Source organism: Oncorhynchus clarkii, chromosome 5 (genome assembly GCF_045791955.1).
Source record: "Oncorhynchus clarkii lewisi isolate Uvic-CL-2024 chromosome 5, UVic_Ocla_1.0, whole genome shotgun sequence".
Classification (NCBI taxonomy): domain Eukaryota; kingdom Metazoa; phylum Chordata; class Actinopteri; order Salmoniformes; family Salmonidae; genus Oncorhynchus; species Oncorhynchus clarkii.
The window spans coordinates 93202790-93346968 of record NC_092151.1 but is presented as its reverse complement, the minus strand read 5'-3'; the positions used below and the strand labels follow the sequence as shown (position 1 = coordinate 93346968).

General features: G+C 44.5%; 2 protein-coding genes across 2 annotated transcripts; both read right to left on the bottom strand.

Annotated features, from left to right (window-relative positions):
- Window positions 1-64962: 64962 nt before the first annotated feature.
- On the bottom strand, window positions 64963-109885 carry LOC139409804 (espin like a). The gene is made up of 13 exons (XM_071155179.1): window positions 109035-109885; window positions 105182-105372; window positions 99197-99383; window positions 98060-98242; window positions 97699-97830; window positions 74267-74437; window positions 71108-71234; window positions 70298-70446; window positions 68855-69025; window positions 67237-67401; window positions 66708-66974; window positions 65817-66548; window positions 64963-65723 (listed from the first exon to the last, which is right to left on the bottom strand). The coding sequence occupies exons 1-13, from the start codon at window positions 109335-109337 to the stop codon at window positions 65235-65237; spliced, it is 3267 nt and encodes a 1088-aa protein (XP_071011280.1). The 5' UTR covers window positions 109338-109885; the 3' UTR covers window positions 64963-65234.
- An 11975-nt stretch (window positions 109886-121860) lies between these two features.
- LOC139409575 (selenocysteine lyase) lies at window positions 121861-140670 on the bottom strand. Its single transcript, XM_071154936.1, has 13 exons — window positions 140561-140670; window positions 139700-139947; window positions 139366-139475; window positions 138508-138608; window positions 138139-138334; window positions 137749-137876; window positions 132076-132228; window positions 131709-131815; window positions 130372-130408; window positions 127846-127929; window positions 127437-127539; window positions 124062-124137; window positions 121861-122726 (listed from the first exon to the last, which is right to left on the bottom strand). Exons 2-13 carry the CDS (start codon window positions 139942-139944, stop codon window positions 122573-122575), a joined length of 1494 nt encoding a protein of 497 aa, XP_071011037.1. The 5' UTR covers window positions 139945-139947; window positions 140561-140670; the 3' UTR covers window positions 121861-122572.
- Between the last annotated feature and the right edge of the window lie 3509 nt (window positions 140671-144179).

Below are 144179 nucleotides of genomic sequence, written 5' to 3'. Positions count from 1 at the left end.
CGGAGGGAATAGCTGCACTGTTTGTATTCGGTCATGTTACCAGACACCTTGCCCTGATTAAAAGCAGTGGTTCGCGCTTTCAGTTTCACGCGAATGCTGCCATCAATCCATGGTTTCTGGTTAGGGAATGTTTTAATCGTTGCTATGGGAACGACATCTTCAACGCACGTTCTAATGAACTCGCACACCGAATCAGCGTATTCGTCAATGTTGTTGTCTGACGCAATACGAAACATGTCCCAGTCCACGTGATGGAAGCAGTCTTGGAGTGTGGAGTCAGCTTGGTCGGACCAGCGTTGGACAGACCTCAGCGTGGGAGCCTCTTGTTTTAGTTTCTGTCTGTAGGCAGGGATCAACAAAATGGAGTCGTGGTCAGCTTTTCCGAAAGGGGGGCGGGGCAGGGCCTTATATGCGTCGCGGAAGTTAGAGTAACAATGATCCAAGGTCTTTCCACCCCTGGTTGCGCAATCGATATGCTGATAAAATTTAGGGAGTCTTGTTTTCAGATTAGCCTTGTTAAAATCCCCAGCTACAATGAATGCAGCCTCCGGATAAATGGTTTCCAGTTTGCAAAGAGTCAAATAAAGTTCATTCATAGCCATCAATGTGTCTGCTTGGGGGGGGATATATACGGCTGTGATTATAATCTAAGAGAATTCTCTTGGTAGATAATGCGGTCTACATTTGATTGTGAGGAATTCTAAATCAGGTGAACAGAAGGATTTGAGTTCCTGTATGTTTATTTCATCACACCATGTCACGTTAGTCATAAGGCATACGCCCCCGCCCCTCTTCTTACCAGAAAGATGTTTGTTTCTGTCTGCGCGATGCGTGGAGAAACCCGTTGGCTGCACCGCCTCGGATAGCGTCTCTCCAGTGAGCCACGTTTCCGTGAAGCAAAGAACGTTACAGTCTCTGATGTCCCTCTGGAATGCTACCCTTGCTCGGATTTCATCAACCTTGTTGTCAAGAGACTGGACATTGGCAAGAAGAATGCTAGGGAGTGGTGCACGGTGTGCCCGTCTCCGGAGTCTGACCAGAAGACCGCTTCGTTTCCCTCTTTTACGAAGTCTTTGTTTTGAGTCGCAGGCTGGGATCCATTACATTGTCCTGGGTGAAAGGCAGAACACAGGATCCGCTTCGGGAAAGTCATATTCCTGGTCGTACTGATGGTGAGTTGACGCTGATCTTATATTCAGTAGTTCTTCTCGACTGTATGTAATGAAACCTAAGATGACCTGGGGTACTAATGTAAGAAATAACACGTAAAAAAACAAAAAACTGCATAGTTTCCTAGGAACGCGAAGCGAGGCGGCCATCTCTGTCGGCGACGGAAGTAACATTTCGCCTCCAAGCTCATTACCAAGCTCAGGACCCTGGGAGTGAACACCTTCTTCTGCAACTGTATATAGCCACGTTATTACCTGGTATTACCTGTATATAGCCAAGTTATTTCCTGGTACTTCTTGCATATAGCACAGTTATTTCCTGGTACTTCCTCTAAATAGTCAAGATATTTCCTGGTACTTCCTGTATATAGCACAGTTATTTCCTGGTACTTCCTGTATATAGACAAGTTTTTTCCTGGTACTCCCTGTATATAGCCATGTTATTACATGGTACTTCCTGTATATAGCCAAGTTATTACCAGGTACTTCCAGTATATAGCCAAGTTATTTCCTGGTACTTCCTGTATATAGCCAAGTTATTTCCTGGTACTTCCTGTATATAGCCAAGTTATTACCTGGTACTTCCTGTATATAGCCATGTTATTACCTGGTACTTCCTGTATATGGCCAAGTTATTACCAGGTACTTCCTGTATATAGCCAAGATATTACCAGGTACTTCCTGTATATAGCCATGTTATTACCAGGTAATTCCTGTATATAGCCAAGTTATTTCCTGGTACTTCCTGTATATGGCCAAGTTATTACCAGGTACTTCCTGTATATAGCCAAGTTATTACCAGGTACTTCCTGTATATAGCCAAGTTATTACCAGGTACTTCCTGTATATAGCCAAGTTATTACCAGGTACTTCCTGTATATAGCCATGTTATTACATGGTACTTCCTGTATATGGCCAAGTTATTACCAGGTACTTCCTGTATATAGCCAAGTTATTACCAGGTACTTCCTGTATATAGCCATGTTATTACATGGTACTTCCTGTATATGGCCAAGTTATTACCAGGTACTTCCTGTATATGGCCAAGTTATTACCAGGTAATTCCTGTATATAGCCATGTTATTACATGGTACTTCCTGTATATGGCCAAGTTATTACCAGGTACTTCCTGTATATAGCCAAGTTATTACCAGGTACTTCCTGTATATAGCCAAGTTATTACCAGGTACTTCCTGTATATAGCCATGTTATTACATGGTACTTCCTGTATATGGCCAAGTTATTACCAGGTACTTCCTGTATATGGCCAAGTTATTACCAGGTAATTCCTGTATATAGCCAAGTTATTACCAGGTACTTCCTGTATATAGCCAAGTTATTACCAGGTACTTCCTGTATATAGCCATGTTATTACCAGGTACTTCCTGTATAAAGCCAAGTTATTACCAGGTACTTCCTGTATATAGCCAAGTTATTACCAGGTACTTCCTGTATATAGCCAAGTTATTACCAGGTACTTCCTGTATATAGCCATGTTATTACCAGGTACTTCCTGTATATGGCCAAGTTATTTCCTGGTACTTCCTGTATATAGCCAAGTTATTACCAGGTACTTCCTGTATATAGCCAAGTTATTACCAGGTACTTCCTGTATATAGCCAAGTTATTACCAGGTACTTCCTGTATATAGCCAAGTTATTACCAGGTACTTCCTGTATATAGCCAAGTTATTACCAGGTACTTCCTGTATATAGCCAAGTTATTACCAGGTACTTCCTGTATATAGCCAAGTTATTACCAGGTACTTCCTGTATATAGCCAAGTTATTACCAGGTACTTCCTGTATATAGCCATGTTATTACATGGTACTTCCTGTATATGGCCAAGTTATTACCAGGTACTTCCTGTATGTGGCCAAGTTATTACCAGGTAATTCCTGTATATGGCCAAGTTATTACCAGGTACTTCCTGTATATAGCCAAGTTATTACCAGGTACTTCCTGTATATAGCCAAGTTATTACCAGGTACTTCCTGTATATAGCCAAGTTATTACCAGGTACTTCCTGTATATAGCCATGTTATTACCAGGTACTTCCTGTATGTGGCCAAGTTATTACCAGGTACTTCCTGTATATGGCCAAGTTATTACCAGGTAATTCCTGTATATAGCCAAGTTATTACCAGGTACTTCCTGTATATAGCCAAGTTATTACCAGGTACTTCCTGTATATAGCCATGTTATTACCAGGTACTTCCTGTATATAGCCAAGTTATTACCAGGTACTTCCTGTATATAGCCAAGTTATTACCAGGTACTTCCTGTATATAGCCAAGTTATTACCAGGTACTTCCTGTATATAGCCATGTTATTACCAGGTACTTCCTGTATATGGCCAAGTTATTTCCTGGTACTTCCTGTATATAGCCAAGTTATTACCAGGTACTTCCTGTATATAGCCAAGTTATTACCAGGTACTTCCTGTATATAGCCAAGTTATTACCAGGTACTTCCTGTATATAGCCAAGTTATTACCAGGTACTTCCTGTATATAGCCAAGTTATTACCAGGTACTTCCTGTATATAGCCAAGTTATTACCAGGTACTTCCTGTATATAGCCAAGTTATTACCAGGTACTTCCTGTATATAGCCAAGTTATTACCAGGTACTTCCTGTATATAGCCATGTTATTACATGGTACTTCCTGTATATGGCCAAGTTATTACCAGGTACTTCCTGTATGTGGCCAAGTTATTACCAGGTAATTCCTGTATATGGCCAAGTTATTACCAGGTACTTCCTGTATATAGCCAAGTTATTACCAGGTACTTCCTGTATATAGCCAAGTTATTACCAGGTACTTCCTGTATATAGCCAAGTTATTACCAGGTACTTCCTGTATATAGCCATGTTATTACCAGGTACTTCCTGTATGTGGCCAAGTTATTACCAGGTACTTCCTGTATATGGCCAAGTTATTACCAGGTAATTCCTGTATATAGCCAAGTTATTACCAGGTACTTCCTGTATATAGCCAAGTTATTACCAGGTACTTCCTGTATATAGCCATGTTATTACCAGGTACTTCCTGTATATAGCCAAGTTATTACCAGGTACTTCCTGTATATAGCCAAGTTATTACCAGGTACTTCCTGTATATAGCCAAGTTATTACCAGGTACTTCCTGTATATAGCCATGTTATTACCAGGTACTTCCTGTATATGGCCAAGTTATTTCCTGGTACTTCCTGTATATAGCCAAGTTATTACCAGGTACTTCCTGTATATAGCCAAGTTATTACCAGGTACTTCCTGTATATAGCCAAGTTATTACCAGGTACTTCCTGTATATAGCCAAGTTATTACCAGGTACTTCCTGTATATAGCCAAGTTATTACCAGGTACTTCCTGTATATAGCCAAGTTATTACCAGGTACTTCCTGTATATAGCCATGTTATTACCAGGTACTTCCTGTATATGGCCAAGTTATTTCCTGGTACTTCCTGTATATAGCCAAGTTATTACCAGGTACTTCCTGTATATAGCCAAGTTATTACCAGGTACTTCCTGTATATAGCCAAGTTATTACCAGGTACTTCCTGTATATAGCCAAGTTATTACCAGGTACTTCCTGTATATAGCCAAGTTATTACCAGGTACTTCCTGTATATAGCCAAGTTATTACCAGGTACTTCCTGTATATAGCCAAGTTATTTTTACACCTCAATGTTATTTGTTATTTTGTATATTTATTCTTTGTGTCACATTTCTACATATTTGTTTTTATCTTTCTCTCTGAATGGTTGGAAAAGGACCCGTAAGTACGTATTTCAGTGCTAGTCTACACCTGTTGTTTACGAAGCGTGTGACAAATAAAATGTGATTTGATTTTGATTTAGTGCCCTACTTTTGACTACAGTCCATCCCTATGTACAGAGCCCCTCTGGTCTAAAGTAGTGCACTATATAGGGAATAGGGTGCCATAGGGTCCTGATATAAAGTAGTGCACTATATAGGGAATAGGGTGCCATAGGGTCCTGGTCTAAAGTAGTGCACTATATAGGGGATAGGGTGCCATTTGGGATGCATTTTATCACACATCCTACTAAAAGTACGCTCTGACTCAGTATTTAACTAAACCACACAAGCATCTAATATTTCAGTACAAGAGCACTGTTGGAAAAGTAAGAATGGTTGTTTTTTAGATTTTGGAAATGAACAAACTAAATATTTTCAGAGTCTGTCCTTAGATGAATATGAAGAGGAAGCATCAGACCAGTATTGGGAGTGACAGGCTCCCAATAAGAGTATGAAACTTGAGCAGAGTGAGACGGAGGGTTGTAGCTCAGCCAGGTCACACCTGACAGAAGTCAGTATTTAACGTCTGTCCTTGTCTGAGGACGTTGTGGAAACTGGTCACTAGAGGCAACACTGAGCGCTGTCACCGTCAAATAGGTTTCGGTTCACGCCTAATCTCAACCTAATCTCAACCCTAACCTTAAAAATGAATGCCTAAACTGCCGGGGCGGCAGTGTAGCCTAGTGGTAACCGGAAGGTTGCAAGTTCAAACCCCCGAGCTGACAAGGTGTAAATCTGTCGTTCTGACCCTGAACAGGCAGTTAACCCACTGTTCCTAGGCCGTCATTGAAAATAAGAATTTGTTCTTAACTGACTTGCCTAGTTAATTCAAATTTAAAAATTAAAACCTGAACACTTTGAATATTGACGTTTGACACAAACGTCTAATTCTGACTTGAGACTATGAGAGCTAGTTGTGTAGCTAAGCTTGTTTCATACAGAGCCAATTTATTTTTTCGCAGATAAGTTATGTGAAAATGTTTAGCAAGAGATTTATCAAGATAGAATTTTCCCCAATTTTAAAGATTCTATCGTGAGAACCTTACAAAGTTCCATGGTTCCACAGATCAGGTAATTAAACAGAAATGGAATACTTTCCATTGTTATTGAGAGGAAACGGAACAAGAGAGATCTGGGATGGGGTTTAGGAGGGTACAGCCACCCAGGCTGTTCATTTATTGGTTCTTTCACTCATCCTCTTCTGCTTCCACATTATATGTCTGCAATATCTATTTCTCCTGTCCACCTCATATGTGTACACGAGGATCCTCTTGTTCCTCACAAACCACAGACAAACCATAGAGGTGTTGAGTACCAAGGCAGATGGAGCCTATATCTCCCACTGCGGTTTTAATGTGACAACGAGACCCATAAGGCCACTCAGGGCTGGGAATCACTAGTGGTATGAAGCAGGGAGGGAAAAAGGGAAGAGGAGGTGGAGGGAGAAGGGTGGGAGGAGGATGGATTGAGGAGGGATGACGAGGGGGAAGAGGAGGTGGAGGGAGAAGGGTGGGAGGAGGATGGATTGAGGAGGGATGACGAGGGGGAAGAGGGAGGGATGTGTGGTGTGGGTTTTGGAGGGAGGGACGGGAGGAAGGAGGAAGAGGAAGAGAAGAGAAGAAGAAAATCAAGTTGTATTCGTCACATCCGCGCCAAATACAACAGAGCACCTTACAGTGAAATTCTTCTTTACAAGCTCTGAACATAAAATCCTGGAATTCTACACATTTTGCAGTAGTGCACTAAAAGAGAAGTTTAGCAAGTTTATAACAATTTACACACAATTCTACTCCTTTTACCATGAGGCAGTTGGTATGTTATGAATTTCAGCCCCCTGAAAGGTCTGTGCACAGCCCTGAGTACTTGTAGCACCTTCACCTTAGCCTGGTTCCAGAACTGCTTGTGCTGTTTTGCCAACTCCTATAGTTATTGTCATGGCCAATTTGTCAAAACAGCACAGAGAGATCTGCGCCCAGGCTACCTTCCCATTGCCCATGATTCAGATGCACCTGTAGCAGGATGCGATTGGGCTTCACCTTGTCATTGGCCAGGCCTTCACTCAGCGCTGCTGATTTGGCCAGAGAGTCTCTTAGTCCCGCCTCCTGACTCTGCTGCTTAGTGACAGACAGATCCTGTTCTGCACTCTGGGACTACATCTGTAGTTACAAAGGAGGATAAGCGGTTAAGGTCAGCACATCAGGGTTAGGGTCAGGACATCAGGGTCAGGGTCAGGACATCAGGGTTAGGGTCATTATATCATGGTTAGGGTCTTGATATCAGGGTTAGGGTCAGGACATTAGGGTTAGGGTCAGAACATCAGGGTTAGGGTCAGGACATCAGGGTCAGGGTCAGGACATCAGGGTTAGGGTCAGGACATCAGGTTAGGGTCAGGACATTAGGGTTAGGGTCATTATATCATCGTTAGGGTCTTGATATCAGGGTTAGAGCTAGGACATTAGGGTTAGGGTCAGAACATCAGGGTTGGTGTCATTTTAGCTGGGTTAGGGTCAGGATATTAGGGTTAGAGTCAGGACATTATGGTTAGAGTCAGGACATTAGGGTTAGGGTCATTACATTAGGGTTAGGGTCAGGACATCAGGGTTAGGGTCAGGATACCAGGGTTAGTGTCAGGACATCGGGGTTAGTGTCATTTTAGCTGGGTTAGGGTCAGGATATTAGGGTTAGAGTCAGGACATCAGGTTTAGGGTCATTACATCAGGCTTAGAGTCAGGACATTAAGGTTAGGGTCAGGACTTTAGGGTTAGGGTCAGGATATCAGGGTTAGGGTCAGAACATAAGGGTTAGGGTCTTGACATCAGGGTTAGGGTCAGGACATCACGGTTAGGGTAATTACATCAGGGGTTAGGGTCAGGACATCAGGTTAGGGTCTTGACATCAGGGTTGGTGTCATTTTAGCTATGTTAGGGTCAGGATATTATGGTTAGAGTCAGGACGTCAGGGTTAGGGTCAGGACATCAAGTTTAGGGTCATTACATCAAGGTTATGGTCATTACATCAGGTTTAGGGTCATTACATCAAGGTTATGGTCATTACATCAGGTTTAGGGTCATTACATCAAGGTTAGGGTCAGGACATCAGGGTTGGTGTCATTTTAGCTATGTTAGGGTCAGGACATCAGGGTTAGGGTCAGGATATTAGGGTTAGGGTCAGGATATTAGGGTTAGGGTCAGGACATCAGGGTTAGGGTCAGGACATCAGGGTCAGGGTCAGGATATTAGGGTTAGGGTCAGGACATCAGGGTCAGGGTCAGGACATCAGGGTTAGGGTCTTGACATCAGGGTTAGGGTCAGGACTGCCCCTCTTCTGCACTCTGGGACTCCATCTGTAGTGGGTAGCCATGGATACTAAGAGAGATACTTCTCAGTAACTGACACATTCCACAGGTTTAATGTATGGTGACTGTCAGACCCCGGGGCTTCCATGTTTTATATAATTGTACCTTGACCTCTGGCAAAAGATCATAGCTGTAGGGGTTTTCCTGTGGTGAAGGAGAAGCGGACCAAAATGCGGCGTGGTGGTTATTCATGTTTTTAATAAAGAACAGACCAAACAAAACAAGAAAAGTGAAAACCTAAACAGTCCTATCTGGTGCAAACACAGAGACAGGAACAATCACCCACAAACACACAGTGATACCCAGGCTACCTACGTATGATTCTCAATCAGAGACAACTAATGACACCTGCCTCTGATTGAGAACCATACTAGGCCGAAACATAGAAATACCCAAAACATAGAAAAACAAACATAGACTGCCCACCCAACTCACGCCCTGACCATACTAAATAAATACACAACAAAGGAAATAAAGGTCAGAACGTGACAAATAGCGACCTCACCAGATAGTCCTTTGAGACAGATATCATCCCAGAATGCTCCACATCTACGTCCCTAGTGGGCAAAGCCGTGAGCAAAGCCACAAGTTGTTGTTTTTTGGGTGATGGTTCAGCAGGGGTGACAGGGTGATGGTTCAGCAGGGGTGACAGGGTGATGTGTAATGGGCCATCAGGGGTGACAGGGTGATGGTTCAGCAGGGGTGACAGGGTGATGGTTCATGGTTCATCAGGGGTGACAGGGTGATGGTTCAGCAGGGGTGACAGGGTGATGGTTCAGCAGGGATGACAGGATGATGGCCCATCAGGGATGACAGGGTGATGTGTAATGGCCCATCAGGGATGACAGGGTGATGTGTCATGGTTCAGCAGGGATGACAGGGTGATGTGTAATGGGCCATCAGGGATGACAGGGTGATGGTTCAGCAGGGATGACAGGGTTAGCCCTGAAGTACAGAACACTGACATCCCTGACATACCCAAGACTGCCACCCCCAGACAGTCAGAAAGGAAGTGGTGGAGTTCATCAAGAGGTAGGAGGTAGACCCACAGACCACAGACCACAGGTTTAACCCTGAAGCACCCCATAGTGCCTGTGGTTTCACCATCATGTCCAGACTGGTGAAGCTTGCATCTTTCTCACTGTTCTGGGCTCTGAGGTTCTTTGCCTAGTTAAATAAAGGTAAAATAATTTTTAAAAACATCACTGCCAAGTGTAAGAGGAGATATTCAACATTCTAGCCCTTTGGCTGCTGCCATAGAAGTGCCCATCCAAGAAGGCTCAAGGTCATAGGCCACAGATTAAATTTCCTCAAATCATGTGATACGAACAGTAGCTTTGATTGGACTGATCACGTCAACATCATACTTTTCAAAATCTTAGCTAGCAGTCATCATGAATCAAGTCGACAATCTACTGACAAATCCTTTCTTTCTTCTGAAGAGAAATATTGAAGAGAAATTATAGATAAAACATATCGGTGCTCATCGGCCGTTGGACATTTAACATTACACAACGAGGGAATCAGTAACAATGGCTGTGTGGTCCCAAATCTGGGATTATGGGTCTCTTTTCCAAGTTTTAAATGACAAACATTCAACATTGGCCACGCTGTCAATGAAGCATGATTTGTGCCACGATCAAAACAACCGACGCGCCACCATGCTGTTCAAGTGAGCCGAGCACAACAAGATGAGTCCAAATGTATTCTATGCTGCTGCATAAATGATGTAATAGGGAGATCTGTATACTGTAGCTAAGAAAGAAATACTGAGTGTATGTTAGTAAGCTAGTTAGTAGCCCATGTGCCTCACCCTAATAATTTGCTCCTTTTTCACCTCGTAATTTAGCCTACTGTTCTTTCATTTATTTTTATTATATTACATTTTTATTTAACCTTTATTTAACCAGGAAGGGCTCATTGAGATTTGAAATCTTTTTTTCGAGAGGGTCCTGGCCAAGATAGGCAGCACCAAGACATTACAAAAATTACAGACAGACAACATGAAAAACTACAAGTAATCTAGTAAAAAAAACATTGAATTCACAAGAGTATAAAACAGTAAATTAAAAACATTGACAGGTCAGGGAATCAGCCTGAAAAATCATTCATCAGTGATTTAAATACAACCAATCGGGACAAGTTCTTCCAGTTTAAAAGTATTTTGTAAGGCGTTCCAAGACGATGGCGCAGAGGACATAAAAGCCCTTTTACCAAATTCAGTTCGGACATTTGGAACAGTTAACAGGATGAAGTCCATGAAGAGAGTACCCACCACATTTCTGAACAATAAAAATGCCCAAATAAAATGGTAGTAAACCCAAAATGGCTTTGTAAATATAATTATACCAGCAACTGAGCCTACAAGTGACTAGAGAAGGCCATCCAACCCTGGTATACAAAGTGCAGTGGTCCGCATGGGTTTTGCAGTTTAAAATACATCTCAAAGTGCCATGGTAAAGGATGTCAATTGATCTCAAACACTGAGCGGAAACATTCATATATAAAATATCACTGGGTATCACTGATGACACTGAGTCAAACAGCCTACCAGAGGACACTGAGTCAAACAGCCTACCAGATGACACTGAGTCAAAACAGCCTACCAGATGACACTGAGTCAAAACAGCCTACCAGAGGACACTGAGTCAAACAGCCTACCAGATGACACTGAGTCAAACAGCCTACCAGAGGACACTGAGTCAAACAGCCTACCAGAGGACACTGAGTCAAACAGCCTACCAGATGACACTGAGTCAAACAGCCTACCAGAGGACACTGAGTCAAAACGCCTACCAGATGACACTGAGTCAAACAGCCTACCAGAGGACACTGAGTCAAACAGTCTACCAGATGACACTGAGTCAAAACAGCCTACCAGAGGACACTGAGTCAAACAGCCTACCAGAGGACACTGAGTCAAACAGCCTAACAGATGACACTGAGTCAAAACAGCCTACCAGATGACACTGAGTCAAACAGCCTACCAGATGACACTGAGTCAAACAGCCTACCAGATGACACTGAGTCAAAACAGCCTACCAGATGACACTGAGTCAAAACAGCCTACCAGATGACACTGAGTCAAACAGCCTACCAGATGACACAAAGTGCTCATTTGAAACAATTCAGCATTGTCAGTTTTGTCACATACGGCAACAAAGTCCTTCAGTGACAGTCATTCCTTAACATTACTGTTTCTAGACATAGACATAATAACCTTCCAGAACGTTCTAGGGTCATTCTGGTTATCAGTGGTAACAGACATCAAATATTCAGACTTGGTCTTCCTGAGAATAAAGGAACACTTGTAAATAACTGCCTAAAAACAAGCCAATCAGCATCAGAACATGATTTCCTTGCTTTAGCCCAGGCTAGATTACATTCGTGAATAAAACAAGACGGCATAGAAGAAAAGCATGGGTTATCCTGCCCTTTCTTTAACATGGAAAATGCCCGGAAGCTTCAATTAACAAGGAAGTTATGCATACTAGCTGACGTAAGGAGTTTTTGTTTGACTAAGCTAGGATAGCTAGCCTCTTTGATCACAACACAGTCCGCTTAGAATAACCAAGTTAATTTAGTCACTCAGTTTTATTTTATTTATTTATTTCACCATTATTTAACCAGATAGGGTAGTTGAGAACAAGTTCTCATTTACAAATGCGACCTGGCCCAGATAAAGTAGATAAAGTAGAGCAGTTTGACACATACAACAACACAGAAGTGTGTGCAAATTTACTCCATGAAATGATGACCTCTTCCTAAATATTTGGCCACATGATTCATTTTTTTGTATGGTTTCCAAGAAACAAGGGGTGGATCGACTAACTAAGAAAACGGAAAACAGACCCAGTGTTTGTAGTTTTGTAAGTCGTGACCCATTGGTTTTTAATTAGGAAAAAGGCTCTGTTCTGTGGTTTCTATTGAGGACAAGATGGATTCTGCCTGTCACGATTAAGCTCCAAACACGGTCCTCACTTTCCACAAGCAGATCAGAGTAATCCTTACTACAGCACTACTCAACGATGTTCCCAGGCGTTTATACATGACATAAGCCAGGTGTTCAGCCTCATGATGGATGGCTCAGATGCAGACCAGGGGCACCTCAGACCAGCCGTCCCCAGTGAGGAAGCCCCGAGCTGGGCGAGCAGAGTGACCCCCCCCCCTCTGCCCAGGACCCTTTGATCTTGGGCATGGATGGATGGATGGATGGAGGGGGTTCAGGGGGTGGAAGGGTAGAGAAGGTGAGGAGAGGTGTTTGCAGTGGTATAAAGTACTTAAGTAAAGAATACTTTAAATTATTAGTAGTTTATTGGGGGGTACCTTACTTTACTTCACAATTTATATTTTTTTACTTTACTTCATTACTAAAGAAAATGTACATTTTACTCCATTCATGTTAACTGACATCCAAAAGTACTTGTTACATTTTGAATGGCTAGCAGGACAGGAAAAGTGTCTAATGCACGCACTTATCAAGAGAACATCCCTGGTCATCCCTACTGCCTCTGATCTGGACTAAACAGAGAACATCCCTGGTCATCTCTACTGCCTCTGATCTGGAGGACTCACTAAAGAGAGAATATCCCTGGTCATCTCTACTGCCTCTGATCTGGAGGACTCACTAAACAGAGAACATCCCTACTGCCTCTGATCTGGAGGACTCACTAAAGAGAGAACATCCCTGGTCATCCCTACTGCCTCTGATCTGGAGGACTCACTAAACAGAGAACATCCCTGGTCATCTCTACTGCCTCTGATCTGGAGGAATCATTAAACAGAGAACATCCCTGGTCATCTCTACTGCCTCTGATCTGGAGGAATCATTAAACAGAGAACATCCCTGGTCATCTCTACTGCCTCTGATCTGGAGGAATCATTAAACAGAGAACATCCCTGGTCATCTCTACTGCCTCTGATCTGGACTAAACAGAGAACATCCCTGGTCATCTCTACTGCCTCTGATCTGGAGGACTCACTAAACAGAGAATATCCCTGGTCATCTCTACTGCCTCTGATCTGGAGGACTCACTAAACAGAGAATATCCCTGGTCATCTCTACTGCCTCTGATCTGGAGGAATCATTAAATAGAGAACATCCCTGGTCATCCCTACTGCCTCTGATCTGGAGGACTCACTAAACAGAGAACATCTCTACTGCCTCTGATCTGGAGGAATCATTAAATAGAGAACATCCCTGGTCATCTCTACTGCCTCTGATCTGGACTAAACAGAGAACATCCCTGGTCATCTCTACTGCCTCTGATCTGGACTAAACAGAGAACATCCCTGGTCATCTCTACTGCCTCTGATCTGGAGGACTCACTAAACGGAGAACATCCCTGGTCATCCCTACTGCCTCTGATCTGGCGGAATCATTAAACAGAGAACATCCCTGGTCATCTCTACTGCCTCTGATCTGGAGGAATCATTAAACAGAGAACATCCCTGGTCATCTCTACTGCCTCTGATCTGGACTAAACAGAGAACATCCCTGGTCATCTCTACTGCCTCTGATCTGGACTAAACAGAGAACATCCCTGGTTATCTCTACTGCCTCTGATCTGGACTAAACAGAGAACATCCCTGGTCATCTCTACTGCCTCTGATCTGGACTAAACAGAGAACATCCCTGGTCATCTCTACTGCCTCTGATCTGGACTAAACAGAGAACATCCCTGGTCATCTCTACTGCCTCTGATCTGGACTAAACAGAGAACATCCCTGGTCATCTCTACTGCCTCTGATCTGGAGGACTCACTAAACAGAGAACATCCCTGGTCATCTCTACTGCCTCTGATCTGGCGGAATCATTAAACACAAGTGCTTTGTTTGCAAATGGCTGTTGGAGGGCTATCCCTGGCTATCTGTAAATGTAAAAATAAGAAAATGGTGCCGTCTGGTTTTCTTAATTACAGCTGCAAGTCTATTTGTATTATATGTATTTGAAATGATTTACACTTTTACTTTTAATACTTAAATATATTTTAGTAATTACATTTACTTTTGATACTTATATTTAAAACCAAATACTTTTACTCAACTAGTATTTTACTGGGTGACTTTCACTTTTTGTAAGGACCAACGCCGGAGATGAGAACCAGGTACGGGGAGTCAAAATGTAATCAAGAACAGACAGGTAACAGAACAGGAATAGCGTCAGCACACGGGTAAACAAAGATAAACGACAATTAATGCTGAAGCAGGGAACAGAGTGAGACAGACATACAGTGGCTTGCGAAAGTATTCACCCCCATGGCATTTTTCTTATTTTGTTGGAAATAAAATAGATTTTTTGGGGTGGTTTGTATCATGTGATTTACACAACATTCCTCCCACTTTGAAGATGCAAAATATTTTTTATTGTGAAACAAACAAGAAATATAAGACAAAAAAATGAAAACTTGAGCGTGCATAACTATTCACCCTCCCCCAAAGTCAATACTTTGTAGAGCCACCTTTTGCAGCAATTATTGTCTCATCTGACCAGAGTACCTTCTTTCATATTTTTAGGGAGTCTCCCACGTGCCTTTTGGCAAACACCAAAGTGTTTGCTTATTTTTTTCATACCTTAAGGGAACATTTCGGCATTTCGTGTATGATCAGTGAGAAAGTCCATATTGCAAATGTACGGTCCCTTACTAGACGTCCGAAAACATTTGTAAAATTCGCGGTCGGCGTCGGGCCGTGCGGTAGGGCCAGACCTACCGGGAAGTCATCAAATGAACTTTGTCGGACATTCGGTTTCCGTTTTATAAAATAAACAAGTTTTTGACCGTTTTTCCGCTATCCCGGAATTTCCCACAAGAGGGCATACGGAATCATATGGCAATTTGGCAAAACATCACGAATCACGACGGGGCCTTATCTCGAAAACGGAAAATATTTCGAAGCCGAAACTTGGTGAGCGTAGGTTTGGCATAATGGGCAGTTGGCCCCGAACAAGATGGCGTCTAGGCCTCGACGGTTTTTGAGTTATGGCCGTTTTTCTGGGATTAAAGGTCCTAAATGGAAATAGAGAAATTATTTTTCCACTTCAGGTCAAAGTCAAGGAGCCTCCGGTGTCAATAAAAAAAGAACCAGCCATTTATCTATCGTCATTTAAGAGGAACGGAACAATGACAACTTGGTGATGGTCACAAATAGGCGTTTTTTTTTTCAACGGTTACAGATCCAGTTGCAGGGTGTTCATACGAATCTTTTTAAAGTGTGCTGCGGAGCTCTGCGAGATTTCTGTGATTTTCTATGATTTTCTGAAATAACACACACATACTAAACCCTCCATAAATAACTCAGTTCTTAACGTAAAGACTTAAAACTCAGGATTCTGTAAAAGCATACCCCAATGAGGATATGTGGTGAATTATAGCTTCCTGTGCCAACCGGAAGTGCCTTAAATGGTGTCTCAGGGGCTGTTTCGAAGGGTTAAAAAAGTCAGATCTGTCCAAAACTTCATATATGTGATTAGGCAACCCCCATGAACTGTAAATCAGTCATTTTTCCCCAGAAAAATCAAAGGAAAAAAAAATCACACTAAAACACAAATTGGATGGAGGGACGTATTGGGGTGCGTAGAGACAGACAGTGGCTGCAATAGTTAGCTTTGTTGGAGCTAAAAAAGAACCGTCAGACCTAGAGTTCCGAAACTTTAGAAACCTGTTCTAGACCTCCGGTCGATGGTGCGTGGTGAGTTACGTGGCTCTAGACGGTTCTCGGACCGAGAAACAGCCTCGTACATTTGCAATACCTTCAATTCATTTTGACCATCACAAAAATGACGACGTTTAGAAAAGTCTCAGAGACGCAAGGCTAGGTGCATTGAAACCGGCTCGGCCCATAGAGACGGACCCCAACGTTTCTGTCCGATAGCTCGTTCAAGGACCCCGTAGCAAGGCATGGAAAAAAGTGGATTTTCAGAACCAATTAGGGTTTTTCTCGGACACCAAATGACCTATCGAGCCGAAACTCGGGATTCGGGGTCGCCTCACATAGGACTTCACATAATGTCCGAACTGGACCCGCAGCTAGAACGTAACTATGTGTTTTACCTTTTTATTATGTTTTAAACTAAAGGCGCTGTGAATTATGGGACTGCTCTGACATATGTGATAGTTGGCTTCTAAATGAGTAGTAAAAAGTGGGTTTGGTGTCATAATGACATCTAATTGACTGATGGACACTGACTTGCTAGTTGACTTTTGTGCATTTGCAATATGTTTAAACGGAGAGGGACCATCACCAAAATGGCATTCTGAAATCAACACAAAAAATGGCATCACCATAGTCTCCAGACTGTGCTGAGTTCAACGAGCTATCCCGCTTGACCGTAGCTCGCTCGGTCTAAGCGCAACGACCATTAGAAAAGTAGGCCCAAAATGAAGCCTGCCCCACAATGTCATTTGCTTTTGAGTGACAGTGAGAGAACCGTTTAGGTGAGAAGAAAAATTCCACCACATGAATGTTCCTAAGGTCCTCCCGATCCGTGCAAGCCTAACCTTGACCGTGTGGCATTAACCCTTAACAGTAAAACAGTGTTTTTTGATCTCACAGATTACAGTGTCATCTCTCCCCATAGGAATACATTGCCTGCACCCCTAATTTCAACCTGAAGTCTATATGGGTTATGAATGCCGTATGAACCTGTCTTCGGTACCAGTCCATCAGGCCACTATGAGGTCTACCTGTGTTGATTCTGAGCTTCCTGGACCAACCGGAAGTGGTTAAAACGCCCCTAAAAGTGTTTACCCATACCCTGCCTGCAGTTTGACAGACATAGTGCATTCAACCCTGTGTAAATCAGTCAGTTCTTAACATAAGGACTTAAAACTCAGGATTCTGTAACAGCATACCCCAATGAGGATATGTGGTGATTTATAGCTTCCTGTGCCAACCGGAAGTGCCATAACTGGTGTCTCAGGGGCTGTTTCGAGGGGTTAAAAAAGTCTGATCTTTCCAAAACTTCATATGTGTGATTAGGCAACCCCCATGAACTGTAAATCAGTCATTTTTCCCCAAAAAAATCAAAGGAAAAAAAAATCACACTAAAACACACCTTGGATGGAGGGACGTATTGGGGTGCGTAGAGACAGACAGTGGCTGCAATAGTTAGCTTTGTTGGAGCTAAAAAAGAACCGTCAGACCTAGAGTTCCGAAACTTTAGAAACCTGTTCTAGACCTCCGGTCGATGGTGCGTGGTGAGTTACGTAGCTCTAGACGGTTCTCGGACCGAGAAACAGCCTCGTACATTTGCAATACCTTCAATTCATTTTGACCATCACAAAAATGACGACGTTTAGAAAAGTCTCAGAGACGCAAGGCTAGGTGCATTGAAACCGGCTCGGCCCATAGAGACGGACCCCAACGTTTCTGTCCGATAGCTCGTTCAAGGACCCCGTAGCAAGGCATGGAAAAAAGTGGATTTTCAGCACCAATTAGGGTTTTTCTCGGACACCAAATGACCTATCGAGCCGAAACTCGGGATTCGGGGTCGCCTCACATAGGACTTCACATAATGTCCGAACTGGACCCGCAGCTATAACGTAACTATGTGTTTTACCTTTTTATTATGTTTTAAACCGAAGGCGCTGTGAATTATGGGCCTGCTCTGACATATGTGATAGTTGGCTTCTAAATGAGTAGGAAAAAGTGGGTTTGGTGTCAATTGATATCCGTTTGGTGTCATAATGACATCTAAATGACTGGTGGACACTGACTTGCTAGTTGACTTTTGTGCATTTGCAATATGATTAAACGGAGAGGGACCATCACCAAAATGTCATTCTGAAATCAACACAAAAAATGGCATCACCATAGTCTCCAGACTGTGACGAGTTCAACGAGACGCCCCGCTTGACCGTAGCTCGTTCTGAGTGCAGCAAACTTGAAAAAAAGAAGGCCCAAAATGAAGCCTGCCCCACAATGTCATTTGATTTTGGGTGGCAGTGAGAGAACCGTTAGGGTGAGAAGCACAATTCGACCTCAGGTACGTTCCTGAGGTCCTCCCGATCCGTGCAAGCCCAACCTTGACCGTGTGGCATTAACCCTTCACAGTAAAAAGAAGGTGTTTACTTGAAACAGCTTGCTTTGACTTCTCTCCCCATAGGAATACATTGCCTGCACCTCTAAATTCAACCTGAAGCCTATGTGGGTTATGAATGCCTTATGAACCTGTCTTCTATGACAGTCCATCAGACCACTATGAGGTCTACCTGTGTCGAATCTAAGCTTCCTGAAGCAACCGGAAGTGGTTAAAATGCCCCTAAAAGTGTTTACCCATACCCTGCCTGCAGTTTGATAGACATAGTGCATTCAACCCTGTGTAGATCAGTCAATTCTTAACGTAAAGACCTAAAACTCAGGATTCTGTAAGTGGCTATGTCAATCAAGATATGTGTTGACTTATAGCTTCCTGTGCCAACCGGAAGTGCCATAATTGGTGTCTCAGGAGCTGTTTCGAGGGGTTAAAAAAGTCTGATCTCTCCAAAATTTCATATGTGTGACTAGGTAACCCTTCTGAACTGTAAATCAGTAATTTCTCCCAACAGATGTCAAAGAAAAGCTCCCTCACACACACACAGGAAGGATGGAGTGATAAAGTGCGGTGCTTAAAGACACAGAGAGCAGGAAATGGCATCACCATAGTCTCCAGACTGTGCTGAGTTCAACGAGCTATCCCGCTTGACCGTAGCTCGCTCGGTCTAGGCGCAGCGACCATTAGAATAGTAGGCCCAAAATGAAGCCTGCCCCACAACGTCATTTGATTTTGGGTGAGAGTGAGAGAACCGTTAGGGTGAGAAGAAAAATTCCACCACAGGAATGTTCCTAAGGTCCTCCCGATCCGTGCAAGCCTAACCTTGACCGTGTGGCATTAACCCTTAACAGTAAAACAGTGTTTTTTGATCTCACAGAATGCAGTGTCATCTCTCCCCATAGGAATACATTGCCTGCACCCCTAATTTCAACCTGAAGTCTATATGGGTTATGAATGCCGTATGAACCTGTCTTCGGTACCAGTCCATCAGGCCACTATGAGGTCTACCTGTGTTGATTCTGAGCTTCCTGGACCAACCGGAAGTGGTTAAAATGCCCCTAAAAGTGTTTACCCATACCCTGCCTGCAGTTTGATAGACATAGTGCATTCAACCCTGTGTAAATCAGTCAATTCTTAACGTAAGGACTTAAAACTCAGGATTCTGTAACAGCATACCCCAATGAGGATATGTGTTGATTTGTAGCTTCCTGTGCCAACCGGAAGTGCCATAATTGGTGTCTCAGGGGCTGTTTCGAAGGGTTAAAAAAGTCAGATCTGTCCAAAACTTCATATGTGTGATTAGGCAACCCCCATGAACTGTAAATCAGTCATTTTTCCCCAAAAAATTCAAAGGAAAAAAAAATTACACTAAAACACAACTTGGAAGGAGGGACGTATTGGGGTGCGTAGAGACAGACAGTGGCTGCAATAGTTAGCTTTGTTGGAGCTAAAAAAGAACCGTCAGACCTAGAGTTCCGAAACTTTAGAAACCTGTTCTAGACCTCCGGTCGATGGTGCGTGGTGAGTTACGTGGCTCTAGACGGTTCTCGGACCGAGAAACAGCCTCGTACATTTGCAATACCTTCAATTCATTTTGACCATCACGAAAATGACGACGTTTAGAAAAGTCTCAGAGACGCAAGGCTAGGTGCATTGAAACCGGCTCGGCCCATAGAGACGGACCCCGACGTTTCTGTCCGATAGCTCGTTCAAGGACCCCGTAGCAAGTCATGGAAAATAGTGGATTTTCAGCACCAATTAGGGTTTTTCTCGGACACCAAATGACCTATCGAGCCGAAACTTGGGATTCGGGGTCGCCTCAGCTAGGCCAACACATAACTTAAGAAATGGACCCGCAGCTAGAACGTAACTACGTGTTTTATGTTTTTTTTATGGTTTGAACCCAAGGCGTTGTGAATTTTGGGCCAGCTCTGAAGTATGTAATAGTTGGCTACTAAACGAGTTGGAAAAAGTGGGTTTGGTGTCAGTTTGTATCAGTTTGGTGTCAGAATGATATCTAATTGACTGATGGACTCTTGTCCACTTGACTCTTGTACATTTGCAATATGTTTAAACAGTGAGGTACCATCACCAAAAGCGACATTCTGAAATCAACCCTAACGAGCGATTGAGATGAACCAGAATCACTGCAAAGCCATCCCGAGTTCATCGGGCCAGTCAATTTCACATTCCTGCAGGACTTTTATAGCATGACCAATTCGTGATGGTACCTGCCCATTGAAACATATTGCAAATGCACAGTGACTTTGAAAAAGTAAGGAAACATAAACAAAAAAAATCCAATTTTTTTATTTTTGGGTGACCAGTTGCACGTGCATTTGCAATATGATTCTATAGTGAAAGAACATATTGCAAATGCACAGTGACTTTGAAAAAGTAAGGAAACATAAACAAAAAAAATCCAAAATGTTTATTTTTGGGTGACCAGTTGCACGTGCATTTGCAATATGATTCAATAGTGAAAAAACATATTGCAAATGCACAGTGACTTTGAAAAAGTAAGGAAACATAAACAAAAAAAATCCAAAATTTTTATTTTTGGGTGACCAGTTGCACGTGCATTTGCAATATGATTCTATAGTGAAAAAACATATTGCAAATGCACAGTGACTTTGAAAAAGTAAGGAAACATAAACAAAAAAAATCTAAAATTTTTTTGGGGGGGGTGTGACCAGTTGCACGTGCATTTGCAATATGATTCTATAGTGAAAAAACATCACCAAAAGCGACATTCTGAAATCAACCCAAACGAGCCATTGAGATGACCCAGAATCACTGCAAAGCCATCCCGAGTTCATCGGGGTAGTCAATTTCACATTCCTGCAGGATTTTTATAGCATGACCAATTCGTGATGGTACCTGCCCATTGAAACATATTGCAAATGCACAGTGACTTTGAAAAAGTAAGGAAACATAAACAAAAAAAATCCAAAATTTTTATTTTTGGGTGACCAGTTGCACGTGCATTTGCAATATGATTCTATAGTGAAAAAACATATTGCAAATGCACAGTGACTTTGAAAAAGTAAGGAAACATAAACAAAAAAAATCAAAACATTTTTTTTTTGGGTGACCAGTTGCACGTGCATTTGCAATATGATTCTATAGTGAAAAAACATCACCAAAAGCGACATTCTGAAATCAACCCAAACGAGCCATTGAGATGACCCAGAATCACTGCAAAGCCATCCCGAGTTCATCGGGGTAGTCAATTTCACATTCCTGCAGGATTTTTATAGCATGACCAATTCGTGATGGTACCTGCCCATTGAAACATATTGCAAATGCACAGTGACTTTGAAAAAGTAAGGAAACATAGAATCAAATTATTTTTTTTTGGGTTACCAGTTGCACATTTCAGATCACCAGTTGCACATTTCAGATCACCAGTTGCACGGAGGAAAATCGTTACTTTTGACTTTGACTTTTGACTTCCTATGACATCATATTGCAAATGGACAAAACATATGCCTTATGCACAAGTAAAACAAAAAAAAATTATGATAATACAAGTTGACAAAGGTATAGTTTGAGCAAAGTATAGTTTGAATTTTGAGCATGACAAATTCGTGATGGTAAAACATATTGCAAATGCACAGTGACTTTGAAAAAGTAAGGAAACATAAACAAATGGACATAATGAAATCATCATTTTTTTTTTCCCGGTTACCAGTTGCACGCGCATTTGCAATATGATTCTATAGTGAAAAAACATCACCAAATGGACATGATGAAATCAACACAACGAGTGATGGCAATGAACAACTATCACTGCCCGGCCGTCCCGAGTTCATCAGTTCAGTCAATTTTGGCCCCCAAAAAAATTGACTTTTGACTTTGACTTTTGACTTCCTATGAAATCATATTGCAAATGGACAAATCATATTCCTCATGCACAAGTAAAAAAAATAAAATTATGATAATAACATTTTACAAAAGTATATTCATACACTTCTTACACATGATTAATTGTCTTAAAATCGAAACAATTTCGAAAAACGGTCCAGAAAGCACTTTTTTTTAGTTTTTAAAGTTTAAAAAAAAAATCAAATTTTCGACTTTTGACTTCCTATGAAATCATATTCCAAATGGAGAAAACATATGCCTTATGCACAAGTAAAAAATAAAAAAAAAATGATAATAAAGTATGACTAAAGTATGTTGATAAAGTTCTTATACATGTGTAATTGACACAAAAATTGAAAGAATTTTGAAAAACGGTCCAGAAAGCACTTTTTTAAGGATGTGTGAAGTTTTTTAACAAATTTTGACATTTTTGACTTTTGACTTTTGACTTCCTATGAAATCATATTGCAAATGGACAAAACATATGCCTTATGCGCATGTAATAAAAAAAAAAAAAATTTGATATCAAAATTGGACAAAAGTATATTCATACAGTTCTTACACATGTGTAATTGACAAAAAAAGCGAAATAATTTCGAAAAAAGGCCCAGAAAGCACTTTTTTAAGGGGTGAAAAGTTTTTGAAAAAAATATCCTATTTTCAAAATTTTTCTTTTGGATGTTGACTTGGGTTGCATTTCCAATATGAAAAACCCCGGTGGAGCGCACTCGCCCCCTGTTGGATTTTTGAGGTGTTACAATTGGCAATTGCCATATGGCATTTGCCATATACTTTGCACGAATCAACGCCGCTTTGGGTGGTATTGGACATCGTGTACATGGTTTGTCCAATGCCAATATCTTGCCATTCATTTTTGTACAATTCAGGGGGGTATTCCCTTACATTAAGCAATGGCTTTCTTCTGGCCACTCTTCCGTAAAGCCCAGCTATGTGGAGAGTATGACTTTGAGTGGTCCTATGGACAGATACTCCAATCTCCGCTGTGGAGCTTTGTAGCTCCATCAGGGTTATCTTTGGTGTCTTTGTTGCCTCTCTGATTAATGCCCTCCTTGCCTGGTCTATGAGTTTTGGTGGCTGGCCCTCTCTTGGCAGGTTTGTTGTGGTGCCATATTCTTTCAATTTTTTAATAATGGATTTAATGGTGCTCCGTGGGATGTTCAAAGTTTCAGATGTTTTTTAATAACCCAACTCTGATCTGTACTTCTCTACAACTTTGTATGGTGGGGAGCCTGGATCTGTTGATCTGTTGAACACATAAACTACTGCAGAATAAATACTGGAGGCTGAAACATGAGGGGTCAGGAGACACTGTGGCCCCATCTGATGATACCCACGGACAGGGCCAAACAGGCAGGATATAACCCCACCCACTTTGCCAAAGCACAGCCCCCACACCACTAGAGGTATTTCTTCAACCACCAATTTGCCATCCTGAGACAAGGCAGAGAATAGCCCACAAAGTTCTCCGCCATGACACAACCCAAGGGGGGGCGCCAACCTGTAGTAAAAAATCAAATCAAAGTTTACTTGTCACGTGCGCCGAATACAACAGGTGTAGTAGACCTTACAGTGAAATGCTGAATACAACAGGTGTAGTAGACCTTACAATTAAATTGTAAGGCTATATACAGTAGCGAGGCTATATACAATAGCTAGGCTATATACAGTAGCTAGGCAATATACAGTAGCTAGGCTATATACAGTAGCTAGGCTAATTACAGTAGCTAGACTATATACAGTAGCTAGGCTATATACAATAGCTAGGCTATATACAGTAGCTAGGCTATATACAGTAGCTAGGCTATATACAGTAGCTAGGCTATGTACAGTAGCTAGGCTATGTACCATGACTTACCTGACTGTTATGGAAAAGCACTGGTAGATAAAGAAGAATCATAATGCACACGTTATGGCCCTCAAGCCTTTCTCAGCCTCATCAGTGCTTTGTGATTGCTGGCCATCTTTTTCGTGCCATGTAGTAACAAGGGCTTGCATCCCAAATTGGCACCCTATTCCCTACATAGTGCACTACTTTTGACCAAGGCCCATTACACCAGTGGAGGTTGGTGGGAGGAGCTTTTGGAGACCGGGTGTATTGTAATGGCTCGAATGGAATCAATGGAATGGAATCAATGGAATGGAATCAATGGAATGGAATCAATGGAATGGTATCAATGGAATGGAATCAATGGAATGGAATCAATGGAATGGTATCAATGGAATGGAATCAATGGAATGGTATCATTGGAATGGTATCATTGGAATGGAATCAATGGAATGGAATCAATGGAATGGTATCAATGGAATGGAATCAATGGAATGGAATCAATGGAATGGTATCAATGGAATGGTATCAATGGAATGGAATCAATGGAATGGAATCAATGGAATGGTATCAATGGAATGGAATCAATGGAATGGTATCAATGGAATGGTATCATTGGAATGGTATCAATGGAATGGAATCAATGGAATGGTATCAATGGAATGGAATCAATGGAATGGAATCAATGGAATGGTATCATTGGAATGGAATCAATGGAATGGAATCAATGGAATGGTATCAATGGAATGGTATCAATGGAATGGTATCAATGGAATGGTATCAATGAAATGGTATCAATGGAATGGTATCAATGAAATGGTATCAATGGAATGGAATCAATGGAATGGAATCAATGGAATGGTATCAATGGAACTCTCTAGAGACAGCAGGAGAGGTAGAGATACTCTGAATGATCGGCTATGAAAAGCCAACTGACATTTACTCCTGATGTGCTGACTTGCTGCACCCTCGACAACTACTGTGATTATTATTATTTGACCATGCTGGTCATTTATGAACATTTGAACATCTTGGCCATGTTCTGTTATAATCTCCACCCGGCACAGCCAGAAGAGGACTGACCACCCCACATAGCCAGGTTCCTCTACCACCTCTCCTCTGTCACCCTCTCCCCCCTCTCTTACCCTCTCTCCCCCCTCTACCACCTCTCCTCTGTCACCCTCTCACCCCTCTCTCCCCCCTCTACCCCCTCACCTCTGTCACCCTCTCCCCCCTCTCTCCCACTCTCTCCCCCCTCTCCTCTGATATGCCCTTAAGTCTGCTGTCATACTGTCAAATGAGCAAGAGCTGGTCTGCCTCCCATTGGCCCTGATAAAAGCAATACACTTACATAGGGACTTGGGTGCCATTTGGGAGGCAGCTTTGGTTTGGCTCCCTGCACAGTGCTAACCGCTCCCCTCAGATAGCTTTAGGACAGGGAGAGAAACACAGTGATTTGGCCCACTTCGCTATGACACACAGGGCGTAGAGCGTGAGAATGATGTAAACATTTCTGTAAATGACTCTAGGAGCTAACTCAATCTGGTAGGAATTAGGACGGAGTCGACATAACAGTGTCACGCGTGTTCTGATGTGTACGCGTTTGCTGGGTGGATCACAGGCAGGGATGGAATAGCTGGGAAATGTAGGAGTGATATAGCGAGTTTGGGTGCGTAAACAGCAGGGGTTGAGGGAGGGAGGAGGAGGGGGGAGGAGGAGGATGGGTTTGAGGGATTGAGGAGGAGGTTGGAGGAGGAGGAGGAGGGGAGAGTCAGGGTTGCGTTTGTTAGTGTTTGGTTGACAGGTGATGCTGCCAACTTGGCCATTGATGGAGTTTGGGTGGGGGACAGCAGGGTATTAGGAGGGAGGGAGGGAGGGGGGAGTGAGGGAGGGAGGGAGGTGTTAGTGGTTGGTTGACAGGTGACTGTGCCAACTTGGTTCTCGCAACCATGAAATAACAAAGACAAGCTCAACTTTGACTAAATTCTGTCGATAAGTCTTTGGATGCTGTAGCCCATATAAACAGTAGCGAGGCTATATACAGTAGCTAGGCTATATACAGTAGCGAGGCTATATACAGTAGCTAGGCTATATACAGTAGCGAGGCTATATACAGTAGCGAGGCTATATACAGTAGAGAGGCTATATACAATAGAGAGGCTATATACAGTAGCTAGGCTATATACAGTAGAGAGGCTATATACAGTAGAGAGGCTATATACAGTAGAGAGGCTATATACAGTAGAGAGGCTATATACAGTAGCTGGGCTATATACAGTAGAGAGGCTATATACAGTAGAGAGGCTATATACAGTAGCTAGGTTATATACAGTAGCGAGGCTATATACAGTAGCTAGACTATATACAGTAGCTAGGCTATAAACAGTAGCTAGGCTAAATACAGTAGCGATGCTATAAACAGTAGCTAGGCTATAAACAGTAGCGAGGCTATATACAGTAGCGAGGCTATATACAGTAGCTAGGCTATAAACAGTAGCTAGGCTAAATACAGTAGCGAGGCTATATACAGTAGCGAGGCTATATACAGGTTAGTCAGGCTGATTGAGGTAGTACATACATGTAGATATGGTTAAAGTAGCAGGTGATTAGTCTCAGACAGTTGTGGAGTGAGCCTTTTTCTAATTGAAAGTGGGAAGAGACAGTACTGCAGCAGCCAGGGTTTGGTAACTAACCGTACAGTAGGCCTCACGGAAGAGCTAAGTGCAGATGCTGTGCCGAGAATTGATAGATGTACAGGAAGCCTCAATGACTTGGTCCATGCCGAGTCTGTACAGGGCTTTCCACCTACAGTAGGCCTCACGGACGAGCTCTGTGCATAGGCTTGGTAACTAACTACACAGTAGACCTCACGACAAAGCTCCACGCAGAGCCTTCATAACTAACTAACATAGGCCTCACGGACGAGCTTCGTGCAGAGGCTTGGTAACTAACTACACATTAGACCTCACGACAAAGCTCCACGCAGAGCCTTCATAACTAACTAACATAGGCCTCACGGTGGAGCTCCATGCACAGGTTGCTATACAAGTGATGGGGCCTTGGCAAGCGAAGCGTCTGTCTTAACCAATTCAATTAGAGCTGCTTGGCTCTAAACGTTTCGGTTGTTTAAAGGCTGGCGTCAGGTGTAGGGGTCAGTGGGCCCAGGGCCCCCGCTCAATGTGAGGCACCGTTAAAGAGCTCTTACCCAACAGGGCAGAGATAATTAACTTGGATTGCGAAAGGATCTGCCGTACCGAGGCTATCCTCCCTCCACCACTCCTCTCCTTCTCCTTGCCTCCTCTCCTCCTCTCCTTCTCCTTGCCTCCTCTCCTCCTCTCCTCCTTGCCTCCTCTCCTCTCATCCTCCTCTCAGCTTGGGCATGGGAAAAAAAGTCGGAAAGCTGAGAGATCCACCGGGATATTATCTCTCTCTCTCTTTCTCTCTCCATCGCTCTCTCTCACTTTCTACTCGGCACAGTTTCTCAGAAACACTTATCAGCTGCTTTGGTGTTTTTTGTTTCTCTCAATGATGAGAAACAAAAAAGAAAGAAAGAAAGAAAGAAAGAGAGAGAGAAAGAAAGAAAGAAAGAAAGAGAGAAAGAAAGAAAGAGAGAAAGAAAGAAAGAAAGAGAGAAAGAAAGAGAGAATGAGAGAAAGAAAGAGAGAAAGAGAGAGAAAGAAAGAGAGAAAGAAAGAGAAAGAGAGAATGAGAGAAAGAAAGAGAGAAACAGGAGCAGAGTTTCAAGGGGCTTATCGTTCTCATTTCAATGAATGTTTTTGCTCTGCGTTTCATATCCAAGTCAGAGACTGCCTGCTGGTTGAGGCTGTTCTGGCGCATTATTTCACATGACTTTCCCTGAGGCCCCTGTGTTTCTGGCCTTTCACAGTCACTGTAAAACCTCCTCCAGCAGATCCTGGGATCGTGGTAACAGGCAACTCTGTAGTAGCCTGGTCACACATCTGTTCGTGCTGTCTTGCCAACTTGTCTTACCAAAACAGATCTGAAAACAGGGGGCTTGTTTCAAGAAAATTGTTACCTGTGAGAAGCGATTTGTGTTGAGCAATAGTTTTTTTTTGAGTGCCCCGAGCTAGCTCGGCTGAACCTTCCTCTACTGCTCTGCTGAACCTTCCTCTACTGCTCTGCTGAACCTTCCTCTACTGCTCTGCTGAACCTTCCTCTACTGCTCTGCTGAACCTACCTCTACTGCTCTGCTGAACCTACCTCTACTGCTCTGCTGAACCTTCCTCTACTGCTCAGCTGAACCTTCCTCTACTGCTCTGTAGAACCTCCCTCTACTGCTCTGCTGAACCTTCCTCTACTGCTCTGCTGAACCTACCTCTACTGCTCTGCTGAACCTTCCTCTACTGCTCAGCTGAACCTTCCTCTACTGCTCTGTAGAACCTCCCTCTACTGCTCTGCAGAACCTCCCTATGCTGCTCTGTAGAACCTCCCTCTACTGCTCTGTAGAACCTCCCTCTACTGCTCTGTAGAACCTCCCTATGCTGCTCTGTAGAACCTCCCTCTACTGCTCTGTAGAACCTCCCTATGCTGCTCTGTAGAACCTCCCTATGCTGCTCTTCCTCCAGTGAGGCCAGTTTCCTCTGTATAGTCATGCTGTTCTGCTGACGAGTCCAGACGGGCCTTCGGCTGAACACAACCAGTACAGAGCACTGACTCACCCTGACACTGTAGGTGTAACCTCAGAAAAAGGGGTTCTCAACTGGTGGGGTTCTCAAAGGGTGCTTCCAATATAGACTAGTCAAAATACCCTTTATGGATCAAGGTGTCAGCTATTGTCTTCCGTCAGCTGGCGTCATTCGAACTCGACACCCAGTTGCCAGGAGCCATATGTCTTACAAACTGTGGAAATTGTCGGTTAAAATTGAGAATTTGCTCATCCGCATAACACTAGTTCCTAAGTTCTGAAAATCCCTCCACTCTCCCATGACTACCGTTGCTTCGGAACACCAGCAGACTGACCCAGTGGCTAGTGGCTACTACTGTAAACCATACTCCATCAGACTGACCCAGTGGCTACTACTGTAAACCATGCTCCATCAGACTGACCCAGTGGCTACTACTGTAAACCATGCTCCATCAGACTGACCCAGTGGCTAGTGGCTACTACTGTAAACCATACTCCATCAGACTGACCCAGTGGCTACTACTGTAAACCACACTCCATCAGACTGACCCAGTGGCTACTACTGTAAACCATGCTCCATCAGAATGACCCAGTGGCTAGTGGCTACTACTGTAAACCATACTCCATCAGACTGACCCAGTGGCTACTACTGTAAACCACACTCCATCAGACTGACCCAGTGGCTAGTGGCTACTACTGTAAACCATACTCCATCAGACTGACCCAGTGGCTACTACTGTAAACCATACTCCATCAGACTGACCCAGTGGCTAGTGGCTACTACTGTAAACCATACTCCATCAGACTGACCCAGTGGCTACTACTGTAAACCATGCTCCATCAGACTGACCCAGTGGCTAGTGGCTACTACTGTAAACCATACTCCATCAGACTGACCCAGTGGCTACTACTGTAAACCACACTCCATCAGACTGACCCAGTGGCTACTACTGTAAACAGTTGAGCTAACGTAGGCTTATGTGATTATCATGAGGTTGTAAGTAACAAGATATTTTCATAGAATATTTAGACAAGTCTGATACTGGCAGAACGCTTAAATTCTTGTTAATCTAACCGCACTGTCCAATTTACAGTAGTGATTACAGTGAAATAACACCATGCTATTGTTTGAGGAGAGTGCACAGTTATATGAACTTGAAAATGTATCAATAAACCAAGACATTTGGGCAGTCTTGATACAATATTTTGAACATATATAGTGGCCAAAATCAAAATAATTGCGTCTAACCTGGAACAGTACATTATGGCCTTTCTCTTGCAATTCCAAAAAGATGAAGAAATAAATCAAATAAACGCAATGTTTTTTCTTTGTATTACCTTTAAACAAATCTAATGTGTTATATTCTCCTACATTCATTTAACATTTCCACAAACTTCAAAGTGTTTCCTTTCAAATGGTATCAAGAATATGCATATCCTTACTTCAGGTCCTGAGCTACAGGCAGTTAGATTTGGGTCCTGAGCTACAGGAAGTTAGATTTAGGTTTGTTATTTTAGGTCCTGAGCTACAGGAAGTTAGATTTGGGTATGTTATTTTAGGTCCTGAGCTACAGGAAGTTAGATTTGGGTATGTTATTTTAGGTCCTGAGCTACAGGCAGTTAGATTTGGGTCCTGAGCTACAGGAAGTTAGATTTAGGTTTGTTATTTTAGGTCCTGAGCAACAGGCAGTTCGATTTGGGTCCTGAGCTACAGGAAGTTAAATTTGGGTTCGTTATTTTAGGTCCTGAGCTACAGGAAGTTAGATTTGAGTTTGTTATTTTAGATCCTGAGCTACAGGAAGTTAGATTTGCGTATGTTATTTTAGGTCCTGAGCTACAGGAAGTTAGATTTGAGTTTGTTATTTTAGGTCCGGAGCTACAGGAAGTTAGATTTGAGTTTGCTATTTTAGATCCTGAGCTACAGGCAGTTAGATTTGGGTCCTGAGCTACAGGAAGTTAGATTTAGGTTTGTTATTTTAGGTCCTGAGCAACAGGCAGTTCGATTTGGGTCCTGAGCTACAGGAAGTTAAATTTGGGTTCGTTATTTTAGGTCCTGAGCTACAGGAAGTTAGATTTGAGTTTGTTATTTTAGATCCTGAGCTACAGGAAGTTAGATTTGCGTATGTTATTTTAGGTCCTGAGCTACAGGAAGTTAGATTTGAGTTTGTTATTTTAGGTCCGGAGCTACAGGAAGTTAGATTTGAGTTTGCTATTTTAGATCCTGAGCTACAGGAAGTTAGATTTGGGTATGTTATTCTAGGAGGAAATGGAAAAAAAGGGTCCGATCCTGAAGAATCATCACTAAGGACCAATAACGGATCATCATGAATGTTGGATAGTTACATTGAGTTTGCATGTGTGTGTGTGTGTGTGTGTGTGTGTGTGTGTGTGTGTGTGTGTGTGTGTGTGTGTGTGTGTGTGTGTGTGTGTGTGTGTGTATTGATCAGCCCATTCTCTGTGGTGTTAGATTCCCATTTCCATTCCAAAAATATCTGAAATCCCCCCTACTACCCTACACTACTCCTCTACTCCTTTACTCCTCTACTCCCTGTACTCCTCTACTCCCCCTGTACTCCCTCTACTCCTCTACTCCTTTACTCCTCTACTCCCCTGTACTCCTCTACTCCCCCTGTACTCCCTCTACTCCTCTACTCCCCCTCTACTCCTCTACTCCCCCTCTACTCCCCCTACTCCTCTACTCCCCCTCTATTCCTCTACTCCCCCCTACTCCTCTACTCTCCATCTACTCCTCTACTCTCCCTCTACTCCTCTAGTCCCTCTACTCCTCTACTCCCCCTGTATTCCCTCTACTCCTCTACTCCCCTACTCCCCCTACTCCTCTCCTCCTCTACTCCCCCTACTCCCCCTCTACTCCTCTACTCCCCCTCTACTTGTTGGTATAACTCACCTTGTTGGTACAACTGACCTTGACGGTATGACTGACCTTGACCTTGTTGGTATAACTGACCTTGACCTTGTTGGTATAACTGACCTTGTTGGTATAATTGACCTTGTTTGTATATCTGACCTAGTTGGTATAACTCACCTTGACCTTGTTGGTATAACTGACCTTGTTGGTATAACTCACCTTGACCTTGTTGGTATAACTGACCTTGTTGGTATATCTGACCTAGTTGGTATAACTCACCTTGACCTTGTTGGTATAACTCACCTTGTTGGTATAACTGACCTTGTTGTTATAGCTGACCTTGACCTTGTTGGTATAACTGACCTTGTTGGTATAACTGACCTTGTTGGTATAACTCACCTTGACCTTGTTGGTATAACTGACCGTGTTGGTATAACTGACCATGACTGTCCACCTGTCTGCCATGACTGTCCTCCTGTCTGCCATGACTGTCCTCCTGTCTGCCACGACTGTCCACCTGTCTGCCACGACTGTCCCCCTGTCTGCCATGACTGTCCCCCTGTCTGCCATGACTGTCCTCCTGTCTGCCACGACTGTCATCCTGCCTGCCATGACTGTCATTCTGTCTGCCATGACTGTCATTCTGTCTGCCATGACTGTCCCCCTGTCTGCCATGACTGTCATCCTGTCTGCCATGACTGTCACCTGTCTTCCATGACTGTCCTCCTGTCTGCCATGACTGTCACCTGTCTGCCATGACTATCCTTCTGTTTGCCATGACTGTAACCTGTCTGCCATGACTGTCCACCTGTCTGCCATGACTGTCACCTATCTGCCATGACTGTCCCCCTGTCTGCCATGACTGTCACCTTTCTGCCATGACTGTCTCCTGTCTGTCATGACTGTCCTCCTGTCTGCCATGACTATCACCTGTCTGCCACGACTGTCCCCCTGTCTGCCACGACTATCCCCCTGTCTGCCATAACCGTCATCCTGTCTGCCATGACTGTCATCCTGTCTGCCATGACTGTCCCCCTGTCTGCCGTGACTGTCATCCTGTCTGCCATGACTGTCTCCTGTCTGTCATGACTGTCCTCCTGTCTGCCATGACTGTAACCTGTCTGCCATGACTGTCATTCTGTCTGCCATGACTGTCACCTGTCTGCCATGACTATCCTTCTGTTTGCCATGACTGTCACCTGTCTGCCATGACTGTTACCTGTCTGCCATGACTGTCCCCCTGTCTGCCATGACTGTCATCCTGTCTGCCATGACTGTCTCCTGTCTGTCATGACTGTCCTCCTGTCTGCCATGACTGTAACCTGTCTGCCATGACTGTCATTCTGTCTGCCATGACTGTCCGCCTGTCTGCCACGACTGTCCCCCTTTCTGCCATGACTGTCCTCCTGTCTGCCACGACAGTCCTCCTGTCTGCCACGACTGTCCTCCTGTCTGCCATGACTGTCCTCCTGTCTGCCATGACTGTCCTTCTGTCTGCCATGACTGTCCCCCTGTCTGCCATGACTGTAACCTGTCTGCCATGACTGTCCACCTGTCTGCCATGACTGTCACCTATCTGCCATGACTGTCCCCCTGTCTGCCATGACTGTCACCTTTCTGCCATGACTGTCTCCTGTCTGTCATGACTGTCCTCCTGTCTGCCATGACTATCACCTGTCTGCCACGACTGTCCCCCTGTCTGCCACGACTATCCCCCTGTCTGCCATAACCGTCATCCTGTCTGCCATGACTGTCATCCTGTCTGCCATGACTGTCCCCCTGTCTGCCGTGACTGTCATCCTGTCTGCCATGACTGTCTCCTGTCTGTCATGACTGTCCTCCTGTCTGCCATGACTGTAACCTGTCTGCCATGACTGTCATTCTGTCTGCCATGACTGTCACCTGTCTGCCATGACTATCCTTCTGTTTGCCATGACTGTCACCTGTCTGCCATGACTGTTACCTGTCTGCCATGACTGTCCCCCTGTCTGCCATGACTGTCATCCTGTCTGCCATGACTGTCTCCTGTCTGTCATGACTGTAACCTGTCTGCCATGACTGTCATTCTGTCTGCCATGACTGTCCGCCTGTCTGCCACGACTGTCCCCCTGTCTGCCATGACTGTCCTCCTGTCTGCCACGACAGTCCTCCTGTCTGCCACGACTGTCCTCCTGTCTGCCATGACTGTCCTCCTGTCTGCCATGACTGTCCTTCTGTCTGCCATGACTGTCCCCCTGTCTGCCATGACTGTAACCTGTCTGCCATGACTGTAACCTGTCTGCCATGACTGTCCTCCTGTCTGCCATGACTGTCCCCCTGTCTGCCATGACTGTAACCTGTCTGCCATGACTGTCCTCCTGTCTGCCACGACTGTCCTCCTGTCTGCCATGACTGTAACCTGTCTGCCATGACTGTCCTCCTGTCTGCCACGACTGTCCCCCTGTCTGCCATGACTGTCCTCCTGTCTGCCACGACTGTCCTCCTGTCTGCCACGACTGTCCTTTTGTCTGCCACGACTGTCCTCCTGTCTGCCACGACTGTCCCCCTGTCTGCCATGACTGTAACCTGTCTGCCATGACTGTCATCCTGTCTGCCATGACTGTCCACCTGTCTGCCATGACTGTCCCCCTGTCTGCCATGACTGTCACCTGTCTGCCATGACTGTCCTCCTGTCTGCCATGACTGTCACCTGTCTGCCACGACTGTCCCCCTGTCTGCCATGACTGTCCTCCTGTCTGCCATGACTGTCATCCTGTCTGCCATGACTGTCACCTGTCTGCCACGACTGTCCCCCTGTCTGCCATGACTGTCCCCCTGTCTGCCCTGTCTGTCTGCCATGACTGTGACTGTCCTCCTGTCTGCCATGACTGACCTGTCTGCCCTCCTGTCTGCCATGACTGTCCTCCTGTCTGCCATGACTGTCTCCTGTCTGTCATGACTGTCCTCCTGTCTGCCATGACTGTAACCTGTCTGCCATGACTGTCATTCTGTCTGCCATGACTGTCCGCCTGTCTGCCACGACTGTCCCCCTGTCTGCCATGACTGTCCTCCTGTCTGCCACGACTGTCCTCCTGTCTGCCACGACTGTCCTCCTGTCTGCCATGACTGTCCTCCTGTCTGCCATGACTGTCCTTCTGTCTGCCATGACTGTCCCCCTGTCTGCCATGACTGTAACCTGTCTGCCATGACTGTAACCTGTCTGCCATGACTGTCCTCCTGTCTGCCATGACTGTCCCCCTGTCTGCCATGACTGTAACCTGTCTGCCATGACTGTCCTCCTGTCTGCCACGACTGTCCTCCTGTCTGCCATGACTGTAACCTGTCTGCCATGACTGTCCTCCTGTCTGCCACGACTGTCCCCCTGTCTGCCACGACTGTCCTCCTGTCTGCCACGACTGTCCTCCTGTCTGCCACGACTGTCCTCCTGTCTGCCATGACTGTCCTTCTGTCTGCCACGACTGTCCCCCTGTCTGCCATGACTGTAACCTGTCTGCCATGACTGTCATCCTGTCTGCCATGACTGTCCACCTGTCTGCCATGACTGTCCCCCTGTCTGCCATGACTGTCACCTGTCTGCCATGACTGTCCTCCTGTCTGCCATGACTGTCACCTGTCTGCCACGACTGTCCCCCTGTCTGCCATGACTGTCCTCCTGTCTGCCATGACTGTCATCCTGTCTGCCATGACTGTCCTCCTGTCTGCACATCTTTTAAACTATTTAGTTTTGTTTTTCTAAATTCGTTTTTTTCCGCTTTAAAGCGCTGTGCGATTATTTTTTAAATGAAAAGCACTATAAAAGTTGAATAAAATAAGTACTATAATTATTATCATTATTATTATTATTATTGTTATTATTATTATTATTATTATTATTATTGTTATCAGTATTGTTATTATTATTATTATTGTTATTATTATTACATAATTGCAGTTACAATACATGAGATCATCCTTCTCATCAGCCAGGCATGTATTTGATAGCTTGAATAATCTCTTCATATTTGACAGTAATGATAGAATTCCCCCCAGGGTAACCAGCCCTGCCCTGCACGCCTCCGTGCATTATCAGGGAAACATCACATCATTAAATAAGCACATACCTTCTGTCTTTATAGCCAAACAAATTACTGCTACACAAATCATGGGTTATATAAATGCGTTGTGACAGTACATTATCTCTAGCTAGTCTTTTACTGCAGAAGCATGTGTGTGTATGTATGTGTATGTCTGTGTGCGTATGTACGCGCTCGCTTATGTGTGTTTTTATGTGTATGTGTATGTCTGTGTGTGTGGCACCCCTCCACAGCCCCTCTACACCCTTCCACAGCCCCTCTACACCCCTCCACAGCCCCTCAACACCCCTCCACTGCCCCTCTACACCCCTCCACAGCCCCTCTACACCCCTCCACAGCCCCTCTACACCCCTCCACTGCCCCTCTACACCCCTCCACAGCCCCTCTACACACCTCCACAGCCCCTCAACACCCCTCCACAGCCCCTCTACACCCCTCCACAGCCCCTCTACACCCCTCCACAGCCCCTCTACACCCCTCCACAGCCCCTCTACACCCCTCCACTGCCCTTCTACACCCCACCACAGCCCCTCTACACCCCACCACAGACCCTCTACACCCCTCCACAGCCCCTCTGCACCCCTCCACAGCCCCTCTACGCCCCTCTACACCTCTCCACTGCCCCTCTACACCCCTCCACAGCCCCTCTACACCCCTCCACAGCCCCTCAACACCCCTCCACTGCCCCTCTACACCCCTCCACAGCCCCTCTACACCCCTCCACTGCCCCTCCACTGCCCCTCTACACCCCTCCACTGCCCCTCTACACACCTCCACAGCCCGTCCACAGCCCCTCTACACCCCTCCACAGCCCCTCTACACCCCTCTACAGCCCCTATACACCCCTCCACTGCCCCTCTACACCCCTCCACAGCCCCTCTACAGACCCTCTACACCCCTCTACACCCCTCTACAGCCCCTCTACACCCCTCCATAGCCCCTCTACACCCCTCCACTGCCCCTCTGCACCCCTCCACTGCCCTTCTACACCCCTCCACTGCCCCTCTACACCCCTCCACAGCCCCTCTACACCCCTCTACACCCCTCCACAGCCCCTCTACACCCCTCCACAGCCCCTCTACACCCCTCCACTGCCCCTCTACACCCCTCCACTTCCCCTCTACACCCCTCCACTGCCCCTCTACACCCCTCTACAGCCCCTCTACACCCCTCCACAGCCCCTCTACACCCCTCCACAGCCCCTCTACACCCCTCCACAGCCCCTCTGCACCCCTCTACAGCCCCTCTACACCCCTTCACAGCCCCTCTACACCCCTCCACTCCCCCTCTACACCCCTCCACAGCCCCTCAACACCCCTCCACAGCCCGGTTACATCCCTCACTCTGTACCGGTACCCCTGTATATAGCCTCCACATTGACTCTGTACCGGTACCCCCTGTATATAGCCTCCACATTGACTCTGTACCGTTAGCCCCTGTATATAGCCTCCACGTTGACTCTGTACCGGTACACCCTGTATATAGCCTCCACATTGACTCTGTACCGGTACCCCCTGTATATAGCCTCCACATTGACTCTGTACCGGTACCCCCTGTATATAGTCTCCACATTGACTCTGTACCGTAACACCCTGTATATAGCCTCCACATTGACTCTGTACCGTAACACCCTGTATATGGCCTCCACATTGACTCTGTACCGTAACACCCTGTATATAGCCTCCACATTGACTCTGTACCGTAACACCCTGTATATAGCCTACACATTGACTCTGTACCGTAACACCCTGTATAGAGCCTCCACATTGACTCTGTACTGTAACACCCTGAATATAGTCTCCACACTGACTCTGTACCGTAACACTCTGTATAGAGCCTCCACATTGACTCTGTACCGTAACACCCTGTATATAGCCCTGCTATTGTTATTTACAGCTGCTCTTTAATTATGAATTATTCGTTTTTTCTTATCTCTTACTTTTTTTAAAGCTATTTTCTTAAAACTGCATTGTTGGATAAGGGGCTTGTAAGTAAGCATTTCACTGTAAGGTCTACCTACACCTGCTGTATTCGGCGCATGAGACAAATAACATTTTAAATAATTTCAAATCAAATGTATTTACATAGCCCTTCGTACATCAGCTGATATCTCAAAGTGCTGTACAGAAACCCAGCCTAAAACCCCAAACAGCAAGCAATGCAGGTGTAGAAGCACGGTGGCTAGGAAAAACTTCCTAGAAAGGCCAAAACCTAGGAAGAAACCTAGAGAGGAACCAGGCTATGAGGGGTGGCCAGTCCTCTTCTGGCTGTGTTGGGTGGAGATTATAACAGAACAGGGCCAAGATGTTCAAATGTTCATAACGGACCAGCATGGTCAAATAATAGGTCTGGGACAGGTAGCACGTCCGGTGAACAGGTCAGGATTCCATAGCCGCAGGCAGAACAGTTGAAACTGGAACAGCAGCAGGGCCAGGTGGACTGGGGACAGCAAGGAGTCATCATGCCAGGTAGTCCTGAGGCAAGGTTCTAGGGCTCAGGTCCCCCGAGAGAGAGAAAGAAATAGAGAAAGAGAAAATTAGAGAGAGCATACTTAAATTCACACAGGACACCGGATAAGACAGGATAAGTACTTCAGATATAACAAACTGACCCTAGTCCCCCGGCACATAAACTACTGCAGCATAAATACTGGAGGCTGAGACAGGAGGGGTCAGGAGACACTGTGGCACCATCCGATGATACCCCCAGACAGGGCCAAACAGGAAGGATATAACCCCACTCACTTTGCCAAAGCACAGCCCCACACCACTAGAGGGATATCTTCAACCACCAACTTAGCATCCTGAGACAAGACCCAGTATAGCCCACAAAGATCTCCGCCACGGCACAAGCCAGGGGGGGGCGCCAACCCAGACAGGAAGATCATGTCAGTGACTCAACCCACTCAAGTGACGCACCCCTCCTAGGGACGGCATGAAAAAGCACCAGTAAGCCATTGACTCAGCCCCTGTAATAGGGTTAGACGCAGAGAATCCCGGTGGAAAGAGGGAACCGGCCAGGCAGAGACAGCAAGGGCAGTTCGTTGTTCCAGAGACTTTCCATTCACCTTCACACTCCTGGGCCAGACTACACACAATCATATGACCCACTGAAGAGATGAGTCTTCAGTAAAGACTTAAAGGTTGAGACCGAGTTTGCGTCTCTTACATGAGTAGGCAGACCATTCCATAAAAATGGGACTCCGTAGGAGAAAGCCCTGCCTCCAGCTGTTTGCTTAGATACAGTATTCCAGGGACAATTAGGAGGCCTGCGTCTTGTGACCATTGCGTAGGTGTAGGTATGTACGGCAGGACCAAATCAGAGAGATAGGTAGGAGCAAGCCCATGCAATGCTTTGTAGGTTAGCTGTAAAACCTTGAAATCAGCCCTTGCCTTGACAGGAATCCAGTGTAGGGAGGCTATCACTGTAATAATATGATCAAATTGTTTGGTTCTAGTCAGGATTCAGCAGCCGTATTTAGCACTAACTGAAGTTTATTTAGTGCTTTATCCAGGTAGCCGGAAAGTAAGAGCATTGCAGTAGTCTAACCTAGAAGTTACAAAAGCATGGATTAATTTTTCTGCATCATTTTTGGACAGAAGGTTTCTGATTTTTGCAATGTTACGTAGATGGAAAAAAGCTGTCCTTGAAACAGTCTTGATATGTTTGTCAAAAGAGAGATCAGGGTCCAGAGTAACGGCGAGGTCCTTCATCAGTTTTATTTGAGAGGACTGTACAACCATCAAGATTAATGGTCAGATTCAACAGAAGATCTCTTTGTTTCTTGGGACCTAGAACAAGCATCTCTGTTTTGTCCGAGTTTAAAAGTAGAAAGTTTGCAGCCATCCACTTCCTTATGTCTGACACCCTTCTAGCGAGGGCAATTTTGGGGCTTCACCATGTTTCATTGAAATGTACAGCTGTGTGTCATCCGCATAGCAGTGAAAGTTAACATTATGTTTTCGAATGACATCCCCAAGAGTTAAAATATATAGTGAAAACAATAGTGGTCCTAAAACGGAACCTTGAGGAACACCGAAATGTACAGTTGATTTGTCAGAGGACAAGCCATTTACAGAGACAAACTGATATCTTTCCGACAGAAAATATCTAAACCAGGCCAGAACTTGTCTGTGTAGACCAATTTGGGTTTCCAATCTCTCCAAAAGAATGTGGTGATCGATGGTATCAAAAGCAGCACTAAGGTCTAGGAGCACGAGGACAGATGCAGAGCTTCGGTCTGATGCCATTAAAAGGTAATTTACCACCTTCACAAGTGCAGTCTCAGTGCTATGATGGGGCTAAAACCAGACTGAAGCATTTCGTATACATTGTTTGTCTTCAGGAAGGCAGTGAGTTGCTGCGCAACAGCCTTTTCAAAAAAAAAATTTGAGAGGAATTGAAGATTCGATATAGGCCAATAGTTTTTTATATTTTCTGGGTCAAGGTTTGGCTTTTTCAAGAGAGGCTTTATTACTGCCACTTTTAGTGAGTTTGGTACACATCCGGTGGATAGAGAGACGTTTATTATGTTCAACATAGGAGGGCCAAGCACAGGAAGCAGCTCTTTCAGTAGTTTAGTTGGAATAGGGTCCAGTATGCAGTTTGAAGCTTTAGAGGCCATGATTATTTTCATCATTGTGTCAAGAGATATAGTACTAAAACACTTGAGCGTCTCTCTTGATCCTAGGTCCTGGCAGAGTTGTGCAGACTCAGGACAACTGAGCTTTGAAGGAATATGCAGATTTAAAGAGGAGTCCATGATTTGCTTTCTAAAAATCATGAACTTTTCCTCAAAGAAGTTCATGAATTTATTACTGCTGAAGTGAAAGCCATCCTCTCTCGGGGAATGCTGCTTTTTAGTTCGCTTTGCGACAGTATCAAAAATAAATTTCGGATTGTTCTTATTTTCCTCAGTTAAGTTATAAATATAGGATGATCGAGCAGCAGTAAGGGCTCTTCGATACTGCACGGTACTGTCTTGAAGAATGCAAATCACATTCCATATTTCATGCATGGGGTCAAAGGTACCGCTGAATAAATCCCAAATCCCCTGAAACAATCCCCCAAAACAATCCCTCATTTGACCCGTCAGACTAAACAAGTTTGGAAAGGTCTTCTCCTACGGTTTGCCCTGGGCTAAAGCAGCACGCCGACTAGAGCTCAGAGGGGACATCTGACCATGTACTGGACTGTTGAGGTCACTAAAGCGGGCCTGCCTCCCTGGGTTGGGGTGGCCTGCACCCATACGGATGATACATGGCATTCATCTGTCAGATTCCTAAGCACAACTGGAGTGGGTGTCCATCTCTTCTATTTATGAAAAATATATATATTATTATTTTTATTTTTATTTTTTTTAAACTTTATTTAACTAGGCAAGACAGTTAAGAACAAATTCTTATTTTACAGTGACGGCCTACCCCGGGAAACCCGGACAACCCGGAAGACACTGGGACAATTCCACGCCGCTCGATGGGACTCCCGATCACGGCCGGTTGTGATACAGCCCGGGATCGAACCAGCATCTGTAGTGACGCCTCTAGCACTAAGTGCCTTAGACCACCGGGTACAGGGTTGTGTGTGTGTGCTGTGTGTGTGTTGTGTGTGTGTTTGTGTTGTGTGTGTGTGTGTGTTGTGTCTGTGTGTTGTGTGTGTCGTGTGTGTGTGTGGTGTGTGGATGTGTGTGTGTTTGTGCTGTGTGTGTGTGTGTGGTGTGTGGTGTGTGGATGTGTGTGTGTTTGTGTTGTGTGTGGATGTGTGTGGTGTGTGGATGTGTGTGGTGTGTGTGTGTGTGTGTGGTGTGTGGTGTGTGTGTGTGTGTGGTGTGTGTGTGTGTGTGGTGTGTGGATGTGTGTGGTGTGTGGATGTGTGTGGTGTGTGGATGTGTGTGGTGTGTGGTGTGTGGTGTGTGGATGTGTGTGTGTTTGTGTTGTGTGTGTGTGTGGTGTGTGGTGTGTGGATGTGTGTGTTGTGTGTGCGTGTGTGGTGTGTGTGTTGTGTGTGTTGTGTGTGTGTTTGTGTTGTGTGTGTGTGTGGTGTGTGGATGTGTGTGGTGTGTGGATGTGTGTGGATGTGTGTGGTGTGTGGGTGTGTGGATGTGTGTGGTGTGTGTTGTGTGTGTGTTTGTGTTGTGTGTGTGTGGTGTGTGGATGTGTGTGGTGTGTGGATGTGTGTGGTGTGTGGATGTGTGTGGTGTGTGGATGTGTGTGTGTGTGTGGTGTGTGGTGTGTGGATGTGTGTGGTGTGTGGATGTGTGTGGTGTGTGTGTTTGTGTTGTGTGTGTGTGGTGTGTGGATGTGTGTGGTGTGTATAGGGACCCCCAGCGTGGAGATGTGTACATATCTCACATGGTTGCCATGGTGCACGTTTAGTTTTGTCCCTAGGGGCAGATGATGGTAGCATGGGTAATGACATGGTAACAAGGCTAATGAGATGGAGTTGACAGTTACATGGTAACGTAGGTCATGAGATGGGGTTGACAGCTGCATGGTAACATGGGTAATGAGATGGGGTTAACAGCTGCATGGTAACATGGGTAATGACATGGTAACATGGGTAATGAGATGGGGTTGACAGTAACATGGTAACATGGGTAATGACATGGTAACATGGGTAATAAGATGGGGTTGACAGTAACATGGTAACATGGGTAATGACATGGTAACATGGGTAATGACATGGTAACAAGGATCATGAGATGGGGTTGACCGTTACATGGTAACATGGGTAATGACATGGTAACATAAGTAATGAGATGGGGTTGACAGTTACATGGTAACATGGGTAATGACATGGTAACATGGGTAATGACATGGTAACATGGGTAATGAGAGGGGGTTGACAGTTACATGGTAACAAGGGTAATGAGATGGGGTTGACAGTTACATGGTAACATGGGTAATACAATGGTAACATGGGTAATGACATGGTAACATGGGTAATGAGATGGGGTTGACAGTTACATGGTAACAAGGGTAATGAGATGGGGTTGACAGTTACATGGTAAAATGGGTAATGACATGGTAACAAGGGTAATGAGATGGGGTTGACAGTTACATGGTAACATGGGTAATGAGATGGTAACACGGGTAATGAGATGGGGTTGACAGTTACATGATAACATGGGTAATGACATGGTAACATAAGTAATGAGATGGGGTTGACAGTTACATGGTAACATGGGTAATGACATGGTAACAAGGGTAATGAGATGGGGTTGACAGTTACATGGTAAAATGGGTAATGACATGGTAACAAGGGTAATGAGATGGGGTTGACAGTTACATGGTAACATGGGTAATGACATGGTAACACAGGTAATGAGATGGGGTTGACAGTTACATGATAACATGGGTAATGACATGGTAACACAGGTAATGAGATGGGTTGACAGTTACATGGTAGCATGGGTAATGACATGGTAACAAAGGTAATGACATGGTAACATGGGCAATGACGTGGTAACATGGGTAATGAGATAGTAACATGGGTAATGACATGGTAACATGGGTAATGAGATGGTAACATGGGTAATGAGATGGTAACATGGGTAATGACATGGTAACATGGGTAATGGCATGGTAACATGGGTAATGACATGGTAACAAGGGTAATGACATGGTAACAAGGGTAATGACATGGTAACACGGTAATGACATGGTAACATGGGTAATGACATGGTAACATGGGTAATGAGATGGTAACATGTGTATTGAGATGGTAACATGGGTAATAAGATGGTAACAAGGGTAATGAGACTGTAACATGGGTAATGGCATGGTAACAAGGGTAATGAGATGGTAACATGGGTAATGACATGGTAACATGGGTAATGACATGGTAACAAGGGTAATGACATGGTAACATGGGTAATGACATGGTAACATGGGTAATGAGATGGTAACATGGGTAATAAGATGGTAACAAGGGTAATGAGACTGTAACATGGGTAATGGCATGGTAACAAGAGTAATGAGATGGGGTTGACAGTTACATGGTAACATGGGTAATGACATGGTAACACAGGTAATGAGATGGGGTTGACAGTTACATGATAACATGGGTAATGACATGGTAACAAAGGTAATGACATGGTAACGTGGGTAATGACATGGTAACAAGGGTAATGAGATGTTTACATGGGTAATGACATGGTAACATGGGTAATGAGATGGTAACATGGGTAATGAGATGGTAACATGGGTGATGAGATGGTAACATGGGTAATAAGATGGTAACATGGGTAATGAGATGGTAACATGGGTAATGAGATGGTAACACGGGTAATGAGATGGTAACATGGGTAACGAGATGGTTACGTGGGTAATGACATGGTAACATGGGTAATGAGATGGCAACGTGGGTAATGACATGGTAACATGGGTAATGACATGGTAACATGGGTAATGAGATGGTAACATGGGTAATGAGATGGTAACACGGGTAATGAGATGGGGTTGACAGTTACATGGTAACATGGGTAATGAGATGGTAACATGGGTAATGAGATGGTAAAATGGGTCATGAGATGGGGTTGACAGTTACATGGTAACGTGGGTAATGAGATGGGGTTGACAGTTACATGGTAACGTGGGTAATGAGATGGGGTTGACAGTTACATGGTAACATGGGTAATGAGATGTTACAGTGCCATTAGAAAGTATTCTCATCCCTTGACTTTTTCCACATTTTGATTTGTTACAGCCTGAATATTAAATTACTTTGAGATCTTGTGCACTGGCCTACTCACAATACCATTTAATGCCAGAGTGGAATTATGTTTTTAGAAATGTTTACAAATTAATACAAAATCAAAAGCTGAAATGTCTTGAGTCAATAAGTATTCAGTTCCTTTGTTATGGCAATCCTAAATAAGTTCAGGAGTAAAAATGTGCTTAACAAATCACATAATAAGTTGCAGGGACTTACTCTGTGTGCAATAGTTGTGTTAAACATGACTGTTGAATGACTACCTAATCTCTGTAAGGTACATCAGTTGAGCAGTGAATTTCAAATACAGATTCAACCACAAAGACCAAGGAGGTTTTCCAATGCCTTGCAAAGGGCACCTGTTAGTAGATGTGTATAAAAAAAATAAAAATTTAAAATTTTTAAAAAAAGCAGACATTGAATGTCCCTTTGAACATGGTGAAGTTATTAATTACACTTTGGATGGTGTATGAATACACCCAGTCACTACAAAGATGCAGGCGTCCTTCCTAACTCAGTTGCCGGAGAGGAAAGAAACCGCTCAGGGATTTCACCATGGAGGTCAATGGTGACTTTAAAACACGTAAAGAGTTTAATGGCTGTGATAGGAAAAATCTGAGGATGGATCAACAACATTGTAGTTACTCCACACTACTGTACTAACCTAAATGGCAGTGTGAAAAGAAGGAAGCCTGTACCGAATACAAATATGCCAAAATATGTATCCTGTTTGCAATAAGGCAATAAAGTAAAACTGCAAAAAATGTGGCAAAGAAATTAACTTTATGTCCTGAATACAAAGCATTATGTTTGGGGAAAATCCACCACAACACATCTCCGAGTACCACTCTTTATATTTTCAAGCATGGTGGGGGCTGCATCATGTTATGGGTATGCTTGTCATCGGCAACGACTAGTGAGTTTTTTAGGATACAAATAAACGGACAGGCAAAATCCTGGAGGAAAACCTGGTTCAGTCTGCTTTCCAACTTAAACTGCGAGACAAATTCACCGTTCAGCAGGACAATAACCTAAAATACAAGGCCAAATGTATACTGGTGTTGCTTACCAAGAAGACACTGAATGTTCCGGAGTGGCCTAGATACAGTTTTGACTTTTAAATCAGCTTGAAAATATATGGCAAGACTTGAAAATGTCTATCTAGCAATGATCAACAACCAATTTGACAGAGCTTGAAGAATTAAAAAAAATAATGATGTGTAAATATTGTACAATCCAGGTGTGCAAAGTTCTTAGACTCACAGCTGTAATCACTGCCAAATAACTTAAAAATCTATAAATTCTGTACAGCCTTTTTGTGAGGGACATGGAGTGGGAAACCTTATGTCAATTAGATATTTCGCAAAAAAATTCTAAAAACCCTTTGTTATTACGGGGTAGGTAATTGTGTTTAAATGGGTGAGAGAAAATCTATTTATTTCATTTTTTAATTCAGGCTGTAACTCAACTAAAAGTGTGGAATAAGTCAAAGGGTATGAAGATTTTCTGAAGGTGCTGTGCATCATGGGTAACATGAGTAAAGTCACATTTTGAAATGACTAAATGGAATACTTTCATCAAACATATTAGGCCTGGACGAACGAGAGGTTTTAGAGCACGGTGTTTCCTCTGAGAGGCCCAGTACTGTGTCCAGAGGGAGAAGAGGAGAGAAGAGGAGGTGGGTGGAAGGGAGTGGGGGCAGGGGGGAGAGGAGAGGAGGTGGTGGACAGCTGACAGATTCAGAATCTGTCTGGATTCTACCAGAACTGCAGTATGGCTGAATGGTTTTACACAGGGCCGAGAAAATATACTGTGTCCAGAGGGAGAAGAGGAGAGAAGACGGGAGGAGGAGGATGAGGAGAGGAGGTGGGTGGAAGGGAGTGGGGGCAGGGGGGAGAGGAGAGGAGAGGAGGTGGTGGACAGCTGACAGATTCAGAATCGGTCTGGATTCTACCAGAACTGCAGTATGGCTGAATGGTTTTACAAAAGTCTAAAAAAATATATTGTATCTGGAGGGAGGAGAGAATAGGAGTGGAAGGGAAGAGAGTGGGGGGGGGGCAGAGGAGAGGAGGGGGGGAGGAGAGGAGAGGAGGGGGAGGAGAGGAGAGGAGAGGAAAGTGGAGGAGAGGAGAGGAGATTCGATCCAGCAACCTTTAGTTTTTGTTTTGTTTAATTAATTCCCATGTAACACATAAAGTACAGTGGAATGGAAGTGTGTATTTATGCTAGATTTTGGCACTTGCCACTCTTGCAAACGAAACGTGGAGAAAAGATTTCTCCCTGTAGCTTGTTCTAGAGCTGTTGGTGATGTACAATACACACATTCTACACACACACACACACACACACACACACACACACACACACACACACACACACACACACACACACACACGTATCACTAGCACACCCACACACTCGCATAAACCCACACACACACATCTCTCCCCACCCCCCTCCCTCCCCACACACACACACACACAAACACACACACGAACCACCCCCTACACACATGCACTCCGTCCCCCAAAACACACACAGCCTCTTCTCTACGCCTGAGAAACAGAGACGACGTGTTGGCAGTGCTCCAACATAAACACAGAGGGGTCAGAGTTCAAATAGACTCGTTCTCTGGCCTCCTGAGACACTTCAGCCCCTAACTGTGTGTGTGTGTGTGGGGGGGGGGGTCTGAGACAGCCTGGTAGAGGGAAGAAGGTACAGGGGGAGGGGTTTGGGTCTGAGACAGCCTGAGAAGAAGGAAGAAGGCCCAGGGGGGAGGCTTTTGGTTCTGAGACAGCCTGGGTAGAAGGAAAAATGAGGGAGGGTTGGAGGGAGGGAGGATTTGAGGCAGGGAGGAATGGAGGGAGGAGAAGAGGCAGGGAGGGTTGGAGGGACGAGAGGAGGCAGGGCGGTTTGGAGGGAGGAGAGGGTGCAGGTAGGGTTGGAGGGAGGAGAGGAGGCAGGGAGGGATGGAGGAAGTGATCAAAGCCTATCTATCTGCTGACTGCTGCTGGAGCCAGACCAGCTCAGAAATCTTCTACACAATGTGAGAGGAGGACAGGTTCTACACTCTGAGAAAACATCAGAGGAGGACAGGTTCTACACACTGAGAAAACATCAGAGGAGGACAGGTTCTACACACTGAGAAAACATCAGAGGAGGACAGGTTCTACATTCTGAGAAAACAGAGGAGGAGGAGGACAGGTTCTACACTCTGAGAAAACAGAGGAGGAGGAGGACAGGTTCTACACTCTTAGAAAACAGAGGAGGAGGACAGGTTCTACACTCAGAGAAAACAGAGGAGGAGCACAGGTTCTACACTGAGAAAACATCAGAAGAGGACAGGTTCTACACTCTGAGAAACAAAAGGTGTTATCTTGAACTTAAAAGGGTTCTTCGGATGTTCCCTCAGGAGAACCCTTTGAAAAACTCTTTCTGGTTCCAGGTACATTTTTGGGTCCTCCTTTCCAGAGGGTTCAACATGGAATCCCAAAGGGTTCTACTTAGAACCAAAATCAATCAATCAAATGTATTTATAAAGGCCTTTTTACATCAGCCGATGTCACAAAGTGCTATTCAGAAACCCAGCCCACAACCCCTAAACAATGCAGATGTAGAAGCACATTGGCTAGGAAAAACTGCCTAGAAAGGCAGGAACCTAGGAAGAAACCTAGAGAGGAACCAGTCTCTGAGGGGTGGCCAGTCCTCTTCTGGCTATGCTGGTGGAGATTATAACAGTACATGGCCAAGATGGTTTCAGAAAGGGTTCTCCTATGTGGACAGCCGAAGAACCCTTTTGGCATAAAGACTCCCTCTAACAGAGGAGGAGGTCAAAGGGGAACGAACCCATGTTACCTCAAACTACAAAGACTGCTTCACTTAACCTCAAAATGCTACTATTTCCCAAAATCTCAGGTTTCCCAGAAACCCAGGTTGGAGGAGTTTGGGAATCAGGTGGGAATAAGCAGGAAATACGGAATCCTCCAACAAGGATTTATGGGAAACCTAGGGAATTTGGCAAAGTTTAGCTGGATTTTGCAACCCTAGAACTACAAAGACTGCTTCATGTTACCTCAAACCACAAGACTGCTTCTAAAGCCTACCTTATCCTCAGCCAGAGACAGTCATCCTAGATGATAAAGCAGGGTCCTTGAGAAAAGCAACAAATCAAATCAAATCAAATGTTATTTGTCACATACACATGGTTAGCAGATGTTAATGCGAGTGTAGCGAAATGCTTGTGCTTCTAGTTCCGACAATGCAGTAATAACCAACAAGTAATCTAACTAACAATTCCAACACTACTGTCTTGTACACAGTGTAAGGGGATAAAGAATATGTACATAAGGATATATGAATGAGTGATGGTACAGAGCAGCATAGGCAAGATACAGTAGATGGTATCGAGTACAGTATATACATATGAGATGAGTATGTAAACAAAGTGGCATAGTTAAAGTGGCTAGTGATACATGTATTACATAAGGATACAGTCGATGATATAGAGTACAGTATGCATATGAGATGAATAATGTAGGGTAAGTAACATTGCATAAGGTAGCATTGTTTAAAGTGGCTAGTGATATATTTACATAATTTCCCATCAATTCCCATTATTAAAGTGGCTGGAGTTGAGTCAGTGTCAGTGTGTTGGCAGCAGCCACTCAATGTTAGTGGTGGCTGTTTAACAGTCTGATGGCCTTGAGATAGAAGCTGTTTTTCAGTCTCTCGGTCCCAGCTTTGATGCACCTGTACTGACCTCGCCTTCTGGATGATAGCGGGGTGAACAGGCAGTAGCTCGGGTGGTAGATGTCCTTGATGATCTTTATGGCCTTCCTCTGACATCGGGTGGTGTAGGTGTCCTGGAGGGCAGGTAGTTTGCCCCCGGTGATGCGTTGTGCAGACCTCACTACCCTCTGGAGAGCCTTACGGTTGAGGGCGGAGCAGTTGCCGTACCAGGCGGTGATACAGCCCGCCAGGATGCTCTCGATTGTGCATCTGTAGAAGTTTGTGAGTGCTTTTGGTGACAAGCCGAATTTCTTCAGCCTCCTGAGGTTGAAGAGTTGCTGCTGCGCCTTCTTCACAATGCTGTCTGTGTGAGTGGACCAATTCAGTTTGTCTGTGATGTGTATGCCGAGGAACTTAAAACTTGCTACCCTCTCCACTACTGTTCCATCGATGTGGATAGGGGGGTGTTCCCTCTGCTGTTTCCTGAAGTCCACAATCATCTCCTTAGTTTTGTTGACGTTGAGTGTGAGGTTATTGACTTCAGCACAGTCCAAAAGTAATTTGACATTGTCTTTAGCTCTGGTTAATGTAGCAGAGCTATGGGCCATTGGAGGTTGAGAGCTGTGTGAAGCGTTAGCTAGCTATTGGCTAGTCCATATTTTGAGAAACACACCCAGTATGATTATTGTGAGGAAGAAATGCTTTCTCTCTACTATATACTCAATAAGCTGATCAAACAGCATGATCATTACACAGGTGCACCTTGTGCTGGGGACAAGAAAAGGACATTCTAAAATGTACAGTTTTGTCACACAACACAGTGCCAAATATGTCTCTTTTGAGGAAGCGTGTAATTGGCATGCTGACTGAGTGCAGGAATATCCACCAGAGCTGTTAACCTCCAACGTCATTTTTGAGAATTTGGCAGACCGTTCAACCAGCCTCACAACCGCAGACCATGTGTAGCCATGCCAGCCCAGGGAGACAGTGTGTTCCAGTTCACACCAAAATCTAGCAACTTCGCACAGCCATTGAAGAGGAGTGGGGACAACATTCCACATGCCACAATCAACAGCCTGATCAACTCTATGTGAAGGAGATGTGTCACGCTGCATGTGGCAAATGGTGGTCACACCAGATAATGACTGGTTTTCATGATCCACGCCCCTACCTTTTTTTTTAAAGGTATCTGTGACCAACAGAAGCATATCTGTATTCCCAGTCATGTGTTATCCATAGATCAACTCTATGTGAAGGAGATGTGTCACGCTGCATGAGGTAAATGTTGGTCACACCAGATACTGACTGGTTCTGATCCAAGGTTTAAGGTATCTGTGACCAACAGATGCATATCTGTATTCCCAGTCATGTGAAATCCATAGATCAACTCTATGTGAAGGAGATGTGTCACGCTGCATGAGGTAAATGTTGGTCACACCAGATACTGACTGGTTCTGATCCAAGGTTTAAGGTCTCTGTGACCAACAGATGCATATCTGTATTCCCAGTCATGTGAAATCCATAGATTAGAGCCTCATAGAATGAATTGATTTCAATTGACTTTTTGAATTTTCTTATATGAACTGTAACTCAGTAAAATATTTGAAAATGTTGTACGTTGCGTATATATTTTCATTCAGTATACTTTCATGTCATTTCCTGTAATGTCAATAAGGTTTTCCTGTAATACAATGAAGGCACATTGTAGTTAAGATAGAGCCTGGACAGTCAGGATGGCATTAGCATACACAACAGTATCATTGGCATATAAGTGCAGGTAAAAAAAAATTTTTTACAGACATTGTTACTGATATTGTTAATGTAAACAGTAAAAAGTACAGGAACCAGAACTGACCCTTGCGGGACACCTTTCTTGATTTCCAGGAAACCTGATTTAACACCCATCAGTAGATACACATTGAGTTCTATCTGTCAAGTACTTTTTAAACCAGCTACTTGCAGGCTGGTCTAGGCTAATTGAGGGAAGCCTCTGAATTAGCAATGAGTTATCAACAGTATCTGACCTTAATGTCTTAAAGTGATGATGGACTGTCGTTTCTCTTTGCTTATTTGAGCTGTTCTTGCCATAATATAGACTTGGTATGTTACCAATTTAGGCTATCTTCTGTATACCACCCCTACCTTGTCACAACACAACTGACTGGCTCAAACGCATTAAGAAGGAAAGAAATTCCACAAATTAACTTTTAACAAGGCACACCTGTTAATTGAAATGCATTCCAGGTGACTACCTGGTTGAGAAAATGCCAAGAGTGTGCAAAGCTGTCATCAAGGCAAAGGGTGGGTTTTCAAGAATCTCAAACGTAAAATATATTTAGATTTGTTTAACACTTTTTTTTTGTTTCTGTTTCTATATGATTCCATGTGTGTTATTTCATAGTTTTGATGTCTTCACTATTATTCTACAATGTAGAAAATAGTACAAATAAAGAAAATCCCTTGAATGAGTAGGTGTTCTAAAACTTTGGACCGGTAGTGTATATTGTAATACTTTTTTTGCCTGTTTTGCATGATATTTATTATTATGTATTTATAATATTTTAGCACGAGCCACATATCAAATCGTATCAAATTTTAGTTCTCACAGGCCCGAGAAATGCTTACTTACAAAGCCCTTAACCAACAATGCATTTTAAGAAAAATTCCATAAAAGACAAGGGGGAGGGCAATATAAGTAGTCTGGTTAGCCATTTGATTAGATGTTCAGGAGTCTTATGGGATGTTTAGAATCCTCTTGGACCTAGACTTGGTGCTCCGGTACCGCTTGCCGTGCGGTAGCAGAGAGAACAGTCTATAACTACGGTGGCTGAAGTCTTTGACAATTTATAGGGCCTTTCTCTGACACCGCCTGGTATAGAGGTCCAGGATGGCAGGAGGCTTGTCCCCAGTAAAGTACTGGGCAGTTCGCACTACCCTCTGTACTGCCTTTGTGGTAAGAGGCCGAGCATTTACCATACCAGGCAGAGATGCAACCATTCAGGATGCTCTCGATGGTGCAGCTGTCAAACATTTTGAGGAGCTGAGGACCCATGCCAAATCTGTTCAGTCTCCTGAGGGGGAATTGGTTTTGCCGTGCCCTCTTCACGACTTTCTTGGTGTGCTTGGAACATGTTAGTTTGTTGGTGATGTAGACACCAAGGAACTTGAAGCTCTCAACCTGCTCCACTACAGCCCCATCAATGAGAATGAGGGTGTGCTCGGTCCTCCTTTTCCTTTAGTCCACAATCATCTGCTTTGTCTTGATCACATTGAGGTAGACGTTGTTGTCCTGGCACCACACGGCCAGGTATCTGATTTCCTCTTCTCTATAGGCTGTCTCATCGTTGTCTGTGATCAGGCACTGTTGTGTCATTGGCAAACTTAGTGTTGGAGTTGTGCCTGGCCATGCAGTCATGAGTGAACAAGGAGTACAGGAGGGGACTGAGCACGCACCCGTGAGGAGCCCCCCTGTTGAGGATTAGTGTGGCGGATGTGTTGCAACCTACCCTCACCACCTGGGGGCGGCCCGTCAGGAAGTCCAAGATCCAGTTGCAGAGGGAGGTGTTTAGTCCCAGGGTCCTTAGCTTAGTGATGAGCTTTGAGGGTACTATGGTGTTGAACTGTAGTCAGTGAATAGCATTCTGACATAGGTGTTCCTTTTGTCCAGGTGTGAAAGGGCAGTGTGGAGTGCAATATAGTTTGCATCATCTGTGGATCTGTCGGGGCGGTATGCAAATTGGAGTGGGTCTAGGGTTTCTGGGATTATGGTGTTGATGTGAGCCATGACCAGTCTTTCAAAGAATTTCTTGGCTACAGATTTATATCCGTTATTTTACCAGGTAAATTGACTGAGAACACATTGCAATTTACCTGGGAAATAGTCACAGGGGAGAGGAGGGGGATGAAAGAGTCAATTGTAAACTGGGGATTATTAGGTGACCGTGATGGTTTGAGGGCAAGATTGGGATTTTAGCCAGGACACCGGGGTTAACACCCCTACTCTTATGATAAGTTCCATGGGATCTTTAATGACCTCAGAGAGTCAGGACACCCGTTTAACGTCCCATCCGAAAGACGGCACCCTATACAGGGCAGGTATCCCTGGTCTGGGGCATTGGAATACTTTTTAGACCAGAGGAAAGAGTGCCTCCTACTGGCCCTCCAACAGCACTTCCAGCAGCATCTGGTCTCCCATCCAGGGACTGACCAGGACCAACCCTGCTTAGCTTCAGAAGCAAGCCAGCAGTGGTGAGTGCTAAGTGTCAGTAGTCATTTAGGAAGGTTTGTCAAGCGCTGATCTGTTTCACCTGTCTATGTCCTCGTCTCCACCCGCCTCCAGGTGTCGCCCATCATCCCCTGTGTATTTACACCTGTGTTCTCTGTTTGTCTGTTGCCAGTTTGTCCTGTTTGTCAAGTCAACCAGCGTTTGTCCTGTCAGCTCCTGCTTTTCCCAGCCTCTCTTTTTCTCGCCCTCCTGGTCTTGACCCTCGCCTGTTTCGTCTCTGTACCCGCCTGCCTGACAACTCTGCCTGCCGACCTTTGCCCCATCTCTGGATTATTGACCCCTGACCTCTAGCCTGCCCCTTGGACTGTAAAACCGTTGTTTATTCAACATGTCTGCATGCAAGTCTTACCTTGTTTGTAGATAGATGAGGGGGGGGGGGGACCATTTTAATCTATTTCAGAATAAGGCTGTAATGTAACAGCATTTTGGAAAAAGTCAAGGGGTCTGAATACTTTCTAAATTACCTCGTACACTTGCACATCAACTCGATACTGGTACCCCGTGTACTGTATATAGCCAAGTTATCGTTACTCATTGTGTATTTATTGTATATAGCCAAGTTATCGTTACTCATTGTGTGTTTATTGTATATAGCCAAGTTAAATCCCAGAAACTAATACACTGGTTTATGGTCACAACCAGGAACTCAATATAAAAATAAAATAAACATGTTCTCTTGAAAATATTTTTCCAATGGTTGAGATTCAGTCTAATGGTCTGTGTAAGACAGATTTCTTCATCCCAGTTTTTTCATACCACACCCAGAGTCCCACCCGCTACCCACAAGAACTGGTCCCGAATCCAACCGCATTCCTGCAATGTTCTTTCAGGCATACAGTATGTAAATGAGATATTTTTAAAAACCTGTTTTGGTTATTCGTTATGGGGTTTGTTTGTAGATAGATGAGGGGGGGGGGCATTTAATCTATTTCAGAATAAGGCTGTAATATAACAGCATTTTGGAAAAAGTCAAGGGGTCTGAATACTTTCTAAATTACCTCGTACACTTGCACATCAACTCGGTACCCCGTGTACTGTATATAGCCAAGTTATCGTTACTCATTGTGTATTTATTGTATATAGCCAAGTTATCGTTACTCATTGTGTATTTATTGTATATAGCCAAGTTATCGTTACTCATTGTGTATTTATTGTATATAGCCAAGTTATTACTCATTGTGTATTTATTGTATATAGCCAAGTTATCGTTACTCATTGTGTATTTATTGTATATAGCCAAGTTATCATTACTCATTGTGTATTTATTGTATATAGCCAAGTTATTACTCATTGTGTATTTATTGTATATAGTCAAGTTATCGTTACTCATTGTGTATTTATTGTATATAGCCAAGTTATCGTTACTCATTGTGTATTTATTGTATATAGCCAAGTTATCGTTACTCATTGTGTATTTATTGTATATAGCCAAGTTATCGTTACTCATTGTGTATTTATTGTATATAGCCAAGTTATCGTTACTCATTGTGTGTTTATTGTATATAGCCAAATTATCGTTACTCATTGTGTATTTATTCCTTTTGTAATTGTTCTATTATTAAAACAAATAAAATGTCTCTCTGCATTTTTGGGAAGGGCCAGTGAGGAAGCATTTCACTGTTAGTCTACACCTGTTGTTTACAAAGCATTTCACTGTTAGTCCACACCTGTTGTTTACAAAGCATTTCACTGTTAGTCCACACCTGTTGTTACCAAGCATTTCACTGTTAGTCTACACCTGTTGTTACCAAGCATTTCACTGTTAGTCTACACCTGTTGTTTACAAAGCATTTCACTGTTAGTCTACACCTGTTGTTTACAAAGCATTTCACTGTTAGTCTACACCTGTTGTTTACAAAGCATGGGACAAATAGAGTTTGATTTGATTTCATGCAAACCTATCATGTTTAAGATCATGTTCAAGATGAGACTACTGTTGCACAAACCTCAATCACAGCACCCAGTCCAGGCGATGTTGGTTCACGTTGATCTCCATGAGATTCAATATGAGAAAATGTACAAGAACTAAACACTCTTACTTTACTGACAAGAGATGAAAGTTTGTCAAAGGAGAAAATGAAAAAACACTTTGTGAAAGCATTGCAATGCATAAACTATTTGTTTATTTGAATCCCCAGTATGTTTTGCAGAGGAAGTGTCACGGCTTTCTTCTGTTGAAGGAGAGGCGGACCAAAACGCAGCGTGGCTATTTTGATACATCTTTAATAAAGATGAAAATAGAACAATATACAAGAAACCGTGAGAAACCGAAACCAGCCCTATCTGGTGTGACAAAGACAGGAACAATCACCCACAAACCCCAACACCAAACAGGCTACCTAAATATGGTTCCCAATCAGAGACAATGACTAACACCTGCCTCTGATTGAGAACCATATCAGGCCAAACACAGAAACAGACAAACTAGACACACAACATAGAATGCCCACTCAGATCACACCCTGAGCAAACAAAACATAGAAACATACAAAGCAAACTATGATCAGGGTGTGACAGGAAGCAGCTATTCTTCCTGGGGTTAACAAAAAATAAACCCACAAAACATGACAAGTAACAAAACACTAACAAGGACAGTCAAACACATTTAAAATACAACAATATACAAACAATAGAACAAAATAAATAATATAGGTAAATAAAAAATGAGAGTTTGGACAGGAACAAATGAGAGTTCGGACAGGAACAAATGAGAGTTCGGACAGGAACAAATGAGAGTTCGGACAGGAACAAATGAGAGTTTGGACAGGAACAAATGAGAGTCTGGACAGGAACAAATGAGAGTTTGGACAGGAACAAATGAGAGTTCGGACAGGAACAAATGAGAGTTCGGACAGGAACAAATGAGAGTTCGGACAGAAACAAATGAGAGTCCTGACAGGAACAAATGACAGTCTGGACAGGAACAAATGACAGTCTGGACAGGAACAAATGAGAGTCTGGACAGGAACAAATGAGAGTCCTGACAGGAACAAATGAGAGTCCTGACAGGAACAAATGACAGTTCGGACAGGAACAAATGAGAGTTCGGACAGGAACAAATGAGAGTTCGGACAGGAACAAATGAGAGTTTGGACAGGAACAAATGAGAGTCTGGACAGGAACAAATGAGAGTTTGGACAGGAACAAATGAGAGTTCGGACAGGAACAAATGAGAGTTCGGACAGGAACAAATGAGAGTTCGGACAGAAACAAATGAGAGTTCGGACAGGAACAAATGAGAGTTCGGACAGGAACAAATGACAGTCTGGACAGGAACAAATGACAGTCTGGACAGGAACAAATGAGAGTCTGGACAGGAACAAATGAGAGTTTGGACAGGAACAAATGACAGTCTGGACAGGAACAAATGACAGTCTGGACAGGAACAAATGAGAGTCTGGACAGGAACAAATGAGAGTTTGGACAGGAACAAATGAGAGTTCGGACAGGAACAAATGAGAGTTCGGACAGGAACAAATGAGATTTCGTACAGAAACAAATGAGAGTCCTGACAGGAACAAATGAGAGTTCGGACAGGAACAAATGAGAGTTTGGACAGGAACAAATGAGAGTCTGGACAGGAACAAATGAGAGTTTGGACAGGAACAAATGAGAGTTCGGACAGGAACAAATGAGAGTTCGGACAGGAACAAATGAGAGTTCGGACAGAAACAAATGAGAGTTCGGACAGGAACAAATGAGAGTTCGGACAGGAACAAATGACAGTCTGGACAGGAACAAATGACAGTCTGGACAGGAACAAATGAGAGTCTGGACAGGAACAAATGAGAGTTTGGACAGGAACAAATGAGAGTTCGGACAGGAACAAATGAGAGTTCGGACAGGAACAAATGAGATTTCGGACAGAAACAAATGAGAGTCCTGACAGGAACAAATGAGAGTTCGGACAGGAACAAATGAGAGTTTGGACAGGAACAAATGAGAGTCTGGACAGGAACAAATGAGAGTTTGGACAGGAACAAATGAGAGTTCGGACAGGAACAAATGAGAGTTCGGACAGGAACAAATGAGAGTTCGGACAGAAACAAATGAGAGTCCTGACAGGAACAAATGAGAGTTCGGACAGGAACAAATGAGAGTTTGGACAGGAACAAATGAGAGTCTGGACAGGAACAAATGAGAGTTTGGACAGGAACAAATGAGAGTTCGGACAGGAACAAATGAGAGTTCGGACAGGAACAAATGAGAGTTCGGACAGGAACAAATGAGAGTTCGGACAGGAACAAATGAGAGTTCGGACAGGAACAAATGAGAGTTCGGACAGGAACAAATGAGAGTTCGGACAGGAACAAATGAGAGTTCGGACAGGAACAAATGAGAGTTCGGACAGGAACAAATGAGAGTTCGGACAGGAACAAATGAGAGTTCGGACAGGAACAAATGAGAGTTCGGACAGGAACAAATGAGAGTCCTGACAGGAACAAATGACAGTCTGGACAGGAACAAATGACAGTCTGGACAGGAACAAATGAGAGTTCGGACAGGAACAAATGAGAGTTCGGACAGAAACAAATGAGAGTCCTGACAGGAACAAATGACAGTCTGGACAGGAACAAATGACAGTCTGGACAGGAACAAATGAGAGTCTGGACAGGAACAAATGAGAGTCCTGACAGGAACAAATGAGAGTCCTGACAGGAACAAATGACAGTCTGGACAGGAACAAATGAGAGTTCGGACAGGAACAAATGAGAGTTTGGACAGGAACAAATGAGAGTCTGGACAGGAACAAATGAGAGTTTGGACAGGAACAAATGAGAGTTCGGACAGGAACAAATGAGAGTTCGGACAGGAACAAATGAGAGTTCGGACAGAAACAAATGAGAGTTCGGACAGGAACAAATGAGAGTTCGGACAGGAACAAATGACAGTCTGGACAGGAACAAATGACAGTCTGGACAGGAACAAATGAGAGTCTGGACAGGAACAAATGAGAGTTTGGACAGGAACAAATGAACAAATGAGAGTTTGGACAGGAACAAATGAGAGTTCGGACAGGAACAAATGAGAGTTCGGACAGGAACAAATGAGATTTCGGACAGAAACAAATGAGAGTCCTGACAGGAACAAATGAGAGTTCGGACAGGAACAAATGAGAGTTTGGACAGGAACAAATGAGAGTCTGGACAGGAACAAATGAGAGTTTGGACAGGAACAAATGAGAGTTCGGACAGGAACAAATGAGAGTTCGGACAGGAACAAATGAGAGTTCGGACAGAAACAAATGAGAGTCCTGACAGGAACAAATGAGAGTTCGGACAGGAACAAATGAGAGTTTGGACAGGAACAAATGAGAGTCAGGACAGGAACAAATGAGAGTTTGGACAGGAACAAATGAGAGTTCGGACAGGAACAAATGAGAGTTCGGACAGGAACAAATGAGAGTTCGGACAGGAACAAATGAGAGTTCGGACAGGAACAAATGAGAGTTCGGACAGGAACAAATGAGAGTTCGGACAGGAACAAATGAGAGTTCGGACAGGAACAAATGAGAGTTCGGACAGAAACAAATGAGAGTCCTGACAGGAACAAATGACAGTCTGGACAGGAACAAATGACAGTCTGGACAGGAACAAATGAGAGTCTGGACAGGAACAAATGAGAGTCCTGACAGGAACAAATGACAGTCTGGACAGGAACAAATGAGAGTTCGGACAGGAACAAATGAGAGTTCGGACAGGAACAAATGAGAGTTCGGACAGGAACAAATGAGAGTTCGGACAGGAACAAATGAGAGTTCGGACAGGAACAAATGAGAGTTCGGACAGGAACAAATGAGAGTTCGGACAGGAACAAATGAGAGTTCGGACAGGAACAAATGAGAGTCCTGACAGGAACAAATGACAGTCTGGACAGGAACAAATGACAGTCTGGACAGGAACAAATGAGAGTTCGGACAGGAACAAATGAGAGTTCGGACAGAAACAAATGAGAGTCCTGACAGGAACAAATGACAGTCTGGACAGGAACAAATGACAGTCTGGACAGGAACAAATGAGAGTCTGGACAGGAACAAATGAGAGTCCTGACAGGAACAAATGAGAGTCCTGACAGGAACAAATGACAGTCTGGACAGGAACAAATGAGAGTTCGGACAGGAACAAATGAGAGTCTGGACAGGAACAAATGAGAGTCTGGACAGGAACAAATGAGAGTTCGGACAGGAACAAATGACAGTTCGGACAGGAACAAATGAGAGTCTGGACAGGACAGGACATAGAAATATTCACTGTGACCCCGAGATAAGTATCTGTGACCCCGAGATAAGTATCTGTGACCACGAGATAAGTATCTGTGACCCCGAGATAAGTATCTGTGACCCCGAGATAAGTATCTGTGACCCCGAGATAAGTATCTGTGACCCCGAGATAAGTATCTGTGACCCCGAGATAAGTATCTGTGACCCCGAGATAAGTATCTGTGACCCCGAGATAAGTATCTGTGACCCCGAGATAAGTATCTGTGACCCTGAGATAAGTATCTGTGACCCCAAGATAAGTATCTGTGACCCTGAGATAAGTATCTGTGACCCCGAGATAAGTATCTGTGACCCCGAGATAAGTATCTGTGACCCTGAGATAAGTATCTGTGACCCCGAGATAAGTATCTGTGACCCCGAGATAAGTATCTGTGACCCCGAGATAAGTATCTGTGACCCTGAGATACAGTGCCTTGCGAAAGTATTCGGCCCCCTTGAACTTTAATTTTGCACGCCCAATTTTTCAGTTTTTGATTTGTTAAAAAAGTTTGAAATATCCAATAAATGTCGTTCCACTTCATGATTGTGTCCCACTTGTTGTTGATTCTTCACAAAAAAATACAGTTTTATATCTTTATGTTTGAAGCCTGAAATGTGGCAAAAGGTCGCAAAGTTCAAGGGGGCCAAATACTTTCGCAAGGCACTGTATATATAGAATAATAATAGTAGAATTATAATAGAATTATAATAAAAAGTTGTTACTTAGAAAATGATTTTCTAATAATAAATGAAAGGAATTTATTTCCGACCCCTAGAGTGTTGTAGAGATGTTTTTACAGCGTTTCCGACCCCTAGAGTGTTGTAGAGATGTTTTTACAGCGTTTCCGACCCCTAGAGTGTTGTAGAGATGTTTTTACAGCGTTTCCGACCCCTAGAGTGTTGTAGAGATGTTTTTACAGCGTTTCCGACCCCTAGAGTGTTGTAGAGATGTTTTTACAGCGTTTCCGACCCCTAGAGTGTTGTAGAGATGTTTTTACAGCGTTTAAATCTGACTACCAGAGAAAATAATGGGGAAACCAGGGAAAAACACCAAGTAATCACAAGTTATTTGGAAATAATGAACCGTTTATGAAACAAAATAGTTGGTAAGCTTTAACATCTAGGCCTCGTGCACAATTTAAATGTAGAGTGACGCAGTGAAAGATTTGTGAAAACTTGATATTGTGTCAAGTGTTATTTCACAAAGTCATTTTTTTTTATCCTAGGAGAGCTGACAATAAAAGGTTTCATCAAACTCAAACATTGTTGTTTGACCAAGACACATTTGTAACCTCTTGAATTGTAATGCAGACCACAATGATCTGTTAACGTGGGAACAGTAGTCGGAGCTAGCAGCTGTAGAGTCAGAGCTGACAGCTGTAGAGTCAGAGCTAACAGCTGTAGAGTCAGAGCTAACAGCAATAGAGTCAAAGCTAGCAGCTGTAGAGTCAAAGCTAGCAGCTGTAGAGTCAGAGCTAACAGCAGGAGAGTCAGAGCTAACAGCTGTAGAGTCAGTCAGAGCTAACAGCTGTAGAGTCAGTCAGAGCTAACAACTGTAGAGTCAGTCAGAGCTAACAGCAGGAGAGTCAGAGCTAACAGCTGTAGAGTCAGTCAGAGCTAACAGCTGTAGAGTCAGAGCTGACAGCTGTAGAGTCAGAGCTAACAGCAGGAGAGTCAGAGCTGACAGCTGTAGAGTCAGAGCTAACAGCTGTAGAGAGTCAGAGCTAACAGCTGTAGACTCAGAGCTAACAGCAGTTGAGTCAGAGCTAACAGCTGTAGAGTCAAAGCTAACAGCAGGAGAGTCAGTCAGAGCTAACCGCAGGAGAGTCAGAGCTGACAACTGTAGAGTCAGTCAGAGCTAACAGCAGGAGAGTCAGAGCTGACAGCTGTAGAGTCAGAGCTAATAGCAGGAGAGTCAGAGCTGACAGCTGTAGAGTCAAAGCTAACAGCAGGAGAGTCAAAGCTAACAGCTGTAGAGTCAGAGCTAACAGCTGTAGAGTCAGAGCTAACAGCTGTAGAGTCAGAGCTAACAGCAGGAGAGTCAGAGCTAACAGCAGGAGAGTCAGAGTTAACAGCTGTAGAGTCAGTCAGAGCTGACAGCTGTAGAGTCAGAGCTAACAGCAGGAGAGTCAGAGCTAACAGCTGTAGAGTCAGTCAGAGCTAACAGCTGTAGAGTCAGTCAGAGCTAACAGCAGGAGAGTCAGAGCTGACAGCTGTAGAGTCAGTCAGAGCTAACAGCTGTAGAGTCAGAGCTAACAGCTGTAGAGTCAGTCAGAGCTAACAGCTGTAGAGTCAGTCAGAGCTTACAGCTGTAGAGTCAGAGCTAACAGCTGTAGAGTCAGTCAGAGCTAACAGCTGTGGAGTCAGAGCTAACAGCAGTAGAGAGGAGATACAGTAACACCATTGCCTTTTGGGGTAGAGATGTGAGAGGCTTACAACAAGCTCTATGCAAACACAAGATTCGGAGCGCTGCGTTTTCCTCACACAGGGACCTTGTAATACGGTCTGGCATTCGTACTTTTTTTTTACTACGTGAAAATTGAGACACGCCGTATCATTCATTCCGCAGCCGTGGGGCCAGTGATTTCACTTGGTTCTTGGATATGACCTATAGGCTATATAGGCTATTCATCAAAGTAACCTATTTTAAAGTAACCCATTGATAACCAAATATAATCTCAGTGACTGTTCAAAAGGTAAACCAAACAACAAGAATCCACCAAAAAGGAATTTTGTTTAGCAGTAATAACTAGTGATTACAGGCTATTGTGAAATGCTAGAACCTGCTGTAGCCAGCTGGCTAACCATGTGCTTTTTTTCTAGATGACCAAAACATGGTGTTCTATTATTAGCTGGGATGTGAATACACAAGCAGTATATTAAACTGGAATTATGTTTTAGGTTACACAGGCAAGTTTAACAATATTTGCCAGGGCATATTTTTTGTTATTGTAAATTGGATTATTTCACATGGAAAGCTAAAAAGGCTATGTTTTTAGCCAGGCTAAAGCCAGCTAGCAACTACTAGCAAGGGTAGGTGACTCTTCCTTGCTTTTAACAAAATGAGAAGACAAAAAAACAAAAACTAATGTTTCCCGGCGACGATATCATGCTACCAAAAGGTGTTTTCTGCACTCCACACGCACATAGATCTAAGGAGTGAATTTATTATTATTATTTTATAAATTTGACCTTTTATTTAACTAGGCAAGCTAAAGCTTGTAGTAAACTTAATGCTTAAAAGGATTTTTGGCAATGAGGCCCTTTTATCTCCTTCCCCAGAGTCAGATGAACTTGTGGATACCATTTTGTATGTCTCTGCATGCAGTTTGAAGAAAGTTGCTAACCTAGCGTTAGCTCAGTTGCTAACTGAAGACTATGGTAGCAGATACCAAGACCTCCAGTCATTGCGCTAACGCTAGTTAGCATTGGCTTGCGGAACTACCTCTTATCTTTCTTCATACTGAACACAGAGACATAAAAATAGTGTCCGGGAAGTTCGTCTGACTTTGGTGGAGTTACACATGCCAGAATCTCAAAGTTTTCCTTGTAACATCATGGTACAAGGTGACATCATGCTAATAGTATCGATACTGATATGTGTGACGAAGGAAAAACTCATGTTATACAGTGCCTTGCACGGCCCCCTTGAACTTTGCGACCTTTTGCCACATTTCAGGCTTCAAACATAAAGATATAAAACTGTATTTTTTTGTGAAGAATCAACAACAAGTGGGACACAATCATGAAGTGGAACGACATTTATTGGATATTTCAAACTTTTTTAACAAATCAAAAACTGAAAAATTGTGCGTGCAAAATTATTCAGCCCCCTTAAGTTAATACTTTGTAGCGCCACTTTTTGCTGCGATTACAGCTGTAAGTCGCTTGGGGTATGTCTCTATCAGTTTTGCACATCGAGAGACTGAAATTCTTTCCCATTCCTCCTTGCAAAACAGCTCGAGCTCAGTGAGGTTGGATGGAGAGTATTTGTGAACAGCAGTTTTCAGTTCTTTCCACAGATTCTCGATTGGATTCAGGTCTGGACTTTGACTTGGCCATTCTAACACCTGGATATGTTTATTTTTGAACCATTCCATTGTAGATTTTGCTTTATGTTTTGGATCATTGTCTTGTTGGAAGACAAATCTCCGTCCCAGTCTCAGGTCTTTTGCAGACTCCATCAGGTTTCCTTCCAGAATGGTCCTGTATTTGGCTCCATCCATCTTCCCATCAATTTTAACCATCTTCCCTGTCCCTGCTGAAGAAAAGCAGGCCCAAACCATGATGCTGCCACCACCATGTTTGACAGTGGGGATGGTGTGTTCAGCTGTGTTGCTTTTACGCCAAACATAACGTTTTGCATTGTTGCCAAAAAGTTCAATTTTGGTTTCATCTGACCAGAGCACCTTCTTCCACATGTTTGGTGTGTCTCCCAGGTGGCTTGTGGCAAACTTTAAACAACACTTTCTATGGATATCTTTAAGAAATGGCTTTCTTCTTGCCACTCTTCCATAAAGGCCAGATTTGTGCAATATACTTGTTGTCCTATGGACAGAGTCTCCCACCTCAGCTGTAGATCTCTGCAGTTCATCCAGAGTGATCATGGGCCTCTTGGCTGCATCTCTGATCAGTCTTCTCCTTGTATGAGCTGAAAGTTTAGAGGGACGGCCAGGTCTTGGTAGATTTGCAGTGGTCTGATACTCCTTCCATTTCAATATTATTGCTTGCACAGTGCTCCTTGGGATGTTTAAAGCTTGGGAAATCATTTTGTATCCAAATCCGGCTTTAAACTTCTTCACAACAGTATCTCGGACCTGCCTGGTGTGTTCCTTGTTCTTCATGATGCTCTCTGCGCTTTTAACGGACCTCTGAGACTATCACAGTGCAGGTGCATTTGTACGGAGACTTGATTACACACAGGTGGATTGTATTTATCATCATTAGTCATTTAGGTCAACATTGGATCATTCAGAGATCCTCACTGAACTTCTGGAGAGAGTTTGCTGCACTGAAAGTAAAGGGGCTGAATAATTTTGCACGCCCAATTATTCAGTTTTTGATTTGTTAAAAAAGTTTGAAATATACAATAAATGTCGTTCCACTTCATGATTGTGTCCCACTTGTTGTTGATTCTTCACAAAAAAATACAGTTTTATATCTTTATGTTTGAAGCCTGAAATGTGGCAAAAGGTCGCAAAGTTCAAGGGGGCCGAATACTTTCGCAAGGCACTGTATGTACAGACAATACTGGCTCTTCTCAGAGGAAATCACGTGACACTAGCATGTCCATTATGCTGCTTTATTGTTATAGTACTATACATCTGACGACCTGCTTCTAAGGATGGAAAGTTTACTGTAGGCTTACTTTTCTCTTTAAATAATAAGAGCTGTTACAACTATTCACAAAGAACACAAAGGTATTCACACTCAGAATAAAATGCACTTACAGTACACTCATCCCTTACTATAACTTGATATCAGCAGACTACATAACTATAACTTGACTTCGGAAGACTACCAATTATTTAAAAAAAATATTTTTTAAAAAGAAGGTAAAGTGAAAACAACTACTACTCAAAATCAAAAATCTCTGCCTCCTTGTCTTTCCAGAAAGTGAAACTCCTGTCTATGTATTTGCAAATCTCATCATTGCTGAAACTGGAAATGTCTGTTCCTTGTTTAATCAGAGCCCCTTCATCTGGTGTCGGGGTTTGGAGGATGACTATGGGCACAGGCCTGACCTCTGGTGGAAACGGTTGTTTCTCTACCTCTGGCAGTTCACACCGAGTCGTTGACACGTTCCCAAAGAACTTGGCCTTAATGTCCTTGAAGCCGTCCTTCCACTCACGGTTCCCGGCCTCGATGTCCATCATGACGGCCTTGTGGAACTCCCGGATGCTCTCCCAGGTGAAACGACCAACGTGGTCAAACACCTCAAAGCACAGCAGGTGTCTCATCTTCCTCTCGTCCGCGGGGAGTTCGAGTTCCAGGATGTGGAAGTACCCCAGCATAAAGAGGTCAAGGGTCAGACTGTCATAGTCCACCATCGCCCCGTCCACCTTGTGGAGGAATTAGAATCAGATTCAGAATCACAATCAGTGTGTGTGTGTGTAGAAAGTGTCTGTGTGTGTGTGTATAAAGTGCAGAATGACCTTGGGGAGGAACTGTTCAGGGGAGTATGGTGCCTGCTGCCGGTGGAGACGGCGGATCTGGCGAGACGGAACGCTGGAGATCATGCTCCTCCAATCACCAATCATCTTGTTGATGACACTCCTCTGTTTGAAGAAATGTCCCAGAGGCATCTGAGATCCCTTCTGTGGTCCCCTGCCATCTGTCCCCCCAGGTTTACCGCCAACCTCCTCCACACTGGCTCTCCTCTCGGCCTCTCTGGTCTTCAGGGTCACCGTGTAGGCGGACTTCTTCCAGTGGCCCAGGAACAGCACCACGATACGTTCCTTCCGTAGACTGGTGGTTTCCCTAACGTCGGTCATGTCGTCATCGCAGGCTATGCCTGAGTCACCGTTCCGGTCAGCTTCGGGGGCTGGGTTCATCTCTTTGGGCTGTTCCTGTGTTCCTCTGACCTCTGACCCCAGGCCTTCCTCCTGTGTGGCTGACATCGTGTGGACCTCTTCTTCTGTTTCTTGTTCATGACCTTCAAAGTTGGACTTCAGATTCCGGACAGAAACCCCAAACTGTTGGATCTCGGACTCTATCTGCTCCCTGCGCCCTCGGGTAGAGGTGGGTCTGTCTGGGCTCTGGGAGAACACAGTGGATAGCTCTGTGTTGGGCATCTTAGAATACGGCCCGTCTGCCAGGTTGGCCATCAGCAGGGACATGCTCTTTACGATGCCTGAGATGCGGTTGCACCACACGGGCAGAGGGACCTTAATTAAGGGATTACAATGGAAATAAGTAATTGACTTCATTGTGTGATTTTAGAAACATTGTTCATGTTTGTAAAATAGAATTACATATATAATTTAATAGGATCTCTGTGGTATATACACTGTTGAATTTTTTGTTGTTGTCAAATAAACTCAAACCTGAGACTCCTGGTTGGGGTTTCTGAACTGAGTGCTGGCTGTGATGTTGACGATGGGAGCTGGCAGGATGGTCCTGAGCTCCTCAGCCAGACGAGCTAGCTCTGTCTCATAGCCTTCACAGTTTTTCTGGTTGGACACGTTCTGGATCTGCTTCTCCAGGTAAATCAGGTCGTCCTCGGTCAGCAGCTCTCCAAACGGGCCCAGGATAGCGTTGTGGGCCTGTGAGTACCTCCAGTTCACCGCTTTGGAAGTGCTGTTCCCATTCTCCTACAAAGGTTGAGGAGACACAGTACAGAGGTTTTTAAATATACAGTACACGTCATATCACTGACATACACACGATGAGTTTGTTTTTTGGAACACAAGAAATTAGTAGACTTAATCTGGGTCTGAGAATCCGTCTCTTTATGTCCTGATTGGTGTAATGACTACGAATAACATGCCAGCTCTGTTGATGTGACCATACAGCATCATGAGTTATCCAATCAGGGCTGTGACCGTATTGGAATATGAAATCAGAGTGCCTCACCTTCCTCCTCTGGTCCTCCTCGTCCAATAGCCTGGCCTGTAGCTGACGCACCATGACCTGTCTCTTCCACTCAGCGATTGGCCGACCCCGCTCGTCATGGGTGGGAACCAGATAGTCAATGTCTGATAGGTTGGCCTCTTCCGTGGGCAGAACTACCATCCTGTTCTGTTGGCGAACAAAACAATATCAACAACAATTTACCATCAGTATAACAGCTTGTTGTATTAGTCCAATATGGAGACTGAGCTGGACGAGATGGGTCTCTCGTGGGACAGGGCAGAAACTGGCCAAAGACAAGACTCCAGTGGACAAGATGGGTCTCTCTTGGGACAGGGCAGAAACTGGCCAAAGACAGACTCCAGTGGACGAGATGGGTCTCTCGTGGGACAGGGCAGAAACTGTGGCCAAAGACAGACTCCAGTGGACAAGATGGGTCTCTCGTGGGACAGGGCAGAAACTGGCCAAAGACTGGGTCCACTTGTCCAGTGGACGAGATGGGTCTCTCGTGGGACAGGGCAGAAACTGTGGCCAAAGACAGACTCTAGTGGACGAGATGGGTCTCTCGTGGGACAGGGCAGAAACTGTGGCCAAAGACAGACTCCAGTGGACAAGATGGGTCCACTTGTCCAGTGGACGAGATGGGTCTCTCGTGGGACAGGGCAGAAACTGGCCAAAGACTGGGTCCAGTGGACGAGATGGGTCTCTCGTGGGACAGGGCAGAAACTGTGGCCAAAGACAGACTCTGGTGGACAAGATGGGTCTCTCGTGGGACAGGGCAGAAACTGTGGCCAAAGACAGACTCCAGTGGACGAGATGGGTCTCTCTTGGGACAGGGCAGAAACTGTGGCCAAAGACAGACTCCAGTGGACGAGATGGGTCTCTCTTGGGACAGGGCAGAAACTGGCCAAAGACTGGGTCCATTTGTCCAGTGGACGAGATGGGTCTCTCTTGGGACAGGGCAGAAACTGGCCAAAGACAGACTCCAGTGGATGAGATGGGTCTCTCTTGGGACAGGGCAGAAACTGGCCAAAGACAGACTCCAGTGGACAAGATGGGTCTCTCGTGGGACAGGGCAGAAACTGGCCAAAGACAGACTCCAGTGGACAAGATGGGTCTCTCGTGGGACAGGGCAGAAACTGTGGCCAAAGACAGACTCCAGTGGACGAGATGGGTCTCTCTTGGGACAGGGCAGAAACTGTGGCCAAAGACTGGGTCCACTTGTCCAGTGGACGAGATGGGTCTCTCGTGGGACAGGGCAGAAACTGGCCAAAGACAGACTCCAGTGGACAAGATGGGTCTCTCGTGGGACAGGGCAGAAACTGGCCAAAGACAGATTCCAGTGGACAAGATGGGTCCACTTGTCCAGTGGACGAGATGGGTCTATTTGTCCAGTGGACAAGATGGGTCTCTCGTGGGACAGGGCAGAAACTGTGGCCAAAGACAGACTCCAGTGGACAAGATGGGTCTCTCTTGGGACATGGCAGAAACTGTGGCCAAAGACAGACTCCAGTGGCATAAGATTTGTTGCCTTATGTCACACACCAAACAAAGAGGACTAAGTAAGTATTAGCCCAAGTAGAGAAAATATTTTTAAAAAGAGAAGTGATGTGATGCTTACTGCTTGTGCTACAGCTACTGTGGATATTTCTGTCTGTTTCAGAGATGTGATGGATTTCATGTTGTCGAGGAACTTTTTGTCACCGAGCAGGTTTTTGCCAGCCAGGAGATTTTTGTCAGAAGCTTTCGCCAGATCAACAGTTTTTACCTCAGCCTTTACCAGTATCTTACCCTGTTTAAGACAAAGAAAGTTAACATTCATTCCGTTATGACAGCTTGGCGGTACAAGTCTAAGAACATAAATTGAAACAACAGAAGAGGAAATCTGATGTCAGTGTTTACTGCGTGTGCTGCGTCAGCTGAAGACTTCATTTCAGTGAGGGGCTTTTTGTCAACAAGTGTAACGTTATTGGTCAGATCAACAGTAATCACTTCTTCAGAAGGTTTGTTCTGACTGATTCCGTCTGCCGAAAATGTATGTCTCACCACCATTTTACTCTGTTGAAGACAATACCGCACATCAGTTAAAAAAAACTTAGTCAAATAGACCTATTAGTCCGAGAACAGAAACAAGATATCAGAGAGTGAAGAGTAATTACAGCATTTGTTGAAGGTTCTGGAGACTTGATTTCACAGAGGAGTTTTTTCCCACCGAGCCCAAGGACATTTTGGGTCGGATCGACAGAAGACTGTTCAGAAGGTTTGACCTCTTCTGTGGAAAACGACACCATCTTACTCTGTTGAAGACAAAGCTATATCATTCATCATTCACATACGGTGTCCATATTAGGACAACCGCAGACACAGCAGGACTTGTTTCATTATCAGGATGTCCTAATACGGACACGATAATTATAACAGATTAATAATTAATTATAATTATAAGGAGTGTTCATACAAAAACACAAATATCTGAGGAAGAGCAAAGAGGAAATCCATCATCATCATCATCATCAGCATCATCATTTTTCTGTATTAGTTCAAGAACAACAAAACAAAAGCGTTCGGTTCAAAATCTGAACAAAAAAATATATATACAGTGCCTTGCGAAAGTATTCGGCCCCCTTGAACTTTGCGAATAATTTTGCACGCCCAATTTTTCAGTTTTTGATTTGTTAAAAAAAGTTTGAAATATCCAATAAATGTCGTTCCACTTCATGATTGTGTCCCACTTGTTGTTGATTCTTCACAAAAAAATACAGTTTTATATCTTTATGTTTGAAGCCTGAAATGTGGCAAAAGGTCGCAAAGTTCAAGGGGGCCGAATTCTTTCGCAAGGCACTGTATGTCTGAGGAAGAACTAACTACTGCAGTTGGTGAGGATTTCAATTCACAAAGGATCTTGTTTCCACCCAGCTGAACTTTGGTGAGATCAACAGTCATCTCTTCCACTTCTTCTACTACCTTATTCTGTAGAGGACAAAGAAGACCAACTATTCATAAGTATAACAGCCTGGTATATCATCCTAAAAAACAGGAAGAGACTTATCAAAGGGATGCTTACTGTTTGTGTTGATACTAGCTCTGATGGTTTCATTTCTGTCAGGAGCCCTTTGTCGCCATTGATTTTACCAGCCAGGAGGTTTTTGTCTGAAGCCTCGGTCAGATGGACAGGTTTCACCTCCTCGCTGCTTTGAGTTAAAGTTTTCACAACTGAAATAAAACAGTGACAGATGTGTTTGTTAGTGTATGTTTTAAACTAGAGCAGTGTCCTACTCGTGTTAACACATGGCATCAGACACAAAACATCAATTCCAAACGTCATGGATTGACCAATGATTGAACTGAACCAATGGTGAAATCAATTCCCAAACGTCATGGATTGACCAATGATTGAACTGAACCAATGGTGAAATCAATTCCAAACGTCATGGATTGCAAATAAATTCAATGAATGAACTGAACCAATGGTGAAATCAATTCCCAAACCAACTATTACAAGTAGTGACTTGCTTAGTTAAAACAATTGTTAAATAAATAAATGAATGAAGTAGAAATAAAGCGCAATACTGGTATGACACTAAACTGGTCGGGACGATGCCAGTATTGTGATAGTCGTTAGCATCGTGTCAAGGAAACAAAACACGAAGCGGATTTTCCTTCTGTAGGAAAACAACCCTAATGTTGGAAACAAACATATTATGTTGTCATCCAGAATCACATGTATTTATTTCTCGAGCTATAGCACACAATATTTTTTTTTTTTGTTTTCAAAAGACCAAAGTATTTGGTCTGCTTTGTGTTTTCATTTTTTTGCCATGTCAAAAAAATATTGGGATACTGGTATCATCACAAACTGGTGTTAACCCCTCACCTGTTGATGCCACTATAACGTGTCGTACACTGGAGATGGCAGACGGTTGTGGTTGAGAGGAGGATGAGGTGGGTTCAGGCAGAGGAGCAGGGTATTGAGCCTGAGGGTACTCCTCTGTCTCTGGTTGCTGGGCAGGAAAACAAAGAGATGGTGAATCTTTGGGATATAGCATATGGGCCTACATGGGATATTGGGTACTGGCCCACCTCTCAAACCTTGAGGCTATGTGATATATAGAGACAAATAATCACTGACGGAAGCTAGGTTAGAAGGTAGGTTAGTAGATAGGTTAGAAGCTAGGTTAAAAGGTAGGTTAGTAGATAGGTTAGAAGCTAGGTTAAAAGGTAGGTTAGTAGATAGGTTAGAAGGATATGCCTACATGGGATATTGTCACGTTCTGACCATCGTTCGTGTTCGTGTTTTCCTTGTTTTAGTGTTGGTCAGGACGTGAACATTTCAATGAAACATGGTGAAGCCCCAAAATTGCCCTCGCTGGAAGCCTGTGTTTCAGACATAAGGAAGTGGATGGCTGCAAACGTTCTACTTTTAAACTCGGACAAAACAGAGATGCTTGTTCTAGGTCCCAAGAAACAAAGAGATTTTCTGTTGAATCTGACAATTAATCTCGATGGTTGTACAGTCGTCTCAAATAAAACTGTGAAGGACCTCGGCGTTACTCTGGACCCTGATCTCTCTTTTGAAGAACATATCAAGACTGTTTCAAGGACAGCTTTTTTCCATCTACGTAACATTGCAAAAATCAGAAACCTTCTGTCCAAAAATGATGCAGAAAAATAAATCCATGCTTTTGTCACTTCTAGGTTAGACTACTGCAATGCTCTACTTTCCGGCTACCCGGATAAGGCACTAAATAAACTTCAGTTAGTGCTAAATTCGGCTGCTAGAATCCTGACTAGAACCCCAAAATTTGATCATATTACTCAAGTGCTAGCCTCCCTACACTGGTTTCCTGTTAAGGCAAGGGCTTTACTGCTAACCTACAAAGCATTACATGGGCTTGCTCCTACCTATCTGTCCGATTTGGTCCTGCCGTACACACCTACATGTACGCTATGGTCACAAGACGCAGGCCTCCTAATTGTCCCTAGAATTTCTAAGAAAACGGCTGGAGGCAGGGCTTTCTCCTATAGAGCTCCATTTATATGGAATGGTCTGCCTACCCATGTGAGAGACGCAAACTCGGTCTCAACCTTTAAGTCTTTACTGAAGACTCATCTCTTCAGTGGGTCATATGATTGAGTGTAGTCTGGCCCAGGAGTTTGAAGGTGAATGGAAAGGCACTGGAGCAAAGAACCACCCTTGCTGTCTCTGTCTGGCCGGTTCCCCTCTCTCCACTGGGATTCTCTGCCTCTAACCCTATTACAGAGGCTGAGTCACTGGCTTACTGGTGCTCTTCCATACCGTCCCTAGAAGGGGTGCGTTACTTCAGTGTGTTGAGTCACTGACGTGGTCTTCCTGTCTGGGTTGGTGCCCCCTTGGGTTGTGTCATGGCGGAGATCTTTGTGGGCTATACTCGGCCTTGTCTTAGGGTGGTAGGTTGGTGGTTGAAGATATCCCTCTAGTGGTGTGGGGGCTGTGCTTTGGCAAAGTGGGTGGGGTTATATCCTGCCTGTTTGGCCCTGTCCGGGGTTATCATCGGATGGGGCAACAGTGTCTCCTGAACCCTCCTGTCTCAGCCTCCAGTATTTATGCTGCAGTAGTTTATGTGTTAGGGAGCTAGGGTTAGTCTGTTGTATCTGGAGTATTTATCCTGTCTTATCCGGTGTCCTGTGTGAATTTAATTTTCTCTCTCTCTCTCTCTCTCTCTCTCTCTCTCTCTCTCTCTCTCTCTCTCTCTCTCTCTCTCTCTCTCTCTCTCTCTCTCTCTCTCTCTCTCTCTCTCAGTTTTAGGCTGAGTTTCTGTACAGCACTTTGAGATATCAGCTGATGTAAGAAGGGCTATTTAAATACATTTTATTTGGTTAGTAGGTAGGTTAGAAGATAAGTTAGTAGCTAGGTTTCGAAGCTAGGTTAGAAGCTAGGTTAGAAGCTATGTTAGAAGCTAGGCGAGTAGCTAGGTTAGAAGAGCTAGGTTAGTAGCTAGGTTAGAAGCTAGGTTAGTAGCTAGGTTAGAATCTATGTTAGAAGCTAGATTAGTAGCTATGTTAGAAGCTAGGTTAGTAGCTAGGTTATAAGCTAGGTTAGAAGCTAGGTTAGAAGAGCTAGGTTTGTAGGTATGTTAGAAGCTAGATTAGTAGCTATGTTAGAAGCTAGGTTAGTAGCTAGGTTATAAGCTAGGTTAGAAGCTAGGTTAGAAGAGCTAGGTTTGTAGGTATGTTAAAAGCTAGTTTAGTAGATATGTTAGTAGCTAGGTTAGTAGATATGTTAGAAGCTAGTTTAGTAGATAGGTTAGAAGCTAGGTTAGAAGCTAGGTTAGAAGCTAGGTTAGTAGATAGGTTAGAAGCTATGTTAGAAGCTAGGTTAGAAGCTAGGCTAGAACCTATGTTAGAAGCTAGTTTAGTAGCTATGTTAGAAGCTAGGTTTCCATCAAATTTGCATAAAATAATATGCACATTTTCCCACCAGAAATGTGTTTCCATCAAACATATTTTTTTGCGGATAAAAGTCTGTGTGATGACGTAGTGCACATAAAGATAATGTTTGCGGTTCAATTCCCATGTACTGAATGAAAAATACAAGGAAATTGGTTTCCATCGCATTTTCAACTCTGATAGTTTTGTTATATAGCAAATGTGCTCACTCTGGTCTTGGTACGTGCGCTCTAGCCAACAGCTGGCAGACACAGTACGGGTAGGCTAGCTACATTATGAGATTATTATGGATAAGAGAATATTATTTTTATTTGTCAAATGGCAGCCAAGCATCGATCATCATGTCACCAGAATAAGACCCTCGATATTTATTGGAAAGGAGCATCAAGCTCATCACCGTGCACATTCACCACCTTGTGAAGTGGGAGGACGAAGCCTAGAGAGGAACCAGACTCAGAGAGAGGATCATCTAGAGAGTATCCAGACTCAGATGGGAAGCCCATCTAGAGAGCATCCAGACTCAGATGGGAAGCAAATCTAGAGAGGAACCAGACTCAGATGCCAACCATCAGCTCGGTATCATACTGTCAGTATGTCAGCCAATCACCTTTGAGCTCTCCATATTTGTTTTGTTGTTATTGTGGAAGTAGTCCCGGCCGGGGTCGCTAAGGCGACGGTAGTAGTCCTCTTTACTGGGCTGCCACGCCACAGCCTGTCTCCCCCTCACATCCTCCTCTACCGGACCTAGTTCTTCTATTGGCTGGTCTGATGAGAAGGGCTGGGAGGGGGACAGAGAGAGAGAGAGAGAAAGAAGCTCAGATCGGTGAGGTACAATGAGTTCAGAACAGAGTAGAAAGGAGAGGAAAATAAAGAAATAAAGGATTAGGGAGTGGAGTAGAAAGAAACAAACCTTGCATGTATTGGCAGGATTTCAACCCCTGTGGGGAGGATGCAGGATATATGGAAGCGTTTAGATCTCCCCTAATGAACCTGTGATGTCCTAATGGAGGCCATGCACAATGCAGATCAAATTCTGCTCTCAAAGGACAGGAATAAAAACCCACAACCTCTGTGTTCCAAACGGGACCCTATTCCCTATATAGTGCACTTCTGTTGACCAGAGCCCCTAAGGCTCTAGTGTACAGTATAGGGAATAGGGTGCCATTTGGAACACACTAAACATCAAAGGCGGGGCTGATACGCTGCAGAACACTGTTGTGCTTTGTCTCCAAGGAGTGGTCCCAGCCATTTCCACACTCACGCCACTTTGATGTACGCTGTGACATTGCGCCATTGCTCTCGCTGCGGAGTTAACTTCAAGATGCTGCAGACAAGGTCCCTAGCTCCTAACCGACTTTGCAGTATTTTTGTTGTGTTATTTCTTACATTATTTGCTCAGAACGTTTTCTTGCATTATTACCTATAGCCGAAAACAACGATTATTAGATTGGCGGTCACCAGCGTAACGACCAGAAATTTGACTTTCCTGAAGTGGATTCTTTGTTCATACCCCCAGAGGCATTTTCACTCATCTCAGGGGCTGCTCCAAGACACCGCCTACGAAGAAGAGGAATACGGAGTGAGCTTTTAGTCCGACTCAGGGGGCGTTCATACTGTTCAACGCATACGCATTACTTGCTAATGTTCAGTCCATGGACAATAAAGTAGACGAGCTCAGAGCGAGGATCTCCTTCCAGGGAGACATCAGGGACTGTAACATACTCCGGAATCATAGCTCTCTCCGGATATACTGTCCCCGTCCATACAGCAAGCGGGGTTCTCCATACATCATGCGGACAGGAAGAAAGATAGAACTCTCTGGGAAGAAGAAAGACGGAGGTGTATGTTTCAGGATTAACTATCATGGTGTGATTGTGTTAACGTACAGGAACAATTCTCCCAATCTGGAATACCTCAATATAAAATGCAGACTTTTCTTTTGTCTCTCCCGAGAGAATTCTCTTGTCACGGCCGTGTTTATTCCCCCTCAAGTTGACACTGTGACGGCTCTCAAGGAACTACATTGGACTTTGTGCAAAACTGGAAAGCCGCATATCCTGAGGCCGCATTTATTGTAGCTTGGGACCAATAAAGCAAATCTGAGGAAAATGCTACCAAAGTCTTAACAACACATCGCCTGCACTACTTGTTCATCAAGAAACTCTTGACCATTGCTACTCCCCCTTCCGGGACGGCTAAGGAGCCCTCTCCTGACCTCCTTTTGGCCAATCAGATCACTTCTCCACATTCTGCTCCTCCTTTCCTATAGGCAGAAACTTAAACAGGAAGTTCCCGTGGTAAGGTCTGTTCAATGTTGTTCTGACCAATCAGAATCTATGCTTCAAGATTGTCTTGATCAAGCGGACTGGGATATGTTCCGGGTTGCCTCTGAGAATAACATTGACGTATACACTGACTCGGTGACAGAGTTCATCAGGAAGTGGTATAGCGGATGTTGTTCCCAGTGTGAGGATTATTATAACTAAAACCTTCTGGATAGGTGGCAGCATTTACGCAAAACTGAAATCGCAGGCCTGATTACCAACAACGATGAGACAGCCGACAGGGAGGAGGTGAGGGCCCTGGTGAAGTGGTGCCAGGAAAATAACCTCTCTCTCTCAGTGTAGCCTAGTGGTTAGAGCGTTGGACTAGTAACCGAAAGGTTGCAAGTTCGAATACCCGAGCTGACAATGTACAAATCTGTCGTTCTGCCCCTGAACAGGCAGTTAACCCACTGTTCCTAGGCCGTCATTGAAAATAAGACTGACTTGCCTAGTTAAATAAAGGTTAAAAAATGTCAACAAAATGAAGGAGCTGATCGTGGACTTCAGGAAGTATCAGAGAGAGCACGACCCCATCCACATAGAAAAGCTTCAAGCTTCTCAGTGAGTACATCAATGACAACCTGGAATAGTCCATCCACACAGACAGTGTGGTGAAGAAGGCGCAACAGCACCTCTTCAACCTCAGGAGGCTGAAGAAATTCGGGCCTGGCCCCTAACACCCTCACTAACTTCTGCAGACGCACCATTGAGAGCATCCTGTCGGGCTGTACCGCCTGGTACGGCAACTGCACCATCCGCAACCGCAGGGCTCTCCAGATGGTGGTGTGGTCAACACAATGCATCACCGGGGGCACACCGCCTGCCCTCCAGGACATCTAAGGCACCAGGTGTCACAAGAAGCCCCAAAATTTCATCAAGGACCTGAGCAATGGCTTGTTCACCCCGCTTCCCGGCGGAGATAGTACCTACTAGCTGGCCTCCGCCCAGTACCCTGCACTGAACCTTAGAGCGCTGCTCTATGTACAGTTGAAGTCGGAAGTTTACATACACCTTAGCCAAATACATTTAAAATCAGTTTTTCACAATTCCTGACATTTAATCCTAGTAAATATTCTGTTTTGGGTCAGTTAGGATCACCACTTCATTTTAAGAATGTGAAATGTCAGAATAATAGTAGAGAGAAGGATTTATTTCAGCTTTTTTTTCTTTCATCACATTGGGTCAAATGTTTCAGGTAGCCTTCCACAAGCTTCCCACAATAAGTTGGGTGGATGTTGGCCCATTCCTCCTGACAGAGCTGGTGTAACTGAGTCAGGTTTGTAGGCCTCCTTGCTCACACACGCTTTTTCAGTTCTGCCCACACATGTTCTACAAGATTTAGGTCAGGGATTTGTGATGGCCACTCCAATACCTTGACTTTGTTTTCCTTAAGCCATTATGACACAACTTTGAAAGTGTGCTTGGGGTCATTGTCCATTTGGAAGACCCATTTGCGACCAAGCTTTAACTTCCTGACTGATGTCTTGAGATGTTGCTTCAATATATCCACATAATTTTCCTACCTCATGATGCCATCTATTTTGTGAAGTGCACCAGTCCCTCCTGCAGCAAAGCACCCCCACATGATGCTGCTACCCCCGTGCTTCATGGTTGGGATGGTGTTCTTCGGCTTGCAAGCATCCCCCTTTTTCCTCCAAACATAAATATTGTCATTATGGCCAAACAGTTCTATTTTTGTTTCATCAGACCAGAGGACATTTCTTCAAAAAGTACAATCTTTGTCCACATATGGAGTTGCAAACCGTAGTCTAGCTTTTTTTGTGGCCGTTTTGGAGAAATGGCTTCTTCCTTGCTGAGCGGCCTTTCAGGTTATGTCGATATAGGAGTCATTTTTACTGTGGATATAGATACTTTTGTACCTGTTTCCTCCAGCATCTTCACAAGGTCCTTTGCTGTTATTCTGGGATTGATTTGCACTTTTCGCACCAAAGTACGTTTATCTCTAGGAGACAGAACGCGTTTCCTTCCTGAGCGGTTGCCTTGATGACAGCTTTGCACACTCTTGGCATTCTCCCAACCAGCTTCATGAGGTAGTCACCTGGAATGCATTTCAATCAACAGGTGTGCCTTGTTAAAAGTTCATTTGTGGAATGTCTTTCCTTCTTAATGCTTTTGAGCCAATCAGTTGTGTTGTAGGGGTGGTATACAGAAGATAGTCCTATTTGGCATTCTCTCAACCAGCTTCGTGAGGAATGCTTTTCCAACAGTCTTGAAGGAGTTGTGTATATATATATATATATATATATATATATATAATATATATACAGGACACACCTACTCATTCAAGGGTTTTTCTTTATTGACTATTTTCTATATTGTAGAATAGTGACGACATCATAACTATGAAATAACACATATGGAATCATGTAGTAACCAAAAGAGCGTTAAACAAATCAAAATAGATTTGAGATAATTCAAAGTAGCCACCCTTTTCCTTGATGACAGTCTTGCACACTCTAGGCATTCTCTCAACCAGCATCATGAGGAATTATTTTCCAACAGACTTGAAGGCGTTCCCACATATGCTGAGCACTTGGCTGCTTTAACATCCCTCTGCGGTGTGTCCTGTATATATATATATGTATATATATATATAGTATATATATATATATAGTGCCTTGCAAAGGTATTCATCCCCTTGGCGTTTTCCTATTTTGTTGCATTACAAGCTGTAATTTAAATGGAATACTTTTGCAAGGCACTGCACTGAGTGTATAAAACATTAGGAACCTCTTCCTAATATTGAGTTGCATCTCCTATTCCCCTCAGAACAGCCTCAATTCGTTGGGGCATGGACTCTACAAGGTGTCCAAAGCATTCCACAGGGATGCTGGCCCATGTTGACTCCAATGCTTCCCACAGTTGTGTCAAGTTGGCTGGATGTCCTAAGGGTGGTGGACCATTCTTGATACACACGGGAAACTGTTGAATGTGAAAAACTCAGCAGTATAGCAGTTCTTGACACACTCAAACCGGTACACCTGGAACCTTCTACCATACCCTCGTTCAAAGGCAATTAAATATTTTGTCTTTCCCATTCATCCTCTGAATGTCACACATACACAATCCCTATCTCAAGGCTTAAAAATCCTTCTTTAACCTGTCTCCTCCCCTTTATCTACTCTGATTGAAGTGGATTTAACAGCTGACATCAATAAAAGATCATAGCTTTAACCTGGATTCACCTGGTCAGTTCATGTCATCGAAAGAGCAGGTATGTTTTGTATAGTCAGTGTACATACTGTATATATGTTTTGGGGTGATTTTTTTTTGTAGTATTTACATTATTTTGAGGGGGGGGGGGCAGTAACTGAAAGGTCGCTGTTTTGAATCCCCAAGCAGACTATGTGAAAAAGCCGCTCGATGTGCCCTTGAGCAAGGCTAAGGAAAAGAGCGTTTCCTAATTGACTAACGTGACATAGAAAAAGAGACAAACAGTCACACATCTGTTGTTGTTCTTGGCTCTGTACTCCAGCACTTTGGACATGAAATGAAATGTGTTGCTTTTATGAATTTTGTCTTGTTGCTTTTTGTCCTATGTTGCTCTGTCTGTATGCTACGTCTTGCTTGTCCTATGTTGCTCTGTCTGTATGCTACGTCTTGCTTGTCCTATGTTGCTCTGTCTGTATGCTACGTCTTGCTTGTCCTATGTTGCTCTGTCTGTATGCTATGTCTTGCTTGTCCTATGTTTCTCTGTCTGTATGCTATGTCTTGCTTGTCCTATGTTGCTCTGTCTGTATGCTACGTCTTGCTTGTCCTATGTTGCTCTGCGTGCGCTCACTGCTCAATGATTGTCTATATTGTAATTGTTTTTAATAACCTGCCCAGGGACTGAGGTTGAAAATTAGCCGGCCGGCTAAAACCGGCACTTTTACTGAAACGTTGATTAATGTGCACTGTCCCTGTAAAAATGAATAATAAACTAAAAACTCAATGACTATGAGGTAAAAGTGCAGACTGTCAGCATAAAATTGAAGGTATTCTCATCCATATTGGGTGAAGCATTTATAAAGTACAGCAGTTTTTGTACATAGTCCCCCCATTTTAAGAGACCAAAATCATTGGGACAAATTCACTTATATGTGTATCAAAGTAATAAAAAGGAAAGTATTTGGTCCCATATTAATTTCACGCAATGTCTATATCAAGGTTGTGACTCTACACATTTGTTGGATAATCCTGAATGAATTGTGAATAATGATGAGTGAGAAAGTTACAGATGCATAAATATCATTCCCACCCCAAAAATGCTAACCTCTCCTGTGATTTGTAATGGGAAGTTAGCATGTCTTGGGGGTATGATATAAAATGCTAACCTCTCCTGTGATTTGTAATGGGAAGTTAGAATTTTATATCATACCCCCAAGACATGCTAACTATCCCTGTTATTGTAATGGTGAGAGGTTAGCATGTCTTAGGGTATGATATAAAATGCTAACCTCCCTTGTTATTGTAATGGTGAGAGGTTAGCATGTCTTAGGGTATGATATAAAATGCTAACCTGCCCTGTTATTGTAATGAGAGGTTAGCATGTCTTGGTGTATGATCTAAAATGCTAACCTCCCCTGTTATTGTAATGGTGAGAGGTTAGCATGTCTTGGGGGTATGCTAACGTCCCCTGTTATTGTAATGGTGAGAGGTTAGCATGTCTTGGGGGTATGCTAACGTCCCCTGTTATTGTAATGGTGAGAGGTTAGCATGTCTTGGAGGTATGATATTTTCATTTATTCAGGATTATCCGTAATCATTGTAGCATCCACATTAATGTAGAAGTGTGTAAAAAATATATTCACAATAAAAGTGACTTCAAAATGAAACAATTCATTATTTACCATCAATTTACCGTACGAGCCAAGCATTTGGACACGCCTACTCATTCAATGGTTTTTCTTTATGTTAAACATTGTACAATAATAGTGAAGACGTCAAAACTACAGTGGTAGGCTTGATTACCAACAACAACGACGAGACGGCCTACAGGGAGGAGGTGAGGGCCCTCGGAGTGTGGTGTCAGGAAAATAACCTCACACTCAACGTCAACAAAACTAAGGAGATGATTGTGGACTTCAGGAAACAGCAGAGGGAACACCCCTCTATCCACATCGATGGAACAGTAGTGGAGAGGGTAGTAAGTTTTAAGTTCCTCGGTGTACACATCACAGACAAACTGAATTGGTCCACCCACACAGACAGTATCGCGAAGAAGGCGCAGGAGCGCCTCTTCAACCTCAGGAGGTTGAAGAAATCCGGCTTGTCACCAAAAGCACTCACAAACTTCTACAGATGCACAATCGAGAGCATCCTGTCGGGCTGTATCACCGCCTGGTACGGCAACTGCTCCGCCCACAACCGTAAGGCTCTCCAGAGAGTAGTGAGGTCTGCACAACGCATCACCGGGGGCAAACTACCTGCCCTCCAGGACACCTACACCACCCGATGTCACAGGAAGGCCATAAAGATCATCAACGACAACAACCACCCGAGCCACTGCCTGTTCACCCCACTATCATCCAGAAGGCGAGGTCAGTACAGTTGCATCAAAGCTGGGACCGAGAGACTGAAAAACAGCTTCTATCTCAAGGCCATCAGACTGTTAAACAGCCACCACTAACATTGAGTGGCTGCTGCCAACACACTGACTCAACTCCAGCCACTTTAATAATGGGAATTGATGGAAATTAATGTAAAATATATCACTAGCCACTTTAAACAATGCTACTTAATATAATGTTCACATACCATACATTACTCATCTCATTTGTATATACTGTACCCTATATCATCTACTGCATCTTTATGTAATACATGTATCACTAGCCACTTTAAACTATGCCACTTTGTTTACATACACTACATTACTCATCTCATATGTATATACTGTACTCTATATCATCTACTGCATCTTTATGTAATACATGTATCACTAGCCACTTTAAACTATGCCACTTTGTTTACATACACTACATTACTCATCTCATATGTATATACTGTACTCGAAACCATCTACTGCATCTTGCCTATGCCGCTCTGTACCATCACTCATTCATATATCTTTATGTACATATTCTTTATCCCTTTACACTTGTGTGTATAAGGTAGTTGTTGTGGAATTGTTAGGTTAGATTACTCGTTGGTTATTACTGCGTTGTCGGAACTAAAAGCATTTCGCTTCACTCGCATTAACATCTGCTAACCATGTGTATGTGACAAATAAAATTTGATTTGAAATAACACATACTGACCAAATGTATTTTAGATTGCCTTGATGCCCACGTTCACATAACGAGTTCCAGACAAAATGGTTTGTTGAGATCGGTGTGGAAGAACTTGACTGGCCTGCACAGAGCCCTGACCTAAACCTCACCGAACACCTTTGGGATGAATTGGAACGCCGACTGCGAGCCAGGCCTAATCTTCCAACATCAGTGCCCGACCTCACTAACGCTCTTGTGGCTGAATGGAAGCAAGTCCCCCGCAGCAAATGTTCCAACATCTTAGTGGAAAGCCTTCCCAGAAGAGTGGAGGCAAAGGGGGGACCAACTCCATATTAATGCCCATGGTAGGTGTCCACATTTAGCCCCTTGCGAATTGAAGGAAAATGATGAAACACAGAGAGACGAAAGATACATTTAAAGTTTTAGAATTTTTTTCTTGGTACATTTTTTGGTGAAGTCTAGTTTCCCTTGACATCCATGAATAACACTGCTTCCAATGTCGTTTTAGAGAATTACATCTAACCGGTCTCAAAACCGCAGACATTTATGGCGTTGTGTGGGCGAGCGTTTTGCTGATGTCAACGGAGTGAACAGAGTGCCCCATGGTGGAGGTGGGGTTATGGTATGGGCAATCATAAGCTACGGACAACGAACACAATTGCATTTTTATCGACGGCAATTTTAATGCACAAAGATATCTTGACGAGATCCTGAGGCCCATTGCCGTGTCATTTATCCACCGCCATCACTACATGTTTCAGCATGAAAATTAACAGTCTCATGTCGCAAGGATCTGTACACAATTCCTGGAAGATAAAAATGTCCCAGTTCTTCAATGATCTATGTACTCACCAGACATGTCACCCATTGAGCATGTTTGGGATGCTCTGGATAGTTGTGTACGACAGCACGCTCCAGTTCCTGCTAATATCCAGCAACTTCGCACATCCATTGAAGAGGAGTGGGGACAACATTCCACCAGCCACAATCAACAGCCTGATCAACTCTATGTGAAGGAGATGTGTCACGCTGCATGAGGTAAATGTTGGTCACACCAGATACTGACTGGTTCTGATCCAAGGTTTAAGGTCTCTGTGACCAACAGATGCATATCTGTATTCCCAGTCATGTGAAATCCATAGATCAACTCTATGTGAAGGAGATGTGTCACGCTGCATGAGGTAAATGTTGGTCACACCAGATACTGACTGGTTCTGATCCAAGGTTTAAGGTCTCTGTGACCAACAGATGCATATCTGTATTCCCAGTCATGTGAAATCCATAGATCAACTCTATGTGAAGGAGATGTGTCACGCTGCATGAGGTAAATGTTGGTCACACCAGATACTGACTGGTTCTGATCCAAGGTTTAAGGTCTCTGTGACCAACAGACGCATATCTGTATTCCCAGTCATGTGAAATCCATAGATCAACTCTATGTGAAGGAGATGTGTCTCTTTTTTTTCCCTACAGTTTTCTTTCTATTGTGTTATTGACTTGTTAATTGTTTCTTCCATGTGTAACTCTGTGTTGTCTGTTCACACTGCTATGCTTTATTTTGGCCAGGTCGCAGTTGTAAATGAGAACTTGTTCTCAACTAGCCTACCTGGTTAAATAAAGGTGAAATAACATTTTAAAAAATGTCGATCACACCAGATACTGACTGGTTTTCATGATCCACGCCCCTACCTTTTTTTTAAAAGGAATCTGTGACCAACAGATGCATATCTGTATTCCCAGTCACGTGAAATCCATAGATCAACTCTATGTGAAGGAGATGTGTCACGCTGCATGAGGTAAATGTTGGTCACACCAGATACTGACTGGTTCTGATCCAAGGTTTAAGGTCTCTGTGACCAACAGATGCATATCTGTATTCCCAGTCACGTGAAATCCATAGATCAACTCTATGTGAAGGAGATGTGTCACGCTGCATGAGGTAAATGTTGGTCACACCAGATACTGACTGGTTCTGATCCAAGGTTTAAGGTCTCTGTGACCAACAGATGCATATCTGTATTCCCAGTCACGTGAAATCCGTAGATTAGAGCCTCATTTATTTATTTCAAATGACTGATTTTCTTCTATGTAACTCAGTAAAATGTTCCAAGTTGTTGCATGTTGCGTCAGTATAGTATCCTACCCCTGGCCTAGCTAATCAACACTATTGACAAGCGTTTGACTTAAAAGCATTGTATCAAATAAATCCATAGCAATCAACAAAATCAATAAGTAACTTACGGCTCAGACCCGAGTGAGTCCTTCAGTCAGTCAGTTAGTTAGTTATCCAGTCAGTCAGCCCTCAATGATGAAGATGTGACAGAATCTGCCGACAGTTACCCAGTCAGTCAGCCAGCCATCCAGCCTGCCAGGTAACCAGGCAGCTAGCCATTCAGTCAGTCAGTCAGCCAGCCATCCAGCCTGCCAGGTAACCAGGCAGCCAGTCATTCAGGTAGGTGTTTGACACCCCCATGAACAGACAGCTAGCCTCCACACTGCCCCGAGGGCCGCTCTGCCAGCCAATAAACAATAACACTGATCGGAGAATAGTGTTAATTATTAAGGTGTAGGATGGGATGGCCGGTAATGTCCCTAATGCAGGACAAACCAATAGCTATGTTGTTGTGGCACCGAACAAAGGAAGAGAACTGTCCCAATGGCATCCTATTTCTTTTATAGTGCACTAGTTTTGACCAGAGCCCTGTGGACCCTGGTCTAAAGTAGTGTACTATATAGGGAATATGGAGCCATAGGGTCCTGGTCTAAAGTAGTGCACTATATAGGGAATATGGAGCCATAGGGTCCTGGTCTAAAGTAGTGCACTATATAGGGAATAGGGTGCCATAGGGTCCTGGTCTAAAGTAGTGCACTATATAGGGAATAGGGTGCCATAGGGTCCTGGTCTAAAGTAGTGCACTATGTAGGGAATATGGAGCCATAGGGTCCTGGTCTAAAGTAGTGCACTATATAGGGAATAGGGTGTCATTTGGTACGATACCTATATCTGTCAAAGCTGCTGGAAAAGATACATTTTATACAGAAAATGTATTTGGACATGAATTCAAATGAGTGGATTCGGCTATTTCAGACACACCCGTTGCTGACAGGTTTATAAAATCGAGCACACAACCATGCAATCTCCATAGACAAACATTGGCAGTAGAATGGCCTTACTGAATTGCTCAGCGACTTTCAAAGTGGCACAGTCATAGGATGCCACCTTTCCAACAAGTCAGTTCGACAAATTTCTGCCTCGGTCAACTGTAAGTGCTGTTATTTTGAAGTGGAAACATGTTTCAGCTGATCATTATCCCCGTTCCAGCTGATCATTATGTCCGTTCCAACTGATCATTATATCTGTTTCAGCCCATCACTATCCCCGTTTCAGCTGATCATTATCTCCATTCCAACTGATCACTATCTCCGTTTCAGCTGATCACTATCTCCGTTCCAGCTGATCACTATCTCCATTTCAGCTGATCATTACTCCTGTTTCAGCTGATCCTAATCCCTGTTTCAGCCGATCCGTATCCCTGTTTCAGCCGACCCGTATCCCTGTTTCAGCCGATCCGTATCGCTGTTTCAGCCGATCCGTATCCCTGTTTCAGCCGATCCTTATCCCTGTTTCAGCCGATCCTTATCTCTGTTTCAGCCGATCCTCATCCGTTTCAGCCGATCCTCATCCCTGTTTCAGCTGATCCTCATCCCTGTTTCAGCTGATCCGTATCCCGGTTTCAGCCGATCCGTATCCCTGTTTCAGCCGATCCGTATCCCTGTTTCAGCTGATCCGTATCCCTGTTTCAGCTGATCCGTATCCCTGTTTCAGCTGATCCGTATCCCTGTTTCAGCTGATACGTATCCCTGTTTCAGCTGATACGTATCCCTGTTTCAGCCGATGTTTCAGCTGATGGATGTGAAGGCCCTTTCTTGACTTTCCAATGTAAAAAAATAAATAAAACACATTTCAAGAAGTCCACTGTCTTTGTGTGTGAATGAAGAGCGGAAGTCCTGGGCTGTGTCCCAAATGACACCCTATTCCCTATATAGTGCACCCTATTCCCTACATAGTGCACTATGAAGAGAATAGGGTGCGATTTGGGACAAAACCCTCAATGCGTGTAAAATAAACTGGAGGTCGACCGAATATGATTTTTCAACGCCGATACCGATTATTGGAGGACCAAAAAAAGCCGATACCGATTAATAATAATGACAATTACAACAATACTGAACGAACACTTATTTTAACCTAATATAATCCATCAATAAAATCTATTTAGCCTCAAATAAATAATGAAACATGTTCAATTTGGTTTAAAAAATGCAAAAACAAAGTGTTGGAGAAGAAAGTAAAAGTGCAATATGTGCCATGTAAGAAAGCTAACGTTTCAGTTCCTTGCTCAGAACATGAGAACATATGAAAGCTGGTGGTTCCTTTTAACATGAGTCTTCAATATTTGAGGGTAAGAAGTTTTAGGTTGTAGTTATTTTAGGAATAATATGACTATTTCTCTCTACACCATTTGTATTTCATTAACCTTTGACTATTGGATGTTCTTATAGGCACTTTAGTATTGCCAGTGTTACAGTATAGCTTCCGTCCCTCTCCTCGTTCCTCCCTGGGCTCGAACCAGGAACACAACGACAACAGCCACCCTCGACGCAGCGTTACCCATGCAGAGCAAGGGGAACAACTACTCCAAGTCTCAGAGCAAGTGACGTTTGAAACGCTATTAGCGCGCACCCCGCTAACTAGCTAGCCATTTCACATCGGTTACACAAGTCTAATCTCGGGAGTTGATGGGCTTGAAGTCATAAACAGCGCAATGCTTGACACACAACGAAGAGCTGCTGGCAAAACGCACGAAGGTACTGTTTGAATGAATGCTTATGAGCCTGCTGCTGCCTACCATCGCTCAGTCAGACTGCTCTATCAAATCATAGACTTAGTTATAACATAATAACACACAGAAATACGAGCCTTAGGTCATTAATAGGGTCGAATCCGGAAACTATCATCTCGAAAACAAGACGTTTATTCTTTCATTGAAATACGGAACCGTTCCGTATTTGATCTAACGGGTGGCATCACTAAGTCTAAATATTCCTGTTACGTTGCACTACCTTCAATGTTATGTCATAATTACGTAAAATTATGGCAAATTAGGAGGCCCGAAATGTTGCATATACACTGAATCTGGGTACAATGAACGCAAGAGAAGTGACACAATTTCACCTGGTAAAAATTGCCTGCTAACCTGGATTTCTTTTATCTAAATATGCAGGGTTAAAAATATATACTTCTGTGTATTGATTTTAAGAAAGGCATTGATGTTTATGGTTAGGTACACATTGGAGCAACGACAGTCCTTTTTCACAAATACGCACCACATCGATTATATGCAACGCAGAACACGCTAGATAAACTAGTAATATCATCAACCATGTGTAGTTAACTAGTGTTTATGATTGATTGATTGTTTTTTATAAGATAAGTTTAATGCTAGCTAGCAACCTACCTTAGCTTACTGCATTCGCGTAACAGGCAGGCTCCTCGTGGAGTGCAATGTAATCAGGTGTTAGAGCGTTGGACTAGTTAACTGTAAGGTTGCAAGATTGAATCCCCCGAGCTGACAAGGTGAAAATCTGTCGTTCTGCCCCTGAACGAGGCAGTTAACCCACCATTCATTCCTAGGCCGTCACTGAAAATAAGAATGTGTTGTTAACTGACTTGCCTCGTTAAATAAAGGTGTGTAAAAAAAAATGTTTAAAAAATCGTCCAAATCGGTGTCCAAAAATACAGATTTCCGATTGTTATGAAAACTTGAAATCGGCCATTCCGATTAATCGGTCGACCTCTAAAATAAACCCAACACCACAAGGTTGTTTATTTGATTGCAGCTGTTTCTGAAGGAGAGGCACTAATGCCGGTAAGAGGTGAGCAGAGCTGCTGGCTGGCTGGCTGACTGACTGGATAGCTGGATGGCTGGCTGACTGACTGACTGGCTGGCTGGCTGGCTGACTGACTGGATAGCTGGATGGCTGGCTGACTGACCGACTGGACGGCTGTAGCAGAATGCTAGCTAAATAAGGAGGAGGGAAGGTGACCTCTTTAGGATTAAAAACCAAACATCAGGAAATACCTAGCCCGCAACACTCTGGCCACCAGGCCTGTTAAAGCTGCCGATCAGAAAACGAGACCAAGTGACGAACAGACACTTTAGAACAGACAGAAACAACGCCGTGAATTACACAGTGCTCTGTGAACGCGTGACACTAAGGGACGTGTAATTTAAAAGGGGTAGTGGATTTATACTGCAAGGTTTTTCACAGAACTACTGTTCGCAATGCCTTCAATTTCATGGGATAGAATAGATTAAAAAGTACAAGCATTAAACTTGAGAGTTTACATTTTTACACGAGATTTTAGAGTCTTTGTTGAGAATATTTCACCAAAGCCCTATTTTAATCTAAACTAATCTGCGGAGTTAAAAAAATTATAATAATTCTATCATAATATGATATGCTATGTGTAATGTGTGATCTGGAAACAAAACGTGACACTCGATCAAACCGAGGACGACGTGTGTTTGAAGCCAACATGACATCCTGCTCCCGAGGGATAGAGTTTTCGGGTTCCAGGCTTCCACAACCGCTGTAAAAACGATGAAACCCGAAGCCCTCAGATCTCATAACCGGCTCAGGCCCCTAGGCCAGGCCCTCTCCCCGCCACCTGAGCTTCCTATCTGGGGTAACTGATAGGTCCCAGGGGCTCACGGCGGCTCCAATCCACAGCTGCAACACTGCAGCGCCAGCATGCTCCACAGTTAATTAGCTGTCCCATTGTTAACAAGAGGAAGGAGGGTTATTTTAGGTGAAGGGGGAGGTGAAGCTAAACCCGCCAGCCAAACCTCGCTGGGTACTCTCCAAATGGCACCATATTCCCTATATAGTGCACTACCTCTGACCAGGGCTGGCACCCTATTCCCTATATAGTGCACTACCTCTGACCAGGGCTGGCACCCTATTCCCTATATAGTGCACTACCTCTGACCGGGGCTGGCACCCTATTCCCTATATAGTGCACTACTATTGACCGGGGCTGGAACCCTATTCCCTATTTAGTGCACTACTTCTGACCAGGGCTGGCATCCTATTCCCTATTTAGTGCACTACTATTGACCAGGGCTGGCACACTATTCCCTATTTAGTGCACTACTATTGGGACTCTAAGGGAATTGGTCTGCCATATGGAGAGCACCTGGCCGTCTCCGTCAGCATTGTCGTCCCTTCATCCTGACTCCACTGTGATCCTCTGGTGACTAATTCATGTTTCTATGGGATGCTGTTACTGTGAATGGGACACATCACTGGGTCACTATGGGCTGTCAGGTAGAGCTGCTGTTACTGTGAATGGGACACATCACTGGGTCACTATGGGCTGTCAGGTAGAGCTGCTGTTGCTGTGAAGGGGACACATCACTGGGTCACTATGGGCTGTCAGGCAGAGCTGCTGCTAATGTGAAGGGGACACATCACTGGGTAACTATGGGCTGTCAGGTAGAGCTGCTGTTACTGTGTATTTATGGGCTGTCAGGCAGAGAGCTGCTGGTACTGTGTAGGGGACACACATCCACGCAGCAATACACACATCCACACAGCAATACACACATCCACACAGCAATACACACATCCACACAGCAATACACACATCCACACAGCAATACACACATCCACACAGCAATTTACACATCCACACAGCAATACACACATCCACACAGCAATACACACATCCACACAGCAATACACACATCCACGCAGCAATACACACATCCACGCAGCAATACACACAGCAATACACACATCCACACAGCAATACACACAGCAATACACACAGCAATACACACAGCAATACACACAGCAATACACACAGCAATACACACATCCACGCAGCAATACACACATCCACGCAGCAATACACACATCCACACAGCAATACACACATCCACGCAGCAATACACACAGCAATACACACATCCACATACCAATACACACATCCACACAGCAATACACACATCCACGCAGCATTACACACATCCACGCAGCAATACACACATCCACGCAGCAATACACACATCCACGCAGCAATACACACATCCACACAGCAATACACACATCCACGCAGCAATACACACAGCAATACACACATCCACATACCAATACACACATCCACACAGCAATACACACATCCACGCAGCATTACACACATCCACGCAGCAATACACACATCCACGCAGCAATACACACATCCACACAGCAATACACACATCCACGCAGCAATACACACATCCACACAGCAATACACACATCCACGCAGCATTACACACATCCACGCAGCAATACACACATCCACACAGCAATACACACAGCAATACACACAGCAATACACACAGCAATACACACATCCACGCAGCAATACACACATCCACGCAGCAATACACACATCCACACAGCAATACACACATCCACGCAGCAATACACACAGCAATACACACATCCACATACCAATACACACATCCACACAGCAATACACACATCCACGCAGCATTACACACATCCACGCAGCATTACACACATCCACGCAGCAATACACACATCCACACAGCAATACACACATCCACGCAGCAATACACACATCCACGCAGCAATACACACATCCACACAGCAATACACACATCCACACAGCAATACACACATCCACACAGCAATACACACATCCACACAGCAATACACACATCCACGCAGCAATACACACATCCACACAGCAATTTTTTATTTTTTTTATTTTTTTTATTTCACCTTTATTTAACCAGGTAGGCTAGTTGAGAACAAGTTCTCATTTGCAACTGCGACCTGGCCAAGATAAGGCATAGCAGTGTGAACAGACAACACAGAGTTACACATGGAGTAAACAATTAACAAGTCAATAACACAGTAGAAAAAAGGGGAGTCTATATATACATTGTGTGCAAAAGGCATGAGAAGGTAGGCAAATAATTACAATTATGCAGATTAACACTGGAGTGATAAATGATCAGATGGTTATGTACAGGTAGAGATATTGGTGTGCAAAAGAGCAGAAAAATAAATAAATAAAAACAGTATGGGGATGAGGTAGGTGAAAATGGGTGGGCTATTTACCAATAGACTATGTACAGCTGCAGCGATCGGTTAGCTGCTCAGATAGCAGATGTTTGAAGTTGGTGAGGGAGATAAAAGTCTCCAACTTCAGCGATTTTTGCAATTCGTTCCAGTCACAGGCAGCAGAGAACTGGAACGAAAGGCGGCCAAATGAGGTGTTGGCTTTAGGGATGATCAGTGAGATACACCTGCTGGAGCGCGTGCTACGGATGGGTGTTGCCATCGTAACCAGTGAACTGAGATAAGGCGGAGCTTTACCTAGCATGGACTTGTAGATGACCTGGAGCCAGTGGGTCTGGCGACGAATATGTAGCGAGGGCCAGCCGACTAGAGCATACAAGTCGCAGTGGTGGGTGGTATAAGGTGCTTTAGTGACAAAACGGATGGCACTGTGATAAACTGCATCCAGTTTGCTGAGTAGAGTGTTGGAAGCAATTTTGTAGATGACATCGCCGAAGTCGAGGATCGGTAGGATAGTCAGTTTTACTAGGGTAAGTTTGGCGGCGTGAGTGAAGGAGGCTTTGTTGCGGAATAGAAAGCCGACTCTTGATTTGATTTTCGATTGGAGATGTTTGATATGGAAGGAGAGGTCTGGAAGGAGAGTTTAGAGTCTAGCCAGACACCTAGGTACTTATAGATGTCCACATATTCAAGGTCGGAACCATCCAGGGTGGTGATGCTGGTCAGGCGTGCGGGTGCAGGCAGCGAACGGTTGAAAAGCATGCATTTGGTTTTACTAGCGTTTAAGAGCAGTTGGAGGCCACGGAAGGAGTGCTGTATGGCATTGAAGCTCGTTTGGAGGTTAGATAGCACAGTGTCCAAGGACGGGCCAGAAGTATATAGAATGGTGTCGTCTGCGTAGAGGTGGATCAGGGAATCGCCCGCAGCATGAGAAACATCATTGATATATACAGAGAAAAGAGTCGGCCCGAGAATTGAACCCTGTGGCACCCCCATAGAGACTGCCAGAGGACCGGACAGCATGCCCTCCGATTTGACACACTGAACTCTGTCTGCAAAGTAATTGGTGAACCAGGCAAGGCAGTCATCCGAAAAACCGAGGCTACTGAGTCTGCCGATAAGAATACGGTGATTGACAGAGTCGAAAGCCTTGGCAAGGTCTATGAAGACGGCTGCACAGTACTGTCTTTTATCGATGGCGGTTATGATATCGTTTAGTACCTTGAGCGTGGCTGAGGTACACCCGTGACCGGCTCGGAAACCAGATTGCACAGCGGAGAAGGTACGGTGGGATTCAAGATGGTCAGTGACCTGTTTGTTGACTTGGCTTTCGAAGACCTTAGATAGGCAGGGCAGGATGAATATAGGTCTGTAACAGTTTGGGTCCAGGGTGTCGCCCCCTTTGAAGAAGGGGATGACTGCGGCAGCTTTCCAATCCTTGGGGATCTCAGACGATATGAAAGAGAGGTTGAACAGGCTGGTAATAGGGGTTGCGACAATGGCGGCGGATAGTTTCAGGAATAGAGGGTCCAGATTGTCAAGCCCAGCTGATTTGTACGGGTCCAGGTTTTGCAGCTCTTTCAGAACATCTGCTATCTGGATTTGGGTAAAGGAGAACCTGGAGAGGCTTGGGCGAGTAGCTGCGGGGGGGGGGGGGAGCTGTTGGCCGAGGTTGGAGTAGCCAGGCGGAAGGCATGGCCAGCCGTTGAGAAATGCTTGTTGAAGTTTTCGATAATCATGGATTTATCGGTGGTGACCGTGTTACCTAGCCTCAGTGCAGTGGGCAGCTGGGAGGAGGTGCTCTTGTTCTCCATGGACTTCACAGTGTCCCAGAACTTTTTGGAGTTGGAGCTACAGGATGCAAACTTCTGCCTGAAGAAGTTGGCTTTAGCTTTCCTGACTGACTGTGTGTATTGGTTCCTGACTTCCCTGAACAGTTGCATATCGCGGGGACTATTCGATGTTAGTGCAGTCCGCCACAGGATGTTTTTGTGCTGGTCGAGGGCAGTCAGGTCTGGAGTGAACCAGGGGCTATATCTGTTCTTAGTTCTGCATTTTTTGAACGGAGCATGCTTATCTAAAATGGTGAGGAAGTTACTTTTAAAGAAAGACCAGGCATCCTCAACTGACGGGATGAGGTCAATGTCCTTCCAGGATACCCGGGCCAGGTCGATTAGAAAGGCCTGCTCACAGAAGTGTTTTAGGGAGCGTTTGACAGTGATGAGGGGTGGTCGTTTGACTGCGGCTCCGTAGCGGATACAGGCAATGAGGCAGTGATCGCTGAGATCCTGGTTGAAGACAGCGGAGGTGTATTTGGAGGGCCAGTTGGTCAGGATGACGTCAATGAGGGTGCCCTTGTTTACAGAGTTAGGGTTGTACCTGGTGGGTTCCTTGATGATTTGAGTGAGATTGAGGGCATCTAGCTTAGATTGTAGGACTGCCGGGGTGTTAAGCATATCCCAGTTTAGGTCACCTAACAGAACAAACTCTGAAGCTAGATGGGGGGCGATCAATTCACAAATGGTGTCCAGGGCACAGCTGGGAGCTGAGGGGGGTCGGTAGCAGGCGGCAACAGTGAGAGACTTATTTCTGGAGAGAGTAATTTTCAAAATTAGTAGTTCGAACTGTTTGGGTATGGACCTGGAAAGTATGACATTACTTTGCAGGCTATCTCTGCAGTAGACTGCAACTCCTCCCCCTTTGGCAGTTCTATCTTGACGGAAGATGTTATAGTTGGGTATGGAAATCTCAGAATTTTTGGTGGCCTTCCTGAGCCAGGATTCAGACACGGCAAGGACATCAGGGTTAGCAGAGTGTGCTAGAGCAGTGAGTAAGACAAACTTAGGGAGGAGGCTTCTGATGTTGACATGCATGAAACCAAGGCTTTTTCGATCACAGAAGTCAACAAATGAGGGTGCCTGGGGACATGCAGGGCCTGGATTTACCTCCACATCACCCGCGGAACAGAGAAGGAGTAGTATGAGGGTGCGGCTGAAGGCTATCAAAACTGGTCGCCTAGGGCGTTGGGGACAGAGAATAAGAGAAGCAGGTTTCTGGGCATGGTAGAATATATTCAGGGCATAATGCGCAAACAGGGGTATGGTGGGGTGCGGGTACAGCGGAGGTAAGCCCAGGCACTGGGTGATGATGAGAGAGGTTGTATCTCTGGACATGCTGGTTGTAATGGGTGAGGTCACCGCATGTGTGGGGGGTGGGACAAAGGAGGTATCAGGGGTATAAAGAGTGGAACTAGGGGCTCCATTGTAAACTAAAACAATGATAACTAACCTGCACAACAGTATACAAGGCATATTTACATTTGAGAGAGACATACAGCGAGGCATACAGTAATCACAGGTGTTGAATTGGGAGAGCTAGCTAAAACAGTAGGTGAGACAACAACAGCTAATCAGCTAGCACAACAACAGCAGGTAGAATGACGATTGATTAGGCAGAGAGGGTCGGATTTACTACACACAGAGCCTAAGTGCGGCTGGGGCCGACAGGTAAAACATAAACAAGCAGAATGGAATTACCGTGATTAATGGACAGTCCAGCATGCATCAGCTATGTAGCCAAGTGATCAGTGTCCAAGGGGCAGCGGTGGATGGGGCAGGGAAGCTGGACTGGCGAGTGTTATCCAGGTTAGAAAACTAACAATGACTAAATAGCTTGTAGCCAGTTAGCTGGTTAGCTTCTGGAGGTTCTTGAGTGAGTTCTAAAAATGTAAAGATAATAGCGGTTCCGTATCACATTGGGTGAGGCAGGTTACCGGAAGGTATAAACAAATTAAAAATCGAAAAGGGATAGAAAGTAAATATGGGTTCAGTGAGTGTTTGGGACGCGGCGATTCAGACGGTTAGCAGGCCTGTGCTAACAAGCTAACAGTTAGTAGACGGTGCTAAACACGGTAGCAGTTAGCGGACCGGGCTAAACAAGCTAGCAGTTAGCAGGCCGAATTTGCAAGCAAGGAGATAGCAAGGGCTAGAGAGTTAGCCTTTGGGGACGTCGCGATGGGGGAGTCTGTTTATTCCTCTTCATGCGGTGACATCGATGGACCGGTCGTGGGTCTGGATATTGTTGCCCAGGAGCTCAAAATGTTCCGTTTGCGATGGGAATCCGGGGATGAAAAATAAAATAAAAATAAAATAATAAATAGGTCCGTTATGCTCTGGTTAGAGTCGCGTTGTTCGAACTGGCGAGAGCTTTCCGAGCTAAAGGTTAGCTGATGACCGGTTAGCTGAAGACCGCTAGCAATGTTTTGCTGAAGCTGGTAGTTAGTTGGCTAGCTTCAGTTGAGGGGTTCCAGATCCGAAGTAAATATAAATACTTTAGGAAAAATAGCTACGTTGGGTGAGGCGGGTTGCAGGAGAGTATTTAGAAGAAGTTGAGGTTCAGCAAAAAGTTTTAAAGATATGTGAAGAAAAAAAACGAAAACAAACGATATATACAAGGGACACGACACGACAACACGTCCTACTGCTACGCCATCTTGGAAAATATTAACACATCCACACAGCAATACACACATCCACGCAGCAATACCCACATCCACGCAGCAATACACACATCCACGCAGCAATACACACATCCACATAGCAATACACACATCCACACAGCAATACACACATCCACACAGCAATACACACATCCACACAGCAATACACACATCCACACACCAATACACACATCCACGCAGCAATACACACATCCACGCAGCATTACACACATCCACACAGCAATACACACATCCACACACCAAAACAATGACTAGTTTTGGGGCTTAAAAAGTGCTCTTACACTATGATTTGGAACATTCAAAGCAACTGGGACAAGTCCATGGTTGCCATGGTTGCCATGGTTGTCACCTTAGATTGCTACATAACTTCAGAGTGACAGGAAGCACGAGCACCACCACCGATCAGCCTACACCACTGCTCACACACACACCTGTTGTTACTATGACAACTCGTGTAGCCGTGTCAGCTACCGTGACTGCTGTCTGAACACACATGTGATTTGGTCACTTGTAACTTGTTGATTGGACAGTCAGTATTCCAAAAATAGACTTGAAAAACTAAAACTGATTGGAGCATTAAGGTCTGAACACTACACCCATGGACCCTCCCCTAACCACGCTGGGCCAATCCCCTTCTCTAACCCGGACCACGCTGGGCCAATCGTGCACCGCCAGAGATCAGAAGTCCCATAAGGAGGCGCAAAATTGGCCCAGCATCGCCCAGGTTAGAGAAGGGGATTGACCGGGGGGGATGGGGCTTTACAAGTAGGCCGTCATTGTAAATAAGAATTTGTTCTTAACTGACTTGCCAAGTTAAATAGAAACTAAAATAAATAAATGGACAGTCAAATCACAATATGACAGTAAGATGCAAAACAGTTTGACTATTTTTAGATGTTTTAAAGCTTGGTCTGACTTGGATTGTAATGCAAAAAGATGCTTGGAAACAATAGACCGTTACAGAGAAAAGACGATGTAAAGTGAAAGGGTTTGGCTCTTATGCATGTCTCCACGGCTCGGAGGTAGCCGGAGGTTTTGGGTCTTACGCATGTCTCCACGGCTCGGAGGTACCGGAGGTTTTGGGTCTTACGCATGTCTCCACGGCTCGGAGGTAGCCGGAGGTTTTGGGTCTTACGCATGTCTCAACGGCTCGGAGGTACCGGAGGTTTTGGGTCTTACGCATGTCTCCACGGCTCGGAGGTAGCCGGAGGTTTTGGGTCTTACGCATGTCTCCACGGCTCGGAGGTAGCCGGAGGCCGGAGGTTTTGGGTCTTACGCATGTCTCAACGGCTCGGAGGTAGCCGGAGGTTTTGGGTTTTACGCATGTCTCCACGGCTCGGAGGTAGCCGGAGGTTTTGGGTCTTACGCATGTCTCCACGGCTCGGAGGTAGCCGGAGGTTTTGGGTCTTACGCATGTCTCCACGGCTCGGAGGTAGCCGGAGGTTTTGGGTCTTACGCATGTCTCCACGGCTCGGAGGTAGCCGGAGGTTTTGGGTCTTACGCATGTCTCCACGGCTCGGAGGTAGCCGGAGGTTTTGGGTCTTACGCATGTCTCCACGGCTCGGAGGTAGCCGGAGGTTTTGGGTCTTACGCATGTCTCCACGGCTCGGAGGTAGCCGGATGATTTGGGTCTTAAGCATGTCTCCATGGCTCGGAGGTAGCCGGAGGTTTTGGGTCTTACGCATGTCTCCACGGCTCGGAGGTAGCCGGAGGTTTTGGGTCTTACGCATGTCTCGACGGCTCGGAGGTAGCCGGAGGTTTCCACGGCTCGGATGTAGCCGGAGGTTTTGGGTCTTACGCATGTCTCCACGGCTCGGAGGTAGCCGGCACAGTCGTAGTGTCCGTTGTACTCCGCAAGGTCTGCTGCTGTGAACCCATCTATGTCCTGCTCCGATGGGCTCACCTGATTGGCTAACAGGATCCTGCAGCACTAGAAAGGGGGGGTAACAGATAGCAAACAGACTGAATTAAAAAAACTCTGTTACTATGACTTTAATATGCTGTAGATACTTAGGAGTTCTGATTTAAGATCAGTTTTGACCTTTTAGACCACTGTGAATAAGATCACATGGACAAAGGGGCACCAGATCCTAGATCAGCACTCTCGCTCTGAAACTCTGAAATAAAACACAGCCCCACGATCTTGTCATATCTCTCACCTCCAGCTCTCCGTTCTCAGCAGCATCATGAAGAGGGGTTCCCCCCCAGTCGTCTCTGATGACCTTTGCCCCCATGCGGAGCAGCCTCTCCAGGATGCGATGGTGCCCTCCACTGGCCGCAAAGTGAAGAGCAGTCGCTCCCTCCCTGTCCTGGCACTGCAAGCTAAGGTCTGTGAAGGTGGCCTGCGAGGGACAAATGTCAACAGACCAGAATGTTAAGGTGGCCCTGCGACGGACAAATGTCAACAGACCAGAATGTTAAGGTGGCCCTGCAAGGGACAAATGTCAAGAGACCAGAATGATAAGGTGGCCTGCGAGGGACAAATGTAAGACCAGAATGTTAAGGTGGCCTGCAAGGGACAAATGTAAGACCAGGATGTTAAGGTGTCCTGCAAGGGACAAATGTAAGACCAGGATGTTAAGGTGGCCTGCGAGGGACAAATGACAACAGACCAGAATGTTAAGGTGGCCTGCAAGGGACAAATGTAAGACCAGGATGTCAAGGTGGCCTGCAAGGGACAAATGTCAGCTGCCTCAGAAGGATTACTTTCTTATGTTGAAACCTTCTCCTCCCCTGTCGTTTGTCCCTCGCAGGCCACCTTAACAGCCTGATCTTACATTTGTCCCTTGCAGGCCTCCTTAACATTCTGGTTTGAACAAGAACAACCCCTGGAAGGGAAGCTTGTCTGTCGCAGCAACTTATAACTCAACATAGTAAACTGATACCATCTGTGGTGGATCTGAAGGGTGGGAAAAAACAACAACAAGATAACTCATGTAAAATATACTGTGTCCGTAAAATGTATATAGGTTCAGAAATTTGGTGAAACAGCACAGTTAAAAAATATATATGGCAAAATATAAATCAAACTGGGTGGGATTCAGAGAAAGACATGAGGGTTTTTTTTCTCTTTAATTTGTACTATTTTCTACATTGTAGAATAATAGTGAAGACATCACAACTATGAAATAACACATATGGAATCATATAGTAACCAATATAGTGTTAAACAAATCAAATTTACCCTGCAGCCCCTATTTTCCAGGTGTGCTGGAAAATATCAAATAAGTGCAACTGGTTGGGATAAGTTTGAGAAACAACGGTTCTACAGCATATTGGCATCCAGTCCACATTACCAGCCAGATGACCAGGGCATGGTGCCCCATGTGTGCAGCAGCGTGCAGGCCGGTCATGCCATCATGGGCCCTGAGGTGGACGTCTGACCCGCAGTCCTTCACCAGGTACTCCACGACGTGCAGGTGGCCCTCCTGACACGCCAGGTACAGAGGGGTGGCACCGATGCCAGTCTGACGGTTCACACACCTGGTGGAAGAAACATACTCGGAGGCATCGTAAAGAGGACACCAAAATGTACAGTATACAACTATAGTTACACAGTAATGTTAGTGACTGATACTACATTAAACAACTATAGTTACACAGTAATGTTAGTGGCAGATGATACAGTATGCTACAGTTCTACAGTAATGTTAGTGGCAGATGATACAGTATGCTACAGTTCTACAGTAATGTTAGTGGCAGATGATACAGTATGCTACAGTTCTACAGTAATGTTAGTGGCAGATGATACAGTATACTACAGTTCTACAGTAATGTTAGTGGCAGATGATACAGTATGCTACAGTTCTACAGTAATGTTAGTGGCAGATGATACAGTATGCTACAGTTCTACAGTAATGTTAGTGGCAGATGATACAGTATGCTACAGTTCTACAGTAATGTTAGTGGCAGATGATACAGTATGCTACAGTTCTACAGTAATGTTAGTGGCAGATGATACAGTATGCTACAGTTCTACAGTAATGTTAGTGGCAGATGATACAGTATGCTACAGTTCTACAGTAATGTTAGTGGCAGATGATACAGTATACTACAGTTCTACAGTAATGTTAGTGGCAGGTGATACAGTATACTACAGTTCTACAGTAATGTTAGTGTCAGATTATACAGTATGCTACAGTTCTACAGTAATGTTAGTGGCAGATGATACAGTATGCTACAGTTCTACAGTAATGTTAGTGTCAGATGATACAGTACGCTACAGTTCTACGGTAATGTTAGTGGCAGATGATACAGTACGCTACAGTTCTACAGTAATGTTAGTGGCAGATGATACAGTATACTACAGTTCTACAGTAATGTTAGTGGCAGATGATACAGTATTCTACAGTTCTACAGTAATGTTAGTGGCAGATGATACAGTATGCTACAGTTCTACAGTAATGTTAGTGGCAGATGATACAGTATACTACAGTTCTACAGTAATGTTAGTGGCAGATGATACAGTATGCTACAGTTCTACAGTAATGTTAGTGGCAGATGATACAGTATACTACAGTTCTACAGTAATGTTAGTGGCAGATGATACCGTATGCTAAAGTTCTACAGTAATGTTAGTGGCAGATGATACCATATGCTAAAGTTCTACAGCAATGTTAGTGGCAGATGATACAGTATGCTACAGTTCTACAGTAATGTTAGTGGCAGATGATACAGTATGCTAAAGTTCTACAGTAATGTTAGTGGCAGATGATACCGTATGCTAAAGTTCTACAGTAATGTTAGTGGCAGATGATACCGTATGCTAAAGTTCTACAGTAATGTTAGTGGCAGATGATACAGTATGCTACAGTTCTACAGTAATGTTAGTGGCAGATGATACAGTATACTACAGTTCTACAGTAATGTTAGTGGCAGATGATACAGTATGCTACAGTTCTACAGTAATGTTAGTGGCAGATGATACAGTATGCTACAGTTCTACAGTAATGTTAGTGGCAGATGATACAGTATGCTACAGTTCTACAGTAATGTTAGTGGCAGATGATACAGTATGCTACAGTTCTACAGTAATGTTAGTGGCAGATGATACAGTATGCTACAGTTCTACAGTAATGATAATGTTAGGTTAAGGCCAGGTTAGGGTAGGGACAGGTTAACCCTGAACTGCCCAAACCTGGCCTTAACCCAACCTGTCCCTAACCTTACCTAACCTGGCCCTAACCTCACCCAACCTGGCCTAACCTCACCCAACCTGGCCCTAACCTCACCCAACCTGGCCCTAACCTCACCCAACCTGGCCCTAACCTCACCTAACCTGGCCCTAAACTCACCCAACCTGGCCCTAAACTCACCCAACCTGGCCCTAACCTCACCCAACCTGGCCCTAACCTCACCCAACCTGGCCCTAACCTCACCCAACCTGGCCCTAACCTCACCCAACCTGGCCTTAACCTCACCCAACATGGCCCTAACCTCACCCAACCTGGCCCTAAACTCACCTAACCTGGCCTTAACCTCACCTAACCTGGCCCTAAACTCACCTAACCTTGCACTAACCTCAACTAAACTGGCACTAACCTCACCTGGCCATAACCTCACCCTAAACTTACCTAACCTGGCCCTAAACTCACCTAACCTGGCCCTAAACTCACCTAACCTGGCCCTAAACTCAACTAACCTGGCCCTAACCTCACCCAACCTGGCCCTAACCTCACCCAACCTGGCCCTAACCTTACCTAACCTGGCCTTAACCTCACCTAACCTTGCCCTAAACCCACCTAACCTGGCCTTAAACTCACCTAACCTGGCCCTAACCTCACCTAACCTGGCCCTAACCTCACCTAACCTGGCCCTAACCTCACCCCCTGAATGAAACAAAGTAGAGTGGTATGGTTGTCATGGTGCCATCACCCATCGTGTGTGAATCTCTGTGGGGTTTCCAGGTGGCTGACCTGGATGGGTCCCGTTGCCCTGGCGATCACATGTCAGCGGGGCAGTGAGAGGGGAGTGAGAGGAGTCATGGGATACCCTGTGATTACCTCTCTGGGTCAGGAGAGGCAGGGTTAGGGTTACCTCTCTGGGTCAGATTAAGGTTAGGGTCAGGGTTACCTCTCTGGGTCAGGTTAAGGTTAGGGTTACCTCTCTGGTTCAGGAGATGCAGGGTAGGGTCAGGGTTAGGGTTACCTCTCTGGGTCAGGTTAAGGTCAGGGTTACTTCTCTGGGTCAGGTTAAGGTTAGGGTTACCTCTCTGGGTCAGGTTAAGGTTAGGGTTACCTCTCTGGGTCAGGTTAAGGTTACCTCTCTGTGTCAGGTTAAGGGTAGGGTTACTTCTCTGGGTCAGGTTAAGGTTAGGGTTACCTCTCTGGGTCAGGTTAAGGTTAGGGTTACCTCTCTGGGTCAGGTTAAGGTTACCTCTCTGGGTCAGGTTAAGGGTAGGGTCAGGGTTAGGGTTACCTCTCTGGGTCAGGTTATTGTTAGGGTTACCTCTCTGGGTCAGGTTAAGGTTAGGGTTACCTCTCTGGGTCAGGTTAAGGGTAGGGTCAGGGTTACCTCTCTGGGTCAGGTTAAGGTTAGGGTCAGGGTTAAGGTTACCTCTCTGGGTCAGGAGAGGCAGGTTAGAGTCAGGGTTAGGGTTACCTCTCTGGGTCGGGTCAGGGTTACCTCTCTGGGTCAGCTTCAGGTTAGGGTCAGGGTTAGGGTTACCTTTCTGGGTCAGGTTAAGGTTAGGGTTACCTCTCTGGCTAGGGTTAGGGTTACCTCTCTGGGTCAGGTTAAGGTTAGGGTCAGGGTTATCTCTCTGGGTCAAGTTAAGGTTAGGGTCGGGGCAGGGTTACCTCTGTGGGTCAGGTTAAGGTCAGGGTTGCCTCTCTGAGTCAGGTTAAGGTTACCTCTCTGGGTCAGGTCTGGGTTAGGGTTACCTCTCTGGGTCAGGTTAAGGTTAGGGTCAAGGTTACCTCTCTGGGTCAGGTTAAGGTTAGGGTTACCTCTCTGGGTCAGATTACGGTTAGGGTCAGGGTTACCTCTCTGGGTCGGGTCAGGGTTACGGTTACCTCTCTGGGTCAGGTTAAGGTTAGGGTCAGGGTTACCTCTCTGGGTCAGGTTATGGTCAGGGTTACCTCTCTGGGTCAGGTTAAGGTTAGGGTCGGGGTTACCTCCGAGTCAGGTTAAGATTAGGGTCAGGGTTAGGGTTACCTCTCTGGGTCAGGTTAAGGTTAGGGTTACCTCTCTGGGTCAGGTTAAGGTTAGGGTCAGGGTTACCTCTCTGGGTCAGGTTAAGGTTAGGGTTACCTCTCTGGGTCAGGTTAGGGTCAGGGTTACCTCTCTGTGTCAGGTTAAGGTTAGGGTTACCTCTCTGTGTCAGGTTAAGTTTAGGGTCAGGTTAAGGTTAGGATTACCTCTCTGGGTCAGGTTAAGGTTAGGGTCAGGGTTACCTCTCTGGGTCAGGTTAAAGCCCCACCTTATCTCAGCTCACTGGTCACCCCGAAAGCCAATTCCTCCTTTGGTCGCCTTTCCTTCCAGTTCTCTGCTGCCAATGACTGGAACGAACTGCAAAAATCACTGAAGCTGGAGACTCATATCTCCCTCAATAGCTTTAAGCACCAGCTGTGAGAGCAGTTTACAGATTACTGCACCTGTACTTAGCCCATCTGTAAACAGCCCATCTATCTACCTCATCCCCATACTGTATTTATTTATTTATCTTGCTCCTTTGCACCCCAGTATCACATTCATCTTCTGCAAATCCACCATTCCAGGATTTAATTGCTATATTATAATTACTTCGCCACCATGGCCTATTTATTTCCTTATCTTACCTCATTTGCACATGCTGTATATAGATTTCTGTTTTCTTTTTTCTACTGTATTATTGACTGTATGTTTTGTTCATTCCATGTGTAACTCTGTGTTGTTATATGTGTCGAATTGCTTTGCTTGATCTTGTTCTCAACTAGACTACCTGGCTAAATAAAGGTGTTCTCAACTAGACTACCTGGCTAAATAAAGGTGTTCTCAACTAGACTACCTGGCTAAATAAAGGTGTTCTCAACTAGACTACCTGGCTAAATAAAGGTGTTCTCAACTAGACTACCTGGCTAAATAAAGGTGAAATAAAAAAAATAAAAATAAAAGGATGAACTAAGCATGAACATCCATCACCTCTGAACAGATATTAGTAAGGAATGAGGACTATATTCTCCACTATGACCACTGAGTCAATGAGGACATTATTCTCCACTATGACCACTGTAAATCAATGAGGACTATATTCTCCACTATGACCACTGAGTCAATGAGGACATTATTCTCCACTATGACCAGTGTAAATCAATGAGGACTATATTCTCCACTATGACCACTGAGTCAATGAGGACATTATTCTCCACTATGACCACTGTAAATCAATGAGGACTATATTCTCCACTATGACCACTGTAATAAAATGAGGACTATATTCTCCACCAGGACCACTGAGTCAATGAGGACTATATTCTCCACTATGACCACTGAGTCAATGAGGACATTATTCTCCACTATGACCACTGTAAATCAATGAGGACTATATTCTCCACTATGACCACTGTAATAAAATGAGGACTATATTCTCCACTAGGACCACTGAGTCAATGAGGACATTATTCTCCACTATGACCACTGAGTCAATGAGGACTATATTCTCCACTATGACCACTGTAAGAGAATGAGGACCATATTCTCCACTATGACCACTGAGTCAATGAGGACATTATTCTCCACTATGACCACTGTAAATCAATGAGGACTATATTCTCCACTATGACCACTGTAATAAAATGAGGACTATATTCTCCACTAGGACCACTGTAATAAAATGAGGACTATATTCTCCACTATGACCACTGTAATAAAATGAGGACTATATTCTCCACTAGGACCACTGAGTCAATGAGGACTATATTCTCTACTATGACCACTGAATCAATGAGGACTATATTCTCCACTATGACCACTGAGTCAATGAGGACTATATTCTCCACTATGACCACTGAGTCAATGAGGACATTATTCTCCACTATGACCACTGAGTCAATGAGGACATTATTCTCCACTATGACCACTGTAAATCAATGAGGACTATATTCTCCACAATAAGTCAATGAGGACTATATTCTCCACTATAAGTCAATGAGGACATTATTCTCCACTATGACCACTGAGTCAATGAGGACATTTTTCTCCACTATGACCACTGTAAGACAAGCAGTGACAACCATCAACGTACTGACTGGATGGATGTGTAAAGGTAACAGTCCATACACGTTGTTCATCTTTGGTCCTACCCAGGTGCATGGTGGACCAGTAGTTTCAGACAGGTGAGGTCTCCCTTGGCAGCAGCGTAATGGGCGGGGACGGCCCCACAGTCCGTCGTCTCCTCGGCGACGCTACCAACCAACAGCAGCCAATGGACGACCTCCCCCCGTCCGAACCGAGCTGCGAGATGGAGCGCTGTCGCCCCGGCTGCATCCTGGTCCTACAAAACATCCACGGCTTGAATTAAATCAGGATCAGTATTGGACCATTAAAAGACATACGTTATCATGGCAGTCTTATAATGTGTTATAAAAGGCATTATAATGCAGTATACACCTTTAAGTACAGTGTTACCAAGTTCTTTAAAACATTTTTTTTATTTTATTTTTATTTTATTTTTATTTTACCTTTATTTAACGAGGCAAGTCAGTTAAGAACAAATTCTTATTTTCAATGGCGGCCTAGGAAACAGTGGGTTAACTGCCTTGTTCAGGGGCAGAACGACAGATTTGTACCTTGTCAGCTCGGGGGTTTGAACTCGCAACCTTTCGGGTTACTAGTCCAACGCTCTAACCACTAACCACTAGGCTACCCTTAACTTGTACATCTACGCATACAACCATAGATGTGCTTACGTACTATAATATATTAGGTCTGGAAAAAACAAAAAAAAACAGACCCAGAGATCTATTCATAATGGTACTACTGTATCAACACAGAGCACAAGACATGTTGTGAAAATCCAACTTGAGAAAGCCATCGTATTACAAGAACATAATCCTATTGGGTCAACTGTCTGAACACCCATATTGGCATATGAACATCTATCAAACCTAAAAAAAAAAAAATTAAAAAGCTTACAGATCACTTACTCACACCCCTGGGAGTTGAGTACAGGATAATCGGTATGAATACATCTTACAATCATGTGAGGGAATGTTAATTAACGATTTAAATATTCTTATTGCCCTTTTCACCCTTGCGTTATGAAGCACAATAAGCTGGAGCACGTACAGGTTCCCTCTGTTGGGAAGACCACCAATTTAGAAAAATGTTATCACTGGTCTGAACGATAACAAGAAACTCTGAACCTGGTCTTTAACTTGGAGCAGATGTATTTAAATGAGATCAACAGGTCGTTGAGGTTGAGAGACGGGCCGGTTTGAGTTAGAGTGAGAAAGAACTGAATTACAACCTACGTGAACAAACAAGTTTTTTTTTTTTTTAATTTAGGAGGGAGCGAGAGACGGGGGAGAGAGCGAGAGAAAGAGAGCGAGAGAAAGAGAGACCGAGACGGGGTAAGAGCGAGAGAAAGAGAGAAAGATAACCCATTATCCTAGTCATTATAGAATTCGACAGGACAACAAAGACATGGGCACGAGTAATGACAACACACCAGCTAGGGACTCTTCATCTGTCAACTTCACCTTTCATAAAGCACACGTCGAGAGAGAGAGAGAGAGAGAGAGAGAGAGAGAGAGAGAGAGAGAGAGAAAGCGAGAGAGAAAGCGAGAGAGAAAGCGAGAGAGAAAGCGAGAGAGAAAGCGAGAGAGAGAGAGCGTTGAGAGTGAGAGCGAGAGAGAGAGACTGTATATAATAGTCTGTATATCGTATAGTCTGTATATACAGTGCCTTGCGAAAGTATTCGGCCCCCTTGAACTTTGCGACCTTTTGCCACATTTCAGGCTTCAAACATAAAGATATAAAACTGTATTTTTTTGTGAAGAATCAACAACAAGTGGGACACAATCATGAAGTGGAACGACATTTATTGGATATTTCAAACTTTTTTAACAAATCAAAAACTGAAAAATTGGGCGTGAAAAATTATTCAGCCCCTTTACTTTCAGTGCAGCAAACTCTCTCCAGAAGTTCAGTGAGGATCTCTGAATGATCCAATGTTGACCTAAATGACTAATGATGATAAATACAATCCACCTGTGTGTAATCAAGTCTCCGTATAAATGCACCTGCACTGTGATAGTCTCAGAGGTCCATTAAAAGCGCAGAGAGCATCATGAAGAACAAGGAACACACCAGGCAGGTCCGAGATACTGTTGTGAAGAAGTTTAAAGCCGGATTTGGATACAAAAAGATTTCCCAAGCTTTAAACATCCCAAGGAGCACTGTGCAAGCGATAATATTGAAATGGAAGGAGTATCAGACCAATGCAAATCTACCAAGACCTGGCCGTCCCTCTAAACTTTCAGCTCATACAAGGAGAAGACTGATCAGAGATGCAGCCAAGAGGCCCATGATCACTCTGGATGAACTGCAGAGATCTACAGCTGAGGTGGGAGACTCTGTCCATAGGACAACAATCAGTCGTATATTGCACAAATCTGGCCTTTATGGAAGAGTGGCAAGAAGAAAGCCATTTCTTAAAGATATCCATAAAAAGTGTTGTTTAAAGTTTGCCACAAGCCACCTGGGAGACACACCAAACATGTGGAAGAAGGTGCTCTGGTCAGATGAAACCAAAATGTAACTTTTTGGCAACAATGCAAAACGTTTTGTTTGGCGTAAAAGCAACACAGCTGAACACATCATCCCCACTGTCAAACATGGTGGTGGCAGCATCATGGTTTGGGCCTGCTTTTCTTCAGCAGGGACAGGGAAGATGGTTAAAATTGATGGGAAGATGGATGGAGCCAAATACAGGACCATTCTGGAAGAAAACCTGATGGAGTCTGCAAAAGACCTGAGACTGGGACGGAGATTTGTCTTCCAACAAGACAATGATCCAAAACATAAAGCAAAATCTACAATGGAATGGTTCAAAAATAAACATATCCAGGTGTTAGAATGGCCAAGTCAAAGTCCAGACCTGAATCCAATCGAGAATCTGTGGAAAGAACTGAAAACTGCTGTTCACAAATGCTCTCCATCCAACCTCACTGAGCTCGAGCTGTTTTGCAAGGAGGAATAGGAAAACATTTCAGTCTCTCGATGTGCAAAACTGATAGAGACATACCCCAAGCGACTTACAGCTGTAATCGCAGCAAAAGGTGGCGCTACAAAGTATTAACTTAAGGGGGCTGAATAATTTTGCACGCCCAATTTTTCAGTTTTTGATTTGTTAAAAAAGTTTGAAATATCCAATAAATGTCGTTCCACTTCATGATTGTGTCCCACTTGTTGTTGATTCTTCACAAAAAAATACAGTTTTATATCTTTATGTTTGAAGCCTGAAATGTGGGAAAAGGTTGCAAAGTTCAAGGGGGCCGAATACTTTCGCAAGGCACTGTATACACGTAAGAGTCTGTATATATACTTAATATGACATTTGTAATGTCTTTATTGTTTTGAAACTTCTGTATGTGTAATGTTTACTGTTCATTTTTTATTGTTTATTTCACTTTTGTATATTATCTATCGCACTTGCTTTGGCAATGTTAACACATGTTTCCCCCATGCCAATAAAGCCCCTTGAATTGAGTCAGAAGCCAGGTGACTTTGGGTTAGTGTTTACATGCTACATGCTACATGCTACATGCTACATGCTACATGCTGCTTAAACACCACATCATGTGCAGTGAATGAGACAAGACCCCTGGGAAGTCCAGATACCATGAACTCCTTCTAAACTGCTCTTCACGCTGCTCCGTATAAACCAAGAGCTCTTGCCCTGATACATGGGTGCTGGCTAAATGCCATAAGGGGTCAACAGACACGTATGAGGGCAACAACTACACCAACTTATCACCATCTCTCTCCAGCCCCACCAGCGGCTCAACCAGCCTCACCATTATGTTGTAACTCTCTGGTCTACCCTCAGTAACACAGGAGGAATGATTTGTTATTTCAGGCTCAGCATTGTGTTGTAACTCTCTGGTCTACCCTCAGTAACACAGGAGGAATGATTTGTTATTTCAGGCTCACCTCTACATTGCAGCCCCCTTGGTCCACTAGCCACTGCAGTTCCCGGGCGTGGCCTGTAGCAGCAGCGTCGTGGGCGGGCGTGGCTCTGTTCAGGGCCCGGGCGTCGGCCGCCAGCCCCACCTCCACCACCAGGTAGCGCAGACATTCCAGGCGGCCGCAGCGAGCGGCGTGGTGCACCGGGCCTGCCCCCTGGGCGTCTGTGATGGAGGCTGAGACCGTGAGGCACCCAGAGGAGGACAGCTTCCTCAGGGCTGAGAGATCGCCTGCACGGGCTGCCTGGATCACCCGGTGCAGCACCATCATACATACACACCTGGCTGATGGCTGGCCCACGGTAGTCTATCTCCTATTCTGGCTCTGACAGGTGGCTGTTACACAAATAAGATGGACCTGGAGCCTGTTGCCTGGCCTACGGTAGTCTCTGTCTGTCTGTCTCCGTCGTCCGGTGTCTTTCTGGCTCTGACAGGTGGCTGTTACACAAATAAGATGGACCTGGACCCTGTTGCCTGGCCTACGGTAGTCTCTCTCTGGCTCTGGCTGTCTTCGTTGTCGGGTGTCTTTCTGGCTCTGCTGGGTGGCTGTGGTGCAAAGGTAGGCTGGAGCTGGAGTTCTCTCCTGATCATGTCAACTTAGCTTGCTCTCACACACACACACACACACACACACAAAGGCCACACTCGAACACACACACTCACAGCCGCATACAAACACACATACAGCCACACATGAATACACACATAGGCACACTCGATCACACACACACACACACACACACACACACACCAAGCCTCCTCCCAGCCAGGAGCCCACGGGAAAGTGACACCATGGGAGCAGCCAGCTGGCCAGCAGGCAGGGCTGAGAGAGGGAGGGAGGGCGGGAGAGAGGGAGGGTGTCATAGCGGCCCAATGAGGGAGGGACAGAGGGTCATAGTGGCCCAGGGAGGGAGGGGAGAGGGTTATAACGGCCCAGAGACCTAAAAAGATCATGAAAGACAGGTAGAAGGAACAAAGGTCCACCTTTCACAGCCTAGCACTTCCCTTTGTGCTGAGCTGAACACATGCTGCCACATGCTCCCATGCTTCACTGAAGACAGGGGATCGAGCCCCAAATGGCACCCTTATTCCAGATGTAGTGCACTCTACAGAGGTAGATTGTATTTACAGTATATACAGAGGTAGATTGTATTTACAGTATATACAGAGGTAGATTGTATTTATAGTATATAGAGGTAGATTGTATTTACAGTATACACAGAGGTAGATTGTATTTACAGTATATACAGAGGTAGATTGTATTTAAGGTATATACAGAGGTAGATTGGCTCTGGCAGCCAAAACAGTCAAATACTCGATCTTAAACATGAATCGATTCTCAGGTGCGATACGATTCTCAGGTGACAGTATTTTTCAGTGTCAACACGTTTCTAGTGGCCTTCTTCCATTACCACAGGTGTTCAGAGCACGCTAGATAGCTAATTACCACAGGTGTTCAGAGCACGCTAGATAGCTAATTACCACAGGTGTTCAGAGCACGCTAGATAGCTAATTACCACAGGGGTTCAGAGCACGCTAGTGTTCAGAGAAGCATAGATAGCTAATTACCACAGGTGTTCAGAGCACGCTAGATAGCTAATTACCACAGGGGTTCAGAGCACGCTAGATAGTTTTATACCACAGGTGTTCAGAGCACGCTAGATAGCTAATTACCACAGGTGTTCAGAGCACGCTAGATAGCTAATTACCACAGGTGTTCAGAGCACGCTAGATAGCTAAATACCACAGGTGTTCAGAGCACGCTAGATAGCTAATTACCACAGGTGTTCAGAGCACGTGTTATATAAATATTCATACACATAGCTCATATAAACAAAGACATTCCGTCGTAAGAACACATACACCCAGCCATAAGACTGACCCCCTCTTCCTTATATAAACACACATCTCATCTCCCTCTAACTGGCCGGTCCCAAGAGCAAAGAACTTTTGCTGTGCATCAATGGGGCCCGCTCTGGCTAGAGCAAGGCCCGCCTCCAACCCTCCGATCAGTCAAGAAGACCGAAACGACAAGACTCCACCTACTTTATTCTATGTATAAAAATGTATGTCACCATTGTATAGGCCTCTTTTTCACCTGGCTCCTTGCCGAGTTATGTGAACTAGGTCCGTGCACGTAAAACTGCGGGACAAGATATCTCTGACTCATTAAAACTGTCTTTTGTTACAACTGAAATCCACTCTGTCCAGCGTCCGTGATTTGGTCTCAACTCTCCAGTATTTGAACACTAACAAATTGGTAGCAGAGTTTGGTTGTTCTTGAATTCGATCTATTATAAGTTAGTGTGAGAGGACGAGACTGATCACGGCTAAAAAATCAGACGGAAGAGTGACTTCCCCAGCCATTCATCTTGCCTCAGGAAACCTGATCGGAGCGCTCTATATAAAGGTGAGCAGAGCCTGTTATATCGAAATCTGCATATTGTATTATAGCCTAAACCAAATTTTGATCAGAAAGTACTGGGCGTGAGTATGAATCGGTGCCCAAATTTTTTACATAAGAACCTAAGACATTGATTAAAGATATCTTGTTTTGTAAAAAAAATATATATATATATTCTTATTAATGGGCCTATACTCAGTTATTTTAATAGGAATGTGTGAATTGTGATTGACCAATGTGTTAAATTCCTCCAGGGACCCTATTTGTTCTGAAATCTGCATAGAAAACTGTCCTAATTATATATGTATTGGGTTGTGTATAGAGGTGACGTTAAATAGTGGCTGTGTTTTAACACGTAAAGGACACAATTATGGATGTTGGAAATTCAATGAGAATTTCATACGAATGAATGAATGATAGATGAACCGAATCTGCAAGTAAAAATGTTCTATACTATCGAATAAGGTCTTGTGGAGGTGTGGTTATAGATGAACCGAATCTGCAAGTAAAAATGTCCTATTTTTGATACGTTCTATACTATCGAATAAGGTCTTGTGGAGGTGTGGTTATAGTTTAATGATAGATGAACCGAATCTGCAAGTAAAAATGTCCTATTTTGATACGTTCTGTACTATCGAATAAGGTCTTGTGGAGGTGTGGTTATAGTTTAATGATAGATGAACCGAATCTGCAAGTAAAAATGTCCTATTTTGATACGTTCTGTACTATCGAATAAGGTCTTGTGGAGGTGTGGTTATAGTTGAATGATAGATGAACCGGATCTGCAAGTAAAATCTCCTGTTGATACATATAACATCGAATAGGTCTTGTGGAGGTGTGGTTGGATTGAATGAATCTGCATGAAAAATGCCCTATTAAAAAAGCTGTGTATTATTTAATAGGTTTTGTAAGAGGTGTAGTCGAGTAGATACAGGATATGTAAGTTTGGCGTTCCACAAGACAGAGATCGGGAATGATGTGGCTATTGCACATCAAACAATAAACATAATATGAACCAGAGTTGACATTCCATGATTTGGAGATGGGGGAAATTAAATTGAAAGAAACGTTTGTCGCGGAGTAGGTTGGGATACGTAACTGGGCTATTAGGCACACGTGCTGAAAGACAAAGCCACCTTAGTATCGAATGGCCGGGCAACTTTGACAGCAGCCGGGCTGGAATACTGATTTTCGTTTTTTTTCATTCCTGTTGATATTGCCTAAAGTTTAAAATTATTCTGACAATTGCTATAGAATCGCTGGAATTTACTGATATAAGTTCATAAAGGAATTTACTGAATTGTTTACAGAAAGTATTTAAATAATTCACTGAACAACTCTTAGTTGTCTAGAAATTCTATCTATATTTCCTAAAGAGCTAGAATTACTCTGAAAATTGTTATAGAACCGCATATATTCACTGATATATTGTTCCAAAAGGAAATCGCAGAATCATTTATAGAAAATACCTAAACGAATCGCTGAACAAATTCAAATAAAATACCGGTGAAATACACACGTGGCGGGCGTCACATACTGATAACCCCCTTTGTCTCGACCAGGGACAGGCTAAGCATACAACGATAGAAATAAACACCACATAGTAAGGATTGAATATACCTAAATAACGCATTATACACATTATCAGACGAACTAGATAAAATGTCTGCAGCTACCACGCCCAAACTAAAATTCAATGAATATTTAGATCAGAGTATGATTGATAGAGCGGGAGGTAAAGAACAGTATGGGAAAGTGGAGAAAGTGTGGAAAGGATTACGGATAAGATGGACACAAGCAGGTTATTTTAGCGGAGGACCACCTACAGGGGGGAAACTCCAAGATATGCAGACAGAATTAGAGGACGCAGTAGAGCATGCAAAAGCGAGTGAGGCGGAGAGAAACAAGATACACAGGTTCAAAAAAGTAGGTACAAGAGAGAGAGAGAGAGCGGAGGGGGAGCTCAAGATAGGTACATGGGCCATACAGGAGAGTAGGAGGGTGCTACCCAAAAACACACCAGACATGATGTGCGTGGCTATTGTGGCGTCCGGGGATGTTAAAGCTCCGCCTGAGAACTTGCTCACGGCTCCCCCTGTGGCCGTTTCTCCCTCACTATATCCACAATTGACAATGGAGGCAGTTCAGCCCCAGCCATACTCAAAGGGACAAAATCACCGGAGCCCGTCACACAACCCATTCCTGCCCAGGGCACCTCCCACAATACAGGCTCCAGTTCTGAGAATAGACCAAGGGGAGTTAAAAGGGGAAATTACCCTGGGGATAACGGCTGGCCATATGGTATGTGAACAGTTCGAAACTGGGATTCCAGGAGCAGGAGACCTCCCCCAGGAACGGAGGCCGCAATGCTCCTCTGTGAACTCTCTCACCTCTGAAACCAGAGGACACCTACAAACAAGATTAGATTCAAACCACTTCTATCAGACGGATAGGGAGGACTGTCATCAGAACATGGATATCGAAAACGAAGAAGAAATTGACATGGTGCTCACCCCAGCTCCGATGGGAGCTCCAAACGTGACTAAGATGCAGGAGCTGCTGAAATCATCAATAGCTCGAGCTAAGGAACTCAGGGAGCTAATAGCTAACCAAGATAACAACAGAGAGGGAGCCTACCGTGTGGAAGGCATAATGAGAGGAACAGTAACCAAAGTTACCGAATCAATGGGGTCCGAAACACTCCGTCGATCCTCCAGAATTGCTGATAGAAGAGAGCGAGAGCAGGAGATGGCAGGACAGTACCCCCTGCGACCGACACCAGGTGATGCACACACTGTGGAGTACCAGCCCTGGAAAATGACTGATTTAACAACACTGATGGGACAGATGCCTAGCCTACATGGAGGAGCTTCAGCGTGGCTACTTCAACTGCAGACACTTACGTCAGGCCTGCAACTCTGCCTAGGAGACATGAAAGCACTTCTAGCAAGAGCCACCGACCACGGAACCATGGAGGCCCTCATGACAGCAGCTGACCTTGGATGGCGGGCCCCAACACTGCCCATAGACCACTTCCGTACCAGATTATGGGAAGTTCTACGGAGAGCATACCCTACAGAAAGAAACCATGCCACCTTATCCTCCTTCACAATCAACCCAGGTGAGCAACCTGCAGCATACCTGGACAGGGCTAAGACCACATGGAGATCGGTCCACGAAGAACCATTCGATCACACTGATACCACACTCAGCATGTGGAAGGAAATGGTGGTCAACGGGTGTCCTGGAGATGTTAAAACCAAACTCAGAGGAACGGTAGGGTTGATTGCACTTCCTCTGACCCAATTCAATACGCATGTGCACCACCATGTGACCCAGCACAACAAGGAAAGAGGGGGTGCAGAGAGCCAGGTGCAGTCCCTCCAGGTACAACTCCTGAAACTCCAATTGAAGGAAGCACAACAAGGAGAAAAACCTAAGAAACAGATGGTGGCGGAAGAAACGAAGGAGCCGGGAACCAAAACAGACATCTCCCAAATAGTGGCCCAGACTGTCGCTCAGATGATCCAACAGCAGGCAGCCTCACTCACGGCCACTAGGGGGGCCCAACCACCCCAATACCCTCCCCCACAGCAGTATATCCTGCAACAACAACACCCAGTATGGGCTCGACGGGGTCCCTACACTGGACAACACAGAGGGGGAAACTACCAGTGTTTTAACTGCGGAATTACCGGTCATTTTGCCAGAGATTGCATGAAACCACTCTCCCCGCAGCAACAGCAATGGAGAGCAAGAGGAAGTGGGGGAAACCCACCTCTGCAACATCAGCAACCAGGACCCACACCCATGCATCAGCAACAGCCAGCATACAACCACCCAGAATCTAGCCACATGCAGCAGGAGCAGCAAGATTACAACCAACCCTCCCACTTCAACACCTGATCACCCAGTAAGAATGATGAGGATGCCACTCCTGCCGATGACCACACTGTCTGAAGCCCAAGAAGTGTACTGGCTAAAATGCCTACCCACAGGGCCTGCCACCCCTCACATCCAGTTTAAGTTCAACCAACTGAAAGCTCAAATCTACACTCTGCACCCATATAAGACTCCCCAAGCTGAGATCCATTGCACACTCAATGCAACAGAAACTGATGACTGCCTCTACACTGCAGACTGGGACGAAGACATGATGCACCTGACCCCACCTATCAGGTGTTGTACCATTGGGTGTGGCCCAGAGGGGGTGGCAGCACTGGTCATCCTACGATCAAGGAACCTCCATGCACCCCTGGCCTGGACGGCTGAAGCATCAACAGCCATAGCACTCCTGAAAACAGATATATCAGCGGCAGCAGCTCTGACTGCACCTGACTACAAGAACAAGTTCCATTTGGATGTTTCTGGAAGGGAAGGATTCACCTCATCCGTCCTATTCCAGAAACAAGAGGGGGAGAGAAGGGTCTTGATGTACTACTCTTCAAACTTGACCACATTGAGGTAGGACAGTCAACATGCTCCAGATACGTTGCTGCAGTAGCAAAAGCTATTGAAAAAACAGCTCACCTCGTGATGTCACCCTTCAATCAGCCATCATCCCTCAACCAGCATCGGCCAAATTAGCTGAAATCATCGGATTGACGCAGGTCCTCATCAGAGGAAAAGGAAAGACTGAATATCTATACAGACTCAGCCCATGCCCATGAAGCAGGCCACACTGATGGACCCAGAACTTTTATGAGAAACACATGGCCCCACACACGAAGGCAAACTAAAGACCCTCCAAAAAGGCCTCGCACATCTGGTGGCACCCTCACATAAAAAATATGACTGACTTATTTTATGACGATGATTTATTTTGTGACGAATGCAATGGTTGTGACAGACACAACCCAAAGAAACCATATCAAACACCAATGGGCTCATACGTAATACCTAATGCATGTTTTCAGGATATTAGTATAGACTACACCGACATGGGCCCCGAAAATTATCTAAAGGCAAACTCTATCTCCTAGTCATAGTAGATAGGTTCTCCAAATGGGTAGAGGCAATACTAACAAAAGGGGAGGATGCTAGGTCAGTCTTTAAGTGGCTACAAACCAAACTAATACCCAGGTATGGCATCCCAAGACAAATCAAATTTGACAAATGGCTTACATTTAACAAACACCTGAGACAGGTGGAAGAAAGATTTGGCATAACCCACAGATTTGGATCTGTGTACAGGCCCCAATCCCAAAATCTGGTGGAACGTCAAACCAAAAGCTAAGATAGCTAAAGTATGTGCCTCATGGGATAATGACTGGTAGAGTCATGCATGGTCCACCAAGGGAGGGAGGTCATATGCCCGCCCTTGATGTACAACAAATTGTAATGTCTAATTATGTGAAAAAACTGACGGTTCTCTCTGCAGCACTCTCTACCCAGGTTCACAAGGTCCAGGAGGGGGAGCTGCCGGGGGACACGCCACTACTGAAGGTAAAGGTTGGTGACGGGGTGTGGGTTACAGTCCACAAGAGAAAGTGGCTGGAACCCAGGTGGACTGGACCGTACGAAGTGAAGGAGGTTACTTCACACTCAGTCCAGGTCAAAGGTAAATCAGGCACACCTTGGCACCGCCTTACACATTGCACCCCAGCCCCAATTCCTTCTAGAACACTGACTGAAGTCAGAGCTGATTTGAGCGGCCTAAATTCGATTCCAAATGAAGACACTCCTTCCTCAGGTGATGCGGCATCAAACTCCGCCTCCCCTGAGAAGGGAACCTCGCCCAGAAATTTCTCCCTCTCTGGGTGAGGCTGGGGATATCTGGTCCCTTATTTGTGATATTCCTACTGATATTTGGAGTAACCCTAGGACTTTCACATGGTTAATTGAACAACTATTTCACCCTGCCACATCACATACACCAACCCCTACACATGTCCCTAACTCCTTTCCTGATATTACTCCCTCCAATCACTCCCGTCCCAAACGTAGCACTACACCTACAGACCCACCATGCAAACCAGACAAGGTTAGGAGCACCACCTTATGTATACCCACGATTGCAACCGCCACCTTTCTGCTATAGTTTTCACGTCTAATAGACGTGAAGAGGGGGATTTGTTATATAAATATTCATACACATAGCTCATATAAACAAAGACATTCCGTCGTAAGAACACATACACCCAGCCATAAGACTGACCCCCTCTTCCTTATATAAACACACATCTCATCTCCCTCTAACTGGCCGGTCCCAAGAGCAAAGAACTTTTGCTGTGCACCAATGGGGCCCGCTCTGGCTAGAGCAAGGCCCGCCTCCAACCCTCCGACCAGTCAAGAAGACCGAAACGACAAGACTCCACCTACTTTATTCTATGTATAAAAATGTATGTAACCATTGTATAGGCCTCTTTTTCACCTGGCTCCTTGCCGAGTTATGTGAACTAGGTCCGTGCACGTAAAACTGCGGGACAAGATATCTCTGACTCATTAAAACTGTCTTTTGTTACAACTGAAATCCACTCTGTCCAGCGTCCGTGATTTGGTCTCAACTCTCCAGTATTTGAACACTAACACACGCTAGATAGTTAATTACCACAGGTGTTCAGAGCACGCTAGATAGTTAATTACGACAGGTGTTCAGAGCACGCTAGATAGTTAATTACCACAGGTGTTCAGAGCACGCTAGATAGTTAATTACCACAGGTGTTCAGAGCACGCTAGATAGCTAATTACCACAGGTGTTCAGAGCACGCTAGATAGCTAATTACCACAGGGGTTCAGAGCACGCTAGTGTTCAGAGAAGCATAGATAGCTAATTACCACAGGTGTTCAGAGCACGCTAGATAGCTAATTAACACAGGGGTTCAGAGCACGCTAGATAGTTAATTACCACAGGTGTTCAGAGCACGCTAGATAGCTAATTACCACAGGTGTTCAGAGCACGCTAGATAGTTAATTACCACAGGTGTTCAGAGCACGCTAGATAGCTAATTACCACAGGTGTTCAGAGCACGCTAGATAGCTAATTACCACAGGTGTTCAGAGCACGCTAGATAGCTAATTACCACAGGTGTTCAGAGCACGCTAGATAGCTAATTACCACAGGTGTTCAGAGCACGCTAGATAGCTAATTACCACAGGTGTTCAGAGCACGCTAGATAGTTAATTACCACAGGTGTTCAGAGCACGCTAGATAGCTAATTACCACAGGTGTTCAGAGCAGCATAGATAGCTAATTACCACAGGTGTTCAAAGCACGCTAGATAGCTAATTACCACAGGTGTTCAGAGCACGCTAGATAGTTAATTACCACAGGTGTTCAGAGCACGCTAGATAGTTAATTACCACAGGTGTTCAGAGCATGCTAGATAGTTAATTACCACAGGTGTTCAGAGCACGCTAGATAGTTAAATACCACAGGTGTTCAGAGCACGCTAGATAGCAAATTACCACAGGTGTTCAGAGCACGCTAGATAGCTAATTACCACAGGTGTTCAGAGCACGCTAGATAGTTAATTACCACAGGTGTTCAGAGCACGCTAGATAACTAATTACCACAGGTGGTGTAAGCACAGGTGGTGTAACATGGAAATATGGCCATGTGTGTAAGGAAGTGCTATTTCTTATGCAGGTGACCAGCCTACTGCTATAACATTGCTATAACTGAGACAACGTATTTTCACAGTAAAACATGTTAGATCCCATACAGGATAGCTCCCACACCCACACACACAGCACACACACATTACACACACTAACTGCCGAGGACACACAGATAAGACATACACCCACACATTGGGAGGAAGAGACAGCCTTGACTTGCAGAAACCAGCGCACACACCTAATCTCCTTTCTAGCCGAACATTGTGTGACTGAGGACAGCGCACACACCTAATCTCCTTTTTTAGCTGAACATTGTGTGACAAGGAACGGCACGACAAGACTCAGAGGGATGACGGACGGCCCAACAGGACCAACCAGAAGACCAGAACTTCTAGACTCAACCTACTTTCTGTACTGTATATAACATACATGCACTCTGTTATCGGGGCTTCTTTTCTGCTGGTTCCTTAAGAACCGAATGAAATGGGCCCGTATATGTTGTACCAGATATCTTTACTCATAATTAAACTGTCACTTGTCATACAATTTACCACCTTGTCTGAATCGATCCTTGACCGGCTCACCCTCCTACATATCCCATTATCAACATGTGGAAACGCTAACCTCAATTAAAACCCTAGAAAAAGGTGTGTATGAGATAACGCCTTTGTCCATTGATTCTTATGTGCAATGTAATGGAACTGAGAGCCATGGTCAAGGGCTAGGCTAGGGGCCCTGGTCAAAAGTAGCGCACTATATAGGGAATAGGGTGCCATTTGGGACACTTGCAGAGGGGACGGAGGGAGCATGGTGTAACGGGAGAATTCCCCGTCGACAAGATGAAGGGGATACACCTGCATTCTACACCTTCATTGCTTCAACACCTGCATTCTACACCTCCTACACCTGCATTCTACACCTCCTACACCTGCATTCTACACCTTCATTGCTTCAACAGCTGCATTCCACACCTACACCTGCATTCTACACCTCCTACACCTGCATTCTACAACTTCTACACCTGCATTCTACACCTCCTACACCTGCATTCTACACCTTCATTGCTTCTACACCTGCATTCTACACCTTCTACACCAGCATTCTACACCGTCTACACCTGCATTCTACAACTTCTACACCTGCATTCTACACCTTCTACACCAGCATTCTACACCTTCTACACCAACATTCTACACCGTCTACACCTGCATTCTACAACTTCTACACCTGCATTCTACACCTTCTACACCTGCATTCTACACCTTCTACACCTGCATTCTACAACTTCTACACCTGCATTCTACACCTTCTACACCTGCATTCTACAACTTCTACACCTGCATTCTACACCACCTACACCTGCATTCTACACCTTCTACACCTGCATTCTACACCACCTACACCTGCATTCTACACCTTCTACACCTGCATTCTACACCGTCTACACCTGCATTCTACACCTGCATTCTACACCTTCTACACCTGCATTCTACACCTTCATTCTACACCTGCATTCTACACCTGCATTCTACACCTGCATTCTACACCTTCTACACCTGCATTCTACACCACCTACACCTGCATTCTACACCTGCATTCTACACCAGCTGATGTAAGAAAGGCTTTATAAATAACATTTGATGATACTGTGTAAAATCTATCAGATCAAATCAAATTTTATTTTTCACATGCTCCAAATACAACCTTACCGTGAAATACTTACTTACAAGCCCTTTAACCAACAACGCAACAATTCAAGAATAGAGTTAAGAAAATATTTACTCAATAAACTAAAGTAAAAACGGTAAAATAAAAATGTAAAGTAACACAAAAATAACGTGGCTATATACAGGGTATTACGGTACAGAGTCAATGTGGAGGCTATATACAGGGTGTTACGGTACAGAGTCAATGTGGAGGCTATATACAGGGGCTACTGGTACAGAGTCAATGTGGAGGCTATATACAGGGGGTACCGGTACAGAGTCAATGTGGAGGCTATATACAGGGTATTACGGTACAGAGTCAATGTGGAGGCTGTATACAGGGTGTTACGGTACAGAGTCAATGTGGAGGCTATATACAGGGTGTTACGGTACAGAGTCAATGTGGAGGCTATATACAGGGGGTACCGGTACAGAGTCAATGTGGAGGCTATATACAGGGTGTTACGGTACAGAGTCAATGTGGAGGCTATATACAGGGGCTACTGGTACAGAGTCAATGTGGAGGCTATATACAGGGGGTACCGGTACAGAGTCAATGTGGAGGCTATATACAGGGTATTACGGTACAGAGTCAATGTGGAGGCTGTATACAGGGTGTTACGGTACAGAGTCAATGTGGAGGCTATATACAGGGTATTACGGTACAGAGTCAATGTGGAGGCTATATACAGGGGGTACCGGTACAGTGTCAATGTGGAGGCTATATACAGGGGGTACCGGTACAGAGTCAATGTGGAGACTATATACAGGGGGTCCCGGTACAGAGTCAATGTGGAGGCTATATACAGGGGGTACCGGTACAGAGTCAATGTGGAGGCTATATACAGGGTATTACGGTACAGAGTCAATATGGAGGCTATATACAGGGTGTTATGGTACAGAGTCAATGTGGAGGCTATATACAGGGTATTACGGTACAGAGTCAATGTGGAGGCTATATACATGTCGGTAAGGGTAAAGTGTGTGCATAGATAATAAACAGCAGTGTAAATAGCCCAGGTGTCGATTTGATAACAGCTATCATGGGATTTAGACAGCTTGATTAGATAACACACGCATTCACAACAGCAACCCCTCCATCATAAAACAATGAACGTGAAGTATAAGTTGATATAACAATGCTTTATTTTGCGAAAGCATTTTTACAAACTATCGACAACTTTAAACAGCCGATACGCTATTCACATGGAGTTTCTGTTAGCTCCTCTGATTAGCCAAGCTGCACCATTTTAAAAATGTATTTAACCTTTATTTAACTAGGCAAGTCAGTTAAGAACAAATTCTTATTTTCAATGACGGCCTAGGAACAGTGGGTTAACTGCCTTGTTCAGGGGCAGAACGACAGATACCTGTACCTTGTCAGCTCGGGGGTTTGAACTGGCAACCTTTCGGTTACTAGCCCAACACTCTAACCACTAGGCTACCCTGCCGCCCCGTCCATCTATTTCACATCATTCAAGTCAAGTTTGAGCACATTTTTCCACATGGGAAACATTTTCTCCTGAATGAAATGAATAAGAATTACTAAAAGTATAAATGTGGTCTACACGCTACAAACAAATAACAACAAATAACAAATAACAACAAATAACAACAAATAACAACAAATAACAACAAATAACAACAAATAACAACAAATAACAACAAATAACAACAAATAACAAAAACACCTTTCACAAAGGTGTACATTCTCACTGCAGAATCGACCAGATATTGCTTTAAATGATTAACTGTTTGCAATACACAGCACGATGAAAAGGTGTATATTCTGTAGATCAATCAACCGATAAGTCGAACAATTACAATCAACGTTGATCAGTTGAGTCCCTCCAGCCTCTCGACAGCATTCTTCAGATCCTCCACCACCAGGCCTACCTCAGCCCGACTGGTCCCTCTCCCCACACTCAGCCTCAGGGCATTAGCTGCCACCTCTTCAGGGATGCCACAGCTCAGCAGGATATGGGAGGGCCTGAGGGACAAAGAGTGAAAACTAACAGGGACACCATAACAATATAGTTCCACTAAACAAGGGTGATTTATTTTGTCGTCTGTAATTAATGCGCATAGTTTCAATATATAATGTCTATATGTCTAATATATATATAGCGGCAGTATATATATATATATATATATATATACACACACACACACACACATATATATATATATATACACACATATATATACACACACACACACACACGTGAACAAGGCAACCCATTGTTCCTTGGCCGTCATTGAAAATAAGAATTTGTTCTTAACGGACTTTCCTAGTTAAATAAAGGTCAAATCAAATATAGAGTAACGGTCTGAGGGCAGTTATTGTGACTGTAAAGTTACTGTAGGTCTAGCTACTGTAGCTAGTAACTGTAGGTCTAGCTACTGTAGCTAGTACCTGTAGGTCTAGCTACTGTAGCTAGTAACTGTAGGTCTAGCTACTGTAGCTAGTACCTGTAGGTCTAGCTACTGTAGCTAGTACCTGTAGGTCTAGCTACTGTAGCTAGTACATGTAGGTCTAGCTACTGTAGCTAGTAGCTGCAGGTCTAGCTACTGTAGCTAGTACCTGTAGGTCTAGCTACTGTAGCTAGTACCTGTAGGTCTAGCTACTGTAGCTAGTACCTGTAGGTCTAGCTACTGTAGCTAGTACCTGTAGGTCTAGCTACTGTAGCTAGTACCTGTAGGTCTAGCTACTGTAGCTAGTACCTGTAGGTCTAGCTACTGTAGCTCTAGCTACTGTAGCTAGTAACTGTAGGTCTAGCTACTGTAGGTCTAGCTACTGTAGCTCTAGCTACTGTAGGTCTAGCTACTGTAGCTAGTACCTGTAGGTCTAGCTACTGTAGCTAGTACCTGTAGGTCTAGCTACTGTAGCTAGTACCTGTAGGTCTAGCTACTGTAGCTCTAGCTACTGTAGCTAGTAACTGTAGGTCTAGCTACTGTAGGTCTAGCTACTGTAGCTCTAGCTACTGTAGGTCTAGCTACTGTAGCTAGTAACTGTAGGTCTAGCTACTGTAGCTAGTAACTGTAGGTCTATGATGTAGCTAGTTACTATAGGTCTATGATGTAGCTAGTAACTATAGGTCTATGATGTAGCTAGTAACTATAGGTCTATGATGTAGCTAGTTACTATAGGTCTATGATGTAGCTAGTTACTATAGGTCTATGATGTAGCTAGTAACTATAGGTCTATGATGTAGCTAGTAACTGTAGGTCTATGATGTAGTTAGTTACTATAGGTCTATGATGTAGCTAGTTACTTTGGTCTATTATATACAGTATCTAGTAACTGTATGTGTCAGGTCCTCACCTGTCTCCTCTGTGTGAATGGCATGCAGCCCCAACACTGGCCAGCAGTCTTCTACAGCAGGACAATACCTTCCTCCCTACAGTACAGGGGACAGAGGAGACATGAATACCTTCCTCCCTACAGTACAGGGACAATAAGAGACATGAATACCTTCCTCCCTACAGTACAGGGGACAGAAGAGACATGAATACCTTCCTCCCTACAGTACAGTACAGGGGACAGAAGAGACATGAATACCTTCCTCCCTACAGTACAGTACAGGGGACAGAAGAGACATGAATACCTTCCTCCCTACAGTACAGTACAGGGGACAGAAGAGACATGAATACCTTCCTCCCTACAGTACAGGGGACAGAAGAGACATGAATACCTTCCTCCCACAGTACAGGGGACAGAAGAGACATGAATACCTTCCTCCCTACAGTACAGGGGACAGAATAGACATGAATACCTTCCTCCCTACAGTACAGGGGACAGAATAGACATGAATACCTTCCTCCCTACAGCAGAGGGGACAATAAGAGACATGAATCATTAACAGCCACCGTAGTTTATAAATAGCCACAGTAGGTTGTGACCTCGCGGCGATGTACGGTTAGAGATACTGCACAGCAGGGGTTCTTAACCTTTTTCTGCCTGGGACCTAAATGAGATATTCAATGTTTTCCTGGGACCCAAGCTCATGAAAACATGGCTCGTTTTGACAGAGAACACATTCTCAGTTACAGCGACGACCTGGGGGATAGTTACAGGGGAGAGGAGGAGGGACAACAACCTGGGGAATAGTTACAGGGGAGAGGAGGGAGTACAACCTGGGGAATAGTTACAGGGGAGAGGAGGGAGTACGACCTGGGGAATAGTTACAGGGGAGAGGAGGGGGGACAACGACCTGGGGTATAGTTACAGGAGAGAGGAGGAGGGACAACAACCTGGGGAATAGTTACAGGGGAGAGGAGGAGGGACAACGACCTGGGGAATAGTTACAGGGGAGAGGAGGAGGGACAACGACCTGGGGAATAGTTACAGGGGAGAGAGGAGGGGGGACTACGACCTGGGGAATAGTTACAGGGGAGAGGAGGAGGGACAACGACCTGGGGAATAGTTACAGGGGAGAGGAGGGAGTACAACCTGGGGAATAGTTACAGGGGAGAGGAGGAGGGACAACGACCTGGGGAATAGTTACAGGGGAGAGGAGGGGGGACAACGACCTGGGGAATAGTTACAGGGGAGAGGAGGGGGGACTACGACCTGGGGAATAGTTACAGGGGAGAGGAGGAGGGACAACGACCTGGGGAATAGTTACAGGGGAGAGGAGGAGGGACAACGACCTGGGGAATAGTTACAGGGGAGAGGAGGAGGGACAACGACCTGGGGAATAGTTACAGGGGAGAGGAGGGAGTACAACCTGGGGAATAGTTACAGGGGAGAGGAGGAGGGACAACGACCTGGGGAATAGTTACAGGGGAGAGGAGGGGGGACTACGACCTGGGGAATAGTTACAGGAGAGAGGAGGGGGGACTACGACCTGGGGAATAGTTACAGGATAGAGAGGAGGGGGGACTACGACCTGGGGAATAGTTACAGGGGAGAGGAGGAGGGACAACGACCTGGGGAATAGTTACAGGGGAGAGGAGGAGGGACTACGACCTGGGGAATAGTTACAGGGGAGAGGAGGAGGGACAACGACCTGGGGAATAGTTACAGGGGAGAGGAGGGGGGACTACGACCTGGGGAATAGTTACAGGGGAGAGAGGAGGGGGGACTACGACCTGGGGAATAGTTACAGGGGAGAGGAGGAGGGACAACGACCTGGGGAATAGTTACAGGAGAGAGAGGAGGGGGGACTACGACCTGGGGAATAGTTACAGGAGAGAGGAGGGACTACGACCTGGGGAATAGTTACAGGGGAGAGGAGGAGGGACAACGACCTGGAGAATAGTTACAGGGGAGAGGAGGGAGTACAACCTGGGGAATAGTTACAGGAGAGAGGAGGGACTACGACCTGGGGAATAGTTACAGGGGAGAGGAGGAGGGACAACGACCTGGGGAATAGTTACAGGGGAGAGGAGGAGGGACAACGACCTGGGGAATAGTTACAGGGGAGAGGAGGAGGGACAACAACCTGGGGAATAGTTACAGGGGAGAGGACAAGGGACTACGACCTGGGGAATAGTTACAGGAGAGAGGAGGGGGGACTACGACCTGGGGAATAGTTACAGGAGAGAGAGGAGGGGGGACTACGACCTGGGGAATAGTTACAGGAGAGAGGAGGGACTACGACCTGGGGAATAGTTACAGGGGAGAGGAGGGGGGACTACGACCTGGGGAATAGTTACAGGGGAGAGGAGGAGGGACAACGACCTGGGGAATAGTTACAGGGGAGAGGAGGGGGGACTACGACCTGGGGAATAGTTACAGGGGAGAGGAGGAGGGACAGCGACCTGGGGAATAGTTACAGGAGAGAGGAGGGGGGACTACAACCTGGGGAATAGTTACAGGATAGAGAGGAGGGGGGACTACGACCTGGGGAATAGTTACAGGAGAGAGGAGGGACTACGACCTGGGGAATAGTTACAGGGGAGAGGAGGAGGGACAACAACCTGGGGAATAGTTACAGGGGAGAGGAGGAGGGACTACGACCTGGGGAATAGTTACAGGAGAGAGGAGGGGGGACTACGACCTGGGGAATAGTTACAGGAGAGAGAGGAGGGGGGACTACGACCTGGGGAATAGTTACAGGAGAGAGGAGGGACTACGACCTGGGGAATAGTTACAGGGGAGAGAGGAGGGGGGACTACGACCTGGGGAATAGTTACAGGGGAGAGGAGGGACTACGACCTGGGGGATAGTTACAGGAGAGAGGAGGAGGGACTACGACCTGGGGGATAGTTACAGGAGAGAGGAGGGAGTACAACCTGGGGAATAGTTACAGGAGAGAGGAGGGAGTACAACCTGGGGAATAGTTACAGGAGAGAGGAGGGAGTACAACCTGGGGAATAGTTACAGGAGAGAGGAGGGAGTACAACCTGGGGAATAGTTACAGGAGAGAGGAGGGAGTACAACCTGGGGAATAGTTACAGGAGAGATGAGGGGGGACTACGACATTTCCGCAACCCAACCCATACTTAAAGAACGGCTGTTGTACCGAGTGGCAGATTGACGGAGACAAATCCCACAGCAGGAAGGGTAGAGAACGGGGGGGGGGGGGGGGCGTAGGTATGACTCTACAGATCAATTCAGATGTCCACATCCACAGAGATGTGATCGTCCACTGGTAAATATGTAATAACTACAATGTAGTATCACTGGCTGTTATTGAGTGGCTGAAGTGTGTAACATAAATACTGCGCAGCTCAATAGCACATTTTTACTCACCCTGTAGTCCAGCACCCAGAATAGACACGTTACAGGTATTGGGTAGGGTCTCGGAGTCAGGGAAATGACTGTTGAAATGGATCCTCTCTCTCCCAAAGATCGCCTTGGCAACACACAACAGCAAACACTTGTTGGACACAGAAGTCATAGCTATTGGACATGTACTATACTTGTACATTGACTTCTTCACTCACGAAACAGTAAATTTGAAGGAAAACATGGCAACAATCTAAAAGCAAGACAAAAACAAATGATGGTTCTACATTGAAACCACTGAACAAATATCCAAAAACAGTGTCACTGTGTCAACACAGGCTATAAATACATTCTGAAAGCCAACAAAAAAAACATTGATGCTTGTGATAGTCTATGACGGACAGATTAGCAGACTAACGTCCTGTTACTGTACCTGTAGTTGTTCCTCCAGGTAGTCCCTTGCATCCAGCATATGAGTTTCATACTCAGTCAGGTTAGAGTTCACCAGCTCTGCTGCCTAGTAGAGAGAACTAGTTAGTTCACCTGCTCTGCTGCCTAGTAGAGAGAACTAGTTAGTTCACCTGCTCTGCTGCCTAGTAAAGACAATAAATTAGTTCACCTGCTCTGCTGCCTAGTAGAGAGACAACTAGTTAGTTCACCTGCTCTGCTGCCTAGTAGAGAGACAACTAGTTAGATCACCTGCTCTGCTGCCTAGTAGAGAGACAACTAGTTAGTTCACCTGCTCTGCTGCCTAGTACAGACAATAAGTTAGTTCACTAGGCTCTGCTGCCTAGTACAGACAATAAGTTAGTTCACCTGCTCTGCTGCCTAGTAGAGAGACAACTAGTTAGATCACCTGCTCTGCTGCCTAGTAGAGAGACAACTAGTTAGTTCACCTGCTCTGCTGCCTAGTACAGACAATAAGTTAGTTCACCTGCTCTGCTGCCTAGTACAGACAATAAGTTAGTTCACCTGCTCTGCTGCCTAGTAGACAGACAACTAGTTAGTTCACCAGCTCTGCTGCCTAGTAGAGACAACTAGTTAGTTCACCTGCTCTGCTGCCTAGTAGAGAGACAACTAGTTAGTTCAGCTACAGGCTCTGCATCAACTCGTCATATAGACACCATGAATATGGTTTGCTTTAACAATACTTATATACATTAAATGTTCCCATTGACAATACAGTGCCTTGCAAAAGTATTCATCCCCCTTGGCATTTTTCCTATTTTGTTGCATTACAACCTGTAATTTAAATTGATTTTTATTTGGATTTTATATAATGAACATACACAAAATAGTCCCAAATTGGTGAAGTGAAGAAAAAAAAAACGTGTTTCAAAGAAATGTGAAAACAAATAAAAACACAAAAGTGGTGTGTATATGTATTCACCCCCTCTGCTATGAAGCCCCTAAATAAGATCTGGAGCAACCAATCACCTTCAGAAGTCACATAATTAGTTAAATAAAGTCCACCTGTGTGCAATCTAAGTGTCACATGATCTGTCACATGATATATATGTCTCAGTATATATATACCTGTTCTGAAAGGCCCCAGAGTCTGCAACACCACCAAGCAAGGGGCACCACCGAGCAAGCGTCACCATGAAGACCAAGGAGCTCTCCAAAACATGGTCAGGGACACAGTTGTGGAGAAGTACAGATCAGGGTTGAGTTAAGAAAAAAATATACAAAACTTTGAACATCCCACGGAGCACCATTAAATCCATTATTAAAAAATGGAAAGACTATGGCACCACAACAAACCTGCCAAGAGAGGGCTCCCCACCAAAACTCACAGATCAGGTAAGGAGGGCATTAATCAGAGAGGCAACAAAGAGACCAAAGATAACCCTGAAGGAGCTGCAAAGCTCCACAGCGGAGATTGGAGTATCTGTCCATAGGACCACTTTAAGCCGTACACTCCACAGAGCTGGGCTTTACGGAAGAGTGGCCAGAAAAAAAAGCAAACACGTTTGGTGTTCGCCAAAAGGCATGTGGAAGACTCCCAAAACATATGGAAGAAGGTACTCTGGTCAGATGAGACTAAAAAAAGTGAGCTTTTTGGCCGTCAAGGTAAACACTATGTCTGGCACAAACCCAACAGCTCTCATCACCCCGAGAACACCATCCTCACAGTGAAGCATGGTGGTGGCAGCATCATGCTGTGGGGATGTTTTTCCATCGGCAGGGACTGGGAAACTGGTCAGAATTGAAGGAATGATGGATGGAGCTAAGTACAGGGAAATTCTTGATGGAAACCTGTTTCAGTCTTCCAGAGATTTGAGACTGGGACGGAGGTTCACCTTCCAGCAGGACAATGACCCTAAGCATACTGCTAAAGCAACACTCGAGTGGTTTAAGGGGAAACGTTTAAATATCTTGGAATGGCCTAGTCAAAGCCCAGACCTAAATCCAATTGAGAATCTGTGGTATGTCTTAAAGATTGCTGTACACCAGAAGGAACCCATCCAACTTGAAAGAGCTGGAGCAGTTTTGCCTTGAAGAATGGGCAAAAATCTCAGTGGCTTAGATGTGCCAAGCTTATAGAGACATACCCCAAGAGACCTGCAGCTGTAATTGCTGCAAAAGGTGGCTCTACAAAGTATTGACTTTGGGGGGGGGGGGTGGGGGGGGGGGGGTGAATAGTTATGCACACTCAAGTTTTCAGTTTTTGTGTCTTATTTCTTGTTTGTTTCACAATAAAACATATTTTGCACCTTCAAGGTGGTAGGCGTGTTGTGTAAATCAAATGATACAATCCCCCCCCCCCCCCAAACTCCATTATATTCCAGGTTGTAAGGCAACAAAATAGGAAAAATGCCAAGGGGGGTGAATACTTTCGCAAGCCACTAACTGTATTTGGCCACCAGTTTTAGCAAAATATACACGGTAGGAGTAAATGGTCAATGTTTTGTTACACAAATGGGCTAATTAATACTGTACTGATTCAAGACTGTACCTTTCCAAGGCCAGCGATCATTGGTGTGTTCTCAGTGCTAAAACAAAACAAACATGAAAATACAGTGCTTTTCCTTTTTTACTTTTTGTAACATCTTCATCCGTTGTTCATTATAACTTCAGAGGGTGTTTAATACAGGACCAGTCAAACGTTTTAAAACACCTACTCATTCAGGGGTTTTTCTTTATTTTTTACTATTTTCTACATTGTAGAATAATAGTGAAGACATCAAAACTACTTAACAACAGATATGGAATCATGTAGTAACCAAAAAAAGTGTTAAACAAATCAAAATATATTTTAGATGTTAGATTCTTCATTGTAGCCACCCTTTGCCTTGATGACAGTTTGAGACACACATGGCATTCTCTCAACCAGTTTCACCTGGAATGGTTTTCCAACAGTCTTGAAGGAATTCCCACATATGCTGAGCACTTGTTGGCTGCTTTTCCTTCACTCTGCGGTCCAACTCATCCCAAACCATCTCAACTGGGTTGAGGTCGGGTGATTGTGGAAGCCAGGTCATCTGATGCAGCACGCCATCACTCTCCTTCTTGGTCAAATATCCCTTACACAGCCTGGAGATGTGTTTTGGGTCATTGTCCAAATGAAAAACAAATGATAGTCCCACTAAGCGCAAACCAGATGGGATGGCGTATCGCTGCAGAATGCTGTGGTAGCCATGCTGGTTAAGTGCGCCTTGAATTCTAAATAAATCACTGACAGGGTTGCCAGCAAAGAACCCCCACACCATCACACCTCTATACAGGACTATTTTCTGTATACCACCCCTACAACACAACTGATTGGCTCAAAAGCATTAAGGAAAGAAATTCCACAAATTAACTTTTAACAAGGCACACCTGTTAATTGAAATGCATTCCAGGAGACTACCTCATGAAGCTGGTTGAGAGAATGCCAAGAGTGTGCAAAGCTGTCATCAAGGCAAAAGGTGGCTACTTTGAAGAATCTAATTTAATTTGATAACACTTTATTGGTTACTAGATGATTCCATATGTGTTATTTCATAGTTTTGATGTCTTCACTATTATTCTACAATGTAGAAACTAGTAAAAATAAAGAAAAACCCTGGAATGAGTAGGTGCGTCCAGACTGTTGACTGGTACTATACATAATAGCTATTTAAAAATGGTCAAAATATTTCAGTGTGGCAAGTAATTGAGTATCAACAGCACCCTATTCCCTATATAGTGAGTGCACTAGTTCTGACCAGAGCCTTATAGGCTCTAATCAAAAGTAGTGCACTACATAGGGAATAGGGTTGCCATTGAGGAAGACATAATTAACATAATTAGACATAATTACTTGAACGATACCCTGGTCTGAAGTTCCTCTCCTGTCCCCCTCCAAACAACATGGGGTAGAGGGGTGTGGTTGTTCCTGGGCCGTTCACATACAACGCTCCCATCCTCGGTGCATAGAACTGAGTGACGGAATAGGAAACTTCTCAGAACTCAATATAAGAACTCATCTTCCCAGAATGCAATAGAAGATAATCACAGTATCCACGGGTGATTCGAAATTGTATTTCCTGTGCTTCCTCGCATCTTGACTCCTTCTCAAAATGCATTTGGATGTAAAAGATTTTAGGTTTCTCCCCTCTCCTCCAATACGCTTTAAGAAACACACAAGGAATCAAGGAAACACATTTCAGATTTGCCTAAAGTCCAGAAGAGTCCTGACCTTGTGTCCTACAATGGTGAGGTAATCCACTCCCAGGTCACGGGCGTCGACCCGCACCTTGCCTATGGCCTGGGCTGCGTCAGTGTGCAGGAGGATTCTATGTTGACGCTGTCTGTTGACAAATCTGACCCTCTGACAGAGCTCTCTGATTGGCTGTCAGGAAAAACACACAAGGTAGTTAAGTAATAATGCTGTTAGTAATATCTGTGAATAAGATGCACTACATAACCAAAAGTACAGTGCCTTGCGAAAGTATTCAGCCCCCTTGAACTTTGCGACCTTTTGCCACATTTCAGGCTTCAAACATAAAGATATAAAACTGTATTTTTTTGTGAAGAATCAACAACAAGTGGGACACAATCATGAAGCAGAACGACATTTATTGGATATTTCAAACTTTTTTAACAAATCAAAAACTGAAAAATTGGGCGTGCAAAATTATTCAGCCCCTTTACTTTCAGTTCAGCAAACTCTCTCCAGAAGTTCAGTGAGGATCTCTGAATGATCCAATGTTGACCTAAATGACTAATGATGATAAATACAATCCACCTGTGTGTAATCAAGTCTCCGTATAAATGCACCTGCACTGTGATAGTCTCAGAGGTCCGTTAAAAGCGCAGAGAGCATCATGAAGAACAAGGAACACACCAGGCAGGTCCGAGATACTGTTGTGAAGAAGTTTAAAGCCGGATTTGGATACAAAAAGATTTCCCAAGCTTTAAACATCCCAAGGAGCACTGTGCAAGCGATAATATTGAAATGGAAGGAGTATCAGAGCACTGCAAATCTACCAAGACCTGGCCGTCCCTCTAAACTTTCAGCTCATACAAGGAGAAGACTGATCAGAGATGCAGCAAAGAGGCCCATGATCACTCTGGATGAACTGCAGAGATCTACAGCTGAGGTAGGAGACTCTGTCCATAGGACAACAATCAGTCGTATATTGCACAAATCTGGCCTTTATGGAAGAGTGGCAAGAAGAAAGCCATTTCTTAAAGATATCCATAAAAAGTGTTGTTTAAAGTTTGCCACAAGCCACCTGGGAGACACACCAAACATGTGGAAGAAGGTGCTCTGGTCAGATGAAACCAAAATTGAACTTTTTGGCAACAATGCAAAACGTTATGTTTGGCGTAAAAGCAACACAGCTCATCACCCTGAACACACCATCCCCACAGTCAAACATGGTGGTGGCAGCATCATGGTTTGGGCCTGCTTTTCTTCAGCAGGGACAGGGAAGATGGTTAAAATTGATGGGAAGATGGATGGAGCCAAATACAGGACCATTCTAGAAGAAAACCTGATGGAGTCTGCAAAAGACCTGAGACTGGGACGGAGATTTGTCTTCCAACAAGACAATGATCCAAAACATAAAGCAAAATCTACAATGGAATGGTTCAAAAATAAACATATCCAGATGTTAGAATGGCCAAGTCAAAGTCCAGACCTGAATCCAATCGAGAATCTGTGGAAAGAACTGAAAACTGTTGTTCACAAATCCAACCTCACTGAGCTCGAGCTGTTTTGCAAGGAGGAATGGGAAAACATTTCAGTCTCTCGATGTGCAAAACTGATAGAGACATACCCCAAGCGACTTACAGCTGTAATCGCAGCAAAAGGTGGCGCTACAAAGTATTAACTTAAGGGGGCTGAATAATTTTGCACGCCCAATTTTTCAGTTTTTGATTTGTTAAAAAAGTTTGAAATATCCAATAAATGTCGTTCCACTTCATGATTGTGTCCCACTTGTTGTTGATTTTCACAAAAAAATACAGTTTTATATCTTTATGTTTGAAGCCTGAAATGTGGCAAAAGGTCGCAAAGTTCAAGGGGGCCGAATACTTTCGCAAGGCACTGTATGTAGACACCTGCTCATCCAACATCTCATTCCAAAAGCATGAATACGGAATTGGTCTCCACTTCTCGGAAAGCTCTCCACTGGACATTGGAACATTGCTGCGGGGACTTGCTTCCATTCAGCCACAAGAGCGTTAGTGAGGTCGGGCACTGATGTTGGGCGATTAGGCCTGGCTCGCAGTCTGAGTTCTAATTCATCCCAAAGGGGTTGAGGTCAGGGCACTGTGCAGGCCAGTCAAGTTCTTCCACATCGATCTCGACAAACCATCGATGTATGGACATCGCTTTATGCACGGGGGCACCGTCATGCTGAAACAGGAAAGGGCCTCCCCAAAACTGTTGCCTCACAGTTTGGGGAAGACAGAACTGACAGAATTGTCTACAATATCATTGTATGCTGTAGTGTTAACGTTTCACTTCACTGGAACTAAGGGGCCTAGCCTAAACCATGAAAAACAGCTCCACACCATTATTCCTCCTCCACCAAACTTTACAGTTGGTACTATGCATTGGGGCAGGTAGCGTTCTTCTGGCATTCGCCAAACCCAGATTCATCCGTTGGACTACTAGATGGTGAAGCGTGATTCATCACTCCAGAGAACACATTTCCACTGCTCCAGAGTCCAATGGTGGCGAGTTTTATACCACTCCTGCTGACACTTGGCATTGCGCATGGTGATCTTAGGCTTGTGTGCAGCTGCTCGGCCATGGAAACCAATTTCATGAAGCTCCCGACGAACAGTTCCCGTGCTGACGTTGCTTCCAGATGTAGTTTGTAACTTGGTAGTGAGTGCTGCAACCGAGGACAGACCATTTATGCACTTCAGTGGTTCTGTGAGCTCGTGTGGCCTACCACTTCACGACTGAGCCGTTGTTGCTCCTAGACGTTTTGTACTTCACAATAACTGCACTCACAGTTGACCGGGGGAAGCTCTAACAGGCCAGAAATTTGATGAACTGACTTGTTGGAAAGGTGGCATCCTATGACAGTACCACGTTGATAGTCTATTAGGATTGCATGGCTGTGTGCTTGACTTTATACACCTGTCAGCAACAGGTGTGGCTGAAATAGCTGAATCCACTAATTTGAATTGATGTCCACATACTTTTGTATATATATACATATATATATATATATAGTGTATGTTAGTAATATACACTGAGTGTTAAAAACATTAGGAACACCTGCTCTTTCCATAACAGACCAGGTCAATCCAGGTGAAAGATATGATCCCTTATTGTAGAGGTTCTTAAACATTTTCAGCATGGGACCCAAATTAGAAATTCTGTGTTTTTCTTGGGACACAAGCTTAGGTAAATATGCAACTATACATAACTATCGGTACATTTCATTGCCCTTATGCCTAAAACAAATGCAATATAGACAGAAACAAATAATGAAAATAAATATTAATATACATTTCTATTCATGTTTATTTCCCCCCATTAAAAACACTCTCACGTATCTGTCTAGGTTGGAACTGGTGCTGTTAAAATACAATAAATCATTTAATTCTGAACTGGAATAAACGGATTGATCACATCACACTGATGAATAACAGAACAGACACACAGGCGTTTTGATAGTGCAACTGTAAGAAACAGTACAGATGAACAATGATCAGGCCTACTGTACATCTTACTGTAGAAAGAAAGTCTAGGTTGGAAGTGTTGCTGTTTAAAAAATACAAGAACTTTTTTTTTATCCGAACGAGAATAAACTGATTGGTCACATCACATTTCTGGTCACATGATGTGGAGCAGAAAACACACACACCTAATGAGAGGTCTATTCTGTCCATGTCTATCCTGTCCATGTCTATCCTGTCCATGTCTATCCTGTCCATGTCTATCCTGTCCATGTCTATCCTGTCCATGTCTATCCTGTCCATGTCTATCCTGTCCATGTCTATCCTGTCCATGTCTATTCTGTCCATGTCTATTCTGTCCAGGTCTATTCTGTCCATGTCTATTCTGGGCTCAGTTCTGGACACTGCAACCCAGAGGTGATGCTCAGCATGGAGTCCGTTTCTGTACTTGTTGTGTTAAAGTATGCCAGAGTTGAGAACCCTGACTCGTATAGGTATGTGGTACCAAACTGGACCAGAACATCTACTACTTTCTCAGTCAGGCAGGAGACCACTTCCTGTTGTAGATGGAACAACCCAGAACTGTGTGAGGGGGTTCTCAGTCAGACAGGAGACCACTTCCTGTTGTAGATGGAACAACCCAGAACTGTGTGAGGGGGTTCTCAGTCAGACAGGAGACCACTTCCTGTTGTAGATGGAACAACCCAGAACTGTGTGAGGGGGTTCTCAGTCAGACAGGAGACCACTTCCTGTTGTAGATGGAACAACCCAGAACTGTGTGAGGGGGTTCTCAGTCAGACAGGAAACCACTTCCTGTTGTAGATGGAACAACCCAGAACTGTGTGAGGGGGTTCTCAGTCAGACAGGAAACCACTTCCTGTTGTAGATGGAACAACCCAGAACTGTGTGAGGGGGTTCTCAGTCAGACAGGAAACCACTTCCTGTTGTAGATGGAACAACCCAGAACTGTGTGAGGGGGTTCTCAGTCAGACAGGAAACCACTTCCTGTTGTAGATGGAACAACCCAGAACTGTGTGAGGGGATTCTCAGTCAGACAGGAGACCACTTCCTGTTGTAGATGGAACAACCCAGAACTGTGTGAGGGGGTTCTCAGTCAGACAGGAAACCACTTCCTGTTGTAGATGGAACAACCCAGAACTGTGTGAGGGGGTTCTCAGTCAGACAGGAGACCACTTCCTGTTGTAGATGGAACAACCCAGAACTGTGTGAGGGGGTTCTCAGTCAGACAGGAGACCACTTCCTGTTGTAGATGGAACAACCCAGAACTGTGTGAGGGGGTTCTCAGTCAGACAGGAGACCACTTCCTGTTGTAGATGGAACAACCCAGAACTGTGTGAGGGGGTTCTCAGTCAGACAGGAAACCACTTCCTGTTGTAGATGGAACAACCCAGAACTGTGTGAGGGGGTTCTCAGTCAGACAGGAAACCACTTCCTGTTGTAGATGGAACAACCCAGAACTGTGTGAGGGGGTTCTCAGTCAGACAGGAAACCACTTCCTGTTGTAGATGGAACAACCCAGAACTGTGTGAGGGGGTTCTCAGTCAGACAGGAAACCACTTCCTGTTGTAGATGGAACAACCCAGAACTGTGTGAGGGGGTTCTCAGTCAGACAGGAGACCACTTCCTGTTGTAGATGGAACAACCCAGAACTGTGTGAGGGGGTTCTCAGTCAGACAGGAGACCACTTCCTGTTGTAGATGGAACAACCCAGAACTGTGTGAGTGGGTTCTCAGTCAGACAGGAGACCACTTCCTGTTGTAGATGGAACAACCCAGAACTGTGTGAGGGGGTTCACCTCAAAAAGCATCTGGCTTCAATCAGTTTATTATTCCCGTTCAGAATAACAATTATTATTCTATCTTAACAGCAACAGTTCCAACCTAGACTCGTTTTCAACAATAATTTCTACAGTAAAATGTACAGTAGGCCTGATCATTGTTTATCGTTGTATGTACTGTTACTAGTGTTGCACTATCAGTAGCTTGCTTTGGTGAATGTTAGATATTAGCTGTGTACAAGGCCAGGGAATTGTTTGAAAGAGAAACTCACATCTACTACTATGACTTGGGTTAATATTTACAAGTGTGTGTGTGTGTGTGTTGGTGTGTGTGTGTGTGTGTTAGTACCATTTAGGTGTGAAAAACGAGGCCATGCTGCCCGTCCGTCTGTCCGTCCGAGTGGGTGTGTGTGTGTGTGTGTCCCTCACCATTAGGACTCCTGTCTCGTTGTTAGCCATCATGATAGAGATGAGACAGGTGGAGGGGCGGACAGCAGCCAACACATCCTCCACCTCCACCCTCCCCGTCACCTTGGAAACCGCCACTGACGTCACGTCTAAGACAACAACCCAGATAGGCCTATGTCAAGTCATTGACAACATTCGCTGTATTTATCAGTTACTGGAAACACAAACGATCCTTATTACAGTATAATGATTTATGTACGTACAGTACTGAGTGACTAAAGTTCTCGTTCAACTTAAGTGTTACACGTTAATAAAACAATATATATGATTGATCATCATCATCATCTTCATCATCGTCATAATTTAGCACACAGTAAATAAATATGAATCCAGAACAGTGTTAAACCCTACCTGCCGTGGCGTCCTTCAGCAGGTGTTCAGCGGTCAGTCTGACAGAGTCATGCTCTACGTTAGAGACGAGGATATGAGGTAGAGGCCAGGCTGAGGTTCCGCTGTTCTCATGGCGATGTCTCTCCCCTCTCTGCTCTGCTGTCCTGCAGCTCTCTCTGTAGGCCTCCAGGGCACTGTGGAACACCAGGTTATTGGCCTGAAGAGAACAGAGGAAAGTAAAGATCGCTGGCAATTAAACCCTAGAGCTTTCCAACGGTAGGTTATATCGCTGATAGAGCATGCACCAATCACATTGTGTTGTTTTGAGCCAGACAATAAGCCAGATGTCATGTTGTGTTCATGTACAGTATAACGAGACTGTCGGTCTACCTCAGTCCCACCAGAGGTGAAGATGATGTCATCTGCTTTCCCCCCCACCATTCTAGCCACATTCTCTCTCGCCTGGGTAATGATCTTCTTTGCTTTCACTCCTGGAACAAGGAAGAGACGACTAAATTCAAACACACACACACACACACACACACACATAGCTAAAGACGTTAATAAAATCAGCGGGGGTGACAAGATGGACAAAACAGAACATTAAAAAAAACATACTTCCAAGGTCGGTACCAACCCCTCACCCTGTGCCAACCCCTCACCTGGTGCCAACTCCTGCCAACCCCTCACCTGGTGCCAACCCCTCACCAAGTGCCAACCCCTCACCAAGTGCCAACCCCTCACCCGGTGCCAACCCCTCACCCGGTGCCAACCCCTCACCTGGTGCCAACTCCTGCCAACCCCTCACCGGGTGCCAACCCCTCATCCGGTGCCAACCCCTCACCTGGTGCCAACCCCTCACCTGGTGCCATCCCCTCACCTGGTGCCAACCCCTCACCTGGTGCCAACCCCTCACCCGGTACCAACCCCTGCCAACCCCTCACCTGGTGCCAACCCCTCACCAAGTGCCAACCCCTCACCCAGTGCCAACCCCTCACCCAGTGCCAACCCCTCACCCGGTACCAACCCCTCACCTGGTGCCAACCCCTCACCCGGTGCCAACCCCTCACCCGGTGCCAACCCCTCACCCGGTACCAACCCCTCACCCGGTGCCAAACCGTCACCCGGTGCCAACCCCTCACCTGGTGCCAACCCCTCACCTGGTGCCAACCCCTCACCTGGTGCCAACCCCTCACCTGGTGTGTAGGTACTACTGGGGTTTCCCCAGGCCTTGTGCCAACCCCTCACCTGGTGTGTAGGTACTACTGGGGTTTCCCCAGGCCTCGTGCAGGGCTTCAGTAACAGCCTGAATCACCTGTGGCTCCAGTGGGGTGGTGGCGTTATAGTCCATGTAGATCCTGTATGACAGAGAGGTAAGTACATTCACCCCAATAGTAAGGAGGTGGGAGAAGACAGGATGTGCCACATGAAATAGGCCTAGTAAAACAATATGTCTACAGGGAGGGAATCCCGTGGAGTCGTTCGAAGCCAAATAGATAAGAGCATGAGGAACCACAGGAACTCAATGGGTTGTAGTGGTCTCCCATCGACCCCTCTGTGACAAACAGTGACAAACACTTACCTGTCCTCGTCCATGTCTGGAATATACGTGTGTATATGACCGTCAAATGGAAGGTCTGAGTGCGTGTGCCCATTGGCACCACCTGTGTCTGAATGATGTGAGAGTGCGTGGTGGTCATCCAATGAAGTGACTGTATGGCCATCGGATGTAGCTGAATGGTGAGAGAATGGACGACCGTCTACTGAGCGGTGACTGTGGTCCCTCGGGTCCCTTGTGCCGGAGCTGGCCTTCACTGGTTCAGACATGACCTTATGGAAAAGCCAAGGTTTATATGACTTTTGATTAAGTGCCCCCCCCCCCCCCCACAATTATTTTTTTTTTACCTGCAGGTAAAGTGTGTAACATAATGTTAGGTCATTCTATAGGGTTGGGGTTGTCCTATATAAATGGGATACAAGTCCTATTTATATAGGGCAACGGTCCTATAGGGTCAAGGATGGGTTTGTAAACAAACTCATGAAGCTAAAAACGTCAGTCTGTTAGCCACCTGTTATCTACTATGTCACCGACACAGTCAGATACAATCTAACGTGTCATGCCTAGCTCACTAGCTAATATGTAGACTTTCCAAGGAAACACGTGTAATGACCTAGCTAGCTCTAAAGAAAGCTAACCAGCCGTGTCGTTTCTTAAAATGAACCCCATTTCATCCAGCACAGCATTGATCTTGATAACCAGACATCATTCGTTGCATCATTCGTTGAGTGACATAACTTTAGCTAATACGTGGCTGTAGAACAAGCTACAAAAAAGCTTGCTAAGCTAGCTAACGTCATTTACTGTGGCTGGCTGGCTGTTGGTATAAAACAAAATATATTGTTTATTTCATCAATTTGAAAGTCACTGTAGTTAGCGAAATACCTTGGCTAGATAGGCGAAGGAGGATGAGACTGAAGAAGATAGCTCTACTGTCAACGACTCCCAAAAGTCGAATCTTCTTCCTCAACCCGGAAATGCCAGGTTTCCGCTTCCGTCCATGATTGAACCCGTTCCTTCCTTGTTTAGTGTGACGCCTGCAGTGCATGTTGCAGAGTCTGAAAAAACACACTCCTGTAATTGAAGACTTTTCCTTAGTTTCGGGTTTTGAAAATTAATATCAATAAGTCAGTCTTAGATTGTGTTTTACAGGAAGTATATGGTATCACAATTAAAGATAAGGTTACTTATCTTGGAATTGTTATAGGCAAGGATGGAAAAACAAAGGAGTGACTTAAACTTTAACCCCATTGTTGAAAGGTTGCTGAGAGAGATTTCGTTATATGGTCGGGTTTTATTGTCCAAAGCTGAAGGGTTATCCAGATCGGTTTATGTCTCGTTATCACTTGAATTATCCCCTAGAATTGTAAAGGATTTAGATAAGATTCTTTATCATTTTATTTGGAGGAACAAGCCTCACGATCTCCTGAAAGATATTCTCACTAATACCCAATAACAAGGAGGTCTTGACGTTTTAGATTTCAATACTCTAAATAATACTTTGGAATGTCTTATCCTAAGTATTTATTTGACTCAGTTTTTGTTTTAGAATTTCTGCTTGGGTGTAATTTTGATGTTGGTAAAATCCCAGTAAAATTGGCCGAATTCCATAAACAGCCAATTTTAGCTTTGATGTTAGTGCATAAACACAATCTTTTCCCCTCACAGATACTTTCTATGGAACAACAAAGATATATACAATTTAAAATTAAGTCTCTTTTTTTCGTAACTGGTTTGAGAATACAATTATTTTGGTAATGGTCAGTTACTGAATGACGATGGATATCTACTCTCATATGGGGAATTTCTTCATAAATTAAAAATTCTAATAACCCCGAAATAATATACAATTATTTTTTATGCGATTCCAAGGGGGGGTTGTGTCTTTTTTTAAATTCCTCTGTGGTTGATGTAAGTAACAGATTTACATGAAAATTTATTAATTGGCAATATTAACATCAAAGATAAATGTAGTAATAAACAGATTAGGAATATTGTTTGTGATACTACAATTCCCTCAGCAAGATTATGGTATATTTAATTCAACTGCTAATAATTAGGTACATTTCATATTCAAAAATGCAAATGGTCTAATTCAAAACCTAACTGTTTTAACTTTATAAATGAATTTAATCAATATGTCACTACTTTAACTAAAATGACAAGCAAAAAGGCAATTAAAACTTGTTGTGTTGTTAATGAATATGATTTGTTTGTTTAGGATTCCTGACAATGTAAATAGTTTGCATGTGACTATTCTTATTTTGTTTGTTGATATTTGTTCATTAAAAATACATTTAAAAAAAAAAAATTAAAAAAAGTTGCTGGCCAGCCAACCAAAATTGGTTCTGTGAAGGTTCCCAGAACACAAAAACTGTTAATTTGTGCTGATTATTACAACGTTTCTATTAGGTCGCAAAAAATATTTGCCTAATATTGCAAAAACATTTTTCTAGGTTGTGTTTTGGGGATGTTATCATCCTAATGTTAGATAAAACCCTAACTACAACTTAATGGGAATCTCAGCTAACGTTCTGGGAATGTTCCTGGTTTGCTGGGTGGTTTCTTCGAACCTATATTTCATACTAAATCCTACGCATTCTATCAAATCCTAAACTATAATCTATCAGAATAGAATTGAATAGATCAATAAAAAACGGCCGATGATCATCCAGCACACAGGGAACAATATCAACACAAAAAAAATAGACATGTACTTTGGTCGTGTTTCATAAGTTCCACGTTTATTTAATATCAATTGACGATGCGTTTTAATGTACACCAACTGTTTATGCTTCAACTCCAACACTCAAATAGAGACATTGATTTAACTACTGAACAGTTAAGATGGTGTTTCAACGGGTTACAGCGGTATGGTGTACTGTTCACAGCAATCATGTTGTTTTATATACAATGCAACAAACAAAGAACATGAAGAAAACCAAATAGAAAAATGCTTTAACGGGTGCAGTTTGACCGAGCTATAGAAACAATACAATCAGTTCTGATTAAATATGGAAGCACACTTGATGGGTCAAAAGCTACTTTGTGAATTCTGTGATGGTGATGACTAAGACGGGATGTGGATGTTTGTGGCCAGACAGTGAAACAGGATTGACAGACAGACATTGTTCGAGTCCCAAACGGTACCCTATTCCCTATGCAGTGCACTAGTTTTGACCAGATCCCATAAGAGTCCCAAACGGTACCCTATTCCCTATGCAGTGCACTAGTTTTGACCAGATCCCATAAGAGTCCCAAACGGTACCCTATTCCCAATGCAGTGCACTAGTTTTGACCAGATCCCATAAAAAGTAGTGCACTATTAAGGCAATAGGGTGCCATTTGGGACTAATGACCCAGTCTACATGATGTCCTGGCTACATTCAAAAGGCCATATGAACACTTCTCCTCTTAGGTAAGGGTATTTTATGTCCTATACAGTGTAGTGCCCTTGATATTGTAAACTGGGAAGGAGACAACCATAACCTGCTCAATAGGCCCACACACTGCAATCCAATATAATAAAAGTATGATAATAATCATTTACATTCTACCAGACTGTATGTGAGATTTCAGTGATGCACCACCACCATCCATGACTATTTGGCCTTTCTGATTCAATCAATGGAACAAGACAAACTGTGAGGAAATTAGCTAGACCCAACAGGGGTAGAACCCATTGGTACAGGGTAGAACTCTGACCCACTGGGACAGGCTAGACCTCTGACCCACTGGGACAGGCTAGACCTCTGACCCACTGGTACAGGCTAGACCTCTGACCTACTGGTACAGGCTAGACCTCTGACCTACTGGTACAGGCTAGACCTCTGACCCACTGGTACAGGCTAGACCTCTGACCTACTGGTACAGGCTAGACCTCTGACCTACTGGTACAGGCTAGACCTCTGACCCACTGGTACAGGGTAGAACTCTGACCCACTGGTACAGGCTAGACCTCTGACCCACTGGGACAGGCTAGACCTCTGACCCACTGGTACAGGCTAGACCTCTGACCCACTGGTACAGGCTAGAACTCTGACCCACTGGTACAGGCTAGACCTCTGACCCACTGGTACAGGCTAGACCTCTGACCTACTGGTACAGGCTAGACCTCTGACCCACTGGTACAGGCTAGACCTCTGACACACTGGTACAGGCTAGACCTCTGACCCACTGGTACAGGCTAGACCTCTGACCCACTGGTACAGGCTAGACCTCTGACCCACTGGTACAGGCTAGACCTCTGACCCACTGGTACAGGCTAGACCTCTGACCCACTGGTACAGGCTAGACCTCTGACCCACTGGTACAGGCTAGACCTCTGACCCACTGGTACAGGCTAGACCTCTGACCCACTGGTACAGGCTAGACCTCTGACCCACTGGTACAGGCTAGACCTCTGACCCACTGGTACAGGCTAGACCTCTGACCTACTGGTACAGGCTAGACCTCTGACCCACTGGTACAGGCTAGACCTCTGACCCACTGGTACAGGCTAGAC

What these genes read in the sequence shown, in the direction of transcription:
- LOC139409804 (XM_071155179.1), bottom strand. Translation starts at nt 109,337, where the DNA reads ATGATGGTGCTGCACCGGGTGATCCAGGCAGCCCGTGCAGGCGATCTC. An exon ending in CTGAGAACGGAGAGCTGGAG is followed by an intron (nt 97,831 to 98,059) that starts GTGAGAGATATG and finishes CCCCCTTTCTAG; the next exon opens with TGCTGCAGGATCCTGTTAGC. An exon ending in CGTTATAGTGGCATCAACAG is followed by an intron (nt 70,447 to 71,107) that starts GTGAGGGGTTAA and finishes GTTTTATTTCAG; the next exon opens with TTGTGAAAACTTTAACTCAA.
- LOC139409575 (XM_071154936.1), bottom strand. Translation starts at nt 139,944, where the DNA reads ATGTCTGAACCAGTGAAGGCCAGCTCCGGCACAAGGGACCCGAGGGAC. An exon ending in CCAGACATGGACGAGGACAG is followed by an intron (nt 139,476 to 139,699) that starts GTAAGTGTTTGT and finishes TCTGTCATACAG; the next exon opens with GATCTACATGGACTATAACG. An exon ending in ACCTGGAGGAACAACTACAG is followed by an intron (nt 127,540 to 127,845) that starts GTACAGTAACAG and finishes TGTGTTGCCAAG; the next exon opens with GCGATCTTTGGGAGAGAGAG.